The sequence below is a fragment of the Opisthocomus hoazin genome, chromosome 6 (assembly GCF_030867145.1).
Source record: "Opisthocomus hoazin isolate bOpiHoa1 chromosome 6, bOpiHoa1.hap1, whole genome shotgun sequence".
Lineage (NCBI taxonomy): Eukaryota > Metazoa > Chordata > Aves > Opisthocomiformes > Opisthocomidae > Opisthocomus > Opisthocomus hoazin.
Genome location: NC_134419.1, coordinates 16949148 through 17079149, shown reverse-complemented (window position 1 = coordinate 17079149; position 130002 = coordinate 16949148). Strand labels below are relative to the sequence as shown.

The 130002-nt window shown below is 43.4% G+C and overlaps 4 protein-coding genes and 2 long non-coding RNA genes across 15 annotated transcripts; 4 read left to right on the top strand and 2 right to left on the bottom strand.

Annotated features, from left to right (window-relative positions):
- Positions 1–6668: 6668 nt before the first annotated feature.
- Positions 6669–30520, bottom strand: DNAI3 (dynein axonemal intermediate chain 3). The gene is made up of 22 exons (XM_075424838.1): positions 30403–30520; positions 28996–29034; positions 24557–24738; positions 23916–24020; positions 23116–23274; positions 21421–21620; positions 21023–21133; positions 20173–20363; positions 19149–19273; positions 18964–19053; positions 17835–17906; positions 17002–17130; positions 14942–15015; positions 13405–13552; positions 12598–12682; positions 11481–11611; positions 10555–10618; positions 10001–10131; positions 9131–9335; positions 8632–8723; positions 7363–7496; positions 6669–6784 (listed from the first exon to the last, which is right to left on the bottom strand). Exons 1-22 carry the CDS (start codon positions 30518–30520, stop codon positions 6778–6780), a joined length of 2592 nt encoding a protein of 863 aa, XP_075280953.1. The 3' UTR covers positions 6669–6777.
- A 436-nt stretch (positions 30521–30956) lies between these two features.
- On the top strand, positions 30957–32555 carry LOC142361727 (uncharacterized). Its single transcript, XR_012764348.1, has 3 exons — positions 30957–31274; positions 31572–31638; positions 32151–32555. It is a non-coding gene; the product is annotated as an uncharacterized LOC142361727 (long non-coding RNA).
- A 3721-nt stretch (positions 32556–36276) lies between these two features.
- MCOLN3 (mucolipin TRP cation channel 3) lies at positions 36277–51851 on the top strand. Of its 4 annotated transcripts, none has more exons than XM_075424831.1 (14): positions 36277–36488; positions 37078–37209; positions 38401–38630; positions 40464–40631; positions 41198–41351; positions 41833–41917; positions 41998–42094; positions 42709–42808; positions 44839–44951; positions 45032–45181; positions 47302–47637; positions 48187–48393; positions 48756–48894; positions 50595–51851. In XM_075424831.1, exons 3-14 carry the CDS (start codon positions 38403–38405, stop codon positions 50612–50614), a joined length of 1797 nt encoding a protein of 598 aa, XP_075280946.1. In that variant the 5' UTR covers positions 36277–36488; positions 37078–37209; positions 38401–38402; the 3' UTR covers positions 50615–51851. The 4 variants fall into 4 exon arrangements, with proteins under 4 accessions (XP_075280946.1, XP_075280947.1, XP_075280948.1 ...); XM_075424832.1 differs by having other exon boundaries at positions 37063–37209; XM_075424833.1 differs by lacking the exon at positions 36277–36488 and adding an exon at positions 36648–36665.
- On the bottom strand, positions 43720–55821 carry LOC142361797 (uncharacterized). Its single transcript, XR_012764408.1, has 2 exons — positions 55497–55821; positions 43720–54323 (listed from the first exon to the last, which is right to left on the bottom strand). It is a non-coding gene; the product is annotated as an uncharacterized LOC142361797 (long non-coding RNA).
- MCOLN2 (mucolipin TRP cation channel 2) lies at positions 54826–76959 on the top strand. Of its 3 annotated transcripts, none has more exons than XM_075424834.1 (14): positions 54826–54969; positions 58247–58406; positions 61509–61682; positions 65257–65401; positions 65983–66070; positions 66225–66321; positions 66781–66880; positions 67470–67585; positions 68972–69121; positions 70454–70555; positions 70663–70785; positions 73357–73563; positions 74936–75051; positions 76387–76959. In XM_075424834.1, exons 1-14 carry the CDS (start codon positions 54920–54922, stop codon positions 76421–76423), a joined length of 1665 nt encoding a protein of 554 aa, XP_075280949.1. In that variant the 5' UTR covers positions 54826–54919; the 3' UTR covers positions 76424–76959. The 3 variants fall into 3 exon arrangements, with proteins under 3 accessions (XP_075280949.1, XP_075280952.1, XP_075280950.1); XM_075424837.1 differs by lacking the exon at positions 54826–54969 and adding an exon at positions 55159–55174; XM_075424835.1 differs by lacking the exon at positions 54826–54969 and adding an exon at positions 56368–57503.
- A 2225-nt stretch (positions 76960–79184) lies between these two features.
- On the top strand, positions 79185–101894 carry LPAR3 (lysophosphatidic acid receptor 3). 5 transcript variants are annotated; one of them, XM_075424825.1, is made up of 5 exons: positions 81387–81655; positions 82344–82453; positions 86386–86872; positions 91217–91974; positions 99271–101894. In XM_075424825.1, the coding sequence occupies exons 4-5, from the start codon at positions 91239–91241 to the stop codon at positions 99618–99620; spliced, it is 1086 nt and encodes a 361-aa protein (XP_075280940.1). In that variant the 5' UTR covers positions 81387–81655; positions 82344–82453; positions 86386–86872; positions 91217–91238; the 3' UTR covers positions 99621–101894. The 5 variants fall into 5 exon arrangements, with proteins under 5 accessions (XP_075280944.1, XP_075280940.1, XP_075280941.1 ...); XM_075424826.1 differs by having other exon boundaries at positions 82344–83053; XM_075424829.1 differs by lacking the exons at positions 81387–81655; positions 82344–82453 and adding an exon at positions 79185–79268.
- Positions 101895–130002: the final 28108 nt, after the last annotated feature.

Here is a 130002-nt window from a genome sequence, read left to right as displayed (position 1 = left end):
GGCTTATTACAGGAGCCTGCGAGAGGTGGGTAGGGATTGTGTGGGACGTGGAGCAAAGAGGTGGCAACGTGACCTCGGGCTGGCTTAAGCTGCTGGGGACCTACGTCTTCAGAAACTTCAGATCTTTAGATCTGTCTTTCCCAAACGTCTAATGTGTGGATGTTTATTGACGCACCAGGCAAGAAATGTAGCTGCAGCCTTTCAGACGTGTTCTAAAACTAGGGGGAAACTTCCCCAGCAGAAGTAGCTATTCAGAGTTTTTATGGAATAAATCTATAAATCTGATAAGCCAGAGACACATCTGGTATTTCTGTTGCCAGATCTTAACCCCTTCACCTTCCTCCCCATTCCAAGGTACGGGGTTTTCTGTACTGTTTTTACAGTAAAAATGTATTTTGATGTAAGAAGACTTTATCTCAAATTCTGGACCTAGCAACAGTTGAAAGATGGTTATTTGGGGTGGGGGGAGGACTGGTGTTACCCTTTAGTGTAACTGTGGTGCATTTGTTTCTGAATGTCATCCTGCACAATGAATTGACTGTTTCCATTCTGTGTGACTTTTTTAGAGCCATGCAGCGAACCCTATAATTTGTCTTAGCACCAAAATTTGCTAGGCAAAATTAACCCATGGAACAGTCTGCCATGAGACAGTGCAAAGCCAACCCTACAGGTATTTGAATATCTAGGGTTGCATCAGAGAGACTAAAAGATCATATCTCTGGTGTTATTTGGGAACAGAGATGAAGAGAAAAAAACAGCTCTTGGGAAGGCTACTCCCTTTCCATTGGAGAATTCCTCCAGCTCCCCTGATTACTGTGCTCTGGGGAGGGAGGGGGGAACTGATCAGCCGAGCCTTGATCCGCTGCCTCCCTGTCCTCACTGTTGGAAAAACTCAGCTGAAATCCGGCTGTCTTCTGGAATACTTTCTTAATCAAAACCCTCAGGAGTGCCTCTGCGGCGGGGGACACGGCTCACGCAGAGGCTGTGGTCTCTTCTGGGTTACAGTGACACAACTGCGGTGGAGGGGAGATGGCTGGGCTTTCCAGGTGAGCCATGACCATGTGGCTGCCTTTAGCGTCTGCGTAGTTTGCAGCCCTGTTAGGGTGGTGTTTAGTGAGGTCCAGGCCTGATAACAGAGCACTGAGCTTTTTAATTAGTTGGCTGGGGGATATTTGCATATCTGTCTGGACCGTTACTTAAATATTGATTTAGCGGAGAAGCTGTGTTCTCTTCCTCTTTGAGCTCTGACTGCAAACACCATGCTGCAGGTGGTAGGGACGTGCTTCGTGAGTTTTCCTTGGTTTTAATTTAGAGATAGTCTAATATGGGGGGCAAGGAATATTACTATAGTATTTAAACTTCAAACTAACAAACAAAAGACTATTTTTCAAACCAAGTCCTATCTAGTGGCACCAGACCTCTCTTAAATCTGACCAAAGTAGTAAAAGTTCATGATGGGGAGATCCTGGCTGTAGAAAATTGAAGGGGCGTGTTTTTAACACTGCCTAAACCCGATTTGCAATGTTTATTTCAGGACACAGGAGGCTCATACTGCTTCTGTTTCCTATTTGGCTACACTTCACCCTGACGAAGCGGAGCACGGAGGCTGGCTATCGCTTGTCAGCCAGAGATCCTCTCTGCAGATCCCCTGTGTGTCAGTTGTCTTTTGTGCTTCAGTGTCTGCTGTGACCATACGGACATTTGTTTGACAGGAGTCTGTGACCCTCAAACAGTTTGGTGAGTCATGGAAAGAGTGAACTCACCCGTACAGAGCTTAGTCTTTCCTCTGATAGATTTAATTTCCGCTTGACAGGCTCTGCTCAGTTACATGGTGCCTGACCTGGCTATTGAAACCGAGCAGCCAGCAGAACACCGCCTGCGAAGGAGTCGTGCCTCTGTGGATGGAGGGTGGACATTGATATTCATGAGCTGTTACTCATTTACACTGGTAAATATTAAAACTTCTGTATAACACCATTCGATCTCTCTCAAGAAGAGTTGTCCTTTGGCAGAAATGCACGCGCTGGACAGCCGCGGTGTGTGTGGTGGAAGCGAGCTGTTCTGAGTGACACCCACTTCTTCGAGGGAACAATATATTTTAATGGCTTTGGTTTTCTGTTTGTGAGCGTTTGCCAGGCTTTAGTAACAATTGTTTTCTAACCTGATGATGGCAAGTTAAAGTGGTCCAGCCTGCGAAGTTTGAAGGGTTTATGAATAGCGTGGCCAGATCGATGCTTTTGGTTCAGCAGCCCCTGAAATTTGTTTAGTAATTTATATGGTCCTCCCTTGGTGTATCAGCGTATGGATTCAGCAGGGGTGCAAGGGGCTCCTCTATTGTTCAAGTGTGGCGAGTAGTAAATAGAAGACTTTATAGCATGGTGGATATTTGTTATCACTACATTTAAGGGAGCAGAACCAGGTTGCTGTTGTTGAGGGAGTCAACTGGTGTTGACTGCACAAGCAGCAGCATTATATGATGCCTTTGGAGCATTGTGGCAATCTTCTTGGGATGGATCCTCTTGCAGCAGTGAAGGCCACCTCTCTTCCCTGCTGTAATCCAGGTGAATGCACGTGCTATCTGGGGAAACAATTGCTTGTGGAAGTTGTAGTGGGCAGAGTAAAGCTAGCTAATGATGAAGTCATCTTCAGTGTAAATAATACCTTTGTTCCTATGCTTCATGAGCTGCAATGGCTCATCAATTTAGAAGAGCAATTCAGGGTCTGGTTTTGATCTTTAAATCCATTAGGTGAGAGTGGAGCCTTTGCCTGAGGAATTGCTCCTTCCATCTGCTGCGTTACTGCAATTGTTGTGGCCATCCGAGGTACCCGTGTGCCTGCATACCTCCCTTCGCCCTTCCGCGGCAGCTCGGGACAGGGGCGGCACAAGGCTCAGGTGAGCGTTCTTTGCTCGGGAGTGCCTTCTGTCACCGTGTCTCCAGAGGAGGAAATGCCCTGGACATCTCAAAAACCCTACTGCTTGTCCCTGAGTTCTAAAGAGGAGTGAGTTCTTTGGGGTGAGGGAGGAGATGCTTGCTGGAGCTGAGTAGCAGAATCTGGACGGCCTATGTGAACCTGCCTACTGGAGTAGGATGGCTTCGTCTCTGGTGTGACCAGGTGGATGTAGGTTGGAGGGGCGAATACTAGCACGTTGGTTTGACCAGCTGAGTTCATAGAATCATAGAATCATAGAAAGTTTTGGGTCGGAAGGGACCCCTAGAGGTCATCTAGTCCAACCCCCCCCGCAGCGAGCAGGGACACCACTAACTAGATCAGGTTGCTCAGAGCCCTGTCCAACCTGGTCTTGAATGTTTCCAGGGATGGGGCCTCCACTGCCTCTCTGGGCAACCTGTTCCAGTGTTTCACAACCCTCATTGTAAAGAATTTCTTCCTTATATCCAGCCTAAACCTACCCTGTTTTAATTTAAAACCATTACCCCTCGTCCTGTCACTGCTGTCTCTTCTAAAAAGATTGCCCCCATCTTTCCTATAGGCTCCCTTTAAGTACTGAAATGCTGCCATCAGGTCTTCCCGCAGCCTTCTCTTCTCCAGGCTGAACAAGCCCAACTCTCTCAGCCTGTCCTCATAGGAGAGGTGCTCCAGCCCTCGAATCATTTTTGTAGCCCTCATTTGGACCCGCTCCAACAGTTCCATGTCCTCCTTGTGCTGAGGGCTCCAGAACTGAATGCAGTACTCCAGGTGAGGTCTCACCAGAGCAGAGTAGAGGGGCAGAATCACCTCTCTCAACCTGCTGGCCATGCTTCTCCTGATGCAGCCCAGGACACGGTTGGCCCTCTGGGCTGCCAGCGCACATTGTCGGCTCATGTCCAGCCTTTCGTCTGTCAGTACCCCCAAGTCCCTCTCAGCAGAGCTGCTCTCGATCCTTTCATCCCCCAGCCTGTATTGATAGCAGGGATTGCCCCGACTCAGGTGTAGGACCTTGAACTTAGGCTTGTTGAACCTCATGAGGTCCCTCACAGGCCCACCTCTCCAGCTTGTCCAGGTCCCTCTGGATGGCATCCCGTCCTTCTGGTGTCTCGACCGTACCACTCAGCTTGGTGTCATCTGCAGACTTGCTGAGGGTACACTCGATGTTGCTGTCCATGTCATTGATAAATATATTGAACAGCACCGGTCCCAGTACGGACCCCTGAGGGACTCCACTCGTCACTGGTCTCCATCTGGACATTGAGCCGCTGACCACTACCCTTTGGCTGCGACCATCCAACCAATTCCTTATCCACTGAACGGTCCACCCATGAAATCCATGGATCTCCAATTTAGAGAGAAGGATGTTGTGTGGGACCGTGTCAAAGGCTTTACAAAAATCCAGATAGATGACATCCATAGGTTTTCCCTTGTCCACCCTTGTTGTTACACCATCATAGAAAGCCACTAGTTGGTGAGGCAGGACTTGCCCTTGGTGAAGCCATGCTGGGTGTCTCGAATCACCTCCCTGGCCTCCATGTGCCTTAGCATATCTTCTAGGAGGATCTGTTCCATGATCTTCCCAGGCACAGAGGTGAGGCTGACAGGTCGGTAGTTCCCAGGGTCTTCCTTTCTACCCTCTTTGAAAAGGGGCACGATGTTTCCCTTTTTCCAGTCACTGGGAACTTCCCCTGACTGCCATGACTTTTCAAATATCATGGAGAGTGGCTTGGCAACTACGTCAGCCATTTCCCTCAGGACTCTGGGATGCATCTCATCAGGTCCCATGGACTTCTGTACATTTAGGTTCTGCAGGAGGTCCCGAACCTGGTCTTCACTTACAGCTGGAGGGATTTTACCCTCCTGGTCTCCTTCATGCCATTCATCGACTTGGGAGGGGTGAGGAGAGAGGTTGCCAGTGAAGACTGAGGCAAAAAAGTTGTTGAGTACCTCAGCTTTCTCCTCATCTGCTGTTGCCAGTTCGCCGGTCTCGCTCATGAGCAGGGGTACGCTGTCTTTGACCTTCTTTTTCTGGCTGAGATACCTGTAGAAGCCCTTCTTGTTATTTTTCACATCCCTTGCCAAGTTCAGCTCCAGCTGTGCCTTGGCCTTCCTGACCCCATCCCTACACAACCGGGCAGCTTCCCTATACTCTTCCCAGGAAGCCAGTCCCTGCTTCCACTGCCTGTGCAGTTCCCTCTTCTTCCTTAGTTTGACCAGCATCTCTTGCCTCAGCCATGCCGGTCTCTTCCCTTCTCTGCCCGACTTCTTACACTTGGGGATCGAGAGCTCTTCCGTTCTGTGGAATACATCCTTAAAGGCCTGCCAGCTCTGTTCTGTTCCCCTGTTCCTGAGGACCGTTTCCCAGGGAGTTCTTCTGACTATCTCCTTGAAGAGCTGGAAGTTTGCCCTCCTAAAATTTAGGGTCCTGACTATGCTCTTCGTTATTCCCATTTCCCTCCGTAGCGTTAGTTCCACCAGCGCGTGGTCACTGCAGCCCAGGCTACCTCCGATCTTGAGGTCCCCAACGAGCTCACTCGCATTGGTGACCACCAGGTCTAGTATCTCATCCCCTCGGGTAGGGGTGCTTATTACCTGGCTTAAGAAGTTGTCTTCAATGCATTCTAGGAACCTGCTGGATTGCCTACAGCTTGCCGTGTTGCTTTTCCAGCAGATGTCGGGGTGGTTGAAGTCCCCCAGTAGGACGAGAGCCTGCGAGCGCGAAGCCTCCTGGAGTTGGAGGAAGAACACTTCGTCTATCAGCTCCTCTTGATCTGGCGGCCTGTAGTAGACACCAACCACTAGGTTCCCTTTGTTGCCTCTCTCTCCGATTCTTACCCATAAGCTTTCGACCTGCTCGTGGCTATTCTTCAGAGACAACTCTTCACTCTGTAATGTTTTCTTGATGTAAAGGGCAACGCCCCCGCCCCTCCTTCCTCGCCTGTCCCTTCTGAACAGCCTGTAGCCATCAAGAGCCACATTCCAGTCATGGGATTCATCCCACCAAGTTTCTGTGATGGCAATCAGATCGTAGCTTTCCAGCAGCACGACTGCTTCCAACTCCTCCTGTTTGTTTCCCATGCTGCGTGCATTTGTATAGAGGCATTTCATCTGAGCTGTCGGCCTTGTTACCTTCATAGCAGACCATTCCTTTTTTCCCTTGAGGTGCTTCATGGGTATTTTCTTGTTGGCACCTGATACCTCAGGCACCTCCAGCTCCCTTCCGCAAGACTTCCACATTGCTGCAGTGTCCCTCACCTGCTGCTGGGCAACGGGTTGAGGGCTCCTACTAGCCCCCCATCCCTCTAACCATTGTGTATCCTCCCCTAGCCTGTCGCTGGCAAGCCTGATAGGTTCCCCTTCCCCCTTCACTTGTACAGCTGAGATGAGATTTCAGCAAATCGGTTGAGATCATTAGAGCTTCTAGAGTCCTGACAGACACAGAACTTTGAAAACTATTACTTAAACAGATATAATATTTATTATTTAAACAGATAGAATATTCATTATAACTGTATTAATGAAAGATAGTGGGGGAAGCGTGCCCAAAACAGTTGTTCTCTAACCACATTATGATTAAACAAATGGATGAAGTTAATGAAACAATAATCTCTAATTGCAAGATGCTTTATTTCTGAAGCTGAACATGCTCTGCTGAAATAAAGAGGTCCCGAAATAAAAGGCTTACTGGTTCTGGAGGTGATAATGGGCTCTAAGCATGGGAGGAGGAGAGTATTTCTTGTCCATTTACTAGTCCTAATTCAGTTAGTATCTGCTTCTCCAGGTCCAGAAACACAGTACAGTCTGCGTTTTCTTGCTCCTCCATCTCTTCTTTTGTTTTCTGTAGAGTAGTCATACTCTGAAGGAAAAACACATCAGGAAATAATGCACTGTTAATCTTTGAAACCTGTACGCGACTCCAGTGCTTTCTAGTGGAGAGTATCAGTGCTATTGCACATTAATGAAAATAGGCATCACCTAGGGCTACATTAACTGGATTGTCATTTCCTTGGTTGGCTAGTTGGTGGTATTAAACCGTTTACCAAAGAATGGATAGGCAGAATCATTATGTGAATAAAGAACAGAAGGCTGGAGTCTCTCCTGGCTTGAAGGAGCAATGTTTGTACAGAAGTTGCCAAAATGTAACTTTTTGAGAGAGAAACTGATGTAAAAAGAAAAGCAAATTCACAGCTGTTTAATGTCCATAGGCTCTAATGCTCTTGCAGGAGTTTCACTTGATCAGGAGCTGAACTCACGTGAACTAGGACCATCTATTCCACTTCTAAGAACTGTAAATATTAAATAAGGAGCTGGTAAGCTATTCTGATTATGTCCATGCTGCTTTTTGAAAACACTGTGGGAAATCCTGCCTAGCAAAACAGAGGCATTTCAAAGACCCGAAAAGACAAAGTGTTCTTAATTCCAAGTATAACATACTGTTTTCTCCCTCTGTTTCTCCAGCTCAACTTCAGTTCTGTTTTGACTTGAAGCTCTTGATACTCTTGAAACTCTTGTTCGCAGTGCTTCAGATATTTGACTTCTCTTTCAAAATAATCAAGTACGTCGGCATGCTGTTAACACAGTGATAAACAAGAGTCGTTACACGCCCAGAGACGCAGAATTATTGCTCGTGATCTGAACGGTACTGTTAGTTTATCTATATTGTGAATATAGATATTTCTATTTATCCAAATAATTTGCAGCAAAACAATATAAAGGTGTGGATTGAAACCAATTGATTTTGGATACAAATTTGCATGGGGTTAAATAATTTTTATTACACTGACTCTGAGTGGATCATCTCTCAGGAAGCTGCACTGAAATAACTAAACCAGTTTTAGGCTAGTGATTTCACTAAATCAGTCCAGATCCCCACTGAGCCAGCTTCAGGCACAAAGAAATTATCAAATACTGTATTTCAGTATTACACTATGCATTTGTCTGGGATTCTGAGTTTGTTAACTTAAAACTGGGATAGGATGGGAGGAAGATTTTGTGATGCAAAAATAACAGAGTAGGTAGCAGGCAAGACCGCTAGACGGAATGAGATGAAAACACTAGCTTGATCTTTAGCTGAGATGTAGGGGGAAAGAACAACTGAAAATGCTGTGGAAATGAAAAGAAATTAGAACCGTTTCCCTTGTTCCCATGGCCCCTTGGTACAGATAGTCCTTATTTGAAAAAAGAATAAATGAGTGGTCATGTTAGTAACAAACTAGTTACTAACTAGTTACAAACATGTTACTTTGCAAAATGTACTCTAACTAAGCTAGAACCAGATACTAAGATGTGTAAATCGAAGTACCAAATTTACAAGAAAAACATTGATGCAAATGCAGACAAAAAGGTGTAAAGAAAAAGAAACTCAATATATTTACTGTACACTATATAGCATTGTTTTAATGCATGAAACCAAGTGTCATTTTATGCATGTGGCAAAAAATGCTGAACTCCTCTCTGTGTTTCCATGCGGCCAGGCTGGAGCAGTGTAGTTCTGCCAGCCGTCACCCAGGTTTCCTTTAGGTGCCTCCTGTCTGAGCTCTGTGCAAAACCACCTTTGCCACAGGTGATCTCTGGAGAACATGGCCATACTGACCTCAAATTAATCGCCTTCCATTTCAAGGCAAGCTTTTCCAGGCAGGCCTATTTCTGTGTTGGCATTTTCAGGATAAAGTGTCACAGAGATTAATAAAAATTCTTACGAACCTCATTTCTCGAAGAGTGACTTAGTGTCTGACAGATTTCCAAAACATGCAGTACTCCAAGATCATCAGAAACAGCTAAAAAATTCTGCTTTGCTGAAAGATATTTGACAAAAAAATGTATAAACAATCTAAATTCCAACAGTAACACATACCTCCACCCAAGCACGAGTTACAGAGCGTTTATTTTTGTTGTGGTCTTTTTGGTTTATTGTTCACTGCAGCAAAAAGGCAGCCTTATTGCTCTAATTTTCTTAACAAATGAAATTGCCTTTGAAGTTTATACTTTTTCAAAAAAAGTTTTTTTTAAAATGAAATGTTTGTCGTGCTTTATACTGTGGTAGTACACTTAGAACTGATGTATGCATTTGTATAGCGTAGTGTTAAATTAGTGGAAGTATGTGCTTATCTAAGACCGTCTGTAACCAGATTAGTGTGCCTTGGAGTTATGGGCCACTGTGCAAACAGGGTGACACAGTAAAGTGCAATCACCATCGACATACGTGAGGCAATCCAGGGGCTGATGAAAGTGATCATTGATTCGGAGATGTTCTGGAAATGAGATGGCTCATGAGTTTTCTTCAGTAAGTCCCAAATATCTATATTTCCATCATCTCTGCCAATGAAGAAAACTCCTGGTCTTGTTAAGGACCACTGTCCCACAGTGTATCTTCCTGCAGAGCAGCTTGACTGAAGGATTGGTCCGTTCTTCATGTTTTTTGAAAACAAATAAAAGATAGACCCAACAATCAAATGGCTCTATCCATTCACTACTTCAAATCTCCTATCCTGTGTGAACATTCACAATTTAAATGATCCTGTTACAAAAATTGTAGCAATGGCAAAACTGGTATCATCTTCTGCAGATCAAGAGAATTGTGGGGAAGTAAAAAACCTGATATCTCCCTTCCAGTCTGTTAAGGTAATCTGTCTGTCTGCTGTTAAAATCTGTGGTCTTGAGATTTTGCCAGGTGCAGCTAACTGCATTCCTACATGAGAGGAACTGTAAAAAACCTGCCATTTCTTTGTCTTCTCATGATGAAAAGACTGTGTCCTAAATATGAATTCTTCAGACCTGGTTAGCACACATTGCCTTTATTCTTCAGTTTTCCTAGCAGCGGAAATAATTTGTTGAGAAGCTATTTTTCCAAGATTCGCATTAAAGAAGGTCACTTCATTTTTTCTGTAAAAGGCAAATTTGCAAAGCTATTTCTAAAATAGTTTTCTGATGAACTTTCCTTATACCCAATTTATTTCTAAACTATGAAGCTTTGTGACTTGCAAACATTTCTGAAAATACAGTCTCTGAGGCTATTATAGTTCTGTTTTGTATATCTATTAATTATGTTACAGCTGTGTTAAAGTTAACTTACTGTAACCCCTTCCTTCCAAATGGCAAAATCCCGGCCTCCGATGCTTAGAACGATCTCTTTAAAAAACGGAGATCTCTGGAGAGTGTTGATCATTTCAGCGTGGATGCTGTATTTCTGAGTGTGCTTCTGGCCTAATGGAACGAAAAAAGCAGTTGCTTGTACCTAGTGCTTTAGTGATCATCTTTGCAATGGGAGCTACGTGGGGGGCAAACAAGAGTGTAGGATCCAGCACAGGCTTCAAAGACACTAGCCTCGGTTTTTTGCTCACAAGGTATAGGAATTGGAATTGCCACAAATCTAGTTGCTTCCATGATTTATGCCCGTGGGTACATAGCAGTGCACCTGTGATACTGGAGAGGGGTTTTGCTGTTCTGTCATAACAGCTAAACTGCTTGCACTTTTCAGGGTGTCCTGCTAAATCCTGGTGTCATCAGTGAGATATGGACTATTACAGCAGATGAGCAAGAACTGTAAAAACACAGAGTATAGGTGCAAATATTCTGAAGTTAGCAATATATTAAGGTTTAAACAGGTATTGAGAAACTTGAACTTACTAACTGGTTTTGCTGAGTCATTATCAATTTCCATTTTCCAGACAGAATAAACAATTTCTCCATCCTGTGATGCCAGAAAAGTCAAGTAAATGCCAATGTTAGAACTTGGTGGCTTACATCAAAGTGACTTGTTTTTAAGTTGTGTCTTTACTTAATTATAGCCATCATTAAATATGTTCTGAGTGCATTAAAACCTAAATTTGCAGCCAGTGACTGAAAAAACACTGAAAAATTTGGATCACTGTTTTTCAGTTAAGTATCACCAAAACAACTTTACTTACCATGATGTTATGTAGAATTCCTGCAGAATTAGGTGTTTGGTTTTTCCGGTTCACTCTTTGCTCCAGTATTTGGGGAAAAGGTGACCAGAAGCAAAATGGTAGCTAGAAGCCAAATTTTCATTTCCATATGAACTCAAAACTGGATAAGATTTTGGGATTTTAGATATGTAGGGTAGGTAGAGGGCTATGAATAGCTGGGACTTCCTAAAGCAGAAAGAAGTTTGGGGGGAAACTGTAGTATAAACATTTTCACCTGACATTTGGGGAAACACTAAAAAAATATTACTAATCTTACAGGTTCTGGAATAAGGCAATACTGTTTGGTTCCTGATAGCAGTTAGTTAAGTTCAGCGTATTTTAGAAATGTTTTCTAATTCTGCCCTTGAAGTAAGGGGGGTTGGACTAGATGACCCACAGAGGTCCCTTCCAACCCCTACCATTCTGTGATTCTGTGAAATATTGGGAGTTTTTTATTATTTTAAGCAGGTAGCTGAATGCATTAAAATGGGAGTAAAGATCTTTTTAGTTAACACCTGAAGAAAACATGCAAGTCCTTACATTTGTGAAAATTCTGTTATTTAATTGTTCAGTCTTTCGGATATCTTGGATTAACATTTTAATTAGCAATCTGTTTTTTTCACTTACTTCAGTTCCAACAAAAAACTCGGTGGAGATATTCTCTAGTCCTTTCAGTTTTTTGCTTGAAGAAGTACTCATCTCTGTGTATGGGCTCTCTTTGGCCGGTGCTTCTAGTGTGGTCAGGGATTGCACCTTCTCTGGGGAACAATACGGACACATCTGTGTATTATACACTGGAATTTATCACACCAAGCAAATACTACTAAAGGTGGTTCATGGATAAGAGGAATTTCAAGAGGAGATGAAGAAAGACTGCCAAGTACAGCAGCAGTTCTGTGGATTAACTGTTTTGTGGTGGTATCTCCTTGTTGCTGCAGCTGCTCTGAAGTCAGTGCTCCCCATACCCAGAGAGCTACTTAGGGCAGCAGCATTCTGTTCTGCGTCAGTTTTACACAGCGTCGGTGTCTCTGTGGGAACTGCCCTTACACATCCCCCTTCGCTGCTGCAACCAGGAGCTAACGTTTCTGCTCCAGGGGATGGCCCAGCCTGCCTCCAGCACTGGTGTGTGACCGTGTGCCCTGGAGCAGCTACGCCACAGCAGCTCGACCACCAGAAAGCGCCTTTCTGGCGTGGTTTGCCGTCACACTCTCAGGTTGACCGGCTCTTGGGCTACCTGTGTGTCAGCTTGTTGCTTTACAGAGGGAGTAGTAGTGTGTCCCTGCCAAAGTACCACAGTAAGAACTGATCTACTGTGGAATGTGAAGTGCCACCTTCACGTTCTGCAGTGAAGAGTGATGCCCCTACCCAAGGCACTACAGAAACACCTACCACATATACTGTTACTCCAGGATTATTTTTCTGAAAATAATATTCTGTAAGGGCTGAAAAGGACATGCTATTTCAGGAATAAACAGACTGGGTAGGGGACTTGGATGGGCTACTAAGTGAAAGCTGGCAGAGTTACTGTGGGTACAGAACTGCTCTTTTTGTATTCAATACATGTACACGTCTTTGTAGTCAATACACACATGTCGCACTTTGAGTACCAGTAGATTTAAGAAACCTTTTTCCCCAGATGCATTTAGCTATACAAGATTTTGTTGTTCAGCTTTCATTATGTATATACTGAAATACAAGCTTATTAAGCACAGTTTCCTCAATAAGGTGTAATAAAAATTATTACCTGAGGTTTTGTAATAACGCAGTTCCCTTAAACTAATTCTGACAGGACCGTACTCTGTGTTGGCATCACTTTCACGCAAGTTTATCTGTTTAGAAAAAAAAGCATTTGCTAACTCATTTTGTGAGATCTTTGAGGAACCAGACTCAATGACTTTCCGCTATAATGGAACAGGTCTTTTCAGTTTGCAGTGTGTTTATAATACTCCATGAACAGTATTTGCTGCCTCATGTACAAGCGCAGAGAAAACGCAAACCAGTGGTTTCTCTTGTGTCATCCTTTCCCTGTAAGGATTTTGCCATGTTTCTAGCAACAAAACATCTACAGTGGCCATGCTTCTTCAATAACTGTACCAGCTGCAGTGACACAGATCAGCAGGCCCAAAATTATTATTTTTTTTTTACCTAACAGATTATTTCAGCCTCACTTTTTTCACAGACTGCTATGACCATTTTCATCAGACGTTGACCATGACTGTGTTTCACAGCTTGGGACCCACTGGGATAGACAGCACAGTGGTTGAAAAGGCTGACAGGAACTTACACTATTAAGACCACTACCTTTGCACCTACTGCAGTTTTTAAGAGGCAGTCATGCTGTTTCTTGAGAGTTAGCTTTTCAAAATGCATTTTATTGAAGTTTCAGAGGAATACTGAAGTTTTAAGTTCATAATCAGCAGGAAATTCACAGGGAAGTCACAGTTTGATGGAAAAACTAAAGAGTCGGGAAGGAAAGGGATATATTCCTATGGAGTTCTGGCCATATCTACAGTTTGGCTTGATCTTTCTGTTCTATATTTGTGTACAATACCTTTATGAGTGGTTTCCAGCAGACATCCAGATGCTTAGAAGTATCTGGGACAGCAGGGGGCATATGAAAAATTTCCTGCTCTTTTACTTTCTCAGATGAAGGTTGTTCAGGAAGTTTGGTGGCTGGAATATCCCAGAATAATATTAAGCTGCAAAATGATGGTACAGGTTATTTGCTGGTTTTGTTTCAGTCAGATGCAGTTTTCCACACATTTTAAATTTGCTTTTTTTTAGCCTTTCATCTTCAAACTTTACATAGCAATAGAGACTCTGAAAAGCAGACAAATGCTAGATACTTAAGTGCTTCTTTTGTAAATGATGGTGTGTATTTCTTTGTTCAGCATTTCATCAGTTGTTAACTATACCAAAGCAGCGAGACAGCATTCATCCTGGAAAGTGACTGGCTGAAGTTACTGGCACTACCTGGGTGAAATTCCTGGAGGCTGAGAGAACTGGACAGAACTCTGTAGCAGGTAGTAATCCAAATCGAACCTCATTCCCAGTTCCTGTGTGTACCAGTTTATTGGCTGACTTTCAAAGCAAATGGTCCCACTGTCACCTCACTGGCGTTTTCGGCCCTCTGCCTGTTCCTGCTGCCCTCCTCTGGACATTCACTCACTGATGCGATATGGACAACACTAATCTTCCTCATTGCTAACATCTCTTTCCCTTTTCTAACAGAAGTTGCTCAGGGACCCATGCTCTTCAAGGATGACGTTACAGTGACTTCCCTGCTCTTACTTTGGGGGAATACTTTTCACTTGGAGCCCTGGTGGCTGAGTAGTTTAAATTATTTCTTCCATGTGCATTACTTGCATTACATTGCAAACTTCTGAACAACTGCATTTGCAATTATTCTTCTAACTTCATTCTTTGAAGTTTTCTCTGTATTTGATTAGGGAAAATAATTTTGTATCATTACCAAATTTTGCTCTCTTTGACCCTCCTTTTGATGTAACTAACAAATACATGATTGAGCCCAGCCATGCGGCCTTGAAGCCTTAAGCCTTTTGCCATCATGAAAGCTAAACGTTTATTTCCGCTTTTTGCATTCTGCCCCCTTGCCAGTCTCTCTCGCAGGATAGTATTTGCTCATAACCATCATGAATATTCAGTCCACAATAGAGGAGATTCATATGGAATGATTTTGCCAGCCAAGTCTCCAAGTTTAAATATAGTTTGCAGTATTTCTGTGGCCTCAAAATCTTTAACACCTTTTTGTACAATTCACCTAATCAATGGAAGTGTGGGAGTGTGGTTCTCCAGGCCAATGCGTGTGTGATCAACACTCCTTTTAAGGCATACACAGAACATAAATGTATACATGCGAGGTTTTTCAGTTAATGAACCCTTAATGCTGTTACTGTAAAGGGCTTAACTGGCCAAGAACTTGAGGTGCTTGTCTTCTGCATACAGAATTTCAGCTGTTCAGGATAGGATAGGAATCCAGAAGTGTGCTAGTTAAATCATGGAGTATGCTCCATAAAGCTTTCCAAAGGAAACTGAAAGACATCTTGTAGAGTATGTATCATATATACCAATCAGGAGAGCAGGTCACAAGCTGCACACAAATTCCAGCTCTGTTTTCAAAAGTAGCACCCAGTTGGTTGCCCTAAAAATAACAGTAATAATAATTACAGGGGGAGATGATGATGAGAGACAAAAATCATACTGTGCTAAGTACATACTTCAACACATAAAATGGGCTTCTAGAAATTCAGTCACTGTTTCTGCTTGGGTAAGATTTGAAAATCAGGACTTCTTAACTCGTAGGTATAAAGTCAAGCTACATTACAAATGTACTTCAAGTGAACTGATACCGGCTTTGGCTGCTACACACCTAAAATTCTCAATTAAGTCAGCACAATAAATACTTGCTGGTGCCACTGCAAGTCAGGCCCTCCACAGGTTGCCGTGTTTGTAACTTTTTTATCCAGCTTAACCAAAGAGCAAATCATTGAGAAATTTATGCCAAACAGTTAAGTGTAGTGGGAGTACTATCTCTTTGCCAAGTTTACACCATGGGTCATCTCTCTTAAATTATCACTTGGCTAGACCACGCTGTGAGATGGTAGTGGGGCCTTCAAATGTTATTAATAGTTTAGTTTGTGTACATGGGTTCTGCAGGTTTTATAGTACTTATCATTTATCAAGTAGCCAGTGTTTTATACCAAATTTATTTTAATTTATTCAGAAAAATAAAGGAAAGGTGTCGGGGGAGAACAAGTGATTATAGTCTATGCCCTGATCAAATGTAATTTCCAGTATATACAAAATGTATATATTTTGGCTAAAACTGTGCTTATCCACCATGGGACAGTTTCAGCTACACTTTTTTTTTAAGGCCAAATCCTACTCTTATTTTTGTTCATGAGTTGCCTGCCTGGAGTCAAAGTGGTAGTCTCACAACCATGCAAAGCTGAATTAAGTTCTGGATATAACTTAGAATACTTTTTCACTGATAGGTAATAATAAATTGCTGATTTTGGGCACTGTGCCATAAGAACTGCAATGCTGTGCAAAGGCTGACACACATTGCATGTTTCTATAACAAAAAGTATGTTCCAGGACATGTTGCTAAACACTGACAGTGATTCCTTTGTCAGTGTTATTTATCAAGCACAGTGTCCCCTATCCAGACAAACATGAAAACAGCACAGCTGTTTGAGCCTAAATCTTGGCAAAAAACCCCCCACCCAAACAACAAAAACCACAACAGCATTCTGCTATCCAGTCCCTTTCTTCATGTTTTACATCTGGTACCAATTAGTATCCATGGGTACTACTGTGGCATAATGTAATAATGAACAGTTGTATCAGCTTTCTTTTTATGATATATGTGCACCCTTTCCCTCACGTTTCTGGTAATGTTGCTACAGACTGCAGTATCTATGAAGTCTTAAAAATTTGTTTGCAAAAATGAGTGATATATTAATTTGCATAAACCTTTTAAAGATCTCAGTTTTCTTGCTCTAGACCTGCTTTTCCACTGTCCTTATTTTGCATTTGACTATATTTGCATTTCAAATTAATTTGGGCAACTATCTGCAGTACTTTGATAGTAAATGAGTATCCAATGCTCCTGTAATAGTGTTGGACCCTTTAACTACATAGACCCTAAGTACTACGGAGCTTTAAAACCATCACATGAAATGTAAGTTTTGAGTACACAGGCAGCACGTAGAAGAATTAAGGTAATTACAATAACACTATTCTTGGGTGCCTAGATATTTAGGTAATTGAAATGAATTCTTTGAATTCTTAGTGGCAGGCTAGATTGCTCATAGTAGAAATTCAATGTATTTTATATATGGAAGTCCTATTATAATTTTGAATTACAATTTTCAGTAAAGCCACAGAAATTTTTTCCAGCATGAGCAGATTCATATCAGACTGAGAACACAGCACAGTCGTAAAGCATAATGAACAGGATAAGTGGCACCAGATTATTTAATACTTGGAAAATGCAATGAGAAATAATGAAGGCTATTACAAATAATTCAATCTTTAATATTTTATCTTGAGTTTACACTATAATTTCTGAGATACTAGATTAGGAAAACAATAAAAAGAAAAAAAGTGAAATTTTTAAACTCACCTCAAAATAATTTGGTAGCCAATGTATATCTGTTACTGGTTTTTTATGGCTATACTGTATGGAAGAGATTGCACAGTATCTCACTAGAGGTGGCTCTGTGCTACTCTGCTGGACTTGCATAAGTGAAGGCTAGAAATGTTTTAAAAAGAGATATCTTAGTGTATTTTCAAAATACAATAGTAGGCCTGTCAAAGAAAAAAGGTTACTTTACATACTTTTAATGCTTCTTCACATATTTCAGCTCAGTTTATAGAACTTTCTAGGGGTCTAATGCCTTCCCTTTGGGGAAACAAAAGGGAAAAGCATCAAAACAGGCCTTTGGATACAAAGCTCTAAAAAGAATTCTAACGTGCCTCCGCAGGCACACATACATCCACTTATGTTATTAGTTCCTCCTCTGCTCTTAGGTGTCTCTTCTGCTTATCCCCTTTATAGTCTCCTTCCATTGAAATCTTCTTCTGATCTTCCAAGCTACCTTTTTTCTGTCCATAAACTTCCAGAATCATTTCCAGTATTACATCAGCAATATACGCTGTATGTATTTGATAGCCTTCATCAGGCAAGAGTTGAGTATATGTTGGTGCCCATTAAAAAAATTCTTATTGAAGCCTAAGTCAGCACAAAATGCAGTAAAGCTGCTGGACTAATCAGGTAGAAATTATTTTGTGATAATGGGTTTATTTCATGAACTCATCAGGTTTCTTATCCTTTCTAGTCTTTCATTGCAAAGATTATCTACTCCTCTGTTTTGGGTCAGGACTTTTCTCCACAGACATATGGATGTACTGCTATATATTTAGAACAGAAGCATTCACCATATTAGCAGTTGTTACCTTGATTCCATCAGCAACAGGTTTTGCATTTTGTAGCTTTTTTTCATGTTGAGAAATATCCCATAGCACAACCTACAATGAGAAATGAGTATATTACGAATTCTTTCATCCTTTATATTAATATGCATTTTTTCAAATACAGTTCATGGAGGCTTGGGGAAAAATAAGAAATTCACTCTCTGCACTAGAACTTATGAAGCCTTTAAAGTATTGCCTCCTCGATCTCATGCAATCAGCTGAAAGGCTACACTTGTCTCAACAAAAAAAGGAGAGTCTTTACAGCTTGACCTATTTATCAGTACTACAAAGAAGCATTGTACAGTAATGGCTCAGCTATGGAATAACTAGGCATAACTTCAGTACAGGATCAGAGAATTTCTGAGACTCTGTGACATCTGTCTTGTGACATTATGTGTTATTGTGGGTATTGTGCCCTGGCTGCCAAGAAAGCTAACGGGATCCTGGGGTGCATCAAGAGGAGTGTGGCCAGCAGGTCGAGGGAGGTTCTCCTTCCCCTCTACTCTGCCCTAGTGAGGCCCCATCTGGAGTACTCTGTCCAGTTCTGGGCTTGTCACTTCAAGAAAGATGAGGAGCTGCTGGAGAGTGTCCAGCGGAGGGCTACAAGGATGGTGAGGGGACAGGAGCATCTCTCCTATGAGGAGAGGCTGAGGGAGCTGGGCTTGTTTAGCCTGAAGAAGAGAAGGCTGCGAGGGGACCTAATATATACTTACAAATATCTGAAGGGTGGGTGTCAGGAGGATGGGGCCAAACTCTTTTCAGTGGTGCCCAGCGATAGGACAAGGGGCAACGGGCACAAACTGAAGCATAGGAAGTTCTGTCTGAACATGAGGAAGAACTTCTTCCCTCTGAGGGTGATGGAGCACTGGAACAGGCTGCCCAGGGAGGTGGTGGAGTCTCCTTCTCTGGAGATATTCAAGACCCGCCTGGACAAGGTCCTTTGCAGCCTGCTGTAGGTGACCCTGCTTCGGCAGGAGGGTTGGACTAGATGACCCACAGAGGTCCCTTCCAACCCCTACTATTCTGTGATTCTGTGATTCTTCATCCTTATTTTTATACTGTAAGAAAATACAGAAATTGCCAATTTTATTCTTAAACAGAGAATTAACACCTGTCCATTGATGCAGCCACCAGCAATGATATTTGGGTCACTTGGACTGAACTGAAAGCAGTAAATGTCGTCAGGACACTCCAACATTAACTAGAAAGAAGAAAAAATAAATTGTTGAGAAACACTGATTGTTTGTTCTCTTCTTCTTTAAACACTTGGCATACTGAAAAGTCTGGATTAAATACCTGAGGGTGGATAGGGTCAAAAAAACTCCAAAAAAGTATTACTGACTGCTGCAGCAATGACTTATCAGAAAGGTTAACTTGCTCTTCATAAGAAAGCTGCTCTCTTGCTGACACTGCTATAATCCCTGATGGGGAGAGAAAATGAACTGTCTCAGTAACAACAATTCAAGTTTCAACACGCTGTTAAATACTCTAAGTTACTTATATTTATACCTTGTGAATACAGTGAAAAAAAATCAAAAAACCCCAACCGTGTATTTATATTTTCCTTTTTACAGCTCAACTTTGAGGAAATTATTTTTGTTACTTCAGTTATTTAATACTGAGTTGTAGAACGTAAGCATCAGGACAAAATTCAACGTTTTTGCTACTGCTTCTTAATGGTGTAAATACTACACCTGAAATGATGTGACAGGCTTATAGTCTTGGCCACCCATCATAAAATCTAATCTCTTTCACTGAATTAATTTCCTCCACAGGCTGCAGTGTTGGCTATTAGTATGCTGTGCAGCTAGGACATTTATATAGAGCTTAATTGTGCTTGTAAGCCTGGCTGTGTAGGCAATAATCCATGGCGGGGAGCAGGAGGAGACGTTGAGTATGCCTCGTGATGCTCCCTGGCGCTCGGCAGAGCCACGTCCCATTGTGGCTGTAACATTCCTCACAAGTATTAGGCATGCTACAAGAACCTGCCGTGGGGAGAAGGACAGTGGTATGCAGAGCCACCAGAAGGACCTGGCACAGTTACAGCCCCACTTAAATGAGCCTCATAAGGGAGAAATTTCCCTTTCCTGTGATCTCCACTTATACATTAATGTGAGAGTCTTTGCATGGCCCGTCTGAACTCTACAAAGAATTTGTCTGTCTCATTTTTCAATTCATCTCAAATCAGCAATTCAGACAGACATCTGTTTTGATTTGTTTTTAAATGTAAAAGCTGATAATTTCATGACAGATGCATATTTTATAGCTGTCATATAATACATATCATTCAAGTCTCAAATCAGTACTTTAACTGCATTACCATAAATGGTTGGATGCCAGCAAATGCAGCTGATGATCCTCTCCTTGAGATAGCGCAGATCTGTAAATGCTTGGTATGCTTTAAGACAAACATCTGGCTTGCAACCACAACTGCTTTCATCTTCTGCTAGGGCCTTCCAGTCATCAAAAAAAGCATTCATAATTTCATTTTGCTGCAATGCAATTTCCATTCTGTTTTGTGAAAAGTACAGTTAACACTTTCAGTAATCCAGATGTGACTACTCAGTAGTCGAATAACAAATATTTCTGTAAAGAGGCAGCTTTTGTTTTACATAAAATTATGACCACAGTAGTAAAAAAAAGAAAGTATGAATTCCTCAGTGATGCATCACTGTAAGCAAACCCTCTTCCATTTAAATAACTAATTGTACCAAGAATTTAACTGTAGTTCTGTGTGGATCGAGTACAGTGCAATTGTCCAATCCTTGTGCAAAAAGTGTCAGTAAGTGGGATTTGTCCCATGATAGGGGCTGTAGGACAGCACCTTTGCTCTTCTGCATATGACTCTGCTTGAATGGGCAGTGTTTAAAGGATCAGCTTTGCAGCTTGTTCGAAAAGATGTATTGCTATTAACTTTTAACAGTCCTAGTATCAATTTAAACCAACATTCATATTTATATGGCATAGACTTCATGTTACTTTTCATAGATACAAACATAAAGTTAATATTTGTTAATGTTAAAATAATAAACAAGAGGAAAAAGAAGTACATAGAAACAAAAAAAACCCCAGTATTTGACCAGACCAATGGTCCACTCAGACAAGAGCTCTTGCTTGTATTCTGTATTATTTCAGGTAGCCTTTAATGTGAATTGCTGCAGTAATTTTACCTTAAATGTACCGATGTAATAAATTCTTTCAGCTTCTCAGATGATAGACTTTCTTCTTCATTTGACAACTGTCTAGGAAAATACTGCGTGGCTGCATTTTTTTGATAGGTCCTAACCAATTGGGATAAATTTGAATATGAGTAAGTATAGAAACAACTTCAAAGACAGAATCCCATGTAATGTGTAAAATTAAAAGCTAAGGATATTCAGCTTTTCTAGAAACTCTTTGGAAAAGAGTGAAAGAAGAAAGATGCAACCAGCACATCCAATTTTGCTGTCTTAATCAGTTTGTAACTCAGTAATGCCAGAAGAGTTGAGTTAATTTACGTAACTTTAGCTGAGATCAGAAACAGTGCGTAGCTTTATAAACAAGCTGATAAATATTTTCTCACGCTTACCATTTTGTCTGAGTACTAGCTTCTCTTACTTTTGGAACCATTTGTATGCCCACATCTTTTTCAAGCTTTTTAATACTGAAAGTTTTGTCTTGATAGGATGTGCATTCAACGTAACCGTCTCTTACGTGTGAAGCATTCATATCAGTAAATGTAATTGGTGCACCAAACTTCCTGCGTACTCGAGAAATCATATACTTAATCTGGAAAAGAGATATTTCTGCAGTTAGCAGAGGAGAAAGTTTTTGGAAAGTTTATTCTGTAAAATGGCAGTGTTCATACAACTGTAGAATTAGTTCTATTGATTATTTCTGTGCTGAGTTTACTTATATTTCTGTATTTTTAAATTCTGAAGTGCTCATATAAATAAGCTACATATGTAATAGAAGACAGGTTTGTATTTCTAAAACAAGAAGTTGCCTTTAGGTAATATTTTGGATTACTGCTAGTAGGATAAGAGAATTACATTTTCTAATTCATACAATATTAAAACTGCACATTTAATTAAAGGATTGATTTGCAGGAGGTCTGATATAATACTGCGTTGGACTTCCAAGACCTAACTTTTCAATTCTCAACTTTGGGTGAGGTATTTCAGCTTCCCTTGCAGCGCCTCGGGAGAGAAAAGTACCCCAAAGAAGATCCACAAAAATTTGAGTGAGGAGTTTCCTCGTAGCGAGGACTCGGAAGGAAGAGGGGATGTGGCTTGACTTCTGCCCACACAGAGAGGTAGGCACTTCGTTGCAGGCAGTAGGGAGGTATTGCTTCATCTTGGGTTCATAGCCAGGTACTTGTTTCCCAGCACCTTCCACAAACTGGAAAGGAATGTAGGTTGAGAGTACTTCTGAGTGGACCTTACCAGCAAGGCAGAATACAGAATACCTGGGCTGTGAATGTGGGTTAAACTTAGTGACAGTGAATTAGCTTTAGAACAATCAGACATCTTTTTAAGTATAAGCAAGATGTCCAGTTGCTGAGAACTATCAAAACTTAGCCAGTCTTCCCTGAACAGGGATTTAGGTGTTTAATGAAAATCACTGATGGACAGTTAGATGCTTGGAGATGCCCCACACATCACAAGTTAGATGACAGCTGTGAATGGATGTACTTTTTGGACGTATAATTTTCTCAGTATAATCTGTAGGTGTAGTTAATCAAATCTGTCCTTTTGTAAAGTCAGCTTGTAATACCTGTAGTCAGTAACATTTATTCTGAGGTAGAGAACCTTTAAAAGTATTGCATACTACTTAAATGCCATCCATATAATGGAACAGAGTTCACTGGACTCCATGGAGACAGAACTAGGTCCTTAGAATATAATTACAATGACTCAACTTGTAATCGGGCCAGACAGTAAACTGAGCAAAAAGTGGCAGGGATGCTAATGACCAAAGATGATCAGGACTTCTGAACTTACAGCTTAAAAAGTAGATATGTCCAACAGAGTCTCATGTGCTTTATTTGCAGGATTTAAAGAGAACTGAGTTGTTAAAAAAAAAAAAAGTTTCTGCAGCACTTTCAGTTTTTGTTAAAAATTGAGCTATATCTTGATTTCTCTCTCTTTTTTTTTTTTTTTTTCCTTGATAGACCCCAAGCAGAACTAGGATTATAACTTTCAGTTTCCTGATTTTTTTTTTAAGGAATTTAAAATAAATTGTCTTTTCTTTATTTGATTGACTAACATCTGTTGATTCTGACCTTTGCAACAGTGCTTTTAACAGATTCTTCTTCAACTTCCTTTTCACTGCCAAGAGAAACCCAAGGTTTGTGGACAGGAGGCTTATAAGGATGGACTTCCAGAGTTTCCTCTCTTTCTTCTTCTTTTTCTTCTTCTTTTTCTTCTGCAGTTTCCGGAGGCTGTGACATCAAACAGTGAGAAATGGTACTTTTTAAAAACAGTGTTACTGAAATGTGAGTATGAACTAGAAACCCAGTTTTCAGTCTTTATTCACACATTCTTTACTTTTGTCTCAGTGCAGTAAGACTGGCTATACTGTGCCCCTGGGTACGACTGGGTTAGGTCCCATTCATTCATTTCTGCATTTAATTTTCTAATAAACATTAACATTACATATCTAATATTTAACTACTAAAAAGAGACTGTTGTCTTGAAAGAAAATCACTGTTATATAAAAAGAATTTATAGTAATTTTCTACATTAGGCTCTCCTGCCTGGAATTGCAATTTGCTTTTCTATTAATTGTTACTTCTCCTGATGCTGGGTGACAAATTCATGTTGAAAAATTATGATAAAAATGCAGCAATGGGGGTTATACTGGCCCTCTGAAGTAAAATTTAAAAATTTAATTCAGTTTTTCTTGTCATAAAAGATATTTTTACAGTGATACATGTATTTTACCATGATCAGCTTAACTTTGAGAGAAACATTCTGGCAGGCCAAGCACATCGGATGCTTACGAATGCAATACCATTCCTGAAGTATATGTTTGAGACAAGATTCTGAAACAGTCATAGATAGAACAATGCTGTGTTCTTACCTTCAGAAGGTTTTCCTTGGCTTCCTCAGAAGCAACAAAGTAAAAGTTCTGTCCATACTGGAACTTTGCATCAAAAACTACCAAAAGTTCTTCCCCTGGATATTCCTATTTTAATTAAAACAATTAGTGAAAAACTGAAAGCAAATAACATACAAAACAGACATGACCCTGTGACTGGCAAAGCTACCACAAGACTAAATTCAGTGTCTTTGGTTAATCTTGTGGTTTTAACAGAGAATTTCATGTGCTAATTGAAAAGAACAGATTAATTTTATTTTGTAATAAAAATAAGTCTGGGACAAACCTAATGTTTTCATATAAAGAATTAAACAGAAAGGAAACTGTTTTGGTGATTCTCAAAAAACAGGCCATGAAGTAGGGAAAGTCAAAATATGCAAAGCTCTGCCAGTTCACAGAATCAAAACTAGTAATATTTGGGTTACTTTTAGAATATTTTCAATCTAAAGTTAGTAAAAAAGACTGTGCATGGTGAGCCATGAGAAAATTTGAGTTGTTAGCCTTTGGATATTACAGCATTAGTGTATTTACACAGAGTCAAACAAGGACAGACCTTATCATTAAAAGAATATAAACTCTTGCGAGTATGGAGCCTGAAAGTGAGAACGAAATAAGCTACATACTAGGACAACTTTTTTGACAGGATGGAAATCAGAAATGGTAGCTCTTGTTTTCAGGTCCTGAATGATGTCCTCTTTTTTAATAAGTTTGAAACAATTTTCTTCTGTGACATCTTCATCAGCTCGGCAATTAAAAATTTCTTGGGTCTTTGTAGTGAAAAATACAGGAAAGATTTCTGGGTGGCCTATGAAAGAAAGCAACATTGCTTGTTAAACAAATTCAGTGTTGTTTAAACATAACCAAATACTTTAATAACTCTGGGTCTTTACTGTTTCCTAGCAGAATGCCTTTGAATCTCTCAGCTTAGTTTTTGGTATTTTGGAAGGCATGGAATACAAATTATAGTACATTTTGTTAATCTTGGAAAAGGCTCTACCTAACATTTCCTACTTAATGAATATTTTATTCATAGTATGAGGGGGTTTTTCTCCTCTTGATCAACAGGTGATTAAGAGCTTTAGTGAAGAGTCATTAACGGACTGTTTTCAATACATTAAGGACACAACTGCATGGCTCTGATTTAAGAGAGCCCTTGGATAAGTATACTCTAGTCCTTTCCTGCAGAGCGGTGCCATGTTAAACCAATGTTTCATCTAGGTGAGGCTTCAGTACCCTCCCAAATAAGGATGCTTTTCTGATTTTGGACTTTCATCTTCCTCTCCTCGAGTTCAGACTGCAGTTGAGTCTATTTCCCACTAAGCAAGTGAGACTAAAGCAAGGTCACTCAGAGTCAAGCCAAATACTTATTTTCAGCTTTCCTGGAGAATATATGGCTGTTGTTTTCTACACACATGACCTCTGCTAGGTTCATTCATGTTAATTCAGAACAAGCTGTTTCATACCCTAACTCCGGCACTATTATCTTCATTGGTTTCATGAGGCTGGGTGCAGTTCAGTGACCCGTCAGCTGCGCTTTGCAAACACTCAGTTTGAAGATACAGTGCTTCTTGTTAAGCGTGTGCCAGCTGTATGTACGTAACACCGCTCCTTCCCATGTTACGTGTTCCGCCTTCCACCTCACAGACCAGCTCTAAGTGATGAAGATGACTGTCGGCCCCGCCAGCTGAACCCTGCCGCCTGCGGGACTCGCTTCTTCCTCTGCAATGTTGCCATGCTCTGTTCTCAGCTGCTGTAGGAACTGCACTCTGCATGAAGGCCACTGTGCTTTTGTCTGAGAGAGCTAACAGATGCTCACTTCGCATGTTCATCTTTTTGATTAACTGGAACGTGTAGAAGATTTAGGGATGTGTATACATGTGATTTTTATGTACTGAAATGGGCTGGCTTTTGTGATAATAGTTGATACTTTCTGTCATCCTTGTTTCATTCTCTTTTCTTAGTTTGAGTTATTTAATATTTTGTTAATTCCCAGCACCTGTGATGTTTTTCTCTCTGTGTATGCCTTAAGTTGAAGTTGATATATCTAAAATGCTGATATCGACCAGCTGGCTCAGCGTGTTTTGAGAAGCCATCTGTAACCTAAGGCAACAGGGCCTGACAAAACGATAAATCCTCCTTAATCTATGTCATTCAGGAACATAAATCTCTGCATAGGCCTATCACATAATACACAATGTTTGATGAATCTGACATTCATCCTTTAAAATCTTTCAGTGCTGCTCCTCCACTGCATCTGCTCTGCTATAGTCATCCACTAAAATTAATGAATGCATGATGCTTCTGGTACACTCTGCACTATACCAAGTATGATTTACTCAGTGTTCTCTAGTCATTTTGTAGCATACACAACCCATTTGTAGTGTGCACAGTCCATTATTTCACTTTCTCCACAAGTAGTAGTCAATATTGCATGACTTTCCATTCTGGTATCTCAGAGATTTCCAGGATGTCTGTGTGGCTGCCTCCAAAAAATACAAAATCATAGGGATGTTGATTGGGAAAGACCTCTGAAAGTCATCTGGTCCAAACTCACTGTTGGTAACACCAGACCAAGTCAGATCTCATTTATCTTCCAGAGTCCCTGTGCCTGCCTTTTTGACACCTGCTGTCTGTATCTAATGGGGCCAAGACCTAGATTCTTCTTTTGCTTATCAGTTGGGCTATGAGACCAGGCTCAGAAGAAGCATTTCTTCCAGGGTGACTTGAAACATTTAATCCTTTTGAGGAACTGCAAAAATTGATCTGCAGGACTCTCAGGTCACCCTCGCCGAGAGCATGAGGCCTCATTAAGATGTCATTAGAAAGCAGACTCAAACCCTAGTACAAACTGCAATGCTACAGATACACTTTATATTTTGATATATTGGAGCAAAAAAAATAGACCTCCTTTTGCGAATTAAATTCTACAGCACAGAAAGAAGGTAGAAACCTAGAGCTGTGCAGGAAAACAAATCAATTGCCATCCTCTGCTGTACACAGCTGTCCCACAGGACAGACTGGACAGGAGAGCAAAGGAACAAGACATTTGCACATATCACAATCCTCAGTTATGTGCCTAGCGCAATTAGGAGGGCTAGAACCTACAGAAAATTTATAAACATAATTTGCTGATTCTCATGTGACTTTTTTCAGAAGATTATTCCCATGGCTCAAGTAAATTAAAGTAAACCCAAACAATTAGATTTTTTTTTGATACATCAAAAATCCTAACCAGGAGTAACTGTTGTTTATTCAAGAAGCTTGTATGATGTTATTTTTTAAAATGCTGCATCGTGCATACAGCATGAGTGTGCACAAATGCTAATGCTAAAAAAATCCTTTCAGAGATGTGGGTTTCGATGTCAAATGAATCAATACAAGCCTGCACTGAAGTTATGCAAAAATACAATAGACATCACTATGAGAGGGAGCAGAGTAGGACAGCTAGTCTAAGTGTATTTTCTTCAGTGCTCTATTGCTATAAGTCCAAGTTAAAAACAAAGTAATGATCAGAATTAAAATATGTACTTTTTTTAGTCTAAAGGACTAAAAATCTATATTATAGAATGCTATATTGTAACAGATTCTATACTATAGAATCTATATTACAGATTCTGTACTATAACGTAAGGAGCTGATACTGGAATTCTTACTATTATGAACATTTTTATTGAATGGTCTTTTGCAGTAAAAAGTATGTAGCATCCAATCAGAGGCTTCACATTGTTTTTCTAATAGTAAATTCTACTCACATCCTTTGTAACAGTCATCAGTTCTTAGTGCCATGAGAACTTCACAAAGGACCAAGAAGCTCTAACAGAAGCAAAGAGCACTTGCAGGTCTGAAGCGAAGGAGACACTGTGCATACAGTTTAAATCCTGTCCAGTCTCTGCATATAGTAGCATTGTTTTCCTACTTTTAGCTACAGGTTTCTAGCAATAGTTTAGATATTGCAGCTCTAACCTTATTTGCCACTAGGTGGAGGTAAAATTCTCTCTTCCTGACAAAACGAAGTCTTCCCAGGAACAGCGAAAATACACTTTTTTTTAAGTAATGCTTTCATCATGTGAGGGATCACTTATTGTCCATTTTCATTAACTGCAGCTTAGCCATTTCGGTCATGCTAATCGGAGTGCAATTTTTCACTTGCACCCGTGTGCTTATAGGGTTATGTAGGAAGACCAGTGATTTAGGATTTCTTTACAAATTACCTGGTTTGTATATGCCTAGTTTGCCACATTGTTTTAGCTTTTAGAAATAAAAGCTGTACTGTTAAAAGCCAATTAAGAAGATAATGCCTTGGGCTGTACCTGTAAACCACAGATAAATTTTACATTGACATCAATTTAACTTGTATCTGAAGAACTGCACAAATCAGGTCAGAAGAAAAATTCAACCAGAAATGTGAAAAAAATGTTAAAAAGTTATTTGTATTTTAAGAGAAAAGAATAGATTTCAATTCAAATAGTTCCATATTTTAGCTTTTAACTATGACCACACTTAAAACTGCACTTTTCTTGCACATAAGCCAAAAGAAATGCTTGAGATCTTGTGACTTTTAAATGGCAGAATTTTTTCTCCTACAAAAGATGTTAACAAGCATCTGTTGATATCCATGACTAAAAAACACAAGTGATATGCTAAAATCTTTTTCTCACCAGATTTAATAATGATTTGACAAAGATCAAAGATTTAAAAAAGACGAAAATATTTCAAGTTTTTCTTTCAGTTGCTTTACTATTACTAAACGCAAACATTTTGCACCCTATAATTCTGTTGTGATGCTTTTTATTTCCCCTTATCCCAGCTCCTCTCAACCCAAGATAAATCCCTCTTCTACGAACCCATACCTGTTTCAGCTCAGCATCCCTCGCTGCACTGCCTGTTACTCAGTGGTACTGTAATCACTACTGTAATAGCCGCATTTCTTCGTAGTTTCTAATTTTTCTCATTCACAAAAGATCTTTCCTTTTCATACCCTGGCATTAGCAACACTGAAGCTTCAAAATGCTTAAAGTATTCCAAAACTATTACTTTAAAACCCAGTCATCATAGCACTTACCTATACCAGCCATAGAAAGATCAACTTCATCTTTTTTATCTGAAATATAATGACATGATGTTATCAGTAATTTTTCTTCCTAACAAAGTAACTGTTAATATACAGTCTTTTCCTTGTTAGGGCAATATTCAAAATCTCTCTATGTATGTAAAACTAAACTGCAAAGATGAAACAAAAAATAATTTCTATTCTGTTCAAATTTAACACACGAAATGAGTGAAGCCTTTTAAAATAGGTCTGTATCTTAAGGAGATGTTAGCATATTTTGAAACTACGGAAACTTTAAACTCATTTTTATTTTGAGCAGGTGGTCTGCGTAAGAGAGAAGCCGTAAGAAGTCTGTCTTCTTGTGGTGCCCACTGCAGTTCCCATGGTTGAAAACTGCACTGACTGCTACCTGCTAGCACCGGCTTGGGGCAGTTCCCGTGCGAATCGCGTCATGGGAAGCGGCGATGAATGGGCAAGGCCCGCCAGCATCAGACAGCAGCAGAACTGGCAGCTGCGCAGGCAGGAGCGGACCTTGGTCCCCTCGGACCCGGGTGAGGAGGGTAAGCTTGCTCTGGGTAGCCGGGTGCTGCGGGAGACGGGCTTTCCACAGCTCCTGAGAGACGGTCTGCAAGCCTCACAGCGAGCTGGGACACAGAGGTGAGCACTGATGTGCAGAATATTCTCCACAGCACAACAGCTATTAGTCAGCTGGGAGGGAAAAGGTGGTTAAAAGGTGAAAGCAACTTCAGGACGGTGGCTGTCATGGCAGAAAAAAGTCTGTGAAATGAAACAAATAAAGCCCAAGCAAGAGTACATTCCCACCTTTTCTGAGTGTGTGCATGAATCACTGGAAATAAATATTTGCATATAGCAAAGGCTCATTAGCCTTACACTTCATAAACTATACGCTTTATAAATGACACAAGTGAGGTAATATCTCAGCACATCTCACAAAAAAATGCATTAAAATGCACTGCAAAATTAAATTGTGAGACTTTGGTGTATTTTCAAACTCTATTGCACCTTTACAGCGTGATCCTGAGCACCTGAACTCCTGTTTCTGGGGGCACCTCTCTGCCTGATGCTCTCTCCCTGGGCTGTTAGCTTTTGTGAATCTCCCCACTGATTAATATATATTAAGCCTCCCAATTTCCCATTCCATATTGTTATTATGATACCACGAGCTATTAAATCCAAACTACCAAGACAAAGCGTAAATATTGCAATGTAGCTTTGTTATGTTCCATATATTAGTTACAAAACCAGAATCAGTAATTGTAGATCTCTCAGTTATTTCTATAAAATAGCATATTCTAATTTATCTCATGTTTCCTTAAATGCATGGGCCCAAAATAATTAAGGTAGCTGTCATGTGAGACCACATTGCTGCTTGTTTCATTGCTGCTGTTCCTTACATACCAAGCTGTGTTTCTTTTCCTTTTGAGGATTTCTTAGCTTTGTTTTCACCTTTCCGTTTCTTTGCTGAGGTTTTTGGACCTTTCAAAGAGATCTTGCCAGATCTGCGATTTTCTGACATTTTTTTCAGATTTCTCTAGAGAAAGATATAGATCATAAATCAACTTTAAACAGACAATGGAATGCACCATGTATGAGTGAAAATTTGGTCCATGACTTTATGTAGTTTATTATTATAGTAATATTTTCATACGCAGCCAAAGGTATGTTCCATAATTTTAAATAATAAACTGTATTTTGATATGATATGTAATAGATGGAAATACTTCTTCTGTCCACGGTGATGAAGTATGGAAACTGATTATCCAAAACAGTGAAAGGTTAAATTAGGGGTTTCCCTTACAGAAAGCAAAGGCCCTGAGCTACAGTGGGAAGAGCACAGGTGAAAATTCTCCACTTACAAATATTTGTCCCAATGTCCTTAAGTGTAAATCGTTACTCAGCTGCACTCAGCACATTTCTGTGCTTTTCTGTTTCCAGTTTGTTTTTCAGTGTAGCTCTGTGGAGGACAAACTTGGAAAGAAGTTGTATGCGTAATTACATGTATCAACCACACAGCTGGAGACGATGCTGTATAGCAGGATTCTCTTGTTTCATTTACTCTCTTTCTTCTCAATATCTGGGATAAGGATGAAAACAGCAGTGTAGAAAGGCTCCATCCCGCCGCAGAGGGAAACGCAGCGCAGCCTGCCCTTGGTACGGACCGGGCAGTGTGCTGCCCCACACCACTCTGCCAGCACCAGTGTGTGGAAGGCACACACACGCGCAGCACCCAGCAGAACAGCCACATCGGGACGGTCCCAGCCCTGTCACAGGTACGGAAAACTCTTCCATGGTATTTCTGAACAGCCAGAGGCATTCAGCTGGGGTAAGGACAATGGGACTCTCCGTTGGTTTGTGTCTGCCCTCTTCCATGTTCCCACTTTTTTTGAAGACTGTAAACTGACTGGGAGAGGAACCATTTTTAAATGTCCACAAAGCACCTACAGTATTTGGATGCTATTGTAATTTTAACACTGGTGGGAGGAAAGCAGATGTGCGTATAGGAGAGAAAGGGACGGCACCTTCAAGAACTGTGTTGTGACGTAACTATTTCTGATGAACTCTTACAGGAGCTACAGCCCGTCTGCCGGCACATGTGAACAGCCCATTTATTGTCAGGTTGCTTAAGGTGAAAAAGTGAGTTTATAAAATAAATCTTCTATCTTGAGACTTTCCCAGTGGAAGGCCTAAAATAGTGTGAGCATTAAAACAAACACACCGTGGCCTGTGCATTTGCAGTTTCAGCGGTCATCCTGGCTTTGGGATGGTCTTTGATTCCCAGACTGAGAAACAGTGTTTTTCTGTCCTGTAATACAGTTCTCAAATATTCCAGAAGCAAGCAATATAATTGGATATATAATAATAAATTGGATATATAAAAATAATACTCCAGAAGCAAGCTTCCAACGTGAATTTCAGCTCGGAGATGGCTGCTGATGGCAAGATATAGGTCATGGATTTTAGCCTGGTGGTAAAGCCTGGGCTTGGGATCTATGTTAACTTCCCATGAATTTAGGGTAAATTTTGCTGTTGACTTAAATGAGAGCAGAAGCTGACACTTTTATCAGTTATGCATTTTTCTTTTTCACTCCAATCAAAATAGAAAAATATACTCTATAAATCCTCAGGCTCTTTTCTCTGTCATACAGGATCTTGCAGATCACAGGTGACAAGATGCATCCATGGGATGTTAGTGCATTTCCCTGTTGTTTGACCATCACGGCAGATACAGCTCCCTTCATTCATCCATCTGAAGAACTGTGGCAGTTTAATCTTCTGCTTTGTCCAAAATGCAGTGACAATACCAATGTAAAACAGATGAATGTTTTGGAATTCTGAAACTATTGCCTTGCAAGGGATGATGTTTTTGGAAGATTAAAAAAAAACACAAGTCATGTATAATGACTGTAAGGAGAAAGTTTGGAGGTTTTTTTCTGCCCTCATTCTCACAGACTTTTTGCCATATACAGGACTACAAACACTGACAACTTATTTATGTCTAACATTCAATATATTTTCCCAGTTATAAACTTTCAGAGGAGCATCTATGCTGAACAACATGCTTAGTTTCTAGTTTTGAAACACTTTGGCACCTAACTTAGAGTGCATGTCAATCCAGATGGTTAAAAAAGGCTAATTTTCCCTCGTTTAAAAAAAAAAAAACCGCAAAGCTATTTCTTGTCTATCTCCTTGTGTATTTTCCATAAAAAAAAATTGCAACCCATTTTATAAATGGATTCTGTGACTACTCTAATTTGAAACCAACCGTGATGCCTCTGGATAAGACAGACAGCCCTCCAGGACAGGAGAGGAGGCCAGCTGTTTTAGAAATCAAATGAAGGACAATATGAACCATTTCATATACATATTACAGTCACGTTGTCTTACTTCACCATTTCCTAATTATACACTGAAACAAAGCCAATTTGGAAATTTTGAGTTCTTTCTTCTGAGTAACCTAAACCCTAAGTCACATGAATAGAGGAAACACTGAGAGGGCTGAGATAAGTCACATGCCTATGTTTAGTACAGTAACTTGCAAATAAAAACATCCCTTTTCCTTCGACTGACTTGAAGTATATTATACCTATAAGAACAGTTAAAACTTTGGAAAACTGTCTTCCAGTAATGCAGTTCCTCTTCCTTTACTGAAAGAATCAGGTGCAGAGGTACACACAGCACCCTACAGACAAGGGCAGCGTCGGTGACTGAGTGTATACCTCTGCATGTGTTAATACAAAATGTACCCCTGTTTAAGTGATGCAAATAAATAACAGCAATCAATAGGACTGTTCATGGTCCCATCTATGATGCACAGAACATCACCAACTGGAAGGCAGACAGAAAAGTACAAAGTAATTATCTCCTTTTACAGTATCCCTAGTACCATATCGCATCTGCCCATTTGTCATCCTGTGGGCACATGATTGTCAGTGGTTAGGAAACACGGAAGGCCTCCAAAGAAAGCAAAGGCTGAACTTCTAAAAGCTTCCCTGGGAGCATAATCAAGCCCATAGCCATTTACTAACTATGTACGCCAAGTTGTTTTTTCACACAGGATTATGCTACAAACCCCCAGGTGCTCCCTGCAGGAAACCAACACCCACTGGAAACCTTCAAAACAGGTACTGAAAAGCAATCTTTTGCACCCCCCCTCTTCCAAAAAAGAAATAAAGGCAAGAAATTCCTAATGGTTCTTAACGTGTAAGATAAAAGGTAGTATTTTCAGAAGTCACCTCCTACTTCAAGTGGTTGTTTTTTTTCACTCCCTAAGTTTTTACAAAAAGTACTAAATCCTATGAAGAAAACCATGAAAAATTTGGCATCTGTATTAGAGGATTGTCTGAAAATATGAAAAAAACCCCATAATTTCTTTAATCTGTGGTTAGTTCCTATCCTCTTAGGGACATTTCTATATTTCTTATTTAGAAAGGTCTCTACTACGTGTATTTGTCCAGAAACATGCAAGTGTACTATGCCTTTCCATTAATGCTTATATAAATTCAAGATTTTATGATTGAGAAGAGAGGTTGGAAACAACAATCAAATTAACATAACTTGAAAAATTTAAGAGTGCAAAACCTACAAAAAGGAATAGCTCTTGAAAATCAATTGTTGTAAACATTGCCATATATTTTATTTTTTAAAAGTAGGTAATCTATTATGTTAAAATTTCATTAAATATGTTCAGTCTAATTTTTCAGCAATTTTTCAGTGGAACACAGTGCTACATTATTTAATTGTTAAAGCCCAAGTAAATATTTGACAACTTTGCCTGACATTTTGTAGCCTAGTTTATTTATAAATGGCTGTAATATTTTGAACATTAGGCTCCAAAGAAAAAATAAGATCAGAGTGTTCTCTTAATTATTTAACGCACTGAAACGTTTACAGTTACAAACCAAATCCGTGAAGTTGCTAGGTACTGCTAAAGGGTAAAGTTAATTAGCCATCAGTACTACGAAAGATGCTGTCTGAACTGCGGGCACAGAAGGATTCATTTGTTGCCTAATTGAATTATTTAAGGTCAAGCCTGTGCGCATTACTAATTTAGGACTATAATTTGCTACAATTTGGAATGACAGAAGAATTGAGTGCACTTCCATTTAACAACAGCACTGCAAGGAAATGATCAAAAACATGTGCTACTTGCGCTATCAAGCTAAAAATCACGTTTCTGTCTGTAAACATTTAGGAACTTGTTAAAAATACCATCTTGAGAGTGACCCGATCTCTCCAGAAATTCACGTACAATGTTCACTTTAATTAAATGCATTCTACTTTGGTCTATACAAAGAGCAAATAATAAAAACCCATAAGGTTTGTACTATTAATAATGCTTGCGTGTATTTGGACACACCTTCATTGTGTAAGTTGTAGGGAGTAAAGCTGAATTTTTGGCAACAGCCAAATCATTTCAGCATATGAATAGTTCTGTCTGAAGGTACCTATGTCACACATACAGCTTGTCAGGAAACTAGGCCTAGGATAGAAGCCAACAGAGAGGTGGTTACAGGCTCTGTGACGGCAAGTACAATACATGTTAAATTATGTTAAGTAACTAGTAAGGCAGGCATGGAGAACAAAATGGAAAACTTGATTAAAACATTGGATAATACTGTGTTCCGTTTCTCTCCTTTCTTCCATTCAAAGAAGGACAGAAGAGAACTGGAAAAGGTAAAAAAGAGGATAACATTGATGATTGAAGATGGGGATCCTGTTTTGTGCTGGGAATAAACAAGGACTCTCCTTAGCCTGGGAAGGACAGGACTGAAGAGGATATGATAGAAGTCAATAAAATCACGAGAGGCATGGAGAAAGTGACCACGGAATGATAATCCGTGGTGTTTCACGATAATCCGCGGTCTTTCGTAAGACCAGATCTAGTGGGCATCACGTGAGCTTGCCCAGCAACAGACTGAAAACAAACCAGAGGAGCACAGGAGCGTTTCGTCGCTCAGCGGGGAGCTGAGTCACAGAGCACTGCCCAGGGACAGGGCAGCTGCCAGCAGCCCATGATTTCAACAACTAACGGGGCAAACTGACAGGCGAAAAATTGAGGGCTACTAAAAATCACAATACCTCTGGCGACAGAAATGAAGCCAAAAATCCAGGAAAAAAGGGCAGGAGGAGTGGAAGTACAGCTTTACTACAGTCTTGGCCAGGCCTCTTACTGGCCCAGACAGAACTTCTGGTGTGAGCCAGTACAGGGGGTCCACGTCGTTAAAATCTGTTCACAGTTTGGTGGGTGCTTCAATAGTTAACAAGGACGATATTTAAGTTGTCATGACGTGATCCTGGCAGGAAGCACACACCACCATACGTTGCCTGGCTACGACCTGTGAACCAGAGACGTTGTACCGTAAGGATCTGCGCTAGATCAGGCTGTCGGGCCGCAGCCCCAGCCCGCCCCAAGGGTTGCCGCCTGTCGGCTGCTGCCCGGGCGCTCGGGCCCGCCGCTTCTCACCCGCTTCCACAGAGCCCTTCCTTGCGCTGCCGGAGCCCCTGCGCCCCCGGTCGCGCCGCGCCGCGCCCCGCCGCTTCCCTTCCCTTCCCGCCCCGCCGCCCCTACCTGCGCGGCCCCGGCCCCGCCGCGTCCCTGGAGCCGCGCGGTTGTCAGGGCAACGGGATTGATGTTTCCGACAGCCAGTCAGCGCTCTGCTTTTCAATCCCGCCCCTGCGAAGAGAAGCTGCCATTGGGTGTTCCTCGCAGGAAGGCGGCCGTTCGGGTAAAGACCACGCGTCCCAGCACGCTGCGCGCGGGGGGCTCGCCGCCGGCCGGGTCTGTGGGCGGCCAGCCCCGGCCCCCTCCCCGCCGCCGCAGCTCCGCGCCGGTAGCTGCCCGGGTTTGCCTTGCCCTCGCTCTGCCGGCTCCTGATCCCCGCCGCTCGCACCGCCGTGCCGGTCCCTCCGTTCCGTTCGCTGCGCTGCCGGCTGGCTGCCCTTCCTGGCTGCGGCTCTGTGCCCGGGAGGGGTTTTTACCGCAGGTGGGGCACAGCCGACCACGGCGCCAGCGTTACCTCCCGCCAGCCCGTGGGCAGCAGCCCGTGGGCAGCGCGCGCAGCCGGAGGCGGCGGCGGGCATGGTGCGGCAGCGGCTCCGGGCGCCGCGCTCCCCCGGCCGCGCTGCCTGCCTGGGGCCGAGGCCCGTGACCGAGCCGGCAGGTGCGCCGGGCCGCCGCTTGGAGAGCGCGAAACGGGGGCGGCGGGGCCGCCTCCGGCTTTGGGGTTTGGGGTTTGGGGTGCTGCTGGAAATGAGCGCCCCGGGGGGGCCGTGCCGAGGCGGGGGGCCGGGCATGCTCCCGCCGGTGCCCCGCGGAGGGGAGGGAGGGGAGGCCCGCGTCCGTGCCCTGTGCGACCCGAAAGGCTGTGCAAGCGCTGACCGGCTGCCGGCGTGTGCTGACCGGCCCTGAGGGCTCGGAGGAGGCGCTGGGCGGGCGGCGGGAAGGCTGGGGGGCAGCGGTTATACCGGGGGGAGGCCGGGCGGGCAGAGGCCGTGCTGCGGGAAGGCCGGGCGGGCAGCGGTGATGCGTTAGTTTGTTGTTTGTTGTTTTAAATCAAGCACACACATTGACAGGAGCGTTGCGGTGTCGGAGCAGGACTGAACTCAGAAATGGCTGATCAGCTTTCAGAGAGATAAGTGGACACCGGCGTACTGCATCCCGCGGGACCGCGGAGACCCGATAAAACAGAAGCTGGTTTGTTTGGGGTGGGTTTTTTTGAGTCTATTTATGGGCCTATTCTTAGTGTTAAGCTGCTGATTCAAAACTCGTCTTGCTCTCTGTGACAGCTGGGGAAGCTGCAGGTCGTGAATAGTACCCGAAAACAGACGTGTGTTCTGGTGTGTGCGACGGCTGCCTGAGGAGAGGGGACCTGCACGGCACGTTTTTAAACATGAATCTTAGTGATGATTTTTTGTTTAGGTTCTATAAGAAACTTTTCTTACACAAAAGTAATTTGTCGAGTACGGCACATCTCTAACGTTATTCACAACCTAGGCTGTCTCCTCTGTCCTTAATGTCAACAGTCTGTTATCTGAAGTAAATGTTCCTGGCTACCTCTTAAGTGCTTTATAAAGCATTTACAAAATGTTTGGGACTCAGTGAATTTTGTAACAGATTAACAGCTGAACACATTGAGACAGAATGAGAGAGTAATCTTTCAAACTGTGTTTATAAGGTTCTCTTATAGTCTTTCCCCTCATCCAAAATGAGTTGATCATGATGCTTGAATACAATTACCTTTTGGTCTTTTTGTCTGGTTCATGATCACCATGGGTTTACATTCAGGGTTTTATGGCTGAAGAAGTAGCTATAATCTTGCTAAATGACAAGTTAGTGCACTCGGGTAATGTATCTGAATTGCAATTTGGCATGCTGGGTCTCCATTTCCAAGAGCTAATACTAATGTCAAAGAAAAATGCTGTCTGTCTTGAAAACTCCATTTATTTCAAGGACCGCATGGACAGCAGGGAAAAATACTAGCTACAGAAGTAGGTAGGTTTTCCAGAAGAGAGAACGCTCACCAGAGGCTTTTGGTACTCTTCTGGACGCAGAAGGAAATGAGTCAGGATGTCTTGTATCTATGATGTTATTGCCAAGTGAGAGAGGAAGAAGTTTTCAGCAAGTGACTCTGTAATTCCAAAGGGACAGAAATTCCACTACTAAATAAATGTCCTGACAGCCTGTCTGCAAATTGTAGAGCTTGCTCAAACTTTCCTTTGGGTTCTGCAGAACATGTGCAATATTATGAGGAAGCTTTCAAATTCAGTGTAATGTGCAAGTGCCTTTCACAGAAGATAAACGTCTTTGGAGTCCAGGCTGTCCGCGCAGAATGATCTGATGCTACAGTATTCATGCTGGCATGTTTTCCAACTGACTTGGACTTCTTTTCATTTCAGAAATGGAAAATCCTGAAGTGGCTGTGAGCAGCTGCAGTGTTCATGATGATGAAAATCTTTGCAGCTACAAACAACACCTGTCAGTATCACAGGAGGGGCTGCTGGAAGACCAGCTTAGAAGGAAGTTAAAATTCTTCTTCATGAACCCATGTGAGAAATTCTGGGCCCGGGGCAGGAAGCCTTGGAAACTTGGGATTCAATTACTCAAAATAGCAATGGTTACTATTCAGGTGAGTAAGTGGGGAAGCAGGGACTCTTCTTAGCCCGTGGGAATTCAAATAAGGAGTGCAGGTGACAAATGCTGTTCTTGGTGTGGTGCAGAGACAGGGAGAGGATAGACTACAAAACTATTTTAATTGCATATACCTAGTTTAGATCTGAGATGGCGTAATTTTCTCCTAAAACTATTGACTGAAAGATCGCTTTCCTAAGAGCGGAGATGAACAGCACCATGTCTAAGGGTTCTGCTTTACTTTTTACTTTACTTTCTTTTTTCTTTCCCCTTTCCCCCTTCTCCTCCCCCCCAAAAAAAAGAAAAGGATGATGTCCTTACACATCTGTTCCCCTCAATACCTTCTTCACTCTGTGTTTGTGTTCGAGGGAAGGAACAGTTGCTTCTGTTTCAACATCACAGCTATAAGAACTGAAATTGGTAGCTTTTTCATGATGTTTGCTCATGCCTTGTGTATGGTATACAAACTCATGTATTGAAAAAAACAGAAATTTCGCCCCACTCTTCCTTGCACCCAGCCTTGCACCATAGATTTCATATAACACATTTATCTGCTGCCTAAAATGCAACCGTTTGTCTTAAAGTTCTCTGGTTAAGGAGGGAGAAGGTATTTCATAAAATGTTTCTAACGCCTCAGATGATGACCCTTCAGAGCTGCCCACATATGATTTACGTTTATGGTGGTGTCAGTGCTATGACAATACAAGGATGGAGAAGGATGCTTTCCATAGTTGCATGAATGATGGGACAAACTGCAGGAATAATAATTCTGTTGCTATACATTTGGCACTATGTTTGCACCCCTTACTTACCACTTCAGTTTGAAATGTATCATCGTCCTCTGATTGTCATCTGTCCCATTCTGCAATTAAAAATAAAATTTGATGGTGGAAGGACCTAAATAAGAAAGATATTAATGCTGATTTAGCCTTTATAGAGAAAATCCTGCCAGTAGGTAAATCAGTCTTAACTCTGGTGATTTACTGGTGTATTCCTGTGGGCCTAGCATGCTGAGCTTGCCCACAGAGCGTTTTAGTATCTCTGTAACTGAGTTATCCTTATCAAAACCAACCTATCCAGTTTGCATCGCGGCCATAAAACTAATCTGTAGGCTACTGATTCTGACTTATCTCTGATGAGTTTCTTCACAATACTCCTGACACCAGATTTGAAACAATAGTCACCAAAGGGAATTGCGAGCTCCCAGCAACAATACATCACATTCTTCTAGAAACCTTTTCCAGCCTGGATAGTAGCCAGCAGGCTTTTATGCTAACTTTTCATGAACAATTACAATATATTTTTGAACAGCTTCAGAGGTTATCGTGTTACAAGCATCATTTTGATCAGTATTCTCAAAGCACTTTTCACCCAAACCTGAGGGACAGATGTTTGTTTTTCTGAGATGTCCTCAATTTGCCTTTTCTGCACTGGAGTAAGGACTTCAAAGTGGGGTCTGGTTAAGTCCTGTCCTGCCTTTTTGGCTGAGGTACACTGATATTCCCCAAGGCAAGTCATGTTAATGTCAGGCTGAACTAGCAAAGCACGTGTAACAGTATATGGGTAGCTTGAATTTGAGATGGTATCCTGCCCTTTGTAAAAATGCGACTTCTTGGCCAAAATGCTGGTAAACATGTTAAAGGAACATTCTTGAAACCCATTGTTTCCGAAAGTCAAACTTTCTTTTGACCAGCTGTGAGATGGAGTAGCCTGCATGTACGTGCCGTGTCTACCAGCGTGATGAAAGAATGGCTGTTCGCAGGACAGGATTCGCATGTTAATCCAGAAGTCAACTTTGTCTTTGAACAGGAAATATAAATGTCTTTTTCAGCTGGTGGTTTTTGGATTGAGCAATCAAATGGTGGTTGCCTTCAAAGAAGAGAACACTGTTGCATTCAAACATCTCTTCTTGAAAGGATACATGGACAGAATGGATGATACCTATGCTGTATACACACAAACAGATGTCTATGACCAGATATTCTTTGCAATAAACCAGGTAAGGATTGTCGCTGCAATGTATACAATATATATGCTCTTTACCTGGGTGCCTTTTCTTCTTCCATCTTCCCTAATGGTGTCTGAAATTGAACTTCTGTGCCCGTTGCTTAAGACTAGAATGTTGACTCATTCAGGTTTTCTGTCACTGCCAGAGCATTGTACTTGTGGTGACATCCTTAAAGCTAGTCAGTATACTAATTCTGCACTAAATGCATGCCTTGGATTTGAGCCAGAGTTCTTTGCAAGTAACAAATTAGGCTTTCTAGTAAGGACTGTAAAGAGAAAAAGAAAAAAAAAAAAAGGTAAAAAGGTATTTATGTCCAAATCCTGCACTTACTGTTTTTGTCAAATACCTTGAAGTATTTGAGGACTCAGCTGTAGTATGGTGTAGGTTTCTGTTGGCTGTAGTATGGTGTAGGTTTTTCTGAGTTCTTTAGGTGACCTTATAAATAAAAAAGGTGGGTTATGGAACAGATCCAGACACTATTGGTTTGTTGTTTTTTTTCAGAGACTAACAGTTTTGATGCCATCTATGTTGGTTTGTCTGTTTGTTCTGAACTTCAGTACTTACAGCTGCCCAACATTTCTGTTGGAAACCATGCTTATGAGAAGAGGGGAGCAGAAGAGACAGCTCTGGCCGTGTGTCAGCAGTTCTACAAGCGAGGAACCATCTGTCCTGGAAATGACACCTTTGATATAGACCCAGAGATTGTGACTGGTAACAAACCTAATATATTGTTTTAGTTCTTTGGGAGGAGGGACCGCAGATTTCTCATGAATTCTTATAAACGTCCAGTATGGTATAGTCCTATCAAATGATCTATATTGAACTTACTACCAGCCAAAACTGGCAAGAAATATACTGTGTAACTAACCTCTAGCCCTCACTTCCAAGCTACAGTCCTTTATGTCTACTGCCACAAAACAAGTGATGAGCCGTTAGCAGTGATGACCATCTAATAAGAGTGTTACAGGCTAATTTTGGAAGCCTTTCCTGTGAATTCACGATGAATAACTTGGCTGGTTCAGGGAAGCCAATATATTTGTCAGCTGACTTCCCAAATGACTCCTTACTTAAGCATGCTATCTTGCCTGGTGTAGTCAACGGCTCTTTCCAGCCTCAGGAGTGGGAAAGGCAGATTACAGCTAAAGAGCGCAATAACCCATGAGATAATGTTGTGAGTACTTATCCATTGCAGACTGCTTGTACATTGAGCCAATGATGCCATTAGACAACACAACAGTGGGAAAGCACAATTTGAATTTCACTCTGGATTTCCACAGGTGAGGAGGAATCAGCACCTCCTGTAGTGAGGTATTCGTGCATTTTCCCTGTGAAAAGCTAATGCAAAGCTCTGTTGCAGACTGGTGACGGTGCGGCTTGTGTTCAGTCTGAAGGCGATCAACCTCCAGACCGTTCGTCACCACGAGCTCCCTGACTGTTACGACTTCACTCTGACGGTACGTGGAAGCCTGCCACGTGTCTTTCTGTTCAAAAAGAGAAATCGTTCCTGCTGGTTTACCATGCACAGTCAGTGCAGATGTTTTCTGAGGAGTGTTGGGCACCATTGGCTGGTGCCTGGTGGTGTCTGGATTACTCTGTCGTGTCTTAGTGTACCCTGTAAATAACCACCAGTTGTAGCTCTGGGAGGTTAAGCTTTGAGTGCATGTGATGTGGAACTGAAGCACTTGCTTGGCTTACAGCCTTTTGTGCTCTAACCCATCTGAAGGACAACGAAAGCATAGACCTCTCATCTTTAGAGAGATGCTTCTAGGAAAGGTTTTGAGATCACAGAGGAACGAGGCTGTAGTTTAGAAGAATTTCACCTAGTGTCTAGTTGATCAAGCAATTTGTGGCACATACATGGTTCACCAGATTTGTCTTTCACTTTGACAGCATTTATTTGATTAAACTGGAATTACGTTAAGCTTAAACAAGTTTCATAACTTCTCCCCTAGGAAAATTATTCCGAATCATTGTGCAAGCTTAGCAAGAGAGTGTGCTACATATGTAATGGTTTAACTTTAAAAAGACATGCACTTTTTTTTTTTTTTTTTTTTTTTTGTTAATGCAGATAGTGTTTGATAATAAAGCACACAGTGGAAGAATTAAAATAAGTCTAGACAACGACATAGCAATCAGGGAATGTAAAGACTGGCATGTTTCTGGATCAAGTAAGTGACATAAATGTGTTCAAATTTTCATGCTAAACTTTCACCACACTAGCACAATGTTTGTTAACTTTATTCATTATTAAAAGATGAGGCACTATGGACATACATTGTGTAGAGGGTGTGCTCTAAATCCTGATTTTCTAAGGAAATGTTGTTCTTCAACCCCAATCTGAAATTCTGGGAATGCAGCCACACTAACACTTTCCTTGCAGTTCTCGAATCTTGCACCATTGATACCGTCTAACTGAAATTTTTCCACACCTCACTGTGCATCCTTCTAGCTTTGGCTGCTGAACTTACACTGCTCATTGCTTAAGGTAGGGTTGTGAAGCATTCTTTTAGCACCAGGCAACAGAAGGACACATGATAGTGGTGGAAAGTTGAAACTGATTCACTCTTAACTCAGGACTTAGCACCGAGAAAGATAAGGATGCACTGTTGCTAAGGCTTGCTAGAGTGGAATGGGTAGAAGTGCTTCTTACTGCTACTTAAATGCTGTTTGGCATGTATTTGGGTGTAACTGAGATGCACAGTGTGGTTAAATAATCTCTCTTGAATAGTTACTCACAAGTGCACCCTTTGTGGCAGCTATTTGGTTTGGTCAAAAAACATTGAGATCTTTTCTGATTAGAGAAAATAATCTCTTTGAAAGTCATAAGCTTTCCAAGACTCTATATTCCACTTGTTTTTAATTTTTTGCTGAAGTAAGCAATAGGATTAATCAGGTCCATTTTTCTACTTTGCCACTTTCCCCTTTGCTATGCCTACGTTAGGAAATGAAGAGCTGGTAGTGAAAAAAGAGAAGTGTTTTGTTTTGTTTGTTTTTTTTATGATCCAGATTGGAATTAATTTTGGGGAATTTAATGAAATGCATCACAGAGTACAAACCACACCACTTACACAAACTCATATTCCATTAAACACTCTTTATTGATGAGCACTGCTAGCTGCCATGTTATAAATGTGCACCAGATGGCATGCTCCCTCTAACAGATTGCTAGTGCAGCAGTACCAGAAGGTTTTGATACCAGGCTTCTGTAATAATCCACATTTGATATCTGTGTAGATTGCCTCTATAACAGTTTTCAAAATCATCTCCTGAAGTACCCTGTATTATTTTCTGAAAGCCAAGGAAAATTACAAAGGTAATGATTGCAATTGGACAATAATAACTTGTTGCTGTTCTGGACTACACTGCAAAACCAACTTCAATGGCAACACTATATGTGTTAGTGACTTTGGTATAGGCAAGAGGTAGGTGGGCTTTTTCTGAGTAGTGCAGTTTGTGAAGTCACCCAGAACTTCAGTATCCCATTTTAGAGAATTACTGCATCTTCTTGCAAATCTAGCATTTATTTGTTTCATTTTTTTTCCTTAAACAATGACTCTTTTAGCATTAAAAATCTAATCCTTACACTGTCTCATCTAGTTCCAGCTATATGATAGGTATAAAAACAAAAAAGAGGTCTAGTGGCAGTTTTGGTGCCAAATTTGACCTTAGTTGATCAAGAATGTGAATTTTAGTAACGTTAAGAGATGGAGAACTCACGTCTAGCTCAATGTTGGTCTTGGATAGCTGAGCAGCAGTGCAAATTATCTGCACTGCTCTAGCACGGAAAACTTATCTGATAGTCAAATACTGTTCTGGAAGAGAAGAACATGTTGTAAAATTCCTGGGATTTTTTTTTTTGTCAAGTTCTGTCACTTCAAAGGCCATTCCAGTGCTTGTAAAATGGACAACTCCCACCTCTAATTCTGCAGGGCTGTAAGAAATGCTTGTGCTCTGGTTTATTTTTAATGTGGTATCAACCTTCCTAAGTTAACTGAAGTGGTATCTGTAGTGCTGATGCACTTCTGTCTCTCATAAAAATATGTCAGACAAACTTTTGCGGGAAATATGCTAAGATTTTTTCTTAATTCAGTTGTATAAACATAGTTAACATCAAAACTTGATTCTTACTTCAATACGCAAGATGGTTGACAAGATGAAATGCATCTGATTATAAGCATGTTCGTTTTTGTTCTTGCAGTACAGAAGAACACTCATTACATGATGATCTTTGATGCTTTTGTTATATTGACTTGTCTAACCTCATTGATCCTTTGCACACGATCAGTGGTTAAAGGAATTTGGCTCCAAAGGGTGGGTATAACTCCTTCCTTGTAAGGTCTTCATGTCTTGTGTAAGTCTGACTAACTTTTTTCTTTCCTCCTTTCCCCTAGGAATTTGTAAGCTTTTTCCTATATTACTACAAGAAAGAAGTATCTTTCAGTGATCAAATGGAATTTGTCAATGGATGGTACATCCTGATTATCATTAGTGATGTCTTAACTATCGTTGGATCAACTCTAAAGATGGAGATACAAGCCAAGGTAAGATTTTTACACTGTCAGGTGGAAGTAAAATTGATTGTTTCTGTCCCAGCTAGGTTTTAAAATCTCTTGGAGGACTTTATCACAGAATCACAGAATGGTAGGGGATGGAAGGGACCTCTATGGGTCATCTAGTCCAACCCCCTGCCGAAGCAGGGTCACCTACAGCAGGCTGTACAGGACCTTGTCCAGGCGTGTCTTGAATATCTCCAGAGAAGGAGAATCTACACCCTCTCTGGGCAACATGTTCCAGTGCTTTAGGCTAGCTATGCTTGATTCTGAATGGCATGAAATTTTAAAACTCTATCCTGTCCTCTGGAATTATAACTGAGATGTGTTCTTTCCAGTTGTGAGACTTAAAAACTCCAAATATCACTATATATTACAGATCTAATTATCTTCGCTCCTTTGTGACTCCAAGGAATAAAATGAACCTCGTCTCTGAAAGTTTAAGACTGTTGACTTCCTCTCTTCCCCATTTAGGACCACTTATATTTGCTTATTTGATGGATTTTTAAAATTTAGCATTTAACTTTCTGTTCTCCATTTAACAAGTGTTTAAATAGCGCAGAGACTGTCTCCTTAAACATTACTTTGTTGCTTTCCCAGCTTCTGGTTCCCAGCTTGTAAGTAACAGCCACAGCCAGGTTCTAGGCCTTCAATTTATAAAATAAACTTGATATAGGAGAAAAAAAATCTTTTTAAAACATATTACGTGCACCCAGAATTAGGAAAGAAAAAGCATCACAATATGCTATTCTGAAGCACTCTGAATATTCAGATAATGTTGTTCTTCACCAAATCTCTAGCAGACTTTGAAGTGTGACATTGCAACACAACAGACTTTGGACAGTAATGATGAAAGGATGGGTCTGAAATCCATCTGGTGACAGCTTGACTATCATAAACAACCTGTACAAATTGCCCTATCTCACCCTAGGGACTATAAACTCAGTTCTTAGGAGTAGAAAGAAGCTATAATGAAGTTGGGTAAGAGAAAAGATAACTCCATCCTGCTTTGGGAAAAGCAAAGACAAGAACAAGACTGCAGTAAGATATTGCATTTGGGATTCTGGTATATATATAAATACATCTATTTATATACATCTCTTTTCTAAGAGACCATTTTACTAAAACTCTTCTCTACAGGTACATCGGACTTCATTTTGCAAGCCTTGTGGACCATAATAAAAAGACCTTGTTCCACGTTACTGTGTAAAAGTTAATGACTGAATAACAAGTTCACATTAAATAGTCACCAAAATGTGTTTGTTGTCAAGCTGTAAATGAATTATGCTAATACAAAAGACTAGCCAACTCTTAGAGAATAAAACCAGAAAATAGTGAAAACTTCTTATTCAAGTGAGCTGTCATGATCCATTTCAGAGCAGAGCTGCAGTTCAGGGAACAGGGTATGTGCTAACTCAGATGAAAACAGGCCAGTATGTACAGGTGGAAAAAACAAACAGTGAAGTGCCAATAAAATATAAATGAAGTTCTGGTTAGAATTAATTAGAAGCTAATTAGTCTTCTCCTTGATAGCTTTCTACACCTAACAGTTCCTGGCTACCTAACAGGATCTTCCTTAATATTTATCTGAGTTCTGCTGACAAGTCATGGTGTTTTTAAAAATTGCTTTGCCTACGTACTGGAAGAACCTGTGGTTCTGAAGTCACATCTACACTGTCCATTGGGGTACAGTGGAGGGATTCCCAAGCTGCTCTGGGGAATCTGTCAGCGCAGATTCCAGAAGCAGTTGCTGCAGGTCTGGAAGCAGCATCAAAAAACGTTTGCAGTGCCACTCTGCAGGTCCTGGTGAGCCAGATAGAGAGGGGCCATCTCGGCACCTGCAGAGGCCTTGCAAATGAAGCTTGTCTTGTCAGAATCTCTTTTACAAATGGCCATATGTGAAGGCGTGTGAAATGAGTTACACTTGAAAGTGCCCTTGCTCTTCGGTGGGGCTTCTGCTTTCCAATGCATATTGCCCCAAACTAGTTTTTAATAGGAGAGGTTGCCAAGGGAAACAATTATTCTTTACAGATCTTTGTAGGAATAAGAGCAGCAATTTAGAACCTGTCAGTTCTTATCTTATTTTTTTTTTCCCCTTTCTTTTTTTTTAGAGTCTGACAAGTTATGATGTCTGTAGCATACTCCTAGGAACATCCACGATGCTTGTGTGGCTTGGAGTCATTCGCTACCTAGGTTTCTTTCAGAAGTATAATGTAAGGATCTCCTGGGATCTTCGTGCTGTTGGTATTTATTCTGTTTGTTGCTATAAGAGGCCTGGAAGAAATGCCTGGTTGAATTCTAACTGTTCGCATTGCTTTGTGCAGCTTCTCATCCTAACGCTGCGAGCAGCATTACCCAACGTCATGAGGTTCTGCTGCTGTGCTGCTATGATCTACCTGGGCTATTGTTTCTGTGGATGGATTGTACTGGGACCTTATCATGTGAAGGTAATATACTTAACATGAAAAAAGACAACTTGAATAACAGAATGGATTCCAAACAAATGAGAGATTACTACTTTTGTCTTCTAAGTTTCCATGTCAAGGCTTCCCTTAAAATAAAAATAGTGCATCTTCAGCATGATGCTGCTCTGTATGAGGAGCCTGACTTCCATGACTCAGTCGGACTTTCCTCGAGTTATGAAAGCTCTGAGTCAGAAGTAGAAGCTGCCGTGACTCCCAATCACATGCTGGTATTTTGAGAAATAATTTTCATCTTGCAGAACACCGGTGTCAGACTAAAGCTTTGGAGACTTTATCCTTTTCCCTTTTAAAAGTGAAATTGGCATATCTGAATTGAATGTGTATGTGTACAGGGAGTGACAACCTTTTGCTCATTCCTCAAATGTTTTACTGTTTGCATGTTGTCATACCCTGGGTGTACAAAGAGATCCAAGGCAGTCAGTCATCAGCTGTGGATCTTCTTCATGTTATGTACAGTCTTTGGATCCAAATAAAGCGGCGACGGATGTCCTTGTCTTCTTCCCCCCTCTCTAGTTTCGCTCTCTGAACACGGTTTCCGAATGCCTTTTTTCATTGATCAATGGAGATGACATGTTTGCCACCTTTGCAAAAATGCAGCAGAAAAGTTACTTGGTTTGGTTATTCAGTAGGATCTACCTCTACTCCTTCATCAGTCTGTTCATCTATATGGTGCTGAGTCTCTTCATTGCACTCATTACAGATACGTATGAAACTGTCAAGGTGAGCATGGACTCTTCGTTTGGAATAAAAATGCAAGATTGGTGCTATCAAGGCTCTCATCTCCCTCAATATTTTGACTTGCAGTGCATGCCAATTTAAAGAATAAATACAGTGGCTACTTTTGAGGGTGTAGGGTGATGACAAGAGGTTTTAATCCCTCCCTATGTAATTTTTCTTACAAGCCTGTCTGATTTCCTGCTCCAACAGATGATAAATACCTGCTAAAAAGCAGTAATTTCATATTCGGTTCTGTGAACCTTCTAATTTCAGACTTGAGCAATATCTTAAAAGTAGTCTGGGGAGGATTTGGGTTATGGTATGTTTTATCCTTTTTAAAGGTTTAAATAAATATCAATTTATAGCACTACCAAGATGCTTTACAAGATGGCTTTCCAGAGACAGAACTTCAGAGATTTATATCACAGTGCAAAGACTTACCAAGCTCTGGCAGGTACCGGTTAGAGGAGGAGAGTTCTGCATCTCTCTTCTGTTGTTGTAAAGGTACGTACCTACATTAAAATCATACATCAAGGTATATGCAAAAGCAACACACCACAAAATGTCCCTGGTATAATGTTTATGAAGAGTACTTAAATTTTTCGGGGTGGAGAGGAAAAAAATACCTCACAAAAATTGCAAATTATTTCTAGTGCTCTAGAATGGAGCACTTTACCGAAATGTCTGCAGCCAACAAACTCCTTAGGAGAGGTAAGGCAACTTTTAAATTAAGAATCGCTTAACATATGAAAAATAGTACAGCAAGTTAGATAATATATACAATAACTTGGGAACCCCATATGTGTAATATTCAAGCATTAACATTTCCTGTACTCACTGCAATAGGCAGGACCTACAGAACTCATTCAGTGTCTTCTCATCCACTTTTTAATGGTACAGTAAGGTGTCCTAACTTAAATAGTAGCAGGCCTGAAACATAGGGAGAAAATCAGCTTGCCAAGGTTTTAAGACAGCATGCAGTTTGAGGTACTATCACAGCGCCTGGAAAAGTATTGCCTAACTTCCACTATGGAGAGCTCAATGCTTCAGTTATTTGGGGTTTTGTTTCTTCAGGAATACCAATTGCAGGATACGTGGTTTATATTTAACCTGGCTGGCAGCAACTCTGAGTCTCGCTTGCTGAAGGCTCCCTTGGTGGGGGAGTCTTTAAATATTTGCAGCTTGATTAAAAAGATCAAAGGCATTTGCAGGTCCTTGGCATTGGGCTTTTCTGGCATGCTATATTGTTATATGCCAGGCAGAATATATTTCCGAGGGGGAGGAGATGGAGACATATTTTGGAGCAGGGAGAGAACAGAGCCTGCAGTGAGCCAGTCCAGAGCGGAGAGCTGCTGTTCTGACCGAGTGCCTTACTGCAGATGAAAGTATGGGCTGAAGCAGAGCAGGGCATCTTGCTCCTGGGTAAAGGGCACGGAAATGTTAATATTTCCTTCTCTGCACACACTTCTCAGTTTAACAAGGCAAGAAACCCAGCGCGAGGTGGGACAGGGTGGGGATGTAATACTTTTCCACCGATCGCGAGGTGAGGATCAGGATTCCAGAAGAGCATTTGAAAAGGAAAACTTGGTTACTCTCAAGCAGCATGTTCTTCAGGAGCATTGGGCAGCCAGCAGCACCCTGGGCTCGAACGGAGCTGTAGGTGTTTCAATGCCTCGTTTCAGAGCCTTGTTTCCTAAACGGATTACCTGCTCTTTAGTGATTTTTGTCCTGGTGCCAAAAGTCTTGGTCCATGTGCATGCCTAATAATATGCATGTTAGTGGTACAGACTTTTTTTTTTTTTTAATTTGGAAATAGTGTGTTTCTTTCTCTAGAAACTAGACCAGTAGCTGACTTTGCAGTTGCCTGTAAATACTGGACATTGCTCCTTTAGCTCTGTTGTGTGGCCATCTGGTTTTACTTTGAAACAAATGATCTGTAGGAAGAAGTATCTTGAGCGGGATGTTGCGTTATCAGTTCTATGGCTTCCGCTCCTTAAATAGTCATACAGTCCGGCAGGACACACAAGGCTTCTCTTAATTCTTTCACATATTCAAAATGTTTTATGGTCGTTCATAGCAGTTTCTTATCAGTGTATGTCAAATTAGTAATTAAATAGTTCAGATACATTTTTAAGGCTGCTTGTGCAATGAAACTGTTAGTTTGATGCGTGCACCTGACAACATTTCCACCCTTTCTTGTACAGGTTCTGGTGAACATATTTAATGGATTGTGGGAGTGTATCATGGAGGCTTTAAAGCAGCACACATTGTAAGAACCGGAGAATGGAGCTGGTGGAAAACCTTTTACCTAAAGCCTGAATTTGCTTGTCTCAAAAAACAGCGTAAGTCTGTGGCAGAAGCTTATGATAAACTTACAGTCTTTCTGATTAGGCACTCTCACTGCTAGTTCAGGGGGTTTGGTTTTTTATTAGCTCTATCCTATTTATTTCCTCAGTTAAATTGCGCTAGAATGCAAAGGGCATTAAAAAGCTGTCTGTGTTCAGAGACTTGGCTGGATTATGCAAGTAGACTAGAAATGCAGTAACTTTCAACTATAAATAGAAAGAGTGCTGGACAACTGCAACTTTGAACACCAGCCTAGCCCTCAGTACCACAGGCATTAGCTAGCTATGGCTGACTCCTCACTAAGTGAACGAGAGCTCACTCTAGAGCCCTCAGCATTTTTTGTTTATCTGCAGTCATAGTAAAAATAAACTAAACCTATGAAATTCTGTGTAATTTGTTTCTGGAGACATTACAGTGAATTGATGCACAAGCCATTGAAATATAACTGAGAGCATAAACTAAATATTTCTATAACATAAGTACCAGTTGATGTAAGTGGCAGTCTCTTCTTGGAGAGGGCAGGGATATGCCAGGCCAGAAGTGAAGTTTGAGGGATGAGTTGAGTGGAGAAATGTCCATGTTCTCTCATATCCAACACTGGGTAGGATCAGTTATGGTCTCCAGCTTCGCAGTGTGCTGACCTTATGTTTGTAACAGAAAAGTCAGACAAAACCACTTTCAAAATACCTATTTTTTTTACTTGAAATCTTTCTCTGGTACGTAAGTCTGTAAACCTGAAGCCTAAACTAAGTTAAATACACAGAAGATATGTTTATGAGAATCATATCTGTCCACGCTTTAGACTACTGACCCAATAACCCTGTACTGTCAGTGGCTGGCTGAAACATTAGGTCTTGTAAAAGTTCAGTTTTGACAACTTAGTTTATATACTTTGTTGATTGTGATGGCATTTCATGGATGCCTTATTTTCTATAGTCTGTACACTCTGGGAGCAGGATAGAAAACCAAAGGGAAGCATAATTTAGATAATTTGCATTTGTGAGCAACATTCCTGTAGCTGTGTGTGACGATGTATAATGCTGTGCACAGAGGTGGTGGACACTATACATGTTCTGTCTGAATGTTTACACATTGTAAATGTGCTCCAATAAACACTTCCAGCTGCAGTAAGTACTGGGCGTGTCTGTATTCATCTTGCAAGTAAATATGTTGCCAGGTTAATACAGGAGCTTGCTTTTTTTTTTTTTTTTTAAATAGCAATATGTGATTTCTGGCATGAAACAGTGTGTGGAGTGTGTGAACTTGCATTTCCTGTAGTCAAGACAATTCCTGTGGCCCCTGGTGAGGACCTGTTCCCAGATGATCCTGTTTAACAGCATTTCAGAGTTTGCCATAGAAACAAATAAGCAGTTATTAAACCTTACACTAAAAATGCTCCTGTGCATTACATGAAGTTCAAATTCAGCAAAGGCAAACCAAATGCAAGGCGTAGGCGGAACAGATTAGTGACAGTATCTCAAAGTTTCCTGTGTTGAGGTCCTTGTCTTCCACCAGTCACCTAAGATCGAAGACTTTTGAAGCTTTTCAAGGAGATTCAAGGCAATCTTGCCTGGAAGAGCAAATAGTCAGTGACCATGTTTTATGCTGACACAGTGAAGTCCTTACGGATCTTTGACAACGCACAATATATAATGTGCGCATCAGTATCATACAAAATAGTTTGTGTAAGGAATTCTGACAAGGATGGCAAGCACTTTAAGATCACTGAAATGCAGAAGGATGACTGCTTAGCAAGGCTTTTTCATACAGAGTTAAGAGAAAGCTAAGATTAATAATTTGCTCAAGATGCAGGTGCGTTTTGTAAACAGCTATGGAATACTTTGTTTGACAGTACAGTTATAAGGCAAGTAGTAGTCCGATTTCATTTAGAAAAGGGGCAGAGCATATGCTTCATCACTGTTAACTTATGAGATTGGCAACAAACTTCAACGAAATTTGTAAGAGCTCTAAAATAGCAAATTCTTGCAAACTTTGCTAGCAGCAGGGAGAAATCGTGTTAACGGAAGCCCGCAGTATGAGCATAAGACATGGAAAGCTACCATGGGTGACCCCAAGGCAGAAAAAGATACTGTATATAGATTCTTTCAATTCCTAATAGGAGAAATCTTCCACTGAAGACTGCTTTCTGTTGCCTGAAGGGCAAACTTCTCTGTGAAGCTTGTTTTGCAGTGCAGTCCCTGTTAGACTCTTTAAGTAATGGCCTGTGCTTGTGCTACAGCTAAAAAGTCAACCAACTGAGACGCAGAAATGCAGTGGAAAGCCACGCTCTGTTCCTTCATCTGGACTACACAGCTTTCCATTTAGCATTGCTGCAGTTGCGGGGGTTTGGGGGGGAAAGAGTTGATGAAAGGCAGCTTGCCTGCAAGCAGTAATGGGCAGGGTCACAGTCTGAAGCCAGAGAGGGCTATCTAAAAGTAGAAGAAGGATGTGTAAAGCAAAGACTAGGATGGGGTGGGAGGAAAAGAAGGGACCACTGCTTATGAAGTTAGCTGAGCGGCAATTGCATGTTTCTGGCTATGGGCGCAGACTGTTACGTGGGGAAAGAACAACAGTACCCTGAAAGGTTACTGCCCTACACCTGATCAAAATGTCCAGCTCTGACCAGAAAAATAAATGCTGTTTGTATTGCATATCTGATACCTATATTTTGTTTTTTAAGAAAACAGACACTCAAATATGTACTGTTTGCTTTGGTAGTGCTGCTGGCCATCTGAGTGCTTGCTGTTCACATTTCTGACCTGCTTGGTCCTTGGTGTTCAGGATCTTCATCTGCTGAAGTATACAGCTTGCCTGAGAAGCAGCTCAGGCAGCCCACTGGCTGCTTTTGAGATGAAGTGCAGCTCTGCCAGTATACCTGTGCTGTGGCTGCTGCTGGTGTATGTGGTGAGGCTTTTAAGTCTCATTTTGTGTCAATATATGATATGCTGGTTATGGCCTTGCAGAGCCCGGAAGTGTGGCAATGGTCTGATTCTGAAAAACTCCTTGTGACTTCAACAGTATCAGCGGCCTCAACAGTATCAGCAGAGCTAGTAACGCCCGTAAAGCTGCATCCTGGAGACATCGGTATCTTCACACCGATGCAATCAAGCAGGCACAGATAGGACTGTAAAATGCAGGTGGGGAGAGCAAAGCAGCAGACAAAGCTGCAGATAACTCGTACTTAAACACGCCATCCAGGAAAACAGGGCCTTCGGTGCTGCCCAAGCAGGTGTGGAGGGGTAACGGGGTTCTCTGTTCTGTTTCTCACGGGGCTCTGGAAAACGCTGCCTGAAAAATACTGGCGGTATTTCCTCACGAAAACAAGTTGCAGGGTGCTAAACCTGGGTAACAGCTGTTTTCACCCCAAGGGTCATTCCAGCGCCAGCGTTTCGCACACGCTCCGGCAGCAAGATCTTCTTCTCAGCAGAGCTCGGACCTCTTGGAAGCCACACGGAGGGGCAGAGGGAAGCGGGGGCCATACTTGTTTCCAAGTCCCAGTTCCCGTGTTGGATCGAAGCGTATTGTCATGGGCAGGCACACAGCGTGCACCCAAGAGAGGAAGAAATCAAATCCAGACATGCTCATACCTTTCCAAGAAAAAATAGATGTGTAAAGGCGCAATTTCTCTCTGGCAGATGGCGGGGGGCGGGAGGGGGGGGGGGGAGTAGATGCTGCTGTAAAAGACCAAACCGGTGACGGCGCCCGTCGGGAGCACTGTCCCGCCCGAGGCCGCAGCTGGCCCCGGACGGCGTCGCCGGGGTGCGTGACGCCAGAGCCCCGCGCTGCCCACCGCGGTGCGGGCAGGCAGCGAGCTCCCGGCCGCCGCCGCCGAGCCTCTCGCCGCCCGCCTTGCCCGCACTAACCCCCTCCCCTGAGGAACCCAGCGCCCTTTCGGCCGCCAAACGACCGGCTCCGCAGCAGCCGCGCCGGCCCGCAGCCCTCCCCGCCTGCTGTCGGCAGCCGCTCGGCGGGAGCGCGGCCGCCGCTCGGGGCAGAGGCGGGGAGCGGACGGGGCGCTCCGTGTGCCGCCGGGCACGTGGGCGGCGGGGCGCCCTCCTCCGCCCGGGGCCCATAAAGGCGGCGCGGCCGGCGGGGGAGGGCGCGGGGCTCGCTGGCGGGACGGGGTGTGCAGCCCCGGCTCCCCCCCGTCCCCCGCCGAGGGCCGCCCTCGCCCCGCGGCCCCATGGAGATCTCCCTCAAGTACCTGCCCGGCGGGCGGGCCACTGTCAGCGGGTGAGCGGGGCTGGGTGCGGGGGTTGCGGCGCCCGGCGGGCAGCGGATCGGGGCGCTCCTCCGCCAAGGGCCGCGGGCCGGGGCCCGGCCGTGTGCTAGCGCGATAACGGGCGTGCCCCAGCGGCGGGGCAGGGCGGGGCGGGGGCGGCCCCGGGAACGGGGCAGCGGGGCGCGTTGCTCCGCACTGGCGGGGGGCACTGCCAAGGTAGGGCCTCTCGGCGCGGGCTCTGCCCGCCGCGGCGGGGGTGCGGGGCGTTGCGTGCTCGGGGCGCGGGTCGCGGCGGGGGCTCTGTGGTGGGAGGGGTTTCCTCCGCCTCCGAGCGCTCGCTTTCCTCTGCAGCGCTGGGCGATGCCCGCCCCAGGCGAGCTGCGGGCTCGGCGAGCGGTCAGGGAGGCGCCGCTGGGGCTGCCCGGTCGGATGCCGGCCGCCCGGCGCGGTGGTTGGGGCGTTTCTGTTCTTTTCTTCTTTTTTTTCCCTCTGAGCCCCCCATCCCGCCTCCCCCCCCCCCCCCCAGTCTCGTTCGTACCTCTTCAAGATGTAGAGCTCGAGTAGGTGGATGTTGCTGATAGGGAGCTCTGACGGACACCGTTGGTGTAACTCCTGTAGCGAATCGCTCTTTTTTTTTTTTAAAAAAAAAAAGTGAATCTGTGCTCTGTAGCTTTTTAGCTGCTTGGTTCAGTGATGCTTTTTCTGCTGAAGAGCTGCGTATTAAATGTTTATTTGGTAAGGAGGCAGCTGGAGGTGGTGGCCACTGCTGCTGAAACCTCTGTCTTGAACAGGACGCTGAGCTTAGAAGCGCTTCGCTACAGGTCGTCACCCAAACGACAGCCTGTCCGGCCAGGTACAGCACTGCAGGGGGCTGTCCTAATGCAGCTGTTGGAATGGAATTAGTAACAATTGTTATTTGCGACACGATGACACTTAGATAAGCGTTTAAGCGTGCAGAGAAGAGTGACTCTTCATTCACAGAACTTGCTTGTATGAGTGCTTCACAAACATGCCATGGAAGCGGTGTTAGTGACACTACTGCATCCGAATCAGATTGCTCTGTTGCTCTGTCTTCAGTTAGGTGCTTTGGATGCATGTATTATTAGGCTAGTAAACATTTGGTAGAACTAGATGGTTTGTTTTAAATGCGGTAAGTCACTATTAATCACTCAGCTTTTTAACTTTTTTAAGTTCTTTGGTTGAGGGTTCTAGTTCTGGGATTTAATGCAGTTTATTTGGATGTTATTTTGAATCTTCTAGAAACAAATGGATTAGAAAACAATTGCCACATTTCAGCTATTACCAGATGAATTATTTCCTGAATATTACACCAGGGAATGGCTGTTCTTCACTGGAAGACAAAGCCCAACAGTGTATAGGCTTGAGTCTCATCTCCTCCTCTTAAGCTGAAAAAGTATGTTGTTTTCCTTGGCTGAATTTCCTGCTCACAATTTCTGCAGCTAATTAATAACGGAAGCTAAAGACATCAGTAAAAGTAATCCCTAGCCAGTGGAGTTAAGTGTGGGCTGTGTAAAAGTGAAAGTATTGTTATTAGTCAGCGTCAAGTTTTTAGAATAGCTGTGAAGGCTTGAAAGAGCTCTAGAAAAAACCACTGTGTCTTCCATGGTGTGTATTTAAATATCAAAGGAAATAGTGTTACAAAGTTTGCTGTTTGATTTTTAAGATCGGTCCCTTCAGGTAGGCTTTTACTGGAAGCTTAAGGGAGGATTTGGCCCAGGTTTTGGAGGGGTTCTTGTGTCATACCTTCATGCTTTAAATCTCAACGAGATCCAGCTTAAACCTGCTCTGTTTCCTCTTTCTTTCCCACCTACCCCTGTGACTTTTACTCCGGGTTAGGTCTTGCTCGTTGTGTGCCCACACAAATGCTGCTGCCTGTTCAAGAGAAGCTGGGGCAGGAGCAGCGATGTCTTCAGGTGTCAGTGCAGGAGTGAAGTACGTACGTACCTGGTTCCTTAGACAGTGCTCACAGCTGTAACTATATATGCTTGTCTGTCAGATGTTTTTAATTTTTTCAAAGTTTTCATGTCTTAAACATTAAAATTAGTCCAGTACGTTTTTCTTATAAATTTAAATAGGGATGTACGCCACAGTTTCTTTTTCTTAAACTCTTTCCTGTGTTTTTCCTGTCTCAAAACCAAAATCGGCCTACCTCCCAGCATCTTCACGAACGATTGATTTAGGGCTGTGTAATAAAGATAACCTTTGAGCTTCTAAAGTTAAAATAGATTTTTTTTTTGTGTGTGTGGTTTTTTTTTTTCACTTCCTCTTATGAAGAAACACCACAGTGTCAACTTTACTGTGTTTTTTAACTCTCATGTCTCTTCTTGCGAGATAGCTGGTTCTAGAAATCAAATGTGCTTTGTGATCTATGGTTTGGGCTTAAGTACCTGTACGCTTCAGACAGGTGAGGACAAAAGAAGTAAGAATGCATTTGAAAACTTGGAATTGATGTTTTCGGTTTTGACCTTGAGAAAAAACATCATCTTTTATAAAATTCGGAACATGAGGAGTAATTTTCTGGATGGTAAGTGGGACTGATAATCGGATTATGTAGCCAGTTTCAGATCTTATTGCTCTACCTTAACACGTGGAGTGAGGAAGAAAATTACAAGTTTGGTTCTGATCTCTGTGTGAAGTAGGAAAGTTCTGACAATTATGGTACTGGAAAACAGGGTTAAAAAGATTAGAAGAAGGGGAAAGTTTTCAATGTCCCGTTCAACTGAGAGGGAGAAATTTAGAGTGATTCAAGACACCTACAACAGCAGTCCTCTGTGCTTGCTCCTCTGATTTTTACATGCCCGGATATTTAAATAAATAAATGCCTATGGGTTTAGCCCTTAAAGCTGCATATTCATAACAGAAGCATGCTGTGAAGCCTGCTCTGGTTGTTTAGTCTTTAAGGCGCCTTTTTCTGGTGGCAGAAGGTGGGTTATTCAGAGAAATGTGTTAACAGTGACCTCTCTTTGTTTCAAATACTTAGTTTTAAGAAAGGAGTAAATATAGACTTGCTCTTACAGATCTTCTTTTTTTAATGCCTAATTCCTGAGAAATAGTTGTGTAAGTGCTGTGTTTTGATGATCTAATGTGATTGAATGATTTTTAATGATGTGATCATAGGGAAATATTTCATGCAGTTTGCAGTAAAATGAACAGAAAACTGTTACAGACCTTTTATGTCATATGGTGATCTGAGGTGAAACTGCGATATGAGGAAATTGTCTGCCAAAGCATTCTGCTGGTTCCTAATTAACATATTATTTATGGCAGAAATATGATGGCTCAGTCAGATTTAGATCTAAAAGAAATGGCTCTGAAAGAGGATTTGAAGTTTTACTTCATGAACCCCTGTGAAAAATACAGAGCAAGACGTCAAATACCATGGAAACTGGCTCTGCAGATTTTGAAGATACTGATGGTTACGACACAGGTAATTCTTCCTCTGTTTTTACTCTGAGAAAGTGTAGCAGTGGTGTGCAGGAGAAGCAGTTCTGTGGTTCTGGGCCTTTGCCATCCCTGGATGTTTGTTACTGACTTGAACTTCCCACTTCAGTCCAGAAAGAAAAAAATACTATGAAAGGTGTGTGGAGGGGGAAGAATAACATAAGTAAATTACAGAAGCCTCCTGGAGCTTTTGGGGCAGTATTTGACCAGGTATTTTGCTGATTTTAAGATAACACTTTAAAGCAAATTACTCTTCCTGCTAAACCCAACAGTGTCTTCTGGCTTGCTGTCGCAGTACTGCTCTGTGTTCTGCTTCCCATTACATTCATAGACTGTAGCTTCACTGGGCTGTTTCAAAATGGTGCTTCTTGAAAGCTAGTCAGTAACTTGGAATGTACGTGTTCAGTGTGAAAACGTTGCGGTCTCTGGAGATGACAGGGATGACTGGGCTGCAGGACTCGGATGTGCCCCTTGCTTCTGTCATCAGATGACGCATTTCAAGGAGTCGGGTACCCAGACAGGCAAAGAAGAGGGTGGTTTTTAAACTGCACTGGTATCACAGTGTAGTTGGTTAATTTACAGTCCACTAAGAAATGGTGATTGAAGGCTGAGGGAACAAAAATGGGACACATGTAAGTAGAAATGGATTTTTCTGGACCTTTGAAATGCAGGACTCTGACATCTGATACATTGCAAGTACAGCTAAATACACAACTCCTAAAAACATGCTGAGTTGCAGGATTCCAGGTTTGTGTTTGACTTGCCAGCTAGAATGAAGCATAACCCCAGCTTATGTGTCCCTGTGCTTCATTGACTGCTCTCGCTCTTCATCTCCCGCTGGAAAGAGGCAGCAGGCTGTCAGGCCCCGCCCAGCATGGGACCTGGCCTCTGCTGCTGCCATGCTGTGCCGGAGCTCCGGCGGCACTGGGATGTGGTGGTCGGTGTGCCCAGGCACGGCTAGCAGAAATAGGGCATTTACAGCAGTGCTGGCACAATTGCTACCCATAGTGTCGGAGCCGCTGAGAGCAGGGAGCCTATTAAGGCATGCGCGGGGAGGAGGGGGTGGCCAGTGCGAGCACAGTGTAGGCGAAGAGGAAGGGGTGCCCCGTCTCATTTTAATGGCAGCTGCAACTCAGTTGTGGGTTATTGAGCTCCCTTCGAAGACAGGGCACTAACTTTTCTGTGTGAGTAATGAGACAAAATACAACTTCACATGGCTCTGAAAAGGTTCAGTACTTTCAATCTGTCCTAACCTATGGACGTAAATTCTTGGGGGAGTCACTGAACGTGTAATTTTTGTGTCTGCTGTCCCAGTCCCCCACTACCCTTTGTGAGCAGAAGGGGTGCTCTGCTGCTTGGCTTTCAAAGGCCACAAGATTTTCTGGGTTGCTGCTTAACATTTTTCTTGCCAGCCTAGGTGTTTCTCAGATGCCAGGCAGGTAGTCGGCAAGAAAAGGAGGATAGAGGTTCCGACAGAAAATGTGTTGCTGCTCTGCAAGGAGGTCTCAAATGTGAGCTTACAGTAAATGGACAGGTTCAACAAGCATCTCTGTATTTCGGAGTGAGGGCAAGACCCTGGAAGGACAACCTGGGAACAAGTTAAGCCTCCTTCTAGCTGCTTCTGCCTGATGCCAGCCTGTTACCAAGACACTTGGGGCTGTTCCGGTGTGATGCAGCAGCTGGGGTGTCTCTGCCTGGCTGAAAAGCAGCAGAGGCTTCTGTCCCAGTATGGGAAGTAAGTTTTACTCCAATGCTGTGCTGAAATCCCTTAGGGGTTCCCCTGAGAAAACCCTGCCGAGTAAGTTTTATTTCTCTGTATTGCAGCTGGAAGGTCCCTGATTTTTTTTCTAGAGATGCTGTCTAGAGTGCTGCAGATTTATTTGTAGCACTCGGTGATTTCTTTTTTTTTTTTTTTCCTTGCAGTCAACTGAAGATATAAATAGTTGATTTTAAAACTTGGCTAGGAGTATGAAGATTCTGCTCTTAATCTGAAGAGTGTATGTACCTGGCGGAGCTGACATCCCCATTTCTCTGCCTTGGCTGTGACTTTGCTGTACAACCAAACAGCCTTGCACTAAGTAGTCTGGCAGCATTGAGCCTGCCCCAGATCTCAGCAATTACTGTCCAGGACAAAAGATGACATATTCCAGTGAAGGGGGGGGGAAATAGGTGTGCCTTCCATTTTCCATTGTTTTGAATGAAGGAATTTGGATGTTAGTGGAGCCTGCCTGTTTGCTTTGGGGTATTTCTAAGTTCACAGTTCTTCTGCTTGCAGTTTCTCAATGTTGTGTCTTCCCTACTCCTGCCAGTTTCTTGTGGGGCTTGGAAAATCCTTGCAGTAATGAGACAGTTTCACATTTGCTGTTAGTAAGCAGTTTAAACCTAAGATGAAGGGTTAGCTATGTGGGGTTAGGGATATCTTCCTGCTACTATGCCTGTGAAGAAACTCTTGCTTGACTCTTTTCAGCTTCTAGGATCCGTTTATGTGTTTTCCTTGGTGGTGGCAGGAATGAGAGCATGCATATAGTAGGGCAACACAAATCCTGAGGAGTAACTCTGCTGTCTGCTGCTGCTTCTTATTATAGCCTCCTTGACCAGCACCTGGGTCAGGCAGGTGATGCTTTTTGTTGCTGTGTAGGTCTGCTCTAATCCTGTGCCACGCCAGAGGTAGGAAGAAGGTGCAGGATTTTGTCCCATAGCAAAGCAGGGCATTTCTGGGGTAGCAGGCTGCGCTTGTAGGCTAGCTCTTCTGCCATCTGCATCCTCAGCAAAAGCTTTGGCAAATTCCAGTTAGAGTGTAGGTCCAGGATGTGTGAAAGGATGCAGTGATCTAGCTGTCTGGTTGCTGCACTGTTTGAGAGTCAGGGGGAGACCTTCATTTCTGTTTCTCTTACCATTCGTGCGGTAACCTTGACTTCAGTAGTCTTACGGCGTTAGTTAACAGATTCTTTGCTCCTATTGTAGCAGGGTTACAGCAACAGGCACTTTCCTGTTTTGTATTTATCATCATTCAAGGCTGTTTCCAAAGTGGTGCTGCTTGACCAGTGTTCAAAACCCAAATCTGTTGTGTTTTTTTTTCTCTTACCAGCTTATTTTTTTCGGTTTGAGTAACCAGTTGGTGGTCTCATTCAAAGAGGAGAACACTATTGCTTTTAAACACCTGTTCCTGAAAGGCTATTCTGGAGTTGATGAAGACGACTACAGCTGCAGTATATATACGCAACAGGATGCTTATGATAGCATTTTTTATGTTATTAATCAGGTAAGTGTGTGTGTTTATAATGAACAAGGTTAAAGCTGAAGCTATAGCTATAAACTTCTCCTAAGGTTCTGGTTTTCTATGGCCATTCTTGGATTTCAGTTTTGATATTTCAGCAAATCAGCGTAGGTGGAGTATCCTGTACTTTGTGTGTAGATGTCTGCACTTTTGTCTCTTGGAGACAAGTCTAAATGAAAATTTTACTCAGCACATAGTACTGAAATGCAGAAGGCTTGAAAATCAATCATCTTGCATGAACTGAAACCTTTATTTAGGTCTTACTTGGAAGAGCTATGGGCTTGAATATACCTGTGTGTGGTATTCAAAAAATTTGTGCTTACAGCTATGCTGAATTGCAGCTTTGTAGTGAGTGCTGGAGGCCTCAAAATGGGGAATACGGTGTTTCCGGGAGTGTAGGGGCACTTGTCCTGGTTAGGGATGGTATTTTAAAGAACAGTCCCTTTACAATTGTGGGAGGAAAGTAGATAGATCTAGGATGAAAATTCAGTAAATATTTTTGTATTTTAATATTAATACATTTAGAAGTCATGAGATGAAAGAGGGTGCGTGTGGAAAATGAAATGTGTCGTGTTTGGGAATGATGATAAGCCCAGAAATGGTTCACATGGGATGAACGGAAAGTGGCCTTAAACCACCTTTTGTTTTCCCTGACCTTGGGACATCAGCTCTGACGCTTGGTTTAAAGCAGTGTTTGCCATGGTCAGTTACGGCCAGCAGTCGCAGTGGTGCAAAGGCCGTACCTCCTCCTGAAAGGAGCACTCGCGTCGGGGCTGGCTGCCCCTCGGCCACCCCCTCTAAGCTACAGCAGAGCCGTCCACAGGTCAAACGGGCTGTCTCTGCGGTGCTGGACCCTCCTGGACACTCCTGGTGTGTTAAATGAGTGTTGAAGTAGTTTTCTCAGTCTTCCTTTGAACTCTCAACATAGCTGCTATTTCTGCTATAAACTGTGCTTTCGTTCTCTTCCTTGCTTGCTTTGTCTCACTTTCCTTCTTTTGTAGGCACTAAGGCTGAGGTGAAGTCCAGATAGAAGACAATAGAGAAATAATAGCTTTATATCCTCAAGAATCAGCCAGTGTGTGATACAGGCATCAGAAAAAGGTCACTTCTTCATAAAATGTCTATGTTGTATAAATGTAGACATATCCTTTAAGGAGAGTTAAACTTCTGTAATCTGGGGTTTTTGGTGTTCTGTGGTCTTCCTGAGGCTCTTTTTATCACATTGAAGACTTCAAAAAGTGTGCCTCCACGTGAACTTTGACTGGTGTTACTTTTTTTGTTTTGTTTTTTTAAAGGATGCCTTCTAGGAAGAGACAAGCCAGCTGGCTCCTAAGCTAAAAGCAATGCTTTTTTGTTTCGAGATGGGCAGCTAGAAGCCTTATGTTTGGTGTTTTGTTTTGAGTTTTATTTTGAAATACACGGGGGAGGGATTGCAGGGGTGGGGCAAGCAGAAGGATATGATATTACAGAGGATGGTAATAGTGCACAGCAAAACTGGAGTTGTAAAAATTGAATTTTAGGCTTTGTATAATGTGCCACTGTGATATTTTCACACTGGGGAAAAAAAACCAAAACCACCACCAGCAAAAAAAACCACAAAGCACCCATACTTTCCACTTGGAAGAGAAGACAGCTTTTCTGTACTCTTCTCCTGGGTCCAGTTTGGAAGCATGTGTTACGAAACAGCCCTGTGGTGGTGGTACACTTTTTCCTTGCCTGCAGCAGTCTGGAGGACCAGGATGTTCTGCTGGCTGCTCTGTCTGAGGCTGCTTGGGAATGTGTGAATGGGAATTTTGCTTTTACTGGTTGGTAGTGTTGTTTGAAAGTGGCATGTGAGTAGTCCAGAGCCACGTGCTATGCTGTCAGGAGGGCAGAGCCTGAAAGCACACATGGGCAGAGCAACGGCTGGTAGATGCAGTCATCTGGAGATGTCCTCAGAGGGATGCGGAGTTGTGACTAACTACAGTTTCCAATCACTTGACCTGCCTTAGTCAGACTTGGCTTCCTTGGTTTACTTTAAGATAACGTTCTGACAGGGTACGGAGGCTGTGCGTTTCTCCTAGGCTGTATCAACCTGTTGCAAGCTCAGCTGTGAGGAGTCGAAGGAGCACTGCGAGGCAGAGCTTTGGGTGGAAAGGTACTGGTTCCTGTTACAGTTCTCATGGATGTGGTGCATGTGGTTGTTAATGATCACAGGGACTCTGTACCCCACATGATGGCTGGTGGCCATAATGCCCATGGGAAGGAGCAAACAGGATGACACTGAATGATGCATAATAACAAAATCCGTGTTTAAGGGGAAAGAGGTCTAATCTGTATCGAAGCCAGCTGAACAGTTCTTTTAAGGAATGGGAAGCCTTGTCTGACTTCCCACGTTTATTTAAGTCAGGCCTCCTGGGAGGCAGAAGCTTCCTTCAGAGCAGTGCTGTGCGCTGCTCTGAGCTCTTTCGCTAGGTGAGGTGATGATAAAAAATAGAGAATTAGTAGATGTTGATGCCTCCTTCCTCAAAGGGCCAGGGGTCTGCCTGGCTTCTCTTGGACAGTGTTAGCTGGTGCTAAGCTGAGCTGGCAGACAGCTGTGTTCACCCTAAGTCATTGATCTCCTCGGCTGCTGAGGAGTCGGGAACCCCAGGGAGAGCAGTGCCCCGGGGGTTTGCCTCGCTTGTGCTGGGCAGGAAGGTGTGACTGCAGGGATCAGAGGGTGTCGCTTGCTTCTAGCAGACACCGAGGACGTGTGGAAGGCAAGTCAGGAGAGGACCGGGCTTGAATGGAGTTCTTCAGTGGTGCTCAAGGCTGATCCATGTGCGGGCAGGGCTTGGCTTGGCATAACTTTATTCACTTCCACTTCCAGTCCTTGTTTTCAAGCATATCTTAACATATGAAGAAGGTGTCTTGTGCTGTATTTAGCATAAATGGAAGTGCCTTCCTCGCAGGCATGTTTTCAGATGCTTCCATGCATGTGTAAAGCAGGCAGGTTAAATTACTTGCGGAGGCTGGCCCAGCTCTGTGTATATTCCTTGGTTGCTGATTATATAGCAAACACATGGCTTCTCTCTTCTGGAGGCATACAAAGAGCAGCTCTGATTTTGCACTTGGGGTGGATTTGATAGTAACTATGACTTGGATTGTACATAAAGCAGTCAAGTTTCAAGTGGTGTGAAAACTAACACTTCATGAGATAAACGCCGAAGATACCCCTGGAGTGTGTGTGGTTAGCAGCCATACTGCACTGAAGTCACTGCCAGGCATCTAATTAAAAGCTGCTTGCTGGCTGACATGTGGGTAATCCTTTGCAGGCAGCTCAGCAGGTACGGGGCTCCCAGTCACTGGGTCACCAGGATGCCAATTACTGCTAATTAGTGGCCAGCAGCCCTCTTGGCTTCCTGTGAGATACCACTTTCAATTTACAGACTTATGTGAAAGTAAAGATTTTTTTGGGGGGGGGGGGGGGGGTGTAAAAAGCTATATTGATATACATAACTTTGAGATTGCGAGTTACTATCTAATGCAAAAAAGGCGACTACCTCTAACTTCTGCTCCTGTTTTGTTTTTGAACTAGTACAAACAATTAAAGAGCATATCCCTGGGGACGCTTGGTTATGAACATGAAGGATCAGGTTTAAAAATCTGTAAACAGCAATACAAGAAAGGCACAATGTTTCCTTCCAACGATACACTGAACATAGATGTTTCTACTGAAACAGGTATAGTATTGTACTGAAAATGTCTTGCTGTGGAGTACTTATGTTCTAATGCTAAATCGGTAAAATTTAAAACCAATAGCTTTTTGCATGACAGTTGTAGGAACTGCCTTTTGCCTATTTCCCTCTTGGTTTTATTACTTGCCTAGAAATGGCAACTGTGTAGACTATAGGAAGCTCTTTTGAATTGCTGTCATTAGTGGGTTGTGAGTGGGTTTGTGGGTTTTTGTTGATGTTGGTTTGTTTTGGGTTTTATTTGGGGGGGCTGGTGTTTGTTTGGGTTTTTCTTATTCTCCGTCCTCCGTGCAGGAAGTTCAAATACAGACTGAGCAGCATCCAGAGTTCTGTACCTTCAGTGGGTGGGTGTCTTTACCACCTCTGAGCTGAGTCCTTACTGTTCACCTGACAAGATTTCCTGCATGAACCTGCTGCTGATCCCGCTAGCCAGGGCTCTCTGTGGATAGGTTTGCTTGACATTAACGTTTTGCCTGATTAGGACTTGCCATTCAACTTGATTACCTCAGTTTTATGCTGCTTTCTATGTGAAGTTTTTAAGATCACTGCTTTTCCTCTTTTCCTCCCAGAATGTACTGTTTTTAAGCCACAGGAGTTACCTGGTAAGAAAGCTGAACTGAAGCTGAATTCCTCTTTTTTCAATCTGGAATTTTACAGGTAAAGAGATCGTGGGGATATTCTTGTTTTTAACTTGTCCCTTTGTATGATGGATTCTGAGTTGTGCAGTTTCCTTGCTTTGTGTATGTGTGTATTTTTGTGTGTATTTTATATATATACATATATATATTTATGCACTTTCTAAAACATTCAGGCTCATACAGGTTGATATCTCCTTCAAGCTGAAAGGCATTGCCCTACAGACAATCCATGCCCGTGAATTGCCTGACTGCTATGCATTTCAAAATACTGTAAGTGAATAATGGGGTATTGCGGTTCCAACACTGTATATATAACAAGAGCTTAAGCTAGGGGGTAGTCATCATCCTTACATTTAGACTGGAAGGGAAAATCAGTTGAGCATGTCCTGGCCCTTACCCGTCTTTCCCAAAGGTTGCTGAAATGGTGTTGCTGTGGGAACAGTATTATTTAGTATCATATTCCAGCTGGTAACTTTGTAATCTGAGAATGAGATATGTAATTGTTCTTCTAAAGGTTAAAGTTAAAGTTTGGCATCTTGGAATACTGCTTTTTATGCTATACGGGACATGTTCTCAAATTATGTCAACACCAACACTTACAGCGACAGCTTTCTTAAAGTTTAACTGACCAACAAATATTAATGCATGTTATGCCAAAGCACTTACCAAGCTTTTTTTATGGAATGAAAGTTTGTTAGTCTTGTTTCTGATACACTCTTGTGTTTCCAGATAATTTTTGATAATAGAGCCCACAGTGGAAAAATCAAAATCTATTTCGATAGTGACACTGATATTCAAGAATGTAAAGACTGGCACATATTTGGCTCTGGTAAGGTTGATGCACATGTGTTTGTGTGGTAGTGGTGTTGCACACCTCCTCCCATCATTTCCCCTGCTCTATAACAGCGTCTAGCAAGACATTCACCATCCTGTTCATCAATTAGTATGAGTAAGCCAAGGAAAACACCTGATTTGGGTTCACATGATGGTTCATAAACCTGTGGATGAAAAGAATAGAGTACAGAAAGTCAAATAAGTTTCTGATTTCAGGTCATAGAATGTGAAATGAGATGGGATTTTTTTGTTTGGTTTTGATTTAGTGATGTTGATATGGGCCAAAGTCTGCATTACTTTTACCCTGTGTAGTTGTGACACTGTTGCAGTGCAGATGGACAGATGAACTTAATGCAAAAAGGTGACACTTGTCTTAATATACCCATTTTGGGGTTTATTTTGAAGAACTTAACATACTTTTCACTGTTGTGGCCCAATCTCATAGCTGCAGGAAGAACATTTCTTATATCCCACCTATTTATGGGGTAAGAGTGTTTAAATGCAAAACGTGACATTTTGTAAGAATTTGTGCTCAGAGAGATGTGAAAAGACTAACCCTACTTTGTTTCTTGGACTCTTCACAGTTCTCCAGAAGAACACCCAGTATATTCTAGTCTTTGATGGATTTGTGATTTTAAGTTGCTTTGCTTCTCTCATCCTCTGCACACGATCAATTGTGCTTGCCTTGAGACTACAAAAAGTAAGTACAGTGCTCATAATCTCAGTGCTTATTTTGTCTGTCTTGTTTGCTGCTAGTCTTGTCAAGTGTTCCAAAATATTGGGTAGTATATCTGTTGCAGGATGTCGCGCTCTTACTGTATCTCTATCTCTAGGAAGGATGTGCAGGTGTCTGTGATGAACAGTTGCTGGTTGAATGGGGGTTTTTTACTTCTGTTTGTGTAGTGCAGCTAATACGAAATATTTTATTGTATCTCTTGAGGGCAAAAGGAGACTTTTTTTCTTTGTTTAGCAGCACAAAGTTGCAGAAGTATTTTTTTCGCATAAAATCCTGGACAATCTGCACTTTCAAAACGTGAATTCTTCCTTCCCTGACTTCAGAGTAGAATTCCCACAGAGGTCTTATCATAATTTAATGCTTTAATGAACATCCCTCAAAGCCAGCTCTAACTGGAGAAAATGTAAAGCATAGTATATAGTCTAACCCTGGCTGGTTTTTTTTAGTCTTTCTGGGGCTGGAACCTCCCTCTTTCAGTTCTTTCCTCCTTCTTCCTCCACAGCCCCTGATCACCATCTGCTGTCCCCTTCTTCCCCTCTCGCTCTCCTTTGCAGACTGAGACTATCCCTATCTGTCTTCATCTCGAACTGCTTGCAGAGCTTTATGTAAGCAGACTCATCTCTTCTGGTCAGAATAGTGATGTGGAAACACAGGCTGGGCCCTGAGAAGTGCCAGTTTATAACCATGAATTGATACAAACTTTGTGAGAGCGTGGCTTACGGGAATTGGTAAAAGAGTTCAGGATGGAGAGGTTATGAAAGCACAGATACTTGTTTATCTTGTTCAATATATCCTTTTTGTAGCTTGTAAACAAGACAAGGTGAAGAGGACACAATTCAGCACAGGCATAGTCAAACTGCTACCAGGAACAGGGACATCAACATTTATTCATGAGCAAAAAGAGCAAGGGAAAGCAGATAGGCAGTGGTGGGTGTGGGAAGTGATATTGTTGACTCTGTTGGAAATGAGAGCTCTTGCCTTATATTTGTGTTTGAGTTACTAATTCTCTTTCTTACCCCTTTAGTTGGGTTGGCTTGCTCTGTTGGAGGTGGATGGAAGCTTTTGTGAAGGGGGCTAAAAAGGGTATAGCAAGCCATGGTGAGCCTAGTAGGGATTGGTTATGAAGTCAGCTGATCTGTGGAGAGTTGGTTTTCACTGGCATAAGCTAATCTTAATTTTTTCCCTATTTATTTCTGTTGCTATTGAGAGTGAATTTTAAGCTATTATTCTACCAGATACTATAGGAAAAAGGGGTATGTGAAACTTCAGCATTGCTATACTACTGGGGTATCTGTACATATTTTTCATCTAAGGTGAGCTGTAACTAAACATCTAAATGCTTGTCAATAGAGATTTGTGAACTTCTTCTTGGAGAAATACAAGCGCCATGTCTGTCACGCTGATCGCCTGGAGTTCATAAATGGATGGTATGTCCTGGTAATTATCAGTGACGTGATGACAATCATTGGGTCAATCCTAAAAATGGAAATAAAAGCCAAGGTGAGAGTTTAATACTTCAGATAAAAGACTGGTCTTGTTACAACTGTGTGTAATGTGTGTTAACTTGGGGATGAATGAAAGTGAGCTATACTAGACACTAGCCATCTTGTTCACTTTTGCTATTTCTTATTTCTTCATTTCTTAGTGCTAGTTTGACTGGTAACTGGTTTCAGTCCCTTTTCCCCAAAATTCTTCAGTAAGACCACGTAAACTATTTTAACATCCTGTTTCCACAGTGCTAATTCCCCTAATCCCTGATGTGGGACCTGTGGGTAGACAGTTCTGACAAAAAAACAACCACCCCAACCTGGGTTGTGTTATTTCTGTAAGAAGTATTAGTACATATTGTACAGGCAAACCAAGCATCATCTCCTTGGATAAAACAGGGGTCCTGATGGCTTGTAGGACTAGAAACATGTCTGTTAAAGCTTGCTTTCCTGGCCTGTCTGTGCCTGTAGTTTGGACAGTGTTACCTGCTAGTCCTTGACCTCCCAGTCTGGGCTTGCTGGAATCAATGTGTTTGGTCCAGCTGGCAGCTCTTCAGGGTTTCTTTTTGGTTTGTTTGGTTGATTTTTTTTTTTTTTTTTTTTTTTTTTTTTTTTTTTTTTCCCCTTCTCTTCAGTAGAGCTGTATGTCAACAATTCATGTGTTCACACAACTTTGTATTCTGGGAAAAACAGGGTAGGTACTGTGCTGCTCCTGCTCCATGTGTACTAAGGCTCAAAGGGCAGATGCCCAGAGTGGCCTGCAGAGAAAGCACTTGAGAACCTCCAGTTGCATGGTGAGGTGGGGTGATAAGGGTAGGAAATCTTGAGCTAGACAGTATCTTGTGCTTATTGCAACCAGTTCTAGCCTGCTGAAGTAGCATGCAAGTAGAATTGGTTATAAACTTCACTGGTAGTAAAAATGATGTTCAGGTTAGGCTGTAGTCCTGAGGCTCACTATTCATTTAAATCATGGCTCATGTTTTACTAAATAGCGAGCGAGAGCTAGTATGCCTAACAATAGCATATATTAACCTCTTTTTAAACAAAAATTTGGAGATACTCAATCTAATATTAAAACTGTCATAACGAAAGTAAACGCTTTAGTTTCTCATGCAAAACTGTAATATCGGCGTGGATGTGCTTTCATTTGCAATCACTACTGCATTTGGGTGATCTTGCTCAATAACTGCAGTTCACTTTGGTCTGATTTTTTTGATGTAGCAACATCCTTTCAGTGTTGGACTGCCCTGCTTTGTTTGTTTGAACTGCTGGCACTTGTATAGCTGTCAAGCTGACATACCTACCGCTTTGTAAGTTGACCATCTGCTCTGTTTGGATCCCTCAGAACCTCACAAGCTATGATGTCTGCAGCATTTTACTTGGAACATCAACCTTGTTTGTCTGGGTTGGAGTCATCAGATACCTGGGATATTTTCAAACCTACAATGTAAGGCAGGAATCAAATATTCAACAACTAAAGCATGCATTTGTCACTCAGGTTTCTCTAACTTGTGGCTTTTTCCCCTTCTCCTTGCTTTCCACCCTGACATGTAGGTGCTCATTTTAACTATGCAGGCATCACTGCCCAAAGTGCTAAGGTTTTGTTGTTGTGCTGGGATGATTTATCTTGGCTATACTTTCTGTGGTTGGATTGTCCTGGGACCTTACCATGAAAAGGTACGTACTCTTTTTCTGGTCTTTATTTGTGTGTGTATAGTTCCTAGTTATAACAGCAGAAATGGGTCTTAAATTCACTAAGAACATGGGAGTGTTTCTCTTTCCATATGTACCACCTCCTCCGTTTAACAGAACAACGTATTCTTGCTTTCATCGTGTGCATGAACTCACTGTGATCTCAGACACCAGGCTGTGTTTGTGGTGAGTGGATGGTTTGTCCAGGCAATGTCTGGCTGGGGACTAGAGGTAAACTGGTCTGTTACCTCTTTCGCCCTCTTCTGGCAGTCCCAGCTCAGCTGGGTTAAAGAGGCACTAGTTCCTCGTTGCCGTTTCTGGGAATCTCCTTGACTCTGACTTTGTTTCCCAAATCTTTCCTGTGCTGTGTAACTTCCGCTCCTAAATCTTGACTCAAAGGGGTGGATGGACGCTGGTCTTGTTTCCTTTGCCTTTTCTGTATGGGGGTGTGTGTATGTACGTGGGAGGGGGTGTTTGGTTGGTTTGTTTTGGCGTTTTTTTTTTTTTTAAGGTTGATGCTGAAGTGTGTGCCTGGTATGTCTTCTTGTCTGAAACCTGGGTACAGCAGTAAGGCTTTGTGTATTCCAAAACACAAGCAAAAACACCTGCACATCTCGTTTGTGGTTTTTTTTTTTTTTTTTTTTTTTTGCTTCGCAGATTGTGTATGTGACAGTTTGAAAAAAGGCAGATTCCTGTTGTGATAAGTTCTAGATGTCCATTAATCAGTAACAAATCTATGACTTCTCATTCTTGACTTCTGGTTACACACAGTATATATTGTAACAGAGACGCATGCTGCAGTGCTCACTTCAGCTTCTTGCACCCCCAGAGCTCGGATTCCTCTAACGTAATGTAGTTCTCTCCTTTAAGAAATGTAGGTGTTCAGTCTGTGCGTATTTTAAGTTGATGACAATACATTTCTCCGTGGGATGCTGGATGCTGTGGGATCCTCAGTCATACGAGAGGCTCAAGTGTTCGTAACAGGCGTGGCATAAATACTGTTGTAACTTCCCTGCAGCAAGAACATTAATTATCTGAGCAGAAGATAGTGTAGTCAATAATACCTTATCTGAAAACGTTACCTCTTGCTGAGTATCACCGAGGAATTGCCAAGGAGAGCTGCGGTGGCTGTGGGGGTCTCCCTCCCGGCGGTTGGCTGGTGCCCGCTGGAAGGCAGTGCTGCACCGTGCAGGGCGGCCACAGCCCGGGCTGCCCTGCAGCCTTCCCTGCTGCGCCGGACGCAGGGCAGAGGCCGTTGTGCTCGGAAGCTCTGAAGGCCTTAGCTCAAAAACATACAAGTGCATATGGGGTTGTTTTTTTTCCCCTTTTCTACTGCAGCCAGAGAGAGGGAGTGGGAATCCTGCATTTTGTGTTATGGCAATCCAAGGGCTTGCAGGTGACCAGTCCTTAGCAGATTTCTCCCTGGACCCATGCATCAAAACTTGTGGGTTACTAAAGAGTGACCCATGTTATGCACCCCTTCTTCTCAGAAAATGTCTCATAATGGCCTTAAAAAATTAAAAAAAAAAAAAAAAAAGCCATAGGTAAGATCAGACCTGCTGTTGCTGTGCAACAATATGCTCTCCTTACAAACATACGCCTCTTGACATCTTATTTACAATGTAGGACCTCAGTTAAAGTGAGGGTAGTCATGTTACTTCACTGATAATAGCTACATTAAAAAACTGTGCATTACTTCATGTTGTCCAATAAAGTATACTTACAAATGCAGTAATTTGGAGGGACAGAGTGATGGTGGGAGGTGTGCTTATCTGGTTGCTGAGTGGAATTTAGCCTCAGGGCATATTCCTGCTTAGGGGAAATTGAGTTAGAAGTTTAAGAGAACGTCCTTGAGATAAAACCATGATTTTCTCCAGGGTGTGCTTAGTGGTTTCCCAGTACTGCTGTAGCTTTTACCTGCATCTTGGGGTTTTCTGAATGACAGAGAAATGATGTTATTGCAAGACAAAGCTAGTTTAGACCATTCGAGCTCTGAAGGCTATATGCTGCCTCTTAACTTCTTAATACAATATTGATTAATTACCCCTACTCCAGTAATGCTGCAGAGCTGAGTAACTAGAAGATGTGGATTCTATTCCCATCATACCACAGCTGGCTTACAGTATAGATTCTGTGAAATCACTTTATCTACGTGCTTTGGTAAACAGAATGATATTTTTCTGCAGGTCTTAAATAGCTGAAAATGCAGTAACTTAAACTTTGTGGTGGCCAGTTACTGGCTGTTTTGGCTGTTTTGACTGTTGAGTATCGGAAGTTTATTTCTTGATAATAAAACTTTTTTCTGATGTCAGTGTATAATGCTTAGCCAAGATTATATTTCTACATGGTTCTGTTACTGATATGTGTATATTGGTCTGAATGTACAGGAAAGAAAGTGTGGTAGCATTTGATTGACAGGGTTGGCTTTTTCCTTCTGCTCTGAGTAAAACTTAAAAAAAAAAAAAAAGATTACTTTTGTTTTTATGACACTTTTCACTTTAATCTGGATGATTGATCTTCACATTCTATTAATAATTTGTGCTCATTGTTTTCTAGTTTGAAGATCTGAACACAGTGGCTGAGTGTCTGTTTTCTTTGGTCAACGGTGATGATATGTTTGCGACATTTGCTCAAATCCAGCAGAAGAGCATGCTAGTGTGGCTGTTCAGTCGGTTATATCTGTACTCCTTCATTAGTCTGTTTATATACATGATCCTCAGCCTTTTTATTGCACTTATTACTGATTCCTATGACACCATAAAGGTAAAACATTTTTTTTTCCCCATTACACTTTAATTGGTTTTGTATTCATTCTTGTTAATTGCTCAACACCGTACTATCTAGCATTAGTTATGATGACTGGTGAGACTATTAAAATCTCTTAGCTTAGTCTGTGGTGAGTTTGGAAGGATGACTGGGTAGTCATCCGAATGACTAAGCAATAATTGGTTTGGCAAATCATCCTTAGTGTGTGTCCCTGCTTTGTGCGTTCTGCTGTTTCACCTGCCTTCAGAAAGGTAACAGCTAATGGAAACAGAAGTGGAAGGATGAGTGGGAAAAGTCAGTTTTTAAGTATAGTTACACAGAGCCGGATAAGTCTTCTGTGGAATGAATGTTTCTTCTCGTGGCACCAGAAGCTGAGGTCAGGAAGGGTTTGCTGGCATCTCAGAGAATATCCCCTTGGCAGGCATGTGGCGAGGGCCAAGCAGATAACTCTAAACTCATTTAGGTGTCCAGGCTTGCTTAATGTGCTGCTTGGAAATACGTGGTTAAAAAGAAATGTCTTCCGAAAGACCCACTACTTCTCATTCCAGTTAAAATTGCACCATCCATTTCCAGTATAAACTGGCTGAAAGTGAAACTAAGTTTTTGGTAATTACCTTTTGTTCTTGTCCTCTAGTGCCGTTTCTCCTTTGTGTTCCTGGTAGCTGCGGTAACCAGTGGGAAGGCAGTGGGGATCATGCTCCTAAGCTCTCATACCTTTCTTATCTTAGTGTCAGATAAACAGGCCAGCAGAATAAGGCTAGTCTGGCATGAACCACAGCTTCAGACTGAGCAAGAGCTCTGCTTTCCAAGCATCTCAAAATACAACTTCACTGTCTGTGCTTCTGAGTTTACTGGATGGTCTGATCCGCGGAACTGTTTTACTGTTACTCCCCTCTGAGCACTTTGTGTGGATCGACACGGAGCCATTTCGGTGTGCTGAGCTGGCGTTCTGCAGACCACTTCTCCAATGCCAATGCTGAGTATTCACGTTAGGGCCCTTCAAATCCAGCACTGGGGTTCCCAGGGAAAATGAGCCCGGAGCACTCACAGTGAGCACAGCAGCTGATGTTAACAAAGGGAGAATCAATGCCACTATGAGTTGAGAGCACTTGTTTGGTCTTATGGACAGCAAACAAAGTGTAAGAGAATCTGTGAGCGATGTGAATTTTATGTCACTTATGTAGTTGGTGGAAAAAAGTCATCTGTGTGGTGTTTCTAGAACAGGATTGTAGGTTTTTTTTTCCTACAGCAATACTGAACAAATGAACCAAATAGTCTAGTTTTGGCCATGATGTTCTAGAGGAAACGGCAGAACACTTCATGCCCCGTAACTTCTCATGTGTTGTAAATAAAATTCTTTCTCTTTCAGAAATACCAACAAAGTGGGTTTCCGGTAACAGATCTGCATGAATTTCTAAAAGACCATGGCAGTGCTGGTTACAGAAAAGAACAGACTTCCATGCCATTCATCTGCTGCTGTAGGAGGTCAGTAGGGTGTTTCTAATGAGTGGGGTTTTTTTCTCGCAAGTGCACCAGTTAGCTTCTCACTGCAAAGTGCTGTTTCACAAGTGTTGGAGCATCCAGAATTCAGCCCATGGAATATTTGGACTCTGTTCCTCTTGTGTTTTACTTGGTGTTAGATCTTCAGTCTGTTGATAGTGCAGGGGTGGCGATTCTGAGCTTAAATGCATGCTTTAAGTGTTTTGCTCGTGTGAAAACTACCATGCAGAAACTGGTGGAGGTTGATGGGAGGACTGCAGAGTGTAACATGGAACTGCCAAGGGGTCAAGAGCAAACTACATCTCTGCTTCTTAGGGTTTTGCAGGTCTTATGTTTCTGAAAAACTTTTTCACTAGGCAGGGAGTAGTAGCAGGAAGCAAGAGAATGTGATTCAGTCAGGGACCAGTACTTCATCCCAAAGTTATGCTGTGTTTGAGGAAAATGGGTTCAGTACCATCTGTCAGACTGTTGGAAACATGCTTGTAAAGGTCTGGTTGCCATCAGACTCAAGCCTTTGGAGGTGTTAGCAGTGGTCCTGTGTAAGCTGGTGTTGGTAAGAGATGAACATCTTGCCTGGTGCTTGCTGGTCTAGAAGTCTATTCTTTGAAACCTGTTTCTGAGGAAACTTAACACACCTCTGAATCCCTGACTGAGAGTGGAGGGATCTTGTTACTCTCCCTGGGCAGTCCAGGAGAATTCCTGCTTGTGCACAGAATGGTTGTGGGCACCATGCAAGGAAACCAGGCTATGGGAGAAGGAGTAGAGCTGAATGTGAACACTTACTTGTTCGATCCTGACTGATGTAACAAATCTTCTTTTAGCAGTAGGATACTTGTCTACTTATGTACTGAGGCTTTTGTGAAAAGCAGCTTTATGCTTTTGATGTACTCCGGCAGAGGGAAACCTCATAGCCAAAAAGGAGCATGTGAGATGATGACGGGCAGTATCCCAGCAGTTGCTGTGGACACTTGAAAGCCAACTAGTTAGTAAGAACTCTATCCAGGTACAGCTTCAGGTTTCACATCCAAGTCATTGTGCAGAATAAGAGATTTTTGTCTGCTTGAGCATAATAAATATGCTTTACTGTAATACGCTGCAGAGTATTGAGGGCACAAGCCTGGTAGCTAGAGTGCAAATCTTGAGCTTTTGCTACTATAGCAGTTTTTGCTTCGTTGTCCCAGTGCAGGTGCTGGAGCTGTGTGCTGGAATGGGAGAGCATATGGAACAGGAGGATCAAAACTCAGCTTGGTTTTTTATGGGTAAATGCTTCCTATTCCATTCCACTTCTTGCTGAATGAAAAATGATTTTTTCTTTTGTAGACAACAGAGTGATGACAACTTGATACTTATTAATTGATGATTACACACTGAAGTTCACCACTGGTACATGCAAAGAAAACATAGTTGTATGGAGAAGAGTAGTTCTCCAAATTGCAATGAAACCCACTATCTGGACCTGCCTCGTTGTGAACAGACTAATCTTACCCAATTAAGGTGTTGGGGGAAGCAAAGCTGCTAATGCGACATCAGCTGGCTAACCAGGAGAGCCCAGAAGCTGCATCTGCAGGAGAGCTGTGAAGAACTCTGTATTCTTGCCCTCAGTTCTGTCACCTCAAAGAAGGCTGATCCTGGAGCAGTGTCTGTGGGAGCTCTGTTTGCTAATCGCCTCTAGGAGGAAAGAAAGTGGCCCTGAACCAACTGTTTTTGTTAATAACAAGAAGAAATACGTGAAAATATTTTTTTAAAAATAATTCCATCCTAAAAAATATTAAATAAATAGTGGTCAAGGACAAGGGAGGAGTTTTTCCACTTTAAGTGATGCATTTGGCATTGAGACTACAATTTCTATTTGGCACAACTCATTTCCTTGAAATAAATTTATGTAAAACTACAGAGGTGCGCATTAACTGCTGTTCTCCTTCTTTTATATCATTTTGACACAAACCGTTTGTAGATCACAATGTTTTCTTTACCAGCTTTCCTAAAAACAAAAGCAGTTTTGTTTTGGTGGGGTGGGGTGTTTTTTTGGTTTTGAGTCTTTTTCTTTTCTATTATATCCGCAGTATTTGGCATGTACTGTGTCCAAATTAAGCTTACTACTTTAGCTACAGGTAAGTAGCTTTTTTGCATGGTTGGAAGCTTCCATAGCAAGCATCATCTGAAGGATGATGAAAAGATTATTGCATTTTTTTTTTTTAGTATTGTGCTGTTGTATTGCCATAACCTGGAGGACAAATTCAGGCAAAAACAATGCCGGGGAGTTGACTTGCCTAATTACTTCTGTTTCGAGCACATCTGAAATGGAAGAAAATATGTACAACTGAGTCTGGCAGATGGTTTGTTCATTTGACTGGGACGGTCATCTGTAAAGACACCTAGACAAAGTAGCAGGGTTTTTTGCCTTTGACATTTATAAAATGTTTTTTTCAATGCGGACAGAGTGCTGTTTGGTAGCTTTAAAGCACTTCCAGAATAGTGCTGTGTAGGTTCTACCAGGTGCTTCTGAAGACTTGCAGTGGTACTGACTGCCCCTGGGGGTGGGTGGGCTGTTGTATTAGATGCTGCACTTTGAATGGAGCGATCTGCTCCCTAAAAGCAAATTGTCTGTAGCAGGTGATGTTCACTTCTGAGTGCGTTGGCCAGGACTTGGTCTTGATACGGATGCTTAACTATTATGGTGGACTCTTTGCAAGTTCTTGCTTGCAGGTGTTTCAAATTGCAAAGGCAGTTTGAAATGCTGCCCTTGTATGAGTAGGGACAGTGGCAGCTTAGTTTGGGATAAGAAGAAAATGATGCTGGTAAAACTTGAACAAGATCCTGACTTCTTGGAGGCTGTTCTTAGAGAAGACTCCTCAAAATACTGCATTAGATCCCCTTGAAATCTGGCATGAAGAAGCATATCAGAGGGGACGGGGAGTCTTTTGATAGCAGATAACATAACGTAGGAAAACGATGCTCAGAAACTAACTAGGACTTGGAAGATTCATGCCCTGATGCTGCCATGTGGTCAGGAGAACAAAGACTGAACTGTCAAAAAAAGGAAGGGCTTGCTAACAGCGTTGTCCAAAGTGTGTGTTTTAGTTAATGGAGCTACTTGTTTACCTGCAGCCCTAGATGAAAAAGCCCAATTTGCTCTCCTTGAGCAAAGGTATTAGAAGTTCAGAGTGCCATCTCGCTGAGCCCTTCGGCAGCACTCCCATGAAGCCCGTGGTGGACTGGTTTTGGAAGAACCCAACGCAGCCATAAGAGCTCTCAGCAGTAATCGGCTCCGAGCTGTGAAGATGCAGCGGTTGGTTGTAGCCTGGACTGGCCTGAACTTGGTATGAAGGGCAAGAGAAAAATATTGATTCTTGAATTAGATGTGAAGAAATACTTTTCCAAAGGACAGCAGAAAAATAGGCCAGATTCCTCCCCCCCTCCCTTCTATGTAACTGGAGAGTGGATATATGGGCAAAACCAGTGCTGAATTCACACTTTTTGGCAGGTTGAAAAACATTTTTTTTTTTCAAAAGGTCTATTTTCATTCCCTGCCTCTCCTCTGGGATGTTTAAAGAGGAGAGGGTAATACCTGCAGCTTCTCCAGCAGCATTTCTGGCCATCAGGTAAGAGCAGTGGTGACTGAGGTCTGGAAAGACATGCTGTCCTTCAAATCTTGCCATCCTAGTGTCTACTGTCCTGACAATGAATACTTTAATTGCTGTAAATTAATGCAATTTTGTCTTGCTTAGGCTGCAGCTAGATGTTTAGAAGAGGTGGTTTTCACGTCAGTGTTTCTGTGCGTCGAGGCTCTGCAAATTTTAATGCTTCTCTTGCTGACATCTCTTTGGGACAGCGACTCTTCTCCCCATCGCAGACTGAGCAGTGCCATGCTGTGGCCTCAGCTGTCACTACAGCTTGTGGATAAAAATTAAATTGCAACCAATAACCAAGACTTCACACTGTTAGTGAAGATTTTCTCTATTTGTCTTTTCATCAAACAGATGCTAACTGCGTGATCTGGAACGGGGGATTACTGCCTTCCACTCAGGACAGAAGAGTCAATTTTTCATGCGCAGACCGTGCTGGGGTCAGTGTTAGCCTTTTAGCGTCTGCTCTGGGGCCCTGGATAACCCGAGTGCTCTGCTGCAGACTGCGGAAGTGATCAGCAGTGACTGATAGCCAGCAGAGCCGCTTGGCCCGTGCGGTGTGCAGTCCTGACTTTGGTATGTGTAAGGTGCTGCTGTCTTCCATATTTGCTGTTATTTTACTGGTAGCTTTCTGGGATGTCTCTTTCTAAATCGAACAGTTCCCTAGTAAGCAGGACCAGAATTGAGCACATCTGAGAATGGATTGTATTTTCCTTACTGACCTACCTTCTGCCCAGTGCCTCTGCGAACCTGAGGTCGGAGACTTGAACCTAGAAAAAGCGGATAATTAATGCTGGATCATTAAGTGGATAATGAGTCGTATAACATGTCCCAGTATGTTTTGCCCTGATGGGGCCTACTGATACGTTGGGCAGTACGTGCTTCCACAGGCTCTTGCCTGCGTGTGCGAGTTCTGCATCTCTTGTGGCTGTGAGATGCTGTCGCTGCCGGTGGCGACGAGCTGCCAACACCCGACTGAAGCAGGGCCAGTCCCTGGGCTTGGGGTTTTTTTTTCTTTTTTTCTCTTTAATTTTTTTGCAGTGCTGTCTGAGGTAGGATAGCACATTGTGGAAGTACTTTGTTTTATGAATGGTGTGACAGGCTCATCGCCGTCTGAGGTCTAGTGCCTGTCCCCCGACACGGGTGAGGTACATCCCATGCCCTTGTCACGGCGAGGCCCCTGAGCTCTGACTCAGACTGCTGCCGTCTGCTTTCCGATTTAGTAGGACACCGAGTGTGACCTGCCAAAGCCAGTGATCGGAGACGTACTAGTTTGTGACAGAAACTGCAGGAAACAAGGGAAAGTATTATCAACTGAAGGAATGTAGAAAATACTCAAAATTCTTACTGATTTTGAGACTTAATTTCTATAATGGAACCATAAAGCTTTCTTGTCCACTGTTGATTTTTTTCAATTGTACGAGCTATTCACTAGCTAGGCTGCTGCTTCAGCCCTACCATATTAGGGCAGGTCACTAATGTATGGTAGAAACCAATTTGTGTCTTCACCGTCTGCTTGGTATGGTTTTTCTTTTGCAAAAAAGAAAGCCACTTGCTGGAGCTTCTCACTGGCACTCTGTTCCACGGAGGTGAAACTTCACAGGAAGCCTGGCATATGTTGACTCCTGGTTCTGTGCATTGATACAGATTTGAATGCAGTTGCTGACTGATGGGTGGTCCCACTCCAGCTGCTAAGGAGGTGATGGACAGCAGTGGAAGCAGAACTGGAGCATTAGCTTTTGCAAAGTGTTCTGAAAATAAGCTGGGAATAAGAAGCTTTTCCTAATTACTTAACAAAATGAGGAGAGAAATGGATGGAAAGGCAGTGAGAAGGTTGTGTTAGGAAGAAACGGGCAGGAAGGAGGAAAAGAAAGCTTTGAGACATCTTGGAGGTGAGCGTTGAAGTGAGGGGGACAGGGTGGGTGAGAGTTTGGGCTCTTATCTCGGGGCCTTCCATTGATGCATAAAACGGGGAAAGAGCTGCTGGAATGGCGGCTGTTTGGTGCCTCGTATCTGGTGTCCACGTGCAAGTCTCCACCTGGGCTTTGACACTGGCCAGGTTTCACGCTGTAATTGCTACCGGGATTTCTGAGAAGCAGAGCAGAGACTGTTTGAGATTTTGTTCTGTCTGTTCTCCAGCTCTAAGCGTACCCGTGAGTAGCTCTGTACGCCTTGTCTCGGCAAATGATCTGGGTAGGTAGCGGCGGGATGGACCACCTGGTCACGATCCTCGGACACATTCGATCGTGCACCACCGCCCGCGCTTGGGTTTGGCTCGTCCTTCGTGGGGAAGCCGTGCGTGGCAGCTCCCGCGCCCTGGGATGGCGGCGAGCCCGGAGGGTGCTGTGTGGTTGTGCAGGGCGGGAGGCGAGGTGCCCGCCGGCCGCACCGCGCTGACGAGCGGCTTGGGAGCGGGAGCTGCGCGTACCGGGCCGCGCTCTCCGGGGCTGCTCACGCCGGGCGCTGCGGTTTCAGGCGCCGGAGGGGTTAACGCGGGGCGGGGAGCGGGCGGTGCGGGCCGGCTCGGCGCGGCGCTCCGGAGGCTGCCGGTGAGTGGGGCCGGGGCAGAGCCCTCCGGCAGCTACAGCGGGGCCGGGCCGGGGCGGGGCGGAGGGGGGGGCTGCCCGGCGCTCCGTCACGGGCGGTCGGCGTGCGGGGCGCGCGCAGTCCCCGTCTGTGCGGGGCGCCGTCCGCGCGTGCCGGGGCGTGCGGGGCCGCGTCCCGCGGCGGGGCCGGCGCTGGGGCAGCCCGAGGTTGGCTGTTCGGTGCCGTCCTCACCCGGGCGATGCGCCGGGAAGTGCGGTGCTGCCGTTTTGCGCTGGGTCTCTTCGCTGAGGAAAAAGCCCGACCGAAAACCCGCGCTTCGGCGGTGCGTTGCTAGAGGCCGCGCGGGGAGGGCGGGCTGCTCCCCTGCCGCAGCGTGGAGAGGAAAACCTCTGGGGAAAAGAGAGTTCTTGTCCCAGGTTAGTAACGTGCGTTGCGGTAGCTTTGGTCTTTAGGATGTGCTGAGTATGTGGTTTCTTGCATGTTCTTCGAGTCTTGAACCCAGTTACTCGGTGAAAAATCTGATTGCACTAAGTCTGTGTACTGAAAATGAAATGAAATTTAAAAAAAGCCCACGCCAGCAAAGCAAACAACCAAATTCGCATAATCGGTAAAGAAGCAGCGGCTCTTACCAGCAAGCAAAGCTGAAAAATGCGTTTGGCTTTTTGCAGCGTGCCCGCCTAGAGTTTCAGGCAGACTGGCGTGGCCGTGCCCCGCTGTGCTGCTGTGGCTGCTCACCGTTCCGGAACATCCTCCAGCACAGCCTCTGTGCTGTCAGATCATGAAATAAAATCTCTGAACTGTAAGGTTTGACATCGTAGGGAGTATATTCCTCTTGGGTATTAGTCTTAAAGATTCACATAGTTGGATTCTACTTTTCAGCCATCCGGTACACTTCAGTGTCTCTAGCAAAGGCTGCTTGGAGCCCACCGTTTCTACCAGCTCGACTGAAGTGTTTGTTTGCAAACCTGGGCTCTGCATCTGTTAACAGATCAGATACAGTCAGGTGTCTTGATTCATGTCCTTATCGGCTACATGCTGAAAATAGACAATAAAAGCTCACTTGGTTGTGACTGTGCTGAAACAGTCTGTGTTCACATTCTGCAGGTTCTGTGAAAGAGAGCTGATCTGTTGAACCGTAGAATGGAGCTATGGTGATTGATGAGCGGACCTGGAAGTTCTGCAGAAATGAAAAACTTAGTTTAGAAGCAGAACAGGTATTTTCTTCTAGGCACGTTTCGCAATGTACAGGCTGTTTGAATGACTTTTAAATACTTTAAATGCTGTGTCTGTTTCCGCATTATAGGAAGACCTGCCAGCTCCTTCCAGAACCACACTTGAAGGAGACTAAATGAAAGCTTTGCAGAAAAGTTTTTGGTTTGAACTCCATATATAGATTTAGTAAACCATAATTTCAGAAGGTCTTAAATTACCAAAGTCTGAAGTCTAAACTTGTGGTAACTAGCGAGTTACTTAGTGTCTGTCCCTAACAACTTTCTGCAGTGGATCAGGGCTGTAAAAAGCAATTTAGTGCAGTGGAGCAGCTTTGTACTAAAGGCGTTTCAGGAGCTGGAGCCTGAGCTTTGTAATACCTTGGTGTAGGTGCCCCTATGTCTCTCTGCTTCACGGCTCAACTGCCTGTGCCAGTCTGCAGCGGCTCGCAGAGGAACAGCGCTGTCGCATACATGCGTGGGGTGACACTTCAGTTTTGAAGCCTCTTATCAGTCTGTGTGTACCGAGTGCTGCGCTCTGCGACTGGCGGTACTACTTCCTCTCTCTGCAACTTGAATATTTGGTCTTGATGTTCTACATTTTTGGTAGGTTTAATAATTTTCTTAAAACTCTTTGTTTGTACCATATAGTCTTGCTATTTTATGCAGGATATATGATAAATAATAAAACTTTATTGGTGTTTTCTCCACCAATATGTAAGAGCTGCCAAAGCATCATCTTGATTCCCTTCACCCCGCTCCCTTCCCTCTTCAGTCCAAAAGATGATGCCATTAAAATGGACTGTTACTGGAAATGACCAGAGCCATGGTGGAAGTATGAGCACTGCTATACTTTCCATCAAGTTAACATTATGTAGACGAAGCGGGCTTGGAGTGGAAATGGATGTGGCACTCTGCTCTGCTTATTCTAAAAGGCATTGAAGACCAAGATAATGGGATAATGCTGATTGTGTGTACTTGATTTGAGTTCAGACAATTCTCTGAAATTGGGGATACTAAAGTTACAGAGAAAAAATAGAGCCAAACACGACCAGAAGTAGATTTCCTTGCTAACAAAGAAGTTCTCTGGATTGAAAACTTACTTGCTTCCATTGCATCCTCTAATCGTACTGGATAAAAAAGCTTTAGTGTAGGGGGAGATATTTGGGCATAACTTTGTGTTCTTTATGTGTTTCCTCTTAATTTGTTTCTCTAAATTGATTTTTTTTGTTATAATATCATTTAACTGTTAAAGACAATTAAAAGCAAACCAGAGTACTTGCCTCACAAAACTCCTGCTTACAGTTACATATTAACATTTTTGGCCTCTGCCGTGTTACACACCCTTTTCTGCATGGGTATTTTTCTAAGCTGAGGTAACCTGAATTGGTTTCTTGGGTTACTGTGCAATCACTTGGCTGTGTTTTCTTCTGTGGCCATACGTGTAGGCAGGGTGTGGAGGGGAACAAGGAACCGATTCCCTTTCTGAACTGGTAGTACTTGTATGTATAGCTTGGCTGCCCACACCCCAGCTTGCTGCTGCTGCCTGCGCCGCCTTCTTGGGAATGAGGTGAGAGAGCTTTTCAGTAACAAGAAAAACAAAAGCCGCACCAGTGGTTCATGCAGAAGAAGAGGAGGGGACCGCGGGTGTTGGCGTCTGCCCGCGGCACGGCATGCGGGCAGGCAGGAGCGCTGCCGCGGGGAGCCCTTGCCCGGGGCTGCGCAGTCTGTGAGCCCCCAGTGGGGCTGTGTCGAGGGCTATGTGCTGCTTGTAGGCTGAGTTTGAAAAGCCTGAGCAGTGTGTGCAGATAGGCGGTTGCTGCTCCTTAATATTTCTCTGCAGTAACAGCTTGAATGCAGAGAGTGTGTCAAGTGACTTGCCTCCTTGCTCTGCCACCGGCGCTTGCCATCAGCGTGTTCAGCTCTGCTTTCCAAAGAGCAACTTTTGTAATGAATTTCAAAATATCTTACGGAGATGTGTATTCAGTACCTTGTCTTTGCTGATGGGCAAGGGGCAGCAGGGAGGAGAAGTGCTCTGGCATAGGCTGGCAGCCTGCCTGCTTTGCAGGCTGAGCTTGGGTGCCGCTTGCTCCTCTGTGCCGTCCCACGGACCTGCCCGCGCTGTGCCGGCTTTGCTGTCTTGCCTTCTTTTTCAGACAGTATCATTTCAGGTGCTGAACCACCCTGAATTTCTGCACAGAAATCCCTGTGCCAGCTCAGGAAAACCATCAGTAAACCAGGCTGGGGTTCTGCCTGGGCAAACTTCCCTCGCCTCTCCCCCAAGCGAGCTCAACCCTGCTGTAGGGCTTCGCTGCTCTGATCCTGGTGTAGGTTTGGCCCTGCTCGACTGACCTTTCAGTCCAGCTGCAAACTCTGCTTGAATCCTCTCGAAGCAGCTCACTGCCAACCTGTGCTGGTCCGCTCCCTCCCTGCTGCATTTATTCAGGAGCAGGGCAGCAGCTGTTAAAGTCCTCCAAACTGATGCCAAATCTTCAATAAGGTTGTGGCTGATCTATTGGAACAACTTGGTTTTTAATGGACAGGAAGGAGGCAGAAAACCAATGAAGTGTGCCATGAATCACATTATGGCTTGCAGGCTAAATTTTGTAATGACCTTCTCATTAAAATGTTATTTGAGTTTTCCTTCAGAAATGTCTGCATTAATAATGAGTAACTCAACTTAGAGCTGATTTACAGGCTGGATTTAATTTTCGAAGTGACTTACAAGGTGATTTTAATCACAGTTTGAATCTGCAAAATCCTTGATTTAAATAACTGATATTAAATTTCATTAACTGATATTAAATTTCATTATAAATACATAGATTTTTAGTAACTTTCCTGAAGCAAACTAGATTCTAACTGAATAACAACTATTAAAGCATGTTAGTCTTGAAGCAAACTAGATTGTAACTGAATAACAACTATTAAAGCACGTTAGCTTACAACTAGCTGAAGCTTTTATCCAAAACTTTATCTAGGTCATGTTGTATTTCACTAACTATTTAGGTAGCTAGTCTAATATATTCCTGTGTACTCATGCAAACTCTTGTCTTATTTCAAAAACGGTGAAGAACAAATTCTGACTTGTATCAAGTTGTACTTACAACTTTAAAATAAATTCAAACATACAAGCTGTCTGTAAGGCAAACAGAGCTCAAGATGTGCTGGATTGGGAAGAATTCTTAATGCGTGCTTTTGCATTGGAAAGCAGTTTAACTGAACCAAACCCTTTGAGATTTTTGGAACAGGTGATTTCTCCCACTCAAAGCTGATGTTTACTCAGAGTGGTAGAGGAAAACACACTTCACACAGTCCATCAGTTTCTGATCTTTGTAGCCACTGTTGGTTGAACTGAAGTAATTGGATAGATTGAAATAAGGAAAAGAACCTTTTTGACAAGGGTATGCTTTTGGCACTTGCAAAGTTTTGATGTATTTGCTTGCGACTGAGTTGTGACAAGCTAATGGCTCAACTCACCTGTAGAACATGCAATATGTGGTTGCTGCCGTCAAGCTTTTGGAGATCTATATAGTCTATAAAACACCAAGTGGCATAGAAGAGGTGAATGGAGATTGCTTGCTTTCTTTTCTGGAAAAAAACCAAGAAGTATCAAGCTCGTGAGAACCCCTTTGAAAGCAGAAGGCAGCAATTCTTCATGAAGTGGGTAGCAGAACTGGGGAGCTCCCTGCTGAAGACTCTAGGAGACTCTCGGTTGTCTTCATGAGGCTGGGCTGACCAGTTTAGCTGTTTTTCTACTATTTCAGTTTATATTATTTTTTTTAAAACTTTCATGAACAATATTTTCCCTCCATCTTCAAATTTATGTGTACTGAAGAAAGAAATCTGAAATATGTAATATTTAAGTGTGGTTTTATTTTTTCTTTTTAAGTTTGAACGTGCTCTGTTTAAAATAAACATCTCTACTTTGGTTGCAGAAGAGAAGACCTGGAGAATAAAGTCCTGCAATGTCTTAAGCTGTGACGTGTCAGGAAATATGGGATATCCTCTCTCACATCTCTCGTGCTTGACGTGGACTGGGGCAGGACCACTGAGGATGCAGCTGCATAGCTCTGTCACAGCTGCACAGCTCCCCTGAGGCCAGGCTAGTTCTGCTGGGAGGACTTAAAATAAAATGAAGGTGTGAAGTAAACCACTGTCTGGAAGGACCCTGGCATGACAAGTGCTTTTTTACATGGGCTGGTGCAGACAGCCAAGTGCTACGTCTCTGCTCTGAAGGACTGGGATGCAAACTAGCTCCAGTTCAGCTCCCGCTTTGATGTAGCTTCCATGTGGACATCTCCAGAGTCTGCCCTGTGAACCTGAGACCCCAGCTGGATGCTTTTCTACTCCCTCCCACCTTATCTCAACACTTCAAGACATCTCTTTCAAAATCATTTGTCACTTGAGCTCTGCTGTGTGACAGTGAGTGTTGGTAATGTGATTATCTTGGTGGAGAATTATGAAAATGTGATTTATTTTTTCTGGGTGTTGCTACAAATGAGGATGGGATCTCAATAAGCTGAAGTATTTAGAATAAGTTCATAGCTGATATTTTGGATTTCTTCAAGCTAGTTTTCCAGATGAGATGCAAAAAGTCTCTGCAGATCTCTTTACTCTCCTGTCACTGCAAGTAAGAGATTCATCTGCTGAGATCATCACAGAGTAAGATACATGTTCAGAGAACCTTCCCTATAATTTTCACAGATTCCCTCCCCCCCCACCCCCCGCCATTCTTGCCCAAAATGCTGCTTCTATTTGCAGGAGTTTGGGCTGTTCTGTAAAAGCTTCATGTCAAGCTCGGCAAGTCCTTTACTGCCTTGATGGGTAAGAGCAGAGCCATCTCGGCTGGGCAGGGTTCCCAGCGCTCAGCTGCTCGAGTAGCTGCTGTCTGCAGCTCCTCAGGGCCTTCTGGTCACTTACAGACTTAATTGAACTTTTGAGTACTTCCTAGGTGAGACTGGGGAACGTACTGACTGCCCGACTCTACCATAGTGCCCTGAACAGGGAGTGGTCGGCGTTGAATCCCCGTTGACTCCTTACAGTGGATCTGAGTTGCTGAGGCTTTTTTATTTTTAGATGAAGTGATGCTCTGTAGTATTTTAGCACAAGGGATTATTTACTTGTTTCCTTCCACTTCATGTCCATAAGTAATTGTTCTTAGTTCTGACTGTGCTTGAATCTGGTGCTTTAAGTAACATATTATTTTATAAAAAGAAGTGGCTGCCTAGGTTCTTGGGGGTAATAAAATGGATGACAATGTCAGGTCGCCTGCTTTCATGTTGACTAGTAGATGTGGGGTGGGAACCAAGGAGAAAGACCAAGGAACTAGTTCAGAAAAATGAAACAGTAAAAAAAAAATTCACTTTGTGTAAAATAGTAATCATAGAATAGTGCAAGCTGATTTAAAATTAGATAATAAAAATATTGTGTGAGAGAAATTACACAAGTAGCATAACTTAGATGATGGAAGATGAATGTTTTTGTCTTAAAACTCAGAAGGAACCTTTAATATGAATGTGGCTTGTTAGCCTGCTGGGGATTGCTTAATTTGCTTCCCAGTCCCTGGAGAGATGCGATAGAACTGTTAAGTAACCGCAGGGTAATAATAGACCAAGTGAACCTGATCTTTATCTGTGATCAATTTTAGCTGCAGAGGTGAAAAGCTTAGGCTTTTTTGTGTCTTTCTGCTTGTGCCTGTAACCACTTCTTCTAGGTGTATGTGTGTGTGTGTTTGTTTTCTTTTTAACCCCACTCAGTCTGTCACCCTGGCACTCGTGACAGCCCGAGGCTCACAAGGAGCTTCACAAGAGTCATGAGCCTTGCTGCCTCTCCTGCAGCTTCGTATCCTGATGCTTCCTCCTCTCTGTCCGTAGAGCCAGGCACAGGTTTGCCACTCTGTGTGATATCTGACGTGATTAGGATTCTGTGCCATGGGTGGGTTCCTAGATTTTGCTAAAACTGTACAATTCCATTAATGAAGTCATTGTTACAACCCTTATTTGGATACTGACAGCGAAGGTGAGAGCCAGCGATGATCAGACACAAACTCTCCCTGCTGTGCTGTGAGACCCTGTGCGGGGTCTGGGCACCACGAGTGAGTACTGTCAGAGCTGCCTGTATAAAGTAGTTCGAGTTCAGTTTGGTTCATAATAAAGACATTAAAGTTGCTAAGGTAGCTGACATTGACCTCACCGGAGAAGCTGAAGTGTGATGTAATCCAGGACGCAGACTCCCCCTGCCATCGAGTTTAATAGCCCTGTGTGCAGGATAGTGCAGAGTGGGTATGAGACACAAACCCCAGTGCTACTACTGTTCATAGAATCGTAGAAAGTTTTGGGTCGGAAGGGACCCCTAGAGGTCATCTAGTCCAACCCCCCCGTAGCAAGCAGGGACACCACTAACTAGATCAGGTTGCTCAGAGCCCTGTCCAACCTGGTCTTGAATGTTTCCAGGGATGGGGCCTCCACTGCCTCTCTGGGCAACCCGTTCCAGTGTTTCACAAGCCTCATTGTAAAGAATTTCTTCCTTATATCCAGCCTAAACCTACCCTGTTTTAGTTTAAAACCATTACCCCTTGTCCTGTCACTGCTGTCTCTTCTAAAAAGATTGCCCCCATCTTTCCTATAGGCTCCCTTTAAGTACTGAAATGCTGCCATCAGGTCTCCCCTCAGCCTTCTCTTCTCCAGGCTGAACAAGCCCAACTCTCTCCGCCTGTCCTCATAGGAGAGGTGCTCCAGCCCTCGGATCATTTTTGTAGCCCTCATTTGGACCCGCTCCAACAGTTCCATGTCCTTCTTGTGCTGAGGGCTCCAGAGCTGAATGCAGTATTCCAGGTGAGGTCTCACCAGAGCAGAGTAGAGGGGCAGAATCACCTCTCTCAACCTGCTGGCCATGCTTCTCTTGATGCAGCCCAGGACACGCTTGGCCCTCTGGGCTGCCAGCGCACATTGCCGGCTCATGTCCAGCCTTTCGTCTATCAGTACCCCCAAGTCCCTCTCAGCAGAGCTGCTCTCGATCCTTTCATCCCCCAACCTGTATTGATAGCGGGGATTACCCCGGCCCAGGTGTAGGACCTTGCACTTGGCCTTGTTGAACCTCATGAGGTCCCTCACAGGCCCACCTCTCCAGCTTGTCCAGGTCCCTCTGGATGGCATCCCATCCTTCTGGTGTCTCGACCGTACCACTCAGCTTGGTGTCATCTGCAGACTTGCTGAGGGTACACTCGATGTCGCTGTCCATGCCATTGATAAATATATTGAACAGCACCGGTCCCAGTACGGACCCCTGAGGGACTCCACTCATCACTGGTCTCCATCTGGACATTGAGCCGCTGACCACTACCCTTTGGCTGCGACCATCCAACCAATTCCTTATCCACTGAACGGTCCACCCATGAAATCCATGGGTCTCCAATTTAGAGAGAAGGATGTTGTGTGGGACCGTGTCAAAGGCTTTACAAAAATCCAGATAGATGACATCCATAGGTTTTCCCTTGTCCACCCTTGTTGTTACACCATCATAGAAAGCCACTAGGTTGGTGAGGCAGGACTTGCCCTTGGTGAAGCCATGCTGGGTGTCTCGAATCACCTCCCTGGCCTCCATGTGCCTTAGCATATCTTCTAGGAGGATCTGTTCCATGATCTTCCCAGGCACAGAGGTGAGGCTGACAGGTCGGTAGTTCCCAGGGTCTTCCTTTCTACTCTCTTTGAAAAGGGGCACAATGTTTCCCTTTTTCCAGTCACTGGGAACTTCCCCTGACTGCCATGACTTTTCAAATATCATGGAGAGTGACTTGGCAACTACGTCAGCCATTTCCCTCAGGACTCTGGGATGCATCTCATCAGGTCCCATGGACTTCTGTACATTTAGGTTCTGCAGGAGGTCCCGAACCTGGTCTTCACTTACAGCTGGAGGGATTTTACCCTCCTGGTCTCCTTCATGCCATTCATCGACTCGGGAGGGGCTGTTGCTGGGGCTTGCTTGGTCCTGTGGTTGGGTAGGGAACTGTGTGTTGGTTTTGCAGGTAATTGGGCTGTGTGGTGTTCACAGGGCTCTGAGTTGATAGTTCAATAAAATAATCCCTGGCTTTAGAGTAGTCAAATACGTGGAATATATTTTTCCCTTTTCAGCACATTTACTTAAATCCTGTAGCTGCAAATAACAGGAGTTTGCTCAGAATCTATATGCCTGTAGTGTCTTATATACATACATTATTACATTTATTAATATATAATTGAAAAACCAAAAAATATTTTTCTAGCAATAGGCCTTTTATTGCTTAGTCAGTAAAATGGAAGAGTTATGATTTATGCTTCCTGGTCTTGACTGGACACATTGAGAAATGGAAATAATGATGGGGCTGTGGCTCAAGCATGGGATTTCACAGCACGAATGGCTTGGCTGTTGCTCAGATGTTCTTTGTGACCTCCAGAAAGTCACTTTTAACCTGTTGACTTCCACTTTGTTGCCTGTACGGTATGACGGCTGGTGCAAAGGGACTGTGCTGGGGTTTTGGAGGCGGGTAAGTCTTTTGAAAATTCCATCAAAGGATCATGAACTGCAGTCCTCCAGTGGGCAGAATGTCTCCTTCTGTGCTAACTCCATACAGTAGGAGTTTTCACTTAAGGCCTTGGGAGATATACACTTTCATGTCCCTGTCCTGTCCCCTCTCCTCCCAGAAAAAAGACGCTAGGTGTGGTAACTGAAGCAAGGACCAATAGTTGACTTTTAATCCTTCTTTCTTCTTTTCCCTCCCACCCTTCCTAGGATGCAGGGGCTTTAATCCAGGATGAACGAATGCTACTATGATAAGCGCATGGACTTTTTTTATAACAACACAAACGCTGATACAGTAGATGAGTGGACAGGGCTTACGCTTATTGTTGTTCTGTGTTTTGGGACATTTTTCTGCCTCTTCATTTTCATTTCAAATTCATTGGTCATAGCAGCTGTGGTCAAGAACAAGAGGTTTCATTTTCCTTTTTACTATCTCCTGGCCAACTTAGCTGCTGCAGACTTTTTTGCTGGAATTGCCTATGTCTTCTTGATGTTCCACACTGGCCCAGTGTCGAAGACATTAACTGTTAACCGGTGGTTTTTGCGTCAGGGTCTTCTGGACACTAGCCTGACAGCTTCCCTGGTGAATCTCCTCATCATAGCTGTTGAGCGGCACATGTCGATAATGCGGATGAAGATCCACAGTAATCTCACGAAGAAGAGAGTCACCTTTTTAATTATATCAATTTGGGCCATTGCTATTTTCATGGGTGCTGTTCCTACCCTGGGTTGGAACTGCCTCTGTGACATTACTGCCTGCTCATCCCTGGCGCCTATTTACAGCAGAAGTTACCTGGTGTTCTGGAGCATCTTAAACCTGGTTGTCTTCTTTATTATGGTGGTGGTTTACATAAGAATCTACATGTACGTCCAGAGGAAAACTAACGTCTTGTCATCGCACACTAGCGGATCCATTAGCCGTAGGAGAACCCCTGTGAAGCTTATGAAGACTGTCATGACTCTCTTAGGTAAGAGACTACAAACCAAGGTGTGCAAGGCTGGCAGTGCCGGTCAATGGGTTAAAATGGTTTTGGTTTATTGTTTTTTGGTTTTGTTTTTTTAAGCAAACCAAAAAAAAAAGCCAACCAACCAAAACCTCATCAAACTTCTAAGTGCTGGAGTAATTTGGTCTTCTTCCAGCTTTAGAGAATGAAATAAGTGTTGCACCAAGCATACGTGCAAAGTAGGGGACCAGTCAATGCGAAGCAGCTGCTTCATAGACAGCTTGTTACCAAACACAAATTATCTACAGTTAGTTGTGGGGGGCAGGGCAGGGAACACAAAATCACTTTCGAGGAAGGCTTGTGAAGATTCACAGCTAAGTATTAGCACATTTTCAAAATAATGTTCTTTAATATCTGCACAAGGCCATGAATCCTGTGACTCGGTGTGGATAGTTTTCTTGGCACTAGTTCCTCCTGGCTGTTTCCTAAACATACTAACTTCTTCCCCCTGGAAATGCACCTTCCCTGGGGAAAGGAGGGGATGCCTCGTGGGTCTGTGACTTTGACAGAGATTTGCTTTGCAAGGGGAGAACTTGCCTTCATTCTGTGAAGATGGCATAGTGCAAAATACCTTCAGATAATGATACAGCATGGCCTTGGGTCTCTAGATCATAATGTGAGATTTGACCTGGATTCTGCCCTAGAGACACTGTTGATATTTGGGCAGCTCAGATCACTTCATCAGCTAGTTGTGGTGTAGCTGCTTATTAAATTAGAGATGCACAAAGTGGATGATTGTTCGTTGGAACAAAATGCCAGCTGTAGCAGTCAGTTTTCCTTAGGAAGTCTTGAATCTGAGTGAGATGTTTTGTGGAAGCCAGGCATCACGCGAGTGTGGCTCGTGCAGCTCACTGCGGGTGGAACTGGGGGGACATCAGGACACTTGTGAAGCTGGGCTCAGGGGGTGGGGGACTCTAAAACCACAGATAGGGCTTTAATGCTCTGACGACTGTTCTGATGTTGTATGAGCCGGCACAAGAAAGCTGGAGCTTTTGGGAAAGCTGGTGTCCATGTGTACCCAGGACACAGCTGCGTTGTACTGCAGCGTGGTAGTACTAGAGAGCTCTGGGAGAAAAGTGTCACTTTTCATGGAGGTAGGAGATGCCAGGGTGGGAAGTTCAGGCTGAGGACACTTTTTTGCTCTTGTGGCCTATGGATGCTGTTTTCACAGTAGGTATCTGGTTCTCTTTCTTCTTTTTATCTTTTTTTTTTTTTTCCTGAAATAATGAGGCTGTAGTACACAAAACCTTCGTCTACCAAATGACGTCTTAAAATGCTTTAGCAGCTGAGGTCAGTTAAACTTTATGGTGCCTGACTTTGGAAAAGAAAGTGGAATGATGGTTCAAGCAAGTACAAGGTTCTTGCTTATACTCCTGTGTCTTCTGAAGTTGGTTTGTCCACTGCCAGAGCCTTTCCCTTCTAAATCCCTCCCCAGCTGTCCTTCCTTTTTTTTCCCCCCTTGCTTTCATGGCACCTATAGAGAGACAACGTGATCATTGTTCCTGTCCCTCCTTGGCTTGCAGGGGCAAGATTCAGTCTTTTGATTGAACAACAAACTCCCCCTGAAGCTCTTGTGCAGTGAAACTGAAACTGTCCACCTTAGGGTGGTGAAACACTGGCACAGGTTGCCCAGAGAGGTGGTCGATGTCCCTTCCCTGGAAACATTCAAGGCCAGGTTGGACGGGGCTCTGAGCAACCTGATCTGGTTGAAGATGTCCCTGCTTACTGCAGCAGGATTGGGCTAGGTGAACTCTAAAGGTCCCTTCCAACCGAAAGCATTCTGTAATTCACCTGGAAGGAGAAAATCCTTGCAGAATAACTCGGAATTGCTCCAGATGTGATCCTACCCTAAAGTATAAGCATCAGGTGGACTGTAGTTAACCGTTGCATTGGAAAGAGGAAAAGAAGAAAAACACACTGAAAAATCAGTTCTATAAGTGTTTCTGTGCAAGGCAGAACTGCAGGCTGCTTTCTGGGAAATCACATGCAAAGAAATCAACATGCAAAGCCTTGTCTAACTTATATGTCTGTTTATGTAGTTAATACTGCTTCAGTTTTGTATAAACCAAAGTTGGAGGGTGCTGAGTGAGTGTTGGAACAACGCTGCCAGCTCTCGGTGCCATCGATGCCTGTTTGCAGGTTAGAGCAGAGAGGTGGTCTGTGCGCTGGGAGAGGAGTGGGAGTCAGGAGGATGGTGTGGGAGTCGGGAGGATGGTGACAGTGGCCGCCATTTGCTGATCCCTCGTGGTCCTTTAGCCTGTGGCAGGTCTTCAGTGCTCACCACGGCTGTGCTGCTGTGTGGAAATAGACCCCACTCTCATCTTACTTTTTCTTTTACTAGGGAGAGGGGCCTTACAAATACGGGCTGATTTAAAGATCAGCATTAGCTTTCTCTTGCTCACCAAATATGGCTTTTCAGCCACCAGATTAAACTATAATTTGGGTAAAGCATTTAATGATATTGTGTGCTGGGCCAGGCAAATTTAACTTAGAAAGCTTGAGTGGTATTTTAGAGATCATAGTTTTGTGTATTTACTTTGCCAGTCAGAAGCAAAACCAAAACAGAGCCTGCTTCCAAAGAAGTCAAATTAGTGCATGTGTTGCTGGGTGCAAGATCTACCCCAAACTCCTCTGTCAGAGGAAATCTGTCTTGGCATGTTCCTTCGTATCAACTCTCCAGATTGTGACTCCGAGAGGCTTTTCATAAATGTTTGTTTCTAGGAATGATAGTTTTATTTTTTAAAACAGTTTGAAGCGTATATTCCTGGCCAAGTCGTTAAAGCACACTGTGCAAAATGTGTTAGAAACTGAACAACCATGTTTTCTGGGCTTGCTGATTACCAAAGGAGTCACCAAGTGACTAGACGTATTCTTCTGAAACTGTGCTTACATCCACTGTTGCAACAACTTATAGCTGTGTGCAGCATGTGGATTTTGCCCAAGGCAGTTATTTTTGATGGCTTGTTCCAAAAAATCTGAAGATGCTTTGGAGTACGTTACTAATACAGCCTTAACTAAAAGCAATTCCAAGATGCTCTGTGGCTGGATGGAGCATGATGAGAAGCAGAGTTCTCGTTAATGTGCTCTCTTGGTTTTATGGGAGGCTCGGGACAAAATCCTGCTGTCCTGCTGCTGTGTGGAAGGAGGCTGAGTGTATCTGGGTGCTGCTGGCATGCTGCTCCTCCTGTCTGCCTCCACCTTGGTGTTTGGGAGGAGGCTGGGCCTGTGGCTGGCTGCCCCTCCAGTAAAACACTGCTGTCCTCTCTGGGTGGAGTTCTCTTCTGGTCCACAGTTAAGAGTTGGGGGAATCCGGGTTTCAGTTTGACTTTGCGGGTTCGTGGTGACTGCAGCTGCAGGTGGCTTTTTTGCACCACTCTTTGATGGGCTTGGACGGCCCCTTCCAGAGGCTGGGACTTGGCACTCTCTCATCAACCTGTTTCTACCATAACCCTTAAAATGTTCTATCACAGGATAGGAGCAGCTGAAATGGCTTCCCCTTTGGCATGCTAGACCGTAGGAAGTTACCTGGTTGAAACTGGAAGGTGGAAAACCTAGCGAAAGGGGCTAAAATCCTCTTAGGCTGACCTTGTGGCATGGTCTGAGCTAAGCCTGTGCCTGTGGCTTTGAAGAAGGGTGGCTGCAGGTGTGTGGGTACATGACTTTCAGGTGGTGTGTATATGGTAGCTCATCTGAACTTGGCAGTGACATTCCTGCTGAAATAGCAACTTTGGGGCGGATGACTTTCAGTTTTAGTGAATTTATAGTTTAATTAGTAACTTGCTGTTTTAACTTGGGCACACATGTGGCAAAGGCAACTGGAAGCTGCACTGTTTGTTTTTCTCAGAGTTGGCATGCTCAGGGACAGCTTTGGTGTGCAAAGTTTTACAACGTGATGCTGCCAAAGCATCAGTAGTACTTCCAGGTATAGAGGATTTAATTTTCAAGCAGAGATGTTATAATCTACAAGAAAATACGTGTTTAAATCTAGTGGAAAATCCTCAAACTGACCTTGAGGCGTTGTGACACCTGATCTCCCGTAATCCTCTGGGAAGACTCGGAGCTGTTCTTCTGATTCATGTTGCAGCCAGGCTATATTTCAAGTCACTTTTGTGGATTTTAGAGTCTCCTAGAAATTCAGTTCTTTTTGGAGTGTGGCACCTTGTCAGGGAGAGTAGCTCTTACAGGATAAAAAGTCTGCAAACAAGAGAATTGCCAAAAGGCCAAGACAAAGGTATATATTTACGTTTAACCATGGTTCCCTCTGAAAGCTCTGTGGTAAAAATAGCAAAATCCAAGCAAAGCTGCGAGTCTGAGCCATGACTCGCTTTCATCTCTGCGGTTCTAAGAACAGGGTGTGAATTGCTTGTGTTGTCTCCATACGCAGCACAATGTATTTTTGATGGAGTCAAAGCAACAGCCCCATGAAAGCATTAGCCAGTGACTCCGATACTGTAACTGCATTGCCCCCGTCTTCCGCCATGGAGGGGGAAATGTGCAGAGATGTCTGCAGATGTCTCTTATCTTCCCTGGCTTTTGCCACTGAAACCTCTTAGGGTTTTGCATGTATAGGTAGACAGGGATATAACTTGGGAGTTAACGGATTAATCCTGGCTGCGAGCTCTGGTTTTTGTTAGAAGGAGAGATTTCTGTGTCTGTTGATAAATGTGGCTTTGGGGTCTGGTTCCTCACCTGCTGGCTTCTGTGAAGGCAGGGTTGGACTCATGTGCTTTCTGGTACGCATGGTCAAAATGCTTTCTGTGCTTATTTGGAGGAGGGTTTGTTACCTTAATTTCTGCATGGAGCTGGTGTGTGAGTGACTTTCCCAGTGACCCTGGGTGGCTAGAGAAAGCTGTCTGTCCAAATACTTACGAAGATACTCAGCTAGACAAAGTAGTGTTGTCTGGGTGGTCTGGTTACAGTGCTTCTTAAAACAGATGGGATTTGCTGGCGAACCCCATGGCAATAAATGAGTACAGTGTTTCCTCCGCTGTAGACTGTGAGAGAGAGCTGGTGCCACAACTGGTTACTCAGCATGCTGGAGCCAAACCAGGGTGTAGTATAGAGAGTGACCAGAGAAAACAAGTGTTGTGGTAGCAGCTTGCAGCTCCTGATGCCAGTGGGCAATGGAGGAATGTTACTGATGTTAACCCATATCTCAAAACTAACATCATGAAATTAGTACTTAGCATCACAAAAATCTTGATACAGCAGAATAGAAAGCGCAGTTTCTGAAGGAGGTCGTCTCTTGCATTTCTGTTCTGCCTGGAACATAGTAAATCAGTTGGCTGAATTTTGTCTGGACTCCAGGAGCATAGATTTGCAGCAAGTTCCATGGTTTCTTGTCCTGGATACATTTTTCAGCAATCCTAATGCTTACTAAATCACATGAATTCACTTTTTATACTGTTATAACCTGCCCATCAGGTGGGCACAGTGTCCACTAAAATCCTGTGCTGCTGGAACCAGCCAACGTGCAGAGCACAGCCGATGGGATACCTGGGGTGCTGCTGGGTCCCAGCTCCGGCGCTGCCGGGGTCGTGCCATCAGCCAGGCTGCCCTCCCGCTGCTGACTTGCACAGCTCAGGTGTGGTAAAACCAGCAGCTTTAAAAAATGAGCTGGACTTGCTTTCCCTACCAAAATTGTTGAACAACCAAAACCCCCAGGAGAGCTTTTTAGCACATAGCGGCTATCATCCTTATTTGTTTGATTGTCTTTCGTAAGCCCATAAAAGGGGAAGCTCTGCTGTTGTAAATGATTGGAATTTCCTCAGTACGTTGTTCAAACTGTGACTGTTGTGCAGAGTTGTAATTTTCTATTTCTGTATGTCAGACAGCAATTGTGGCTTGTGCTAAGTTAGCATTATCAGGCATACGGCTACTCCTTCCTTGGGCCCGAGGCACGGGATGACAGGCTGCGGTGCCGGGGTGGGCAGGAGGGCAGATGGGGCAGTCCAGGGCCTCTCCCAAGCCCGTGGCCGAGGGCTGTGTTCTGCTGCAATGATTCCCCTCCCCACCAGCCCTGCATGGTGGGGATGTGCAGTAACATGGAAAGATGCAAATGCAACATTGAACTTCCTTCTGCGCTGTGGCTTCTATGCTTTCTTCATGTTGTCTTCACTCTAAGATCTCTTCTCCCTTGTTGCTGCTTTCTTTAATTTTTTTTTTTTCTTTTTTTTGAGGGGCTGGTGGGAGAAGAGTGTGTTGTCCTACTCTGTCTCTTTCAGCTTTGATTATCACCTTGTGTCTCACCTCTTCCTCACAGGGACTGTTGTCACTCCTGCCTCCCAGCTGAAACACGGGGAGAGCTCTGCTGTGCCTGGGTTTGTCCTGCAGCTTCTTGCTATGGTTTGGGGAAATGCCTCTCTTGCAGAGTTTTGTTGTTCCCCCATCACTACGTTCTTACTTCCTCATCCTTTTTGTCTTGCTGTTACTTTTGATTCTGTTCTTTGCTTGGTTTCTTTGACCTGACTGCTACATCCTTTGGTTCATCTTCGCTAACTCATCTATTTGTTTCTTTCCATCTTTTCATATACAACTGAGTTCGTTTCCTGGATCTGAGTTGCTGGGTCTCAAGCACCCAGCACGCACAACCTGGGAGGGAGCTGTGGTGAAAGGTGGGCTGCTGCTCCGGCCGGGGAGGCGGCCGTGCTTGTGTGTCACAGGCAACGGCATGTGTCCTACACGAGCTGTGGGGTTCCCAGCCAGGACATGTTTAAATTATATGACTCTTGTTTCATGAATTGGGCAGTGTGCCCGTAGCTCTGCAGAGTCAGCTGTAGTGTGACAGAATACATGTCTCTTCTTTGGATCATACAGTGGCAGTGGTGGAACTGGGCCACCTGGTATCTTCTCCTCCAGCGTATGAGAAAGAGATGGAGAGAATTCTGCGTTCAGAGTGCCAGTTCTCTGCTGGTTAATGCTCCAGAGCTCTTATTTATTTATCAGCGTGGACAAATCACTGTTGTGATGACCTTTCCCCACTTGTGTTTGAGCTGATGCTGTCAGCAGCTGGATTCTTGCTCCCTGCAGCCTGCTGAGAGCTGCCCTGCCTCGTGCGCAGGGCTTAGCAGAGAAGCTGTAGTACACACAGTTTTGCCACTGTCATTGGAATTTGTCCTCTCCCGCTTTTATCATTTTTGTGTAGAATTTCGGTGAACCAAATGATTTTGTAAGATGCAAAAAAACCCCAAACCCCTAGAAGTTTGAAGTCTTTTTTTTTTTTTTTTTTTTTTTTTTTTTTTTTGTCTCCTGTATTTCTAGGTGCTTTTGTTGTCTGCTGGACCCCTGGCCTGGTCGTCTTACTGCTTGATGGTCTGAACTGCACCTACTGTGGGATTCAGAATGTTAAAAGGTGGTTTCTTCTCCTGGCCCTGTTGAACTCCGTCATGAATCCAATAATTTATTCATGCAAAGATGATGAGATGTGGGGTACCATGAAAAAGATGATTTGCTGCTCCTCTGAGGATAAGAGCCAGGACAGACGCTCGTCGCGGGTCCCCTCGACAGTTCTCTGCAGGAGCACAGACACCTCAGGGCACTACATTGAAGATGGCATTATTCAAGGGACAATTTGTGGAAAAGGAGACCTTGGTGACAAGGGAAACTCCTGAGCTATTCAAAGGACTGACTTGGCTGGAAAAGGAGAGGGGGAAGGGAGAGGTTTTGTAAGAGAAGATTGACTGGCAACACTAGTAAACAATATATCCACTTTGTTCCAGAGCCTAAACTCCAGTGTTAACAAAAGTTCTTATAAATAATTGCCTGATGGAAAAACACTTTGTAATGAAGAAAACTTTCTGTGCTGCCATCTTTCTCCTTTTTTTCTTTTAAGTACATGAAATTGTTTTTTCGTATGAACGGAGTAAATACATCTTGGGGACTTCTTATGCACGGAAACAAAATGTAAGCAACATAGTGAGATCCCCCTTAAGCTCCTACAGAGAGAATAAGCCTGCCTCACTGTGCAGGCTTGACATTCATTGGGCAGTTACGCTTTGAACAGTTTCTGTGCATCTTGAGGAGGATCATAGACTTGATGGACAGAATTGTGACCAATTTTCTTGGTTTACAAAGTTCATGAAATACTTCATACTTATCTTCTCTCTTCCTCCTCCTTCTCTTGCTTTCAAAATAGGTAGTTTGATAGTTTATTAAAGCTATGCCAGAAACCTGGCTTTGATGGGAAGCCCAGACCAGACACCAGTGTGCGTGAGTGTGTCCAGCCGTGGACTGTCAGGATCTGAGAGTACAAAATGCACAAAAGCCATTTTTACTTCTGTAGCAGGATGAATACTGCAAGGAGATACATTGCACTCTGCTGCTTTTGTGTAGGCAGATGTTCAGGGTGGATTAACAGAAGAGCAGTGTGGCTGTGTTCATTATGCTCATTTCTTACTTCCCCAGATAACATCAAATGAGTGTGCTCACCCCTCTTTAACTGCTATGCCGCTGAGAGAAATGAAATCCAAAACTCTGTTTTGAGAGGGCAAACTTTTAAGGGAAGTTTAAATGTACATATATGCAGGTTCAATCAATCTATTTAAAATAGAAAATAACTTGCAGGAAAAAAAGCCTGAAACCAACCTAAACCTTTACAGGAGTACAGTATGCATTGATTGTCTGACCTTGTCTGGACCACATGTAACCTCTGATTTGCAAGCGGATCTTACTGGAAGTGCTTGACGAAGAGGCCGTGAAACAGCGAGCCATGAAGGGCTTTCAGCATTGTGACTAATCGAGCCTAGTGACGATGCAGCCACAGCCCAAAAAGCTGAAGTTTTGACTTACGGAGTACGCTCTAATGGAGGGTCCAGCAATTTAAAGCTCTAGGGTAAAGTTTTTAAATGTAAAATTTTAAATTAAAAATTGGAATGTAGATTTCTCAGTACTCTGAAAACCTAGCTCCTGCTGCTTGGTTAATTTCAAGAGGAGTCGCCTGTGGTGTGTCCTGGAGAAAGTCTGATCCCTGGTGTTAAAGCAGGTGACCATGACCAGAGGTCACTTTGGAAAGTTTCGACTACTTGGAATTGTTGGAGAACAACACCGAGAGCATATTGTATGAGCCTGAAAGAGAAAGATCAGCTGTGGTTTGGGCAGATTCTTCCTCTGGTGCAGCTTGCACGTGGATATCTGGACTGTGTTGGTCAAAGCAGAACCGTCACTTGGCTCAAATGCCAAGTTGCAGCTTTAGAAGGCACTGGGGGGTTTTGTAGCAGGCCGTAGCTTACGAACACAGCAAGCCCCTGTTCAGAGAGCTCTCCCGCAACACAAGTTATCTTGCAGGGATATGGCCTCACGTTTCAAGGTAGATGCTGTATTTGAGTAATGCTAAAAAGGTTTACACGTGTTTTTTGCCATTATAATGCAATGTTCTTGTGCAAATACTACTTCATTAGTTTTGTGTTTTGAAAAGTACGTAAAGTGGTGCTTTCTAGAGCTGGTGGCATTACAAAGGCATAGCATGCAAGCGTTCCTGTCCCTACAGCTACCTGCAGTGCATGGTTTGTGTTAACTAGGCTGAAGCTCCGTATACAAAGCTAACGGAAAATAAAATGCTACTTAAAAGTAAAATATTTGTTTTGTTTCCTGTTTGGATGGTGATTGACCATTACCTGGCACTACAGTCAGCAGTAAATAGTTGCTGTTACTCTTGTCGTTTCCACAGATCTGTCCAAGCTAAAGCTGATCAAACTGCAGATAAAAATGAAGATGGGGAAACACTCCTTCATGTTACCATGGGGTGTGTGTGTGTGTGTGTGTGTGTATATTTTAATAAAATTTTCATGTTTACTAGCAATACTAGGCAGTGTAGTAGTTGATTGAATCAGGCCCTGAAGAGAGCTTGGATGAAGCACTGGAGAAAACCCTAGGTTTCCCCTGCAGAGCTTGGGATTCCGGCTGCGGAATAACTACGCGTGAATGATTCTTCCAGGTGACCAGGAAAAGGTGACTGCTGTAAAGGTAGAGGACTGTGGTGTTTGTAGATAGAGTAGACTCCTGGTCTGGATTAAGATCTGAGAGGTATTATGTATCATTCTGCTGCAAGTAAGTGGGAGGATTTGAGGTCTGCACTCATTCTTTCTGTTGTCTCATGTAAAAAAAAAAAAAAAAAAAAAAAGCCGACAAAACAAACAAAACAACCCCCAAAAGCTTACAGACTGGTGCTCTGTGAATGGTATTATTTGTGCAGTGACATACCGTCTGTTTTGGCATGATGCTTCCCTCAGAGCTGCCACCTCATTGTATACTACTATAAATTACCATGTGACAGGGCTGGAACACGAAACTGACCTTGCATCAAACTTTCCTACAAACTGCTACAGCAGAGACTGTATAATGTTTCCTATATCAAACTGTCTAAACATCCAGCTACTGAGGTAGCGGGGAATTTCTTTTTAACTCCATAAACAATTTATCAGAATAGTTTGTCTCAAGGAAAACATGAAAGCACTATTTATACTTAAGTAAAAAAAGAAAAAAAAAAAAGAAAAAAAGCGAAGGGCAGTTGATGAAGGCAAGTTTTACGGGGTTTTCCATTGCCTTTTTCACTAATATTGCAGAATAACAGATAGCAGTGCCTGCTGACTTTGCTGTGCCTGCTCCTATTTATGCATGCCAGCGTACTGTTGTGTGAGATGAAATTCATTGTTTTGGGGAAGGCTTGAGGGTGACCACCCACAGAAACCCAAGGACATTAATTCTTAGGAGGCAGTAGAGTTACCATTAAGTTGGATAGTTACAAGGTTTTTCGTGTTCCTGGTGATGCTGGAGGCCTTTCTGTATCTGAGAGAGCCTTGAGAGCTGCTGTACTGCAGTAAGTAGCAAGCAGACACTTCTAATACCTCATCTTCACAGCAGTTACAGTTTGAAAACCTTAGTGATATTCTCCTCCTTTTCTCCTTTCCAGCTGCTTGCCTTCCAAACCGAAGTTGCTCTTCCAGTTGATCGGTGGGTCGAGGAAGAAACGCTCCACGGCTTTTCCAAGGTCAAAGATGTACAGTCTGTCCTCTGCGGTTAGCTCTCCCGTAAAGCCTGTGTGGTCATGATCATTAGAGATGCTTTTCAGAGAATTATTGTTTAAAGCCGAGAAGAATGGGGTCTTATTTTACACGATAGTTCTGTGGAATCTTTCTGGATAAGCAGCTAGACTGATCATTGTTTCATAACCATGTGTGTGGGAGAGGAGTTTCTCTGATATCTGTGCTGTCTGTTTGACCTAGGTGGTGTGGGTGAGGAGTCCCTTGGGGAGAGCAGCCAAATTGCTACAGCTCGAGTGGCTCTAAAGCATGGCTTCTCCACTGCTTTGGGGCTGCTTTACCCTGACTACTTTTCCCTCAGTGTAGGTTTTTGGGTTGGGGTTTTTTTTTTTTGATAATTACTGCAGACTGGTGAAATACATCTGTATTTGTGCATATGACAGGTTGTGCGTGTATTTGTAAACTGCAGCTATGTGACATGATGGTGCCTTTGATCAGATCTATATTTTATAGATAGTTATACATTTGTTTTTAACTTTAAACTCTCTTCCAAGTAGCAGTTAACTATAGGAGCAATACTTCTGCTATGATTCTTTCATGGTTTTAGTGACTGCATGAAGATTTCTAACCTACTAGCTATTGGAAGCTGATGGAGGAAGGGTCCTTTTAAACTTGTCATATTTCTTATGCTCTTTCCCTATAGTTCTGGCTATTGGCCACTATCCTAGCAGATGCAGTGCAGGGTCAGCCTTTGGTCTGGCCCAAAGCAACTGCTGCTTGCAAGATTGAGCCAAAAAGTGAAATATGGAAATGTTGAAAAGAAGAAAGCAGGGAAATTCTGTTATTTATCCTCGCCTACAATTTTAATGAACGTTTTAAATCACTTGAAGGAAGTGATCCCACATTTACCCTTGCACCCACTCCCTCCTTATGCTGGTGCAGCCATTTGTGAGACCATATGGTGAACTGTAGTGGGTTGGAAAAATAACCCTGGACAATATACATGGGTAGGAACTATGGAAGATTTTCCCCTTGTCAGGAGCTAGCAGCTGTGTTATTCTGCGGTTTGTTATATAGAGTCACACAGATAATTTGTTTTCTAGAAATCTTTGTAAAATACAGTCCTCCTTGAATGCTACTCTTTGCAGTGACTAGCCATACTTCAGTTAGGGGGGAAAAGGAAAAAAAATCCATCTGGAAACAAGGAATTAGGTCATGATAGTCTTCCCCACCAACCCCCACAACATCTTTTGGCAGATAAGCAATTTAGACACTGCTACGCTTTGAGACATTCTTCAAAACATCCTCCTTATCTTTCAAGTAGTAATTGGTCCCTCTGCTTCTTTTACACATCTTTTTATAATATTGAGTGTGTTTTTTCACTGCAGCGGGCAGAAGCATTTGTTTTCTTCCAGCCCACTTAGAAGTGCTATTTTGCAGCCCGTAGGTATGCTGTTTTGAATTGTCTTGTGTATGTATCTGTGAATCTTCTCCTGAGTGTGTGTTGAAATAAATTGATTTTCAAGCAAGCCTCTGCCATGTTTACCACAGACAACTGTGCTAATGACAGCACTTTTTTTCTGAACTAGCCTTTACTAGTATCCTAGTACTTTTGACCATGAGCCAGCAGTGTGCCCTGGCTGCCAAGAAGGCTAATGGGATCCTGGGATGCATTAGGAGGAGTGTGGCCAGCAGGTCGAGGGAGGTTCTCCTTCCCCTCTACACTGCCCTAGTGAGGCCCCATCTGGAGTACTATGTCCAGTTCTGGGCTCCTCACTTCAAGAAAGATGAGGAGCTACTGGAGAGAGTCCAGCAGAGGGCTACGAGGATGATGAGGGGGCTGGAGCATCTCTCCTATGAGGAGAGGCTGAGGGAGCTGGGCTTGTTCAGCCTGAAGAAGAGAAGGCTGAGAGGGGACCTAATATATACTTACAAATATCTGAAGGGTGGGTGTCAGGAGGATGGGGCCAAGCTCTTTTCAGTGGTGCCCAGCGACAGGACAAGGGGCAACGGGCACAAACTGAAGCATAGGAAGTTCTGTCTGAAGATGAGGAAGATCTTCTTCCCTCTGAGGGTGACAGAGCACTGGAACAGGCTGCCCAGGGAGGTTGTGGAGTCTCCTTCTCTGGAGATATTCAAGACCCGGCTGGACAAGGTCCTTTGCAGCCTGCTGTAGGTGACCCTGCTTCAGCAGGGGGGTTGCTCTAGGTGACCCACAGAGTTCCCTTCCAACCCTGAACATTCTGTGATTCTGTGATCCCTGATGTGCCCTTAGGACTCTGATGTACAGCCCTGTAAGAAAATCTACATGCAGAACAAGAAAAGCACAAATCACTTACTAATTTGTTCTCAGCAATAGCTATATTTTAACTTATTTTTTTTAACTTAATTGAAACCATAGATATGGTCTAGCTTCTCTAAAAATCCCGTAACAAATGAACAAAAATTCCCATTAAAAATCCATGACAAAACAAGCAAAAAAACCTGAAAAAGCAATTCTGCATATCTGTAGGCCAGGAGAAAGTAAGAATACTTATCTTCCCTGACCTTTAATTTACCTGACTTTCTCTGATATACGTGAAAATAAGGAAGCAGTGTGTCTGAGCACAAGTATTTGCTTGGAGTTTGGGTAGGCGATCTCCTGGCAATGTGCTTCTCATCTAGAGAGGTTCTTTAGCTTTCCTCCTAAAGCTACTGTGGTAAGAGATGGGATACTGGCCTGGGAGCATCATTGTTGATCTCATGCAGAACTGCATTTCATGTGTGTAATAAGATTGTATATCTACTGTCTTGACCCTGAATGTTACAATTCTCTTGCATATGCTAGACTCTCACAGTACTGGAAGGTTAATTTTATCTCCAGCTTCTGTTCGTATTTATGCAAACAAATGCTTGGTGTGTTGGCTTTAATTAGATTTCTATTGGAATATGTTTAGTTACAACTAATGTAACTAGTCAGAATGCACGGGAGTGAAAAAGCTTGACCTCCAGAGATGGAAATGTTATTAATGCTTAAATGATTCTATTCAAATCCCAGTTAACGCATCAGTTGTTATGAATGTCAGCGTATTTGTTTGTGCAGTTCACTCTGTGATACTAGGCTGAGATTTTCCCACAGGTATAAGTGAGTAAATTTAATTAGAAACATAAGTGTTTGTGCCCAGAGGGATAGAGCGCCCATGGACTGTGAACTTGCAATTGCTAACCCATATATTTAGCTTTAACTTTCTGCGCGGTTGCGTTGCTTTCAGTAGACCCTTTTCTGTGAAAGGAGTCCCGAGTGTGTCGGCATTTGTGAGATGAAGATGTTTAATGTTGCATTTTAGACCGTAAGTTTCTGCTGTATGGGAAACTGTCCCTTTCCCAAGAGGTGCAGCTGCAGCAGGCTGCCTGCCTTCACGCACCAGTCCCTCACAGACACAACTGTTGATTTTAAAGAGGAAACATTTGGGACCATAAGCACAAATTGACAATGTTGGATTATGTCCCAAATGTGACCTACATTGTTTTATCCTATTTTCTCCTTTATAATCTCTTTGTGCAGTCCATGTAATTTTTTGTGTGTTCTGCTTTGTTCTTCAAAGCATAGACTAAACCACACTTTTCTCTGAACAGATAAATTCCAGCAGTATTGGGTCCTAGAGCAACCCTCCAATTTCACTGACCAGAGAACCACGAAAAGAAACAAATATGGTTGAGGAGAGATTTTAGTCTTGTTTTTTTGCAAGATCAGAATACCAACAATAGCAAAAAGAAGTTATGTTTGCATGTATTAGTTAAAAACATTGGAGAATAATACTTTGGCAAAAGAAAAGCAGAACCTAGGCTTATGACTGATTTGTGCAATTAAAATGTGAGCTGGGAGTCCTAGAATGTTAACCAGTGAGTTTTCTGAACAGCAGAACCAAAGAAATTTGTCTTCTGATTGACGACTTCTCTGAACCGGAGAGAAGCTGCTGCATGCATTCGGCTCCTTCCTGGCACGAGGGGATCCAGGCAGGAGGGTCATCTCCTGAGCCCCTTCCCCCCGCAAAGCTCCAGCCCACATTTCTGTCTCCACGGGCACCAGGAGCTTTGCTGATTCGCGGCAATGAAACCAAGCCCGAGGATGGAGGAAATTCTGCTGGACACGGTGTGAGCTCTGGCTGGAGACTGTCTGGCAAGTGCTTGTGCCCCCTTCCCCTGGGTGGCTGAGGTTGCACCACGGTCCGTGCTTCTGTGGAGGCAGGAGCAGGCTCTTCTCCACCCAGCTACCTATTTTCCCAAAAACTGTTGGTGAGGCAACACCTTTAGATCTCTCTCTTCCTCTCAGCCAAGTTTTATTTCAAGTAACTGATGATTTCAGAAATTATGAAGGACTAGTCAGGTGAAAAAGCAATACAGCTGCACATGCCTCATTCCATTCAGAAATCAGAATAAAACTGTTTTTTGGGTCAAGCTATGTAAGTCATGGATGCAATTTTATACTTGCCTGTGCATAGGTGAGGCCTCCCTGGGGGAGGATGAATGCAATCGCCAAAGCTGCTTCACAGCAAAACCCCAGCACCCTGATATCCCACCACTGTGCTTCTGCTTGTCTTCTCACCCAGTCTGTGCTGGGAAAATAACAGAATTTGCCATCTTTATCCCATTTTGTAGACAGCAAAATTGTTTTAAGATTTATTGAGATGAAGTAGTTTAGACTCCCTCTCTCTGCAGGAGTATGAATATGGCTTGTGGTTCTCCAAAAGGTAGCAGGATGACTTGCAAAGAGCAAATGCACAGTTATAAATGAAGGAAAATCAGGCTCCCGTGCTCGCTCAGCTTGTGCATGCATGGTCTGTTCACTTTGACGGCTGAGTTTCAGAGGTTTTTGCAAAGCAGTTTGAGGATTTTCTTCTGTGTATGAATCCTGAGAGCTTTGTGTCTGGTGGGAGCGGTTCGAATGAGCGAGACATCACTGACTGACATGAGGGAGCCTCAGAGGGTGCAGAAGGTCACGGAAGATTCCCAGTGCAGAAGGATACTCCTTTTATTAGCTAAACCTGATGCTACTGACTCTCCATTGAGCTGTTCAGCTAAAAGCTATGGTTGTAAGCCCTTTCTGTCTGAATGGGAATGGGCCATCCCAGGGGTGATGTGGGTGTTCGCAGCCTCAGCTGCCACGTACAGGGGCTGCAGGACCAGGTACTGGCATTCAGTGCCCAGACACGAGGGTAGGAAGCTTAAAGGAATAGTGAGAAGTGACACCTCAGCATCTCAAGGGGTTTAGGCCCAAATGACTTGCTGAGGTTTGCCAGACTGGTGTCTCTGACAATTCACTTCTCTCTCTCTGCTCTTCTCTTGCCCTCTGTCCCTTCTCACCCTTTGCAGCAGCGGTGCGAGCTTCAGAGTTGAAGTGCAAAGAGCTTTCAGCGAGTAAAGCCAAACATTGATTAGAAGAGGTGCCAGGGATAAGATAACACTTGGATTTGGTATGAGCAGTTCGTTCTCCCCTGTGGCAGCCACACTGAATATTTTGACTTGTTACAATAATTTCCTGTGGGCTGATATCCACTGATTTGATACAAATAGTAGCAACAGGCTCCATCAGGAGCTGCTCTGAAGGTTTGTTGGTTTGTTTAGTCCCACAATGGAGACTGAGTGAGTTATTATTTCAGAAGGGAAGCTGGATCCAGCATGTATTTGTATCAACGTGCCAAAGATGACACAACCGGTGCCTCACCCAGCCCAGCAAAGTGGGTTTTTGCTAATGCTTTATTTGGTCTCTGTGTTTGGCTGGGAGACAAGCAATGTTCGTGTGATATTATCTTTATGAACAGTAAGCTAATAACATTCTCTGTGAGGGGGTGGCACTGCTGTGTTCTGCTCACTCCATTTCTGTGCACCTCTCTTCTGTGTAGGTTAAAGTGGGAGACGTCGCTGTGAGGATAAGGACCTTGGACTTCCTGAGATGCTGCAGCGACGGCGAGTGCCTGCCCGCCAGATGCAGCTGGGTGTTCCTCACAATTCCTGCCCTGCTTTGGAAGCGGCGAGGAGAACCGGCGGGTGGCCTCGCCAATGGAGTCCTGGTGGTCCCGGTCAGTCAGGGTGCAGCGGCCGGTTCCCACCCACACGTGGGGTCTCCGCAGGTTCTGCACCACCACTTTCCCTGGAGAGCCTGCAGGCACGAACGCATCCTTCCAGTTATGGGGCTGAAACTTTTGTCCTTCTAGTTTTTAAGGAACATTTTTGACATTGTCAGTGTTGAAGCAACTGGAGCCTTCTTTGGTCTGGGAGCGAAGTTGACTCAGCTCTGCTTTGCCCGGTTTTATTTAAAGACCATGACTACCACTTCTGAAATGTTACTTGCAAATGCTATATTATTACATTATCTGTTTTTCCATCTGTTAAAAGCTGTGGTTCCAGCAGCAAAAATGCCACTGTCTAACAGTAGCAGCTGTTAAAGGTCTTATTTAGTGTTCTTCGAAAAGCAGTAAAACCTGATACCACGAAAGATAAGCCCAGTTTTGTTACAATAAAACTTTATATGGTTGTGTTTTGAGGAACGTTACTGTTTATAGCACCTCTGGATTTTTACTCCTGCATAGGAGGGAGGTTGCACCCATCTATAATTTTAAGTGCAATTAATTATTTATTACTGGTTTAAACAATGTTACGTTATTGTTTATAACCCGTGTACCAATACATAACCTTCTGTGTAAATCTGGCCTCAGCATTCTGCGTGGTTGCTCCCCAACCCTGGGAGACAGCACCTATGACCAGGCTGCTTCACACAGGATAAAAAAGCGTCACTTGGGCCAAACCCATCTCCTGTCTGCTCTGTAACCCCAATGACTTTGTGACAAATCAAAAGTCAAATTCTAAGCATAGCTTGTGAGCTGGAGATGCGCTGAACCAAGTCCTTTGTATCACTTAGAAGTGAAAATTACAGTTCTGTAGTGAATAGTGCACTTAAATATGAGTGATAACTGGGACAACAAATTAAATGAAGCATTGTTTATATTAATTGAGTCATTCTGAAGAGTTGTTTAAGTCAGGTGTCCTATTAATAAGCATCGCCTAATGGACTGTATTTCCCTGGGGAGCCTCGGACCAGCACAAGGAAGCAGCCAACAAAGTTCTGCGGGGCTGCGGCTCCCAGTGCTGCACGCAGACAAGATGTCTGCCTGCACGAGGCTCGGGCACCCCGTCCCTTGTCCTGGCTACAGTCACGCCTCTGTCCCCACAGGCTCGGCACCTGCTGGCCCTTCAGCCTGCCTGGAAAGTTACCGAAGAGCGCAGCTCTCCCCAGCACAGCCCAGCGGGGACAGGGGCAATGCTGTGATGGCCGCCAGCTTCTCTCCGGCTTGGGTCACAGGGGTGGGCAGTGCCTTGCGGCAGCTCCTGGTCCCCCAAGCGCTGGCAAATGCGACGGCAGCACCGGCAGCTCTCCCGACATTGCACGGGCATCTCCCTGCTCAAAACCAGGGATGTGTAAATAATGTGTTGGAGAAATAGACCATTTAGGGCTAAAGCCAGAGGTGGGAGGGTGTTGTGCTGGGGCCTGGGCTCTTCCTGGTGGCAACACCTGCAATCTGCTGTCAGGTAAGGCACATTTTTGTGTGGGTTTGGTTTTTTTTCTCTTCCCCGACAGCACTAGCGCCCATGGGACGGCCGGTGGGAGCCGTGCCAGGGGTGGCACGGCACGTTCCCTGTGCAGTACACGGCGCTCTGGGGCCCGCCAGGACAGCCCAGTGCCGTCGCTGTTCAATGCCCGCTGGCCCAGTGCCACCCTGAGGGCTCCCCACCGCCCCGGGGCTTTCCCAGGCAGCATGGGTCCTGCCCAGCCCCTGGAAGCCCCTCCGCCAGGCTGGGCAGGGGTGGCGGGCGGCTGGGGAGGAGGGCGGGCAGAGGAGTGGGAAGAGGGGGCTGTTGATAAGGCTCCAGCCACCAAACCGGTCTGGGACCGTGTGATTTGGCACAGCGTGGGGAGCTGTAGCTAACAACACAAAAGATGAATAATTGCAGGTCGTGGCATTCATTCTCTCAATTTAAAAATGATTAAGCTCGGGGCGAGGGCAGGCAGCCGCAGGTTTGGGCTGCCTTCGTCGCCCTGGTAATGGCTAACGCAGCACTGACGCCCGGCCGGCGAGCGGGCACCTCTCCTGAAGGCTGAGCAGGACCTCGCCATGCCCGTCCCACCGGTGGGTTTCGGAGGTGACCGCGCACAGCATGGATGCCAAGGGTCCCTCTGCTCCTGCTGCTTGTTCCTCCGCCCGAGTTAGCGGAGGGGACGTGAGGCCGCGCAGTGGGGTAAGTGACAGCCGCCACACGCGCCCGCCTCAAGGAGGAGGCAGCGACAGGGGCAGGAAGGGCCACCACCAAGCGTCGGCTCAGAAGAGGCATGCCCAGCCCGGCGCTCTGCCGTGCCGTGGGTGCCTCCCCAGGCTGCGGGGCCAGAGCTTTGGAGGGGTTTGTGGGCTAACAGACCCGCCTAAATCGACTTTAGTTCTATATTTGAAAATAACAGGTGTGTTTAACTAAAATGAAATGGCTAGCGTGTGGGACCAGTGAGTTTTTTATAATGGTAGTGGAGGGGAAAGTAGCTGGTTTCCAGTTAGAAGACTGTAACCTATATAAAACTGATTCTTTTCAGGATTGTCCTACCTAGTTTTACTTTCTCCTTCAGTGCTTGTGGGGTACCACATGTGCCTGTAAGTGAAGGTGTCCTTGAAAAGGAAACAGTAGCTGCTGCAAGGTACTGCAGAAGGCTCGGAGTAAATAGGAAATCCCAAGGATACTGCTAGTACCTGTGGAAATGGTGACTTTGGGACTGCTGCTGTCTGTTTTGAGCTCAGGGTGTGTGTGAGTCCTGCCGCCAATCCTCAGGGACAATGCTTTGGTACAGCTAATGTGGCACCTCAAAGCCTGAACCCTGTAAGCAGGAGGCTGAAGCTAAAATAGGAGGGAATGAAACCACCAGTGTTCGCTAAATGCTCCTTTCTTCTGGCTGCTGAAGGTCTTTTAGTCCCTTCCCCATCGGAGTCTAAATGTCTACCAGCTCCTCTCAGAGCTGCAGTATTGCTGGCCTAGGAAAATTAATTCTTTTCTCTTGTCTTCCAAATTTTTTTCCCATTTCACTGAGCAACCCTTTGCAAACCCCCTCACTGTCAGTGCGGCTGCTTTTAATGTATCTTTGTCACAAAGCTTGCCGAGGACCCTCCACAGCTAATCCTCTACAGCAACAAGTGATGTCGCTCAGACCTTCAGCATGGATAATCCTGGGGAAGAGGAAAAGTCTGGAATCGTGAGCAAGGCATAAAATTTCTAAGCATGGGGGAGAAAATTCTTGGGAAAAGACTTGGGAAAGGCTGGCATTTATCTGTCGTTTCTTTTGTCTGTGCATAGGAGAAGTGAGTGATGCGTCAACCAACAGCATTGGAGCAAGACTGTCCAGTGCATAGCACCCTCAAAGGCTGCGTAAACTACCCAGGCAGGCAAAATGCATCCTGTGAAGAGCAACTGCAGATTGTCTTTAGTGGGGCAGTCCAAGTAGTGCACGGAGAGGCTGTCCAGAGCCAAAGAACAGCTCCAAAATGGCAAAAGAAAAAAGGCAAAGCCACAAGGTATTTAATGGGGGCGAAGTGCAGCGTTCGGCGTTGCTCTGCACACAGAGCCTCACAGGGCTGCTCCTTTAGGGTTACCCAACCGCGTGTATCGCACAGGAGGGAACAGCATCTGTACATGGACTATCCAAGTGCATTTTCTGTTGTATAAAACTTGTAATAAAGCTTATTTAAGGTGCTCTGTGATGCACACAAGGCCTTGTACTAGCTATACATCTCTCCCCAGGGTTCCTCCTGTTGTGTGAGATTATGGCCACAGGTTCCAAGCACTGCTGCTGTTGCAGACCTCTTGGGCTTTCCCTGGAGAAAGTTGAGTGCAGTTGCCTTTCAGTTTACAGGGAAAATAAGGCCAAAAGAAAGAATTTTGAGGAATTCTTGTCCTCCCTAATCTTTGTACCGAGTAGCATTTGTCCAGCCTGTTAGCACTGCATCTGCACTGTTAGCTTTCAGTACTCTTCTTAGCCACCAAATATCGCGCTGCTTGGGAAATCCCTGCTCCTGAAGACTATGGGTGCCTGCTAATCCCGAGTCCTGACTTGCACAGATGTCTTTACATTTTACTGTATATACAGAGGTCTTATTTTTGAGCCTTTGCTCTCAGTAATTTTGCTATATTTTCTAGAAAAAATAGCCCCCCAAAGTTTGTGTATTTTAATAAACAAAAGCAAGGGCCACCTGAACTTTCAACTGGGAGACCAGTGTTCTCCAGTGGCTTCCAGAGATCTGAGAGGGGCGAAGTTTATTTTTTTCAAGGCTGATGGTAAAGCACATTTCCAGGCCATTTTCTATATATTCTATACTGAGCCGTGATTCACATCACTGTCATGCAGGTTTGAAAAGCATTCAGTACATCTTACTGTTAGGACTCGTTCTACTACCTAAGGCAGATCATACCTAGCTAGCAGCTGTTTATGGGATATAAACATTTGTTCAGTTTGGAGTTGATCAATAACAGCTTAAGATTGGACAAAGTTCTTGTTCTGCAAGCCTTCATGTTTCCCTTCTTGCCTGCATTGTTCTCTCAAAGATTCCTGTGTAATTTTTCTAAGTTATTTTCAGTGTTATTCTCTGTATCTGTTTCTTTTATTCATTTTCTTCTCTTTCTTCTTTTCTTTCCCAAGACATATTTTTCATTTCTTCTGTAGGCTTTGTTTTTACTTTTCTGATTTCTTTCCATCAGACTCTGCTTCTTCTGTTCCCATCACCACACTTTCATACAGTCCTTTCCCTTCTCAACACTCGTCTCTCCACCTGCCTCACATTCCTGCCTGTCCTCAGCCACCCCAACGGCTTTGGGCATGTGATCCAGATGAGGATCATGAAAAGATGAGGAGAGTCTTGCATTTGGAAGAAGAATCATGTGCAAAAATAGACAGGGCTATCATGAAGACAAACCAGCAAAAAATACTGGGTTGCAAACCGGATATAAAACATCAGTAGTGGGCTGTTGCAAGCAGAGAAAAGAAATGCAAGTCTTGCTCTGCAGTAGGTTAATGGGATGACTGCACCAGCAGCATGGGGGGCAGGTATCTTGTTTTGCTTAACAGTGGGAGGCCACATCCAGGACACTGTTTTGAACTTTCTGGATGAACTGGGAGGCATCCAGAGGACAGCAACACACCTGGCAGTTGTAGGAAATACGACCGCAGAGGAAATGCTGGAGTAATCGAGCTGGGCACTAGACATGTCTTATTTGGCAGGATAAACACTACTGAGTGTTTTAAAAAGAGAGGAGATGAGTGTGCATGTGGGAGTCTCCAAGTGTGGTTAGGTAGATCGATTTAGACAGAATAATCTTAAGTTTCTTCCAGTGCTGTGTTCTGGTGCTTTCCTGCGTTGTCGCAGATACCCAGGTTGGGGCTGTAAAGCTTTCACCCTCCTTGTTTTGCAGGATGAGGTGGGAGGAAGGCAGGCTGGCAGCCACAGCACAAGCCCTCGCAACCATTGTTCCCAAATGCCACCTCTGCTTCTGCTGCCGGTCCTGAGCAGTGTCATCTGCAGGTAATGAGGTTACAGTTCCTCTCCTTCTTGAAAGGGTTAACAGCTAAACTCTCTTTCCTGAAGCAGGCTGAGGGCTCTGTGTGAGTGGGGCTAAAGATCTGCAAGTAATGTCACACTGCTGTTAAGAAGGCATGAGGGATAAACTATCCTGGCTCACATGTAAATATTTGCAGTTAAAAACAGGAGTAAGAGTAACTGGAAAAAAATGTGAAAGACTCGTGATTTTTCTGTTGTCTTTTAAAGTTTGCTTTCCTGGGATAAAATACCTTTTAAATAATTCTATGGCAACCACAGCACAACAAACCCCACATCTGCTTCCACTCAGTTCCTTCAACCAGCACTGAAACGCAAGTTGGTCACTGAGCCTTGGTGGCTGCCGGGGTTTCAGCTGAAGCACAAATCTGCAGGAGCTAGGTCCTGCTTCGTTCTTTGCCCAAGTTAAAAAAAAAAAAAAAAAAAAAAAAAGTTGTGGAAATGAAGACTAGGCAGTTACAGCAGGGGAAATATGGAAATAACCTGTTTCATTATTAAAAGATAGCTCTGAGCATGCAACGAATGCTAGACCACTCATCAATTAAAAATCACCTCAGGACCATAAAGCAAGCTGTGCACTACACACTCCCATTTCAGGCAGAGAAATCATTACAGAAAACAGCTTAAAACAGATATTAACAATAGCAGACATCTGGTTAATAGCCATCAGGCTTGGGCACTTTAGAAGAAAAGAGATTTGCCTTCTTATTTGCAGTTCTTTGGCATGAAGAAATGACATAGTTTGTGAGCCTCTCCTCTTCAGGGCTGAGAGCACTGCTAGTGCAAGGCTGTGCTGGGAAATCTGCAGAGATTCATGACTGCCAGTAGCAAACCCTCTAGGAAAAGCAAAGGTGGAGTCATTAATGGTCATCTCAGAACAAGGACTGGGACGGGTGAGCCCCAGAGTTCCCTGCTCTTCCACCAGCACCTCATAGGTAGGGTGAGGTGGGCTGGAATGGGATGAAGCTACAAGGAACATCCTGGAAGAAGAGGGTGCTAGCATAGGACCTCCCTTTCCTGAGAGTGGGTGCCGTGGTGCTCATGGGGCAGAGCTGTCTCTGTGCTGCTCTCCACGGCCCTGGGTGAGGTGGGTCTGGATTTGCCCACCAAGGGGAATGCAAGCACTCTTGGATATTAAATGGGCAGAGGGTGAACAGAACCTGTGGACTGCCGCTGCCTCCGAGGCAGAGCTGTTCCTGGCAGTATATTCACAAGCACTTTGTTCGGTTTGATTTTAAATGACTCTCTCATTGTGGCTTTCCCTGCTTCCCCCAGGAGGCTTGGTTCATTAAATCCATTAGTTAGGGATCAGACACAGCAGGCCACTTGAAAAACATCAGTCCAAAGGGCGTTTCACTGACACCTGATGTGGCTTCTCTCTCAGTCCACGGGAAAAGCTGTGTGCGCAAAATATGAATGCCTGAGTGTGGCATTTCTTTCTGCCATGAAAAAACATGGGTGTTCATGTGGCACTGCAGTCTGATGACAAAGCAGAGTTTGTGAGGCTCTGTGCTACAGCCAGGCTGTGCGGCAGAGCGTCCTTGGGCCCGAACGCTGTCATGTCTCCCTGTCACCTCAGGCTCAGCCCTCGCACCCTGGGGAGACCGTCCATGCCAGAGGAGCAAGCATGGCCCCATATCTGGAGGCAGAACATGAATAACTGGAGGAGCAGAGGCACTGCTGATCACACAAAGGTGATCAGCATGGCCCCACATCCCCAAAATACGCTTACAGGTCAGCGACATCACATATTACTGTCTGCTGGAGGTGGTGGATGTCTATCATGAGCCAAATCCTACCATGACTGCCTGGAAGTGACTTCCTTAGGAGGCAAGTTGCAGCCTCCCTTAAACATCAGTTTTCTTCTCTCTCACCTGGAGGGGAGCTGGTCAGGGTGCAGAGCAGCTCTGGCATTATCTGGATCAAGCTGCAAGCCAGGACTGGGTTCCTTCTTGCTGCACGGATTAGGAAGAGGCCCATTCTCCACATTTTCCTGCTAATAACCTTCTGCTGAATCAGAGGACAGTCAGCGCAATGAAAGGAAAATTGCTACTCAGGGAAAGGTTGGTGGTGTGTGGTAGAGCTGTTATGGCAACGTTGTCTGGCTTTGGACAACTAGTTTTTGTTTGATAGTGTGGGAGATGATCATGATCCACTTTTAGATTTCAGTATGGAATAACAGAAGACAGCATCTCTTGATGTCAGTGGGAAATGAGCCTATTTATGCTAGACAGAATTTGGGCATGGAGAACCAGAACATCCATATGCTGCACAGTATTATGCCACCCTCCCCATGTACTTTTCCAGTTAGTTCTTTATAATTCAGTATGCTCGAAGCAGGGGCAGGCTATGCTGTGTTTCTGGCACTTGTGCAAGCAGAAAATCCTGTTAGGAGCATAAAGCTGCCTAACCCGTCAAGTGCTTGCTGCATGCTCCGTGCCACCAATCACTGCTGTGCAGTGCTGGCTGGGGAAGGCACGAGTGTGCCCGAAGCGTTGTGGCAAAGAGCAGTGCCGCCAGGACTCATGGCTGCAGTTTTTGGGGGGGAGGATTCACTGCAGTGGTGAAACCGCAGTCCCTGGGTGACCACCTTGCCCAGGCCATGGACGAACGTCTTTGTGGGAGATGTGGCTGAAGGAGATGCACAGCTCCACCACAGCTCTCATGTTTTACAGCCTGGCGGGTTAACCTCGACCTTGGAGGGTTTCCGCTTGGGTTGATAAGCAGGACGGTGAGCTACGGCAGCTGTCTGGCTGTCGGGAATGGGACAGGATGTGCCCCTGCGGCAGCCACAGCTCCAAGGGCCACAGCTACATCCAGCTGCTGTTCAGCCTGTAACCAGTGCATGCAGAGCGCGTGCCTGCAAGTGGCTGTACTGACTCCTTGATTAGTTGAACAACTATGTATCTTCCAGAGGTTTGAGTATTTTTCTCATACAAACTTTATTACATTGAACAAATTCTTCCTTAGATCACCTGGCCCATCACATCTTCAGTCTATTCAAACTACTGTCAGTCACCACAGCCCAGTGTATAAACCCAGCCAAACAACTGCACCTTGCACTGCTAAGTCTATCCCAAAGGCCGGGAGCAAGTCAGAGCTGAGGAGAAAGGGAGAAAGAACTTCACGGAAGAAAAAAAAAAGAAATCAGGTGAAATTTCTGACTGCAAAGGCTTGTGCTTTAATTAAAATGCAGGTATTGGAATTTCCCAGTCCAGAAATATTCCTTAAAAAGACTTCTTTTATGAAATCTCTTCAAAGAGAAATTGCACAACAAAAAAAGCCCCACGGCCCATTAATACGATATTTATTTTTCTGTTTCATTTAGCTAAAAGAACTGCAGTGGTGACTAGTGCCTAAAAATGTGTGCATTGCCGGTGCTAGATTGCCATCAGCCATGCTCGGCACAGGAGCTGAACATCGCAGCCTTCTAACAACTTCGCAGGCCGCTGCATCTGCTGTTGCCATGGAAATGGACCTGAGCTCACTGAAAGCTGGGTAATGGACTCTGAAATCATCACTCCTTATACTGAAAAAATGCTGAGGTGATCTTCGGTAGTAGTAGTAATAATAGTAGTAATGGCTTAGCTTGTGGAATATAGTCTTTGTTAGTTTTATTTTATAGCTGCGTTATGTTCATGTTTGTATTTGAATTATCTGGTCAGATATAATGCTCCCATTTGTATTGCACTTACTGACCATGGCGTTGCACAGGTTATATTCCACCCAGACCCAGCAACAGGGAGAACAACACTAAGAAAATGGATTTGAGGAGGAGGATTGTTTGCTTTAACTAACCAGGCATATGGACACAACTAACCGTTTCTTTTATCATGGCTGTCCTGTTGTACAACCACTCTCCATTAGTTCAGAAGTGTGTGCTTGATTCATTGCCATTGCAATATATGATAAAGTTCAGTATAATTGTGTCCCACTTTAACGTTCTTTCATTTTGCTGTGCTCTGCAATCTCCGGCTTTGCCCTAGTTTCACAGGGTTCTTAGTTGTACTGAAAATGTTTGCCTCTAGCATCATAGTAACATCTTACTAATCAAACAATACTGGCAAGGAAAATTATGCTATGCAGATAAACTTGACCTTGAGAATCTGAATAAAAAAAATTAAAGCTTTTAGGGAAAAACTGGCTGTAGTCACAGGGTGAAATGCAGGGCTGCAAACAAAGAAGATAAGAGTTAGAAGTCATCTTCTCATCTTACGGTTTTGAGGAAAAAACCTTTTACGCTTGCCAAGAGTCCTGCAAAATCAAAGGGCTCATATGCCTGTTAAACTTGAGATATTTTAATAGGTTGCTCTTAAATTATTTACCTTTATCAAATTAGCAGAAGAGTAATCTTTTTACTCTAATATCAGTTTTTGAGAAACAGTATTGTACACCAGAAACTGTTGTGTTTTTTCATTACTGCAGGATATTAAGACACAATCTTGAAATGCTTTTAAATCTGAGCAGTGAGCATATCAATACATTAAAGCAAAATAAGATGTACGCTTTTAGTTCCTGGAAAAATATGGCCTGCTTAGAGGATCTGCAAACATCTTACACTGAAATAATGCTGAAATTAACAGTGTGTAGGTACTCTCCAGCTTAATTCATATACTCACGGTGTGCTTACTTTTATTTACTGATCAGCTGTTTTGTGGGTAGAGAAATGGGTGTTGAGCCTATTTGCTTTCAACATCTCCTTTGTCAATCCTCTGCCAAGTTAAAGAGAAAATCCTGTAACCACTTTCATCCATTTCCCAAAATCTGACTTGCCTCCTTATGGTACCTAACAGTGTTACTCAGAATATTTCCAAGCCTATGCAGAGAGTTCCTGCTACATTTGTTTAAAAAGATGCCTAAATGTTGTCCATTATAGTCAGAAGGAGCTCTCTGGCAGACACTGGGTTTGCACATTCAGAGGGGATGCTGGTAATGAAGGAAGCTTAGTGCTCCTGTAGTAAAAGTCATTAGGCAGGCAGCCAAATTCAGATCTTATACTCTTCCTCCAGGCCATGCTTGTGAGACTCAGGATTATTTTAATTATATTGTTTCTTTCAAGTAGATTTTATAGGGAGAGGATTGCGCTGTTTTCCTTCAGTGAATACTTTTTTCAGTCTCAGAGGCCAAGTAAAGGATCTCTGATGGTTCATTAATTTCTGCAGAATCTTCTCACACCCACTTTTGTATGGGTTTTGTATTTTAGAGTCAGGATTGCAATTTAGAGAGCTGGGCTGGTGCAGAGTGCCACTTACAGAATAGGGTTAAAGTTCTCCAAGCCACTGTCAAATTAGCACAGTCACTTTAGGTACTATTTACAGGCACCACCAAACTAACACACAGTCTTTTGATGCTCAGGAGACATTGAGGACTGCAGTGGACAGGGTAAGGGTGGTCTTCAGAAAAGACAGCCAGTACAGAGCTCGAGGAAGAATCTTTCACAAGACTTGTCTCCCTTCCAGAATGATCTGAAACCTGCATCCTCTTTTCCGCAAGTTAGCTCGCAGTTTCAATTCAAAATAAATCAGTGGCAGATCTCCCACTGACTTCAAAGCAGCAAAGTTCTGGCATTTAGAGGAGAATCACTGCGAAGAATAATGATGCAATATAAACATTTCTGTTACAAATGCAGAATGTAAATAACACTCTTTTATAGCATTTATTTAAAGCCCCAGGCACCGGTGGAAAACAGGTCTCCAAATAACCTAAATAGTTTGGCACATTAAACTCCTAGCCTTTACAAATATTGGTAGTGTTTCAAAGAATGCATTTTTAAGTGAGCAGTAAAAAGCAATTAGGCATGTAATTGTTGTTTTAGAGATTTAATCCAATTCCCACTGCACTCAGTGGGAGTCTTTACATTTACTTCAATGGGGACTGAGCTGGGACCTTACACATTTGGAGAGATGGAGAGAAAAAGGAGGGAGCAAACCTCAACTAAGTCAGAATTGGGAACTTCATAAGGCTACATCAAATGCACACAACAGTTGAGATGGCAGATATCTTTTCTTAGGCAGAAAACATCTACTAACCTCAACAGAACAAGATTCCCCTCTCCCCTCCATACGATGCCCCTTCTGTCACTCAAAGCTATATAATTAAAGGGTAGTAAAGTTTTCTGATCTTCCCAAAGAAGTTCACTTAGTTTCTCTCTGTCAAGTGTCACAACACATAATTTTAATTCATTGTATTTCTGTATTAGACAAGTAGCTCAAATGTTGTCATTATGGCAATGTATAAACCTGTAACAGGCTAAACCCTATAGAACTTCTTTTAACTTAACATTTAGGCCAGACATCAATGCTATCAAAACAGGCAGATGGAAAGCATTGATATATATTTTATGATGTTACTTTGATTGAAAGTAAAAACTGTATTTAGTTTTTAAGGTAGAAATTGGAAAGATAAACTATTTGGAGCATTCACAATTACTTGTGAGAATCACGGATGGTGTATCAACATCTACACTGCAGAGACCTGAGTCCAGGATTGTAAGTATTTAATTTTCCCCTTGATTGATATGCAAATATATAATGACTGTGAAGACGTACAACTCAAAACCAAATGCTCTGGATGAATCTTTAAACTTTTAAGCTGTCAAGAGTATATCTGAAGGAGAAAAAAAGTATGTTTGTTACAAGATTTAAGTGCAATTTTATCACATTTTTTTACTGAGTTATTGCAGCATCTCATTTACAGCATTTTGTTTCCTGCAGAAATGAGACTGCAGCAGACACTTTTGTCACTACCAAGTCAGGGTTAGGTTCCTTGCCTTACCAGAAATCTAAACAGAATAGCAGAAGATGGATGTAAATGAGCTACTCGGAGGTCTGGTGGAGTAAACACCCGCTTTCTTTTCAGTGCAGGAGGAGAGGCGATGGGCATTCAGATGACCAGCCCGGTGTGAATGGAAATTCTCCATCCACAATTTGAAGTTGAGACTCTAAAACCACATATGACAAATCATATTGTCCTCTTAAATCTAAGATTCATTCTAGGAAGAAATGGTATAAAGCTGCACAAAATTATATTTTCGTAATATAAATGATGGTTAGTAAGGAGACATGATGCAACTCACTTCAGTGACGTGGCAAAAATAAGTTTCCAAGGATTTATAGCAACCGAAGTATAACTTCTGGTGATTTATAAAGCCACACACAGATCTTCCTGTAGACAGTCAGAAGAACCAAGCAGAATATCGCTGCAATGATGTATTACAATTTGTTTGACCTGGTTCATCACAAGAACAGGGCCCTTAGATCAAATGTGTTTGCACCAAGGCCGACTCTGCCCTCCCTACGATTAGTCCAACTGCAATAAGGCCTCGGAGAATTCACTTTTTAATTATTGGACTTTAGAAAATATATTTTACTTTTTCCACTGAGGTCCAAACACATCCCATTTGCAAGGAGAACTATTATTTCCCACCACTCAAAAAAAAGCAATCAAGGACAGAGTAAGAGGTGCCCGAGCAGACTACAGTGTCCCAGTGAAATCCTGGGGAAGGAGTGCTTTGAATTTTGCTGACTGACCACTGGATGCCACTATTGTTCCACTGAAATAAAGCGTAGTGTTGCCATCTGACTGGCTTGCTACCCCTGAAGAGGCTAATTTGAATAGCATCGGCATGCGCAATTTTCTGCAGGAAATAAACGGTTAGATTTGAAATTACTAATGGATTTTATTGTGTTCAGATACTTGACTTTCCTCCTTGCTTGGAGCCCCTTCTCAGCAGAAGTCATGGCACCAGTCTCTCCCTCCAAAGGCTCTGGCAGGCCACCCCCATCTTTTGACTCAAGAGAAGGAATTTCAAATCCACATTCTGGTCACGCAGAAAATGTAGGCGTTATTCCGGGAAAGAGGAAGGGATGAACGACCTAACGTTGGCCCCCCACAAATCGGACACCCAAAGTGGGGAGCCGGTCGGGCAGACTGCTAGTGGGCGGCTCATCCTCCCTCTTCCCCACGTCCTGTGGTCCTCAGCTGCAGCCAAGCTCACAGCCTCTGTCGGTAGTAAGCTTGGAGTTGCATGTCAGAGAGACCTTAACACTGGAAGAACACATTTAAAAAAAAATGCAGAATTTTCTTCAAATGAGTGTTTCTGCATTATCTTTCTTTTTAAAGCCTTTTACTATTTTTAACATTTAAAAACCTACATGTGTATTTGAAACCAGACCAGTTCTGCCTCTGCCTGCAGAATCATGGGACGCGGATTGCCGTACTTCTCACCATCCGCAGGTCTGAGCGTGCAGCCCCTCAGGATCTATGATCTCTCCAACCCCTCAGGAAAGCCCTGTGGCTCTCGGGGCGCGGTGCAGCGCTAAGGTGTCCCCAGGGTCGCACCGTGTCTCTGCCGCCTCCCCCCCGGGAGGAACGGCTCCCCTCCGGCCTCTGGGACAAGACACAGGGTGCAGCGGTGCCCAAACCCACCACTCACTTGCACCCCTTGACACTGGACCCATGTATTCTTTCACGCTGGTGCTTTCCATGACTAAATTAAAAGCTCTGCTCTAGTAATAGAAAGCATGAGAAACGATGCTGCCTGTGAGCCCCTCTGCTCTCAGCTTTTCTTCTGGCATTCTCCTGTGCCAGCTCTCCGCACACCAACATGGTTCATCCCTCCCTGTCTGTGCTGTGCAGCTGCACTGTGGGTTTTTTTCTCCTTTGCAGGAGACAACTGTCCTAAAGGTGTTGTCAGGAAGGAATGGATGTTCCCCTCTGAACTGCTCTAGTTGATATTCTAGAGGCCGTCACCTCCAGCAAGGGGTGAAGATGATAACTGCAGGTAGCAATGTCTTAAATCCTGTGCTCTAAGACTTTGCATGAAACCAGGTGATCATGTTACATACTGGCACCTAACTATAGCACTGAAAAGAAGTTTTTCCCTTGCCTATAGACAGTATAAAAGGGAAATAAATGTGCTTTTTTCCTTATGAAATGCACACACATTCCTTCTCGACTTGGCAATTTCACACACACGCACAGAAAATACTGGATGTTTGAAATTAGAACTGAGATTGCTTTATCCTAGCTGAGGGATCCCTAGCCTCATTTTGTAACTGCCTTTCAGAATCCAGCAAGTGTACTTTAGTCACCAGGGAAAGGTGACTGTCATCTATGTGGATATGGAGACAAAAATGACAGTATAATTTGTGATCAAACCTAAAACAAATCTTCTCCATGGCTTGTATTTTTTCTTTTGCAATTTTCAGCAATTGAAGTGATTACAGTATGACAACAAACATTTTTGACCATGCTTTCTGATACTATTTATTTGAAAAAAGGCCCTTTTTTTTATTTTTTTACTGTGGATTCCTTCTACGCTCCACCCCAGTTGTTCAAAAAGATTTCTTTGCCTTCATTTCAAAATGGCACTGTAACTTCTTGTGAATTCAGGTGTACAGCGTAGAATACCAGTTTTCATTTAAGAGGGATCTGATAGAATAATAATCTAGAGGTCCTAGTAGCCCAGAGAGTGACAGAAGAGCAGTTGTCACCGTGCCTGCAGTATACAACATCAGACTTTGTTTCTACAGACATTCACAGAAATAAGGTAAGCTTGCAAGTGGGGACATTCATGTGTTTGCTGGAATGCAACACCTGATAACAATTTTACACAAATTATTTCACTTAAGGACATTTTTAAAGGTCCATTTGTCGGCCTCAATCTGTTTGCAAGGCAGCCCACTTTCTTTCTCTGAATAACAGAAAACATTTCTTAAACTATTACCCAAGAGACAAGTAAGAACAAGTTACTCATCGTCGTCTTTGCAGTTGTGGACAGAGAGCTGTTATGTTAGCTGTTTGTGCTGTTTAAACTGTGTGGGCACGAGTGAATGAGAAGTTCCTTTGTGCAGGTTTCAGCTTAAGAACTAAGGAGAAAACAACTCACAGTACCAAGATTTCATCATTTTCTTTAAACATTTAGATTTTAAAATATTTTCTTCTTTTTTTGGTTTTGTCTTTGCTTTTCGTTCCAGGCGCAGTGTGCAGGAGGTACACCAGCTATCTTCAGAGACAGCATGTCTTGGCAGAGCTGAGATACTGCTCACTTCCATACTGTTACCCCTAAAATTGATTTTAAACTGTAAGTATTTAACTTTATTTTTAAGATATTAATTTAAATATTGCATTTTTGCAAAATACTTTCAGCTGGTGATCTGTCTTGACATTTACTATTTTCCTAACATGTAATAGTACTTGCGCACTTGAAGTTCGAGTTGTAGGTAGGCACTCATGCATCAGCACTTGCCAGACAGAGAGGTGATGTAGAATCACATACACAATTGTTTCCTTATGCTTTTGCAGAGCTCATCCTAAAATGAAAAATAAAGTATTTTGATTTAAGTGTCTTTAAGCAGCAAACTCACCCTAGCTCAGACTATACTCCAGTGGGGTGACATGAAGCACCTCTCTCCGGAGAGGCATCATTTGAAAGTAGTTGCAGCTGAGGATGCTTAAAAAGCAGAGTATCAGCTGTGTTCACTGTGGATAACTGTAATTTAATTGCTCTGCAAGCTAGTCACAGACCAGCTAAAGAGAGACAAGATTGAAATCATTATATTATGTTGCTTTTCTGACACTTAAGGTTACTTTGTAGGCCTCAGACTGAAAGGACTGTATAGTGGTAAAATGTGATTCTAGAAATTTTATTTTCCTATATATTTCACTGTATGGTTGATAGTGGCACTGGATGAAAGCTTTAATTCTTCTCTTTTGACATGTATGTAATTCTTTTCACAGTCAATAAATGATGCTGCACTAAATTTTCTCATGGAAGGAGAAGATTTGTGCTTGCATACAGCATCACTCCTGGTAGCTCCTAGGCTCATGCTGCTCCATAGGAGTGCAAAATGAATGGTAGACTAATTTGAGAGTGTCAGGGGCATATTTATATTGAAATTTAATTTTTAAAAGTATACAAGTCCTAATGACCTGAAATTGGAGATAAGAAAATATATGACAGCCCTTGGTTGTGGAACAGACTTCCCTGAAAACACACTTAATACTTTGGTGCCTCGGTTCCCACTTGTTTAAAATTATAACACCACTCCTGCTTCTCTTTATTTGATAACCCTTCAGAGTCTGGGGTTCTGTGTGTTATTTTGGGGTGCTGAACAATGACACAGACTGGTTTATTTGCTGATAATAAAAAAAAATATCTTGTTTTCTTGACTGGAGCGAAGTCAGATAAAAAAAGAGACTGTTTCTGCACACACCACTCTAACGCTCTTCGTTTGCTGCTTCCCCTTGAATGCTATTTTGCTGCTTTTCACAAGCTGTTGGAGCTTCTCTTCATTTCCCTGATGCTATTTTTTGCTCTTCCTCCTTTACAAACACATTACAACAATCCAAACACTTCTGAGCACCTTAGTGTTTTGCCCAACTATCTCAGCAGCTATCCAAATGAGGGAATGCAGTTAAATGTACCAGATTCAGTGACACTTAGCCCTGCCTATAGAGTTATTTCATGAGCGTAAGATGTGGAGCAAACATTTGTGAAGCTTTTTCAGGTGGAGATTGAAGCAGACATGCAAAATATTGCACTTATTCTCTGAAGATGGTGTATGTGTAGCACAGGACAGGGTGGGAAGAAGAACAACTGTTACATGGCATGGGTTGCTATAGCTACTATGATCAAAAATTTTCATGAAGTATCTCGGCATCACTGAAACCCTTCAAAGCAGTTGAATTAAATGGCATTGTCTGTGCTGCTCGTTTTCTCATGGAGGTAGTCCCTTGAACTAGAAATAGTCCAAAAGATTTCAGAAGTGAACGTGAGTTGCTGCAGGCATTGTGGCCATCTGGCGTTTTATCCTCCTCCAAAGGACTTTGAGATAAATCCAATAAAGGCTTACCTCGTACCTGCATCCCAGAATGGAAAGCAAAGTTTAGGTGCCTATGGTGTCAGTATCATGCATGGAGACAATTAAGTGAGGTGAATATCTGCTTCCATATTTATCTGAGGTGTCCTTGAATGAAAACCAGAATTAATGCTGCAGAAACAGAAATGTGAGGGGGTAGCTCTACAAAAGGGATGATTGACCTAACACCTCATTGCCACTGAAATTGGAAAGACCCATTCCTCTTCCCGGTCTTTCTTTTCCCTCTCTGCTCCCCTGGATTATCTTGTACTAGCTGTAGCATATATGGGACCCTCTTTGAGTCAATTGACTTACTAAGCTCTTGAAGCACTAGACCAGCAAAAATATAAAATTAAAAAATAGCATCAGTGAGCTGAACTCAGCACCCTCACAAGGGTGCAATAAAAACCAGGGCCAATGCGAAAGTATAACAGTGTAGACAAACTTGGGGAGGAAGAGTGAAACAGTAATAGCCAGTGGTTTCATTGGCATCTTGTCACTCACCCTGAGGTGCTCTTGTTCAAAAGCTGTGGCTGTAGTCTCTTTGCTGTGGAGTCAGCATCCCTCTTGTGTTGCATCTTCTTGGATCCCTGACATTTAGTTTGCTTTCTGAGGCACTGCTTTGGCATGAAGACTTAGGTGGGGGATGCTTTGACCAGGCAGCAACACCGTCTCATCCCAGGGATGGTTTGGTGAATGTTGGCATGCTTGGTCAGCACCTGGGGAAGGATAGGCATCGTTTTCTCTACTTTGTGTAACCTAAGAGGGATTAGCCTGAAATCTCACGGTCCAAGTGCAAGAGGAGAGGCGACTTCCAGACAGAAGTTGGATGTCTTTTAGACACTGACCCAACTGACACCCATGTAGTGGGGCAAGGGAGAGAGGAGCGACTGGATCACACAGGTGGCCTTCAGTATGTAAAGTCCATCTAAATCCTGCTGTAGGTCTCTGAATTTTTGGAGCCTCCAACGGGGCCTGCACAGGTAGAGGTGTCTGTTAAGCTGACTGCGTGACTGGAGCTTCTCATGTGTGAGCTGGAGCTGAGAATAGACCTTAAAGTGCTTACCAGTGCACAGAACAACCCACAGACTGGCTTATGAGGCTATTTTTATGCATCTCCACAAAGAGACATGAAAGCCCTATGAGCTGGGCTTTGTCGAGACGCAGTTCTTAGATCAAGAGACAATGAAGGAGTCACAGGCTGCCACTGGCCTATTGCATAACAGGATCAGACATTTTAATGAGCTTCTGCTAGTCCATGGCTCATCAGCCCTGATGATTTGTAATGAAGCAGGACACTGCTATAGAAAACACTCCAGCAAACGGCATTTTTGAATGTGCTTGAGAAGATGAGTTTGAATTGAAATGCAAACAAACTGTGGATCAGTCCAGCTCTTTCTGAACTGTAGAAGCCTGTTTGCCTGCCTGTCCATGTAACAGTTTAATCCAGCTTGAATTTAAGTTTTTAGAGGTATTTTATGTATCTCATTTCCCAAAGCATCTAGTTTCCTCTGGTTCTTTAATATTTTTTCCATTATAATTCCTAATCTCACTTTTTAGCAAAGGATTACAAAGAAGAAATTATAAACAGAGCTTCAAAATTTCTCTCATCATTTATTCTATAAACTACGTTTATAAAAGAAATGGGACTAGAACCAATTGTAAAGATAATGGCCTGTATCACAGAGAGGAACGGCTATGAAATAACAAAACTTTTTTTCTAAACTACTGAATTATAAAGCAAAATAAAGTTAGTGTCCAGATAATCCCATCAATTAAATTCAAGCAAACCCAAGTAAAGAAGGAAAAAACTGTTTAAGGAGTTGTACTCTTAAAATTTGGGTTACTGTCAAAGACCTGACATCCATTGGAGGATATTTATGATGTTACTCAAGAGAGCATAAGAAATACTTGATGTTACCCTCTACCGTATCCTTTAGGAACCAAAGCCTCCAATGACACCAACCTTTCCCTACACCAAAATCCTACCTGTATGCCACCTTGTTATGAACCACTTCAGAAAGGTGTGTTTTAATTCTCGCTGCGGTTTGTGAAGACCGTGCTATAGTAAACTGGTGCATTATCAATAAAGAACTGTGTTGGGCTATGTTTTTTCACAAGGTATAATTTCCTCTGACACTCTTGCCTGAACACAGCCCACAAAGACTCCTCCTTCCTTGTCCAGCCCTTTAAAAAAACCCCCACAAACCAAACCAAACCCACGATGCACAGAAAGGGCTTGGGGAGTTCTCTTTTGAATAGCATCAGCTTCAGGAACAGCTGCTAAGATCGAATGGACAAAGGGAATTCAGCACCACCCACCCCATGTATTATCTTTTAAAGCTCCAGCAGTTTAATCCTTCCCGTGAACAAAGTCTGTTGCCCCACTTGCCATTACCACTAACGTATTCTATATTCTGTATAAGTCTGCTTCCTCCTAAGAGTGCACCCACAGCAAAACTACAGTATAAGGGTCCAAAGTCTCTGCAATTAACCTGAGTCATGAAGCAAAACATTTCTTCTGCACTGTGAGGAATGATTCCCTCTGGCCTAAAAGACTCAAAAAAGAATGTATTGTTACTAAACGTATTCATTACTGTTATTGCAAAGGTACTAAAAGCCAAAACAATAATCAGTATTTCTGCAAGCTGCGGGAGTGTGCTTACTGCACAGCGAGAGCCAGTCAGTTCACGGGCTCTATATAATCCTTTTTCATCTGCCCGGAGAAGTAATTATGGTCTGCCCATAAATAAGAGAAATAGCCTTCCTTCCAGTCTTGAGGCCGGGAGTGTATTTCATTGCCGGGAGTTAAATTTTGGTGAGCATTTTGAAAGGCTGATTTTGACCTTACTCAGCAGATTTCCATTTTCAAGCTGACGTCTGAAACCCAGAAACGTTGAATGAAAACGAATCTGGAAGCAGAGTGAGCAGCGTGTAAGAGGTGTAAGGAGGTTTATCACAGCTACGTTTGTGGCAGAAAAACCTACAAGACTCCTTTTCTTCTGTGATTCTGTCCCTTGTTGCGTGCTGCAGAGCACCCATTCCCCTGGGTGCACCAGTGAAAATGCCAATGTATGGCCTGTATCCATTGTTACAACCTTCTTACACTGAAAATACAGAAATATATTAAAAATTTGCCAACTTGGGTGAATAACTGAACTTATGAAAGGGTATGTAACCGTATAATCTGTTAAAAATAAATATTTTACATCCCAGTTGCTGCTGTTTCTCTGCGATGGTGGCTTTCCAATCGTAATAGCCCTCCTCTCTACTGCATTTTAAGCTGATTTTCTGCCAGTGATTTGTTTTGTTATTCCTTGATCTGGGCTACAACACCCTAGCTTTTGCCTAACTGGCAGAAATAATCCCCAGTCTCTTCACTTTGCTGCTGTTTAGACGTTTGTGATCACCTGCACCGAGTCCTCCAACAGTGAGGATGCTCTCATTGAAACTAAACAAAACGAGAAGATGGGATCCATAACGGTAAGTTTAAGGAGAACAGAGCTTAATATTCTGTAGGGACCCGTTAGCCAC

What these genes read in the sequence shown, in the direction of transcription:
- DNAI3 (XM_075424838.1), bottom strand. Translation starts at nt 30,520, where the DNA reads ATGTCAGAAAATCGCAGATCTGGCAAGATCTCTTTGAAAGGTCCAAAA. An exon ending in TTTGGAAGGAAGGGGTTACA is followed by an intron (nt 9,336 to 10,000) that starts GTAAGTTAACTT and finishes AAAAACATGAAG; the next exon opens with AACGGACCAATCCTTCAGTC. An exon ending in GTCACTCTTCGAGAAATGAG is followed by an intron (nt 7,497 to 8,631) that starts GTTCGTAAGAAT and finishes CTGTGTTAACAG; the next exon opens with CATGCCGACGTACTTGATTA.
- MCOLN3 (XM_075424831.1), top strand. Translation starts at nt 38,403, where the DNA reads ATGGAAAATCCTGAAGTGGCTGTGAGCAGCTGCAGTGTTCATGATGAT. An exon ending in TAGCAATGGTTACTATTCAG is followed by an intron (nt 38,631 to 40,463) that starts GTGAGTAAGTGG and finishes TGTCTTTTTCAG; the next exon opens with CTGGTGGTTTTTGGATTGAG. An exon ending in TGGGACCTTATCATGTGAAG is followed by an intron (nt 47,638 to 48,186) that starts GTAATATACTTA and finishes CCCCCTCTCTAG; the next exon opens with TTTCGCTCTCTGAACACGGT.
- LPAR3 (XM_075424829.1), top strand. Translation starts at nt 91,239, where the DNA reads ATGAACGAATGCTACTATGATAAGCGCATGGACTTTTTTTATAACAAC. An exon ending in GACTGTCATGACTCTCTTAG is followed by an intron (nt 91,975 to 99,270) that starts GTAAGAGACTAC and finishes CTGTATTTCTAG; the next exon opens with GTGCTTTTGTTGTCTGCTGG.
- MCOLN2 (XM_075424834.1), top strand. Translation starts at nt 54,920, where the DNA reads ATGGAGATCTCCCTCAAGTACCTGCCCGGCGGGCGGGCCACTGTCAGC. An exon ending in TACTGATGGTTACGACACAG is followed by an intron (nt 58,407 to 61,508) that starts GTAATTCTTCCT and finishes TTCTCTTACCAG; the next exon opens with CTTATTTTTTTCGGTTTGAG. An exon ending in CTGGCACATATTTGGCTCTG is followed by an intron (nt 66,881 to 67,469) that starts GTAAGGTTGATG and finishes GACTCTTCACAG; the next exon opens with TTCTCCAGAAGAACACCCAG.